The sequence below is a fragment of the Scyliorhinus torazame genome, chromosome 4 (assembly GCF_047496885.1).
Source record: "Scyliorhinus torazame isolate Kashiwa2021f chromosome 4, sScyTor2.1, whole genome shotgun sequence".
Classification (NCBI taxonomy): domain Eukaryota; kingdom Metazoa; phylum Chordata; class Chondrichthyes; order Carcharhiniformes; family Scyliorhinidae; genus Scyliorhinus; species Scyliorhinus torazame.
In genome coordinates this window covers 52,438,993-52,580,221 of record NC_092710.1, presented here as the reverse complement: position 1 = coordinate 52,580,221, position 141,229 = coordinate 52,438,993, and the positions used below count along the sequence as shown (strand labels likewise).

The window sequence follows — 141,229 nt, the reverse complement described above, 5'->3', positions numbered from 1 at the left end:
ACCTCACAATCAATATGTTCCATTAAGTTCCCTTCTTCTCTATTCCTAATTAAACATCACAGCACTTCATTCAAGTTATTTTTATTCTATTCTAATAATAAGTCACTTTGTCCCATTAAATCCACTTTGCTTTGACAAATTACATTATTGTTGCATTCCTCAAAATTCCAATATCCTCCAGTTACAGTTTACGAGTTACCAATTTTGAACTTCCTTTATTCCCGTTGTAATTAAGCAATTCCCCTCAATTCACTTCCCTCTCTCTTCAAGGAGCTCTGTATTACCAGCTCCCCTCTGTTTTCTCTGTTTCCGGTCTTAATTCTTTAAGCTCATTAGTGCGAATTCTATCCAACTCGTGACCTCTTAACCCGATTCACCTATTGATCGTTCCGAACTGCAGGTTCGCTGATAATACGAATGGTTTATTATATCCGTCTCCCTTTTTAATTAGCCAAAATCTCGTAGCTCCGACCAAATACACTTTTGGGTCCTGTGGTTCTAATCTACTAGCCCAGCTCCATCCTGCATTCCCTCTCCAGAATCCTTCAATGTTTTCTCGTCTGCCCAAACCTCTCATCCGCCTGAGGTTTCAGTTTTGTGCCTTTGACACAGCAGTGAAATAACCTTTCACAAAGTTTGGAAAAGGCGATGGTGTCATTCATCCTGTCTTTGACATGGTTGGAGCGCGCCTTCCACTCTAAACTCAAGGCTCCAGTTAGCAGATGGGTGGGACTGCCCTCGCCTGGTCCCACTCTTACCTCTGTGGTCATGACGAATGTGATATTAAATAGTTACTTTAGAGATATTAGTTACTGTAATGTAGAGATAGGCCAGTCTCATTCTGGTGAGTTCACAGACAAAGGATTTCAGACCGCATGGCAAAGCAAGGAGGAGGTGTGTCCACCGAAGGAGGAGAAAAGGATGCTGGGTAATAGGGGCCAGAGGAAGGGATTGGAAGTGAGCCAATCAGAATGTCTGACTAGGTCAGGAGGGGTATAGGATGACCTATGGGAATCGTGTATGTGAAACTTGATACCATTTGAATTGATTTGCAGAGATCCCTTTGTCTCTTTGTTCATTCGCTTTCCGGGGTGTAGGAGACTGGATGTGTCTTATGCCTCTGTGAAATGAATCAAGCTTGCAAGCTAAATAAAATAACTAATGCTGTACCTGCAAATCCATCTCGACTTTATTGAGGCCAGACTGACGGGTAAAGAAATTTGGGATTTGACAATTGGTGCCGAAAACCCGGGATTTCTCAAGACGGTTCTGACCAACTGCGAAATCAGAATTAGACTGATTATGAACAGGAGGATGGGGAAAAAGGGCCCACAATGTACAGCTGGAAAATGACCGCGCATTGATTTTTCCCCTCTTCTTATCGTCTGATTAGTCTGGTCACTCGTGGTTGGTACGGAAAGATCGTCTCGACGAAATCAAAGGTCAGTCTGGGGACTAGAAATTTAATTGATGGGATTTCATATTGTTGATTCGGCTTGGGTTAGGTTTTGGGTTGATGGGACATCTAAAAGATGATTCAATTCCAAGTATAAGTGTTTTTATGGCTGATGTGACTTCAGTAGATGGAGGTTCAGTCAAGTATAAGTGTTTTTATGGCTGATGTGACTTCAGTAGATGGAGGTTCAGTCAAGTATAAGTGTCTTTATGGCTGATGTGACCTCAGGATGAGGGTTCAGTTCAATGAGTGTTTTTAAATCTGAAGATGATTCAATTCCATGTGTGAGTGTTTTAAATCTATAGTTGATTAAGCTAAAAAGAAATTGTACCCTTGAACTGTAGTGGCGAAAAACGCAGTTCTGAGGACTAGTTGAGATTGTGGGGAATTGCTTGGATAAATTTCAAGACAAGAACATCCATAGAACTGGATGCTGCATATTGGTTGAAGCAGAAGTCTCTCAAAGGGTTAACAGCAGCAGCCAAAGTTAAAGACGACAGACAGTGCTTCTCACTCAGGCCTTGAGATAACAGCAGCAGCCTGTAGTGTAATCGGATACCTTTCCTTTGAGTCAGTGAACTCCAGCAAAGTTACGTTTTGAATTAATTAAAGGAAACCAGTGGGTTTCTCCACCTCTTTGATAAAAGTTATTGTTTTCGAAAGCAATTGATTAAAATTGCCAGAATCTTAAGTTTTACTTACTTGAAATAATGTTTATCTCATTTTATTTGTGAATTAATAGAAACTTAAAGAAGATCACTGACACCATTTTAAAAACTGTAAATCTGGAGATGATAGTTGACTTTGCCAACATTTTTGTGAATGTAAGAAAAACTTGTTGAAAGAAAAATTGTTAAGATAAAGAATTAATTAAGTTGTAAATGTTATACAAGTTGTGTTAAGCAAATCGTAAATTTAGTTCTGAGTTGAGATCAGAGCTAAGCTTGCAAGTTGCAGTAATTCAATTTGAATTTTCAAATATTTTTAAGTTTTAAAAGAACACTGTTAGAACCTTTTCAATCGTTTTGCCAAGAAAAAAAAAAAAAAACGCGCAAGTAGAGACAGGAAAGTCTCGGGTCAAACAAAAGATGAGCTACGTAGTTCAATGGCTGGCCTTGAATTGACAGAAAATGATTAATTCAATAATTAAAAAATGTCAGTAAAAGTTTTGACTGCACCTGTAGCATTGTCTGCACTAATTCCAGAACCACCAGAGTATAATAATTTATATCCAGTCACTGCTCCCCATATTCCAATCCTGCCAGTAACTCCAGCCCTTTTGGATGATCGTGCGGGTTCCGATTTACCATCTTCACGATCAGTAGAGAAAGAGGAGCTCTGTTCCCCAAGCCCAGTTATCTCTAGGACCAGATCTCGGACAGCAAGAGAAGGCTTGATCCTAACCAGAAACAATTAAGCATACCACCTAAATCCTTCCAAACCAAGGAGAAACCTCAAATTTCAGAACAAAGGGAGCTGCAACAGATGATTTTGAAGAGAAAGAACTCCCTCTAGTGACAGGGAGGGACGTCGAAGTCTTGGAAGAACCAGAGGAAATAGCTAGAGTGCCCCCGGTGAGACTCGGAGACAGTTGCCGATTAGGAAGATACCAATCACCTGAATTATGCTAGCCACGCCGCACTTCAGCAAGCCCATGCGTTAGACGACGATAGACGGACACAGATCCTGAATGCGTTGAGTAGCACATTTCAAAAGCCCATAAATATTTCTGCTATCTTAGACCTAAAACCTAAGAAGATTGAAGAGCCAGAGGAATTTCTGGAGCGTTTTAATGAAATCTACCGTGGGCAATCAGGCGACTTGCCATATCAAAATGGTCAGAATTCCCCTCAATATTGTGCTATGTTAATGCATTGCCTACCATCTTCTGTGGCTACTGCTGTGAAATGTAATAACATAATTGGACAGAGAACGACCCTTCCCAGATGGCAAGGGCAGTCAGATTTTATTGGAAGGAGGGTGTAGGCCAGGAAGGAGGCTCAGTTACAAAGGTTAAGACTGAGTATGTAATGAAAAAGGATGATCTGCGACCCCAACAAGCGGCAGAAATGTTAGTTTACCAGCAGGAGCCCCAATATTGTGACTTTGGGTGGGTGGATCAGCGAGGGGGAGGCTATCAAACGCACCCAAAGGGACCCTCAGCTCCTTTTTATGGCCCACCGTATGCACCAACAGCTTTACAACCGGCGCCCCCTCTGAGGGGCCATTGGTCTACTGGGAGAAGAGGACGGGGCAGATATAGAGGGAGCAATGCATGTTTTAATTGCGGCCGAGCAGATCACTGGCAACAGGAATGCCCCTTTAAAAGACAGGCAGTAGAAGGAGATTATCCGACCCAAAGGAGGGGGTACCCACCAAGGGGAGGACAGACGAGATACACTGAATTCTCCCAGGCAAACCCTTTCCCAACACAGGATTGACTAGCTAATTTAGTCATAAGGACTCTCCAATCGGACAGGGAACCTATTATCTCTCTGCAGATAGGAGATTAACATCACTCATTTGTAAACGACACTGGAGCAGCCATGTCTTCTGTGCAATCAGAACTTCGACTACCATTATCCGACCACACCCAGCAATTGTCAGGGTTCCAAGGACAGGTGTGTGAGTATCCTATTTCTGAACCTGTGACAGTCACTTACAAGAATAAGTCTGCAGATCATCAGTTTGTAGTGACTACTGGATTGGACTGTAATTTGTTGGCCCGAGATTTACTGTGTATCTTCCAGCTATAGCTAGAGTACGGAGACGAAGGGGTAACGGTCCAATCATGGAGGATGATACAACAGTGCTATATTTCTATCACTCCCCAGTGGTGGACGTTAGACATTGAACATTCATTGCATCACGTTATCCTGGCCTATGACAGAACCGGACAAAACAGGGAGTTGGAGGACAAATACCGGCCATTAATTGGGATCGAATGGCCAGTCAAAGGTACAGCCACAGTCACGGGAAAAGAAGGTACAGCTGATTTTGTTACAATACCACCACATTTATGGCCACAGTCAGCTTCGGTAAGCCCTCATATTACACGTCAGGTCCACGACCAGTACCATGCCAGGAATCTGGGGCAAATGGTAAGGAGGGCAGTGGATCATTCGGATCCAACAGAGTACGCACTTCAAGTCATGCCGGACGGCACTGCCATAAAATATTTTGAGGTCCCTGAAACAATTAACACTCGACTGCAGCATCACCGGGGACGTGATGTTTTGGAATCTGTCAATCCACAGGTCTGGGCGAAATACCCATCACAAGTGGGAAAGACAAATGTTACACCTATAAAGGTAACGATTAAGGATCATGTAAAGCTACCTTCCATTCGGTAATACCCCCTGAAATCCCAAGCTGCTCCGTCTATAGACAAATTAATTCAAGAGCTGTTGCAACAGAGTATTTTGGTCCCTTGCCAATCAGAATGTAACACCCCCATACTTCCTGTGCCTAAACCAGCCAAACCAGACCAGTACCGATTCGTACAGGATTTACGTTCAATCAATGCCATCGCATAGCCGTTACATGCTCTCACCCTCCAACAGGATATTACGGTGTATAGCTCCCACTCGGTCATCGCACTACTGAGGCAACTGCAGACTCAGCATCTTACCGCAGCTCGTCAGAATAGGTATGAGGTATACCTTTTGAACAATCCACGTCTGACATTTAAACACTGTACCACTATCAATCCAGCCTGTTTTCTTAGTGGTCCCCCTGTCCATGAAGACGCACCTGGCCACGACTGTTTAGCCTTGATTCAGGAAACTACCCCAATAAGGGACGATTTGAGTGACATTTCGTCAGAACAACCTGACATGATTATGTGTGGTCAAATATTCCACCGGGGTTTAGTTAATGACTTACTGCAGGCCCTTCTTATGCCCGCGCAGATTTCCGTTATTAAATGCGCTGCCCACACAAATGGTAAGACCCCAGTTGACATTGGTAATGAACAAGCAGATTGTGCAGCGCGGACAGCCGCGCAAATTCAGCAAGTGATGGTGCCTAAAATATTAAGTCAGACTAAACGATCTACTATAAATATGTCTGCTGATGACAAGTCAATGCCAACCATCCAAGACGTCATAAGGTTACAGGAGGACGCTCCTGAGAGTGATAAACAAATGTGGAAACGGTTAGGTTGTACATATGATTCTGTTTCCTCTTTATGGACCACGCCAGCACATCAGACTTGTATGTCTGATGTACTGGCTTTATGGGTCATCGAATGTGTACACTTTGCAACTCATTGTGGGGCTCGGGGGACTAGTGATTTGTTGCTGGACACTTGGTGGCACCCTAAAATGCAGGGGTTGGCCCAAAGTATCAGTAATCGGTGTTTGATTTGTCAGCAATATAACACCGGCAAAGGTATCCCTTGTGGGATGGGGCAAACCCCGTTGCCCAGTGGTCCCTTTGAGACGCTCCAAATGGATTACATTGAGTTGGAAAGGTGTCAATGTTATAAATATGTTTTGGTCATTGCGAATGGGTTCAGCAGATGGGTTGAGGCGTATCCGACTACCTATAATAAAGCTGCTACTGTGGTTAAAGTTCTGATGCGGGAAATCATTCCCCGGCACAGTAGACCAGCTCAGTTGAGTTCTGATAACGGGCCTCATTTTCTTGGACAGATTAACCTGCCTCCCTTCTCCAGTGCTATTTTACAGGTGTGGAGCATGATGGGGTGGCTACGCACCATCTGTGTGATATTTGGCCTCACCTCGCTTGGAGTGTTATTGGCGACGGACATAGAAAAGGGGAATATTATCTACATTTGTAACCCCAACCAAGCTACAAGGGCAGTTCAGTTATGCAAAGGTGATGTTCTTCGCTGCCCCCATATACGAAGACATGGTATCGACTCATGGAAGGTCGTCAAAGTTAAGGAGAATGCAGGAGTCATGAAGCAATTGCATCGGTCCCGGCGATGGGAAGGGAACATTATATGGACATTGCCTTGTTTTTGGAGTATATGTAAATTTGATTTTGGATGTGTTAAGATTGGTGCGATAAAGGTAACATCAGACCGTCAGGAGAGCGTAGGAAGAGATTGTGAGAGAGAGAGAGGGACGAGAGAGAGGACGGGGCGTGTGAGAAGGGAAGTACAGCTAGAACGTAGGTTATCGGGAGATACACTTAAGTTAGTTAAATGCCAAACTGAGGAAAACCTGGGTAGTATGAATCTCTTCTACCAGATTTACCACCGCTTGTATGGCCACGGACGGGTTGTCTGCTACCCGAGCCCCGCAGCGGTGTCTAGGTTATTTTCTGTTTCACCGCTTTGGGGCACTCCCCAAACGGTGGTTCATTGTCAGCGTTCCGAGCCACCGCCCGAGCAAGTCACTCTTCCTTACGATCCGGGTTCAGCACCACCGGCTATTTGCCTTCCCCTTCCTTGGGATAATTCCCATTCACAGTACGATAGGCTGCAACGGTGGAGGCCATATATACCTAGCCACTTCACTCCCAATAGGGATTCCCGGTCGTACGAGAATTGTTTCAGCAGTGAAGGATACGGCTGTTTGCTGGTAGAGGTGGAAACGAATATAACATGCCTGTTCCCCACATGTACGGACAGGAGGTGCCATATCACCCAGGCGTCTGGCCAATGCGTTTGTTACAACAACACTTGCATTCCATTGAACGCCGGCCTCCAGCTCCTTTGTGGCTGGGGGAATGTCTCTCATATCACTGTTGGGACGAGGGCTTTCCGCATTGCTAGGCGGCCTGAATGGGCGTTTCGAAGCTAGATAAACTGGGCTACTGGGGGGTTCCTTGGCTGTCAGCAATAGGAATTATTTTATTTGTGGCCTTATCATCTTGGGAAATGAAACCTTGGGAGTCCTCGGGGCAATAACCAAGGAATTGTCTCAGCTACGGTTGTTTGCAATGCAGAACCGGTATGCTCTTGACTATCTTCTGGCCCGTGAGGGTGGGGTATGCGCCATAGTGCAGGGCAAGTGTATCATGGGAGCTCAGGACTTGACCGCTAACATCACTAAATTTATGGATCACATACGGGATCACCTGGACGGAATGCAGGATCCTGGCGCTTGGGGTAACTGGGGATTTGGAGGTTGGAAGGACTGGTTGATAAATATGGTCATGTATTTAGTGGTGGCTATCGGCTGCATCTTTGTGGGTCCAGTCATCCTTAAATGTGTGATGGGTAGAATGCGGGTTACACTGGAACAGATCAACGCCCCTAAAATCTTAGCTGTCAAAATCCATGAGGGTGCAGCAGATGAAGGGGGGCTACGCCAGGAATTGGAAATGCAGTGACAGATCTTTTTAGATGAGGGACCGTAGCTATGGATTGGATAGTTTGGTTATCTTGGAATGATAAAAGGAGGGAATGACGAATGTGATATAAAATATTTACTTTAGAGATATTAGTTACTGTAATGTAGAGATAGGCCAGTCTCATTCTGGTGAGTTCACAGACAAAGGATTTCAGACCGCATGGCAAAGCAAGGAGGAGGGGTGTCCACCAAAGGAGGAGAAAAGGATGCTGGGTAATAGGAGCCAGAGGAAGGGATTGGAAGTGAGCCAATCTGAATGTCTGACTAGGTCAGGAGGGGTATAGGATGACCTATGGGAATCGTGTATGTGAAACTTGATACCATTTGAATTGATTTGCAGAGATCCCTTTGTCTCTTTGTTCATTCGCTTTCCGGGGTGTAGGAGACGGGATGTGTCTTATACCTTTGTGAAATGAATCAAGCTTGCAAGCTAAATAAAATAACTAATGCTGTACCTGCAAATCCATCTCGACTTTTATTGAGGCCAGACTGACGGGTAAAGAAATTTGGGATTTGACAGTCAGATACAGAGAGAATATCCTGGAATGATTCACCATCGAGTGCTGGCACTGCTATCTCCGCCCTTTCCACTGGTTGTCCCGCTCACCTTGTTATTCTTCATTGTCCAGGCTAACCTTGGCGAAGTTATTGAGAAACACCTGATCAGATTTCACATACACATTCCTGACTCTGCCTCGACACCACTTTTCTCGACGCCTCCATTGCCTCTTTGTGGTCAAATTCCTTGAGCATGTTCTGCATGTTCAGAGAACATTTTTTCTGTCATGACATTAAACCAAAAATCGGAACAGATGACTCCAGTGCAGAGAACCTAGAAGTGACTGTATAACACGGTGCACACACTTCCAGTGAGAGTAACATATTACATAGAATTTACAGTGATTTGGCCCGTCGGGTCTGCACCTTGGAAAAAGCACCCTACTTAAGCCCACACCTCCGCCGTATCTCCCTACGGCCAATCCACCTAACCTGCACATCTTTGGACTTGTGGGAAGAAACCGGAGCACCCGGAGGAAACCCACACAAACACAGAAAGACTGTGCAGCCTCCACGCAGACAATGACCCAAGCCGGGAATTGAACCTGGAACCCTGGAGCTGTGAAGCAACAGTGCTAACCACTGTGCTCCCGTGCTACCGATTAATCCGGTTCCCACCTAAACTCAGACCCTGGGTCAGTGAGGCGTAGAACAAGCCAAAAGTGGAAGGTTTCCCATGTGATGTGGCGGGCATGTAAGGTTAGGTTACTAAGGATCAATGTTTTAGACAATACTAATGTGAGGGGCCTTTCATTGTTGCAGTTAAGGGTCCATCAATATGCGAGGGTTTGTGTCTCAAAGATTCATTGTTTGGTCCTCGGCTCCATTTGTGATGTCAGCTGGAGACGGGAATCAGCCCCTAGTTACAATTCATTACCTGGAGTTACCCTGGGCACGGAGTGGAATTACTATCACACCTAAATAAGAGGAGTTATGGCTGGACGAGATGTAGATCCTCACATTATTAATCTGTGTCTGTGCCTATTCTCCAGGTTTAAATAGGCGGAGAAAGGTTTGCAGCCTCGTGATCTTGTCCTTCCGTCCCAGTGACTCCCATGGCTTCCTCCCAGAGATGGAGAGAAGCATTTGTGACTGTCTCCTGCACAAACATTTTAACCGAGGGGAAATAAAGAGGAGGAGACGCAGGGTCCCACCCAACAGATGCTTGTCTTGGTGGAGGCCCATTTAGAAGTGTGCATGAGGATGAGGCCAGGAACCCTTCCTCTGTAGCTCAGAGGGACTGCCAGCAATGTGATGGAGGCTCAATAAGTAAATAGAGCGATTTTGCACAACAGGAGACTGACAAACTGCAGCCGCAGGTTAGCTCTCCAATCCCCACACGCACTCATTCCAGCCAGGAAGACGACAGCACAGAGAGCGGAAGCCGATTCGTAGATGCAGAGCTCAGGTCCCTGCTGGACGCCATGGAAGAAAGGTGGGACACCCTGTTCCCCAAGGTGGGAAGGAGGATGCCAACTGCCATCATACAATGGGCCTGGGCGCTGGTGGCAGAGGCTGTGAGTGCCGTGGGCCGAACCATCAGGACTGGACAGCAATGCTGGAAGACGCTGCACCAGTTTCTCAGGGCCGTCAGGGTGAGTAGGCAGAATTGTGCCCCTGGCACTAATGCCCATCCAAAACACCTGTAACCCCCCTCCCCCACACCAAACCCCACCCGCCAGCGGTGTGCACGCACCCCGCACTGCAACAAATGTCAACACCCATATCGGCCACCATGGCTGGTGCCCTGACCACGGACGCCACCAGCTGCTCCACCGAGTGTGGCACGGGTCTGACTGCCGAACACTGTCCACTTTCTGTCTCCTCCCTCCCGCAGGAGAAGATGGCGAATAACCACAGTGAGAGAGGGGACCGCAGCGGGACCGCTTGACCTCAGCAGTTGCGGAACAGCGGGCACTGGACTTTGTAGGTTGGCTCGGAGAGAGGGCAGTCACCGAGACGGAGATCTGAATCGGGCAACCAAGTGAGCTCCTCGCTGCATGGTGGATTCCCATGGCACGCATGGGCACCACGCCCACCCCACCACCACCCCACCCCACACCCACACCACCCACACACCACCTCGCCCCACACCCACACCATCCCTCCCCCACCCCACCCCACACCACACCACCCCACCCCACCCCCACACCACCCGCATACCACCCCCACACCATCACCACTCTCCCACCACCCCCACACCATCCCACCCCACCCTCACACCACCCCCACACCACCCGCATACCACCCCCACACCACTCCCTCATCACCCCACCCCACCCCCACCCCACCCCACTCTCCCACCACCCCCTCACCATCCTCTCACAACCCCAACACCATCCTCTCACCATCACCCTCCAATCATGGGTCACGAATTGTGTCTTGCAGGATCACCGGGCGATGATGCGGGCCCTTCTGGTGTCCCCAACCCCAATACCAGGAGAGCAGCGAGGAGGATGCAGACACGGGCACGGGTGGGAGCCCTCGACCCGCAGCCAGAGGTACCCCAGAGCACCAGTCTGGGGATGAAATTGACTTCCCATCAGAGCTGTCTCCAACACCCTCCACCATCCCAGGGACCAGCTGCCTTGTGGGCAAGTTTCGGCCTTCAGGAAAGGGCGGTCCCATCTATTGTGGAGATGCAGTCTCAGAGCCAGGGACTACATGAGGGGAGTCGGCAACCACCCATCGCCTGAATGTGCAGTTAGAGCTGGTGAACCTGCTGTAGGGCAGGAGATGGTGCCAACCATGCGTACTACTGAGGTCAACACCGTACGTGCAGTAATTGCAATGGAGGCCTTGAGGACGAAGGTTTCGGCCATGGGTCAAGATGTTCAAGGCCAGGGCCACTCTGCACTGTCAGTGGCCAAGGCCCAGGACAGGGCTACCCTCTCACAGGCAGCCATGTGCCAGGGCCACCTGGATTTTGCAGCAGCACTCCTGGGAACGGCCCAGTCACAGGGGGACCATGACTGAGGGCCTCGGCAGCATTGCCCGGGTGCTGGCCGCCGTGCCACAGACCCAGAGGGAGGTGGCACCGTCACTGTCCGATGTAGCACAGACCCAGAATGTGGTGGCCCAGTCCCTGGGTGAAATGGCTCAGTCCTAGAGGGATGGGTTCCACTCCCTGCCCTCCATGGCTGCAAGCATTGCGACCTTGGTCTGGGCGCCTCAAAGAGTTCATGAACCGCCAAGTGCGCCAAGGTAAAGGCGCCGTGCGCACTACCCGGGTTTCGGGCGCAGACGTGCATAATGCCCAGGTTTCGGGTGAAGAGGTGCATGATGCACATCTCATGGTCACACACCAGCTGCACGTTCATCGAGAGGAACCCCTTTCAGTTTGTGAAGACCAGCCTGTCCTATACCGGAGCTCGTAGGGTGACATGCATCCCATCAATCACCGAGCTCTGTGAGATTCCCGACAAGCCCCCTCTCAGCGCTTGGAAGTTCCCCGTTTCATAAAGGATCCGGGCGACCATCACCTTGATGGCCAATGGGAGCGGGTGTACCCCCCCATTCCCCCGGGGTGCCAGATGCACCATGATCTGGTAGATATGCCTTAGACGGCATGCTCGATCCGGCAGGGCCTGGGATCTCATGTGCTGCCGGTACACATGAGGCTTTATGCGGAACCTCCTTTGCACCTCCTCCCCCTCGGCCTGTTGGGCGACTGCCTTCCATCCTAAGCGACTGACTCCCGTGCCTCTGGGGCAGGCTTCGCTACTGAAACGTCCTCCTCAATCACCACCAGATAGCACAGCCTGTGCATCCCAGGGCTGCCGTGACTACGCACAAGGCCACCATTCAAGGTTGAATCCCAATGCCCATTGTCTGCAGGGGTGAAGGTCAGACATGTAGCATGGTGCATACCTCTGTGCTCATCCAGATCCAAAGGGATTCACGGTGGTTCCGGTCTGCATTGAAGACCCTGCCCCCGCATGTCCCCCTCTCCCATCCTGCCGCTCGCAGTCCCACACCGTTAATGACATGGAAACATTGTTTACTGTACATGCGGAGGAGAACGCATTGATGCTACTGTCGAGGTGCCGGACATTACAAATTGGTGCACGCCCGGCACCCACCATGATTTTGGCTTCACGACCAATTCTCCCCCCAATCTCCTTTCCCGATTTCCCAGTCGGCCTGGGGAGAATCCCGCCAATGATGAGGATAAAGGGGAGTGAGATTAGCTGAACTGATCTTCCAGAGAGTGTGAAAGAGAAACATGTGCCAAATGGCCAACAGCAGCTGTGTGTTACCCATCGATAATCTGCCTTGGACTCGAAGATTTCTCCAATTGAATTTCAACTGGTGAAAGAGAGCCGCCATATGCGAGAGTGTAAAGGAACTGCCCAAACTGGGCACGCTGACGTTAGCATTACTGAATGGTAAATAAAGACAAAGGCCACGCAACAATCACAGATTTGTCCAGAGCAAGATAGACGGAGGGTTTCAACGCTGGCATAGGGCAGGCATTAAAAGGATGGGGGACCTGTTCATAGACGGGACCTTTCCCAGCCTGAAAGCGCTGGAGGAGAAATTCAGTTTGCCCCCTGGAAATGCTTTCAGATACCTTCAGGTACGCGCATTTCTAAAAAAACAGGTGGTGTCATTTCCGCTGCTACCCCCACACAGGATACAGGATAGGGCGGTCTCCGGCACCTGGGTAGGGGAGGGGAAGGTGTCGGACATCTACCAGGAATTTCAGGAGGCGGAGGAAGCCCCAGTGGAGGACCTTAACGGTAAATAGGAGAAGAAGCTAGGTGGGGAGCGAGATGCGGGCCTGTGGACAGATGCCCTAAACAGGGTTAATTCTTCATTATCATGTGCCAGGCTTAGCTTAATCCAGTTTAAGGTGGTCCACCGGGCACACATGACGGCAACCAGGATGAGCAAGCTCTTTGGGGTTGAGGATAAATGTGCGAGGTGTGCGGGAAGCCCTGCAGATCATGTCCATATCTTCTGGGCATGCCCGGCTCTTGAGGGTTTCTGGCAGGGTTTTGCTCTGGCAATGTCCAAGATCTTAAACACGCGGGTGGTGCCGAGTCCAGAGATAGCGATCTTTGGTGTGTCAGACGTTCCGGGAGTTCAGGAAGCGAAACAGGCCGTCGTATTGGCCTTTGCCTCCCTGGTAGCCCAGAGACGGATCCTTTTAATGTGGGAGGACTCGAAGCCCCCGAGTGTAGAGACCTGGGTTAGTGACATGGCTGGCTGTCTCAGTCTCGAGAAAATAAAGTTTGCCTTGAGAGGGTTCTCTCGGAGGTGGCAGCCATTCCTCGACTTTCATGGAGAGCAGTAATGTTCAGCAGCAGCGGCATCCCGGGGAGGGGGGGGGAGGAGAATTGTTATGTTGTATTGTTCTTTTCTTTGTATATATGATTAACTTTTACTTCATTTTGTTATGTTAATGGTTGCACACGGTTATGCAAAAATTATGTATTTGACAAAAATTTTGAATAAAAATAATGTAAAAAATAATAAAGACAAAGGCCATTGGGTGAAATGATATGAAATCTAAATATGGGAATCATGCTGTTTACAGGAACGATTCTAATGCTGGTTAATACAGCTTCCAATTGTTTTTTATTACATGTGATGGGACTTGTACATTCTTGTGGTCAGGAGGTGGATGGAGTACAATTGCATCACAGAGTTTCTACAAGGGAATTCATTCAGCTGTCGAAACTTGTTTGTGAAAAATTACAAAAAAACAACTTGAACCGTTTTCTAACCTCAGCTTCCCTGGAGAGATGCTGGAGAGTATAAAATGAATGCAGTTTAATTGAGAGACATTGGTTGCTTATCAACGGAAGAGATTCACTCCACACAGAAAATGCATCGACCAATTCAGATGGTCAGGAAAATATACTACTTGATACTTGCCATAATTGGTGTTCCAGGTAAGGGTTTATAACAAATGTTCTGAAACATGCGCTGGTTTCCGGAATTCACCTTCTCATGGCTGCTTTAGTCACAGAAAATCTTTCATCACGAAGGATTAAGAACATTATTGTTTAATTCAAGGACACTGGTTGTTGCTGTTCCTGGAAATCACAGCATTTTAAAAAGTGCCTGGAAAACGGCTTACAAGCTGTTTTTTGGTTTCGGTCTGCGTGCTGAATGCAGAAATTGTTACATAATAGATTTTATGTTCGTGGCAGTAATGTGGCTAACTAATCTATGTTAAGGTGTCCAGTCTCTGTATCAGCTAAAGCTGTGCTTCTGTGTTGTAAAAGGCGTGGCCATTATTGATGACAACCACTTGATTATTTAAAATTCAAGCAACCAATGGAAATGTGTTTTGATTGCTGGAGATTCACTGGAGTACAGATAATTTTACAAGGAGTGGTGGTCAGTCCTAGCTAAACAGGTCATGGAACCTAGTGGGCTACAGATTATATAATCAATGGGAGAAGCCAGATCTGTGTGCAGTTTTTCAGTCTGCCAGAAGGTTTGAGTTGAATAGCAGGCTTGCCAAATGCAGTCTGGCTGGGCACAAGAGTCTGATAAGACAGAAGGATTTTCAGACTTCCTGAAAGGGAACTCTCTCCAATGGTCTGCACAAATAAGCAGGGAAAGCGTTGTGTTAACTTTACTTCTAAGTGGCATTTGAACCATCTTGGGTTGCTTAGTTGGAATATATATGGCGATGGTGTAAGGCATCAGTTTGAGATTTCCCTTATGTTTAAGAGCTCTTTAACTGATAATTGTAAAACTATCTTCTTTGCTCTAAATGTGGGTAATTCTGTTCTTAAATTAAAGTTTGTTTGAAATAAAGGATACTTATTAATCAGAGTGATCACTCAGTTTAAGTGGGAATTTACTGGTAAGATTACTCTTTCAGTGAGGACGAGTTTCCTGGGTGTGGAAGAGGTTACTCTAGTTGTTTTGCAAAGAGTGGTTAAAACAAAACTTTTGGCTTTGGCGGTCAAACTGCAATTGACTTTACCTGAAGGGGTGCAGACGTTGGAGATAATTAAAGTGATAGCTCAGCATTTAAATTCACCAAAGGCATCATTCGGAATCACTAGAACTAGCTAAAATTTAATTACGAGTGAAACATTTTGAAATAGAGGAAAAGCTTGAACTCCTCAAAAGAAAATTGAAATGAGGAAACTTGTTGTGGAAATGGAAAGATGAGCAAGGGATGAAAAGGAAAGAGGCAAACAAAGAAGAAAAGGTAAAGGAAAGAGCAGCAACGGTAGAGGGAAAAGACAAGCAGAGAGATTTTGAACTTCGGAAAATGAATCTGCAAATAGATTACAAACTGAAAAGTTTGCAGTTAAATGCGGACATTGAGGCTGTTGTATTATATTACTTCTCCTGGTAGCATGTTATATTACTTGAAGTAATGTGTGTTACACATTTGTTTATGCCGAGAAGTTCTTAACTTTGATGATGATGAATACTCAAAGTCATCTCGTGATAGCGAATAATTTATTGAGTAACTAATCAATTAACTTGTGAGTTTGATTCTTCAATACGTTTATCAATACTTTTACTCGCAGTTAAATTAAACAAGATAGGATTGGATTAACTATGAATATTATACTTGTTCTCTGAGCTACCTCTACGCTTCTGTTCTCTAGTCACAACACACCCAAAGAGAACGGGGAAACAGATTGAGCCTGTATTTATACCCCCTATTAGTGTTGCCCTCTAGTGATCAGTTGACTGTACTGACTAACCATTAACCCTTTATGTATATACATATACAGAGATCACTACAGAGGCAAGTTCAGAGGAAGGCAGGATCACTCTTTGTCAAAAGCCTCAAGTGAAAATGTTTGAATATATTCATGAACTTCCTACGGTTGACGAGAAAGATGTCGAAAAACGTCTTTTGTCTCGTTGTGAAATTAGCCAAATACCATGTGGGTATTGTTGGTTCAAACAAAATTGTTAGATGGAGCGAGTGAAGTGTTTGCATTGTTAGCAGGGGAGTTATCTAGGGATTATGATGAGGTGATAAAAGCCAATTAAATGCATATGGACTAGTGCCAGATTCCAATGGATGAAAGTTTAGAAATCTATGGAAGGAATCATGTCAGACGTATATGGAATTTGAAAGAATTAAACAAAATAATTTTGATATGTGGTTAAGAGAATTAAAAATTGACCGAATGCATGAAACCCATGGGGACATAGTTATTTGGTGACCAATGTGAAGATTCACTTCCTATAGTAGTGAGAACTGCTGTGAAAGAGCAAAGGGTTAAAATTACTCGACTGGCAGCAGAGCACTGTCAATTAGTTCATAAATCAAGGTTTGTAGTTCAACATCAATTTTAAACTGTGAAGGATATGAGCTGGGGAAATGAGAAGACTGCAGGTAGTGAAGGCAAAGCAAGTCTCGGAGATATTGATGACTTTTCAGCTCAGGTCAGAAAGGAATCGTCTGGGTGTGGAAGAGATTGAAGAAAAGTTCAATGTTTTCATTGTAATAAGTTTGGATCCACCAAGTCACGGTGTTGATGTCTTAAGATAAAAACTAGGTAGATTAACAGGATAAACTAACAGGGTTTATTAAAATGGGAAAAAAATGTGGTTACCTCTCAAGAGGTGCACAATACTGCACACTGGCTCAGAGGGTGCATGTTAGGAAGGTGTCTGGTTTGTTTAAATATTTTAGATGTGGGGTAGGGTTTACACATGTCGACAAGGCGGGTATGTAAAGAGATTAAGACCTTCAGGCATACAGGAGGAAGTCAATCTTTAATGGGTGAGAGACAGAGGTATGTAATTCAGATTAAAATTGCCCGATAAAGTGGTAAAATGTGGGATCACAATGAAGTGTGTCGTATTCCATTATGTAAAACTGGTGAAGTGGCTGCAGGGTAATTATCTTTTACAGGCAGGTCCAGTCCTTTGTGGGTAATTATATAGCGAGTGATGCCTACTGTGGTTGAAAGGCAGTGGAAAGTGAAGCGACTGAGGTGTTTCAAGAATCATATCCGAGTGGTGTTACTAGATTGTGTGGGAATAAAATCACAAAGTCACAGGTTGAGACATGAGGCGGAGAAAACAAGGAGTGCGGACAGCGAGATTGAGGTTCATTTATCAGGTCCAGCCTTTAACCAGATGACTGATAAAGGACAAGAGCAAGTGGAGGGTGGAGGTCAGCTGTGGAATTCTCTGTCAGCGGATCCTCCGGCCCGCCGGTAGCACACCCACACCACGTTTGCTGACGGCGAGGGTCGGCCCACAATCGGGTACTCCATTGGCCAGCTACGGGAATGGGGAATCCTGCTGCCGACGGGGGTGCGACGTGCAGGACTGGTGGACCGGAAAATTCCGCATATCTTTAGTTCCAGAAAATTAGGAGAATTACAACAGAGGAATTCAGAGATAAAGTTGATCAGAAAGCATACGCAGAGATAGAATCTGAGTAGCCAGGAGTGTTATTACACAATAAATAATGTATTAATAAGGAAGTGAAGCCCTTTAAATGCTCAGGTTGATGATAAAAGGTCAGAGCTTGATCACATGGTATTAACAGTGCATTATAGAAATGAAGTTCTGTGGGTAGCACATGAGATTCCTGTAGGGGGTCATTTAGGAGTAAGGACAACTCCAGCAAATATACAAAAACATTTTCATTGGCCTGTCCTGCAGCGGGATGTCGTTGAACTTTGCCATACATGTCATACTTGATTGGTATTGGAAAATCTTAAACAACAATCAAGCCAGCTACCTTAATACCCATTCTTGCATTTGAGGAAACATTTGTTGAGGCCTCAATTGTTAAGACGTTAAAAATAAATCAATGTTTGTTGACAATAATGGATGTGGTTGCTAGATTTCCGGAAGCAATTCTGTTGCAAAATATTACAGCAAAAAAGATTGTAGAGGACTTAACTTTGTTTTTGCCACAAACGGGCTACCAAAAGATATCTCGTCGGATCAGGGATCCAACTTTATGGCAACATTATTCAGGGAAGTTATTAATAGCTGAGGAATAAAGTGCATCATCCAGCATCAGAAGGAGCTTTAGAAAGGTGGCATTTGAAAAGTGGAATCAGACTTTAAAGACAACATCCATATTGACTGTGTTGACATCTTTATTTCTCTGTGAACCACAAGCTGTTTCCTGTATTGACTGAATGACCGCACAACTGGAGTATTAGTTCAAAGACAGTTTTCTGAATAACACAAGACTTACATCTATATGCAATGATACACGCGACTACGCACTAAATTAGACCTAATCCCAAAGATGACCTTTACTTCACTTCGGGGTGACTGGCTCTGTGCGAGAGATCAGGCCTTTATCTGTGTCCACGTGGGTCGGTTGGAAGTCTTCAGGTTCATCTCGGCTGGACTTGTCCTTCTGGTAGTGATCACGGGTCCTTGAAGTTGGCTAGTTGATATGTTGCAATTGGTCGCACACAGGCTGGTTCAAAAGAGGCCGATCTTTCGGTTTGCAGTTCTTCTTATCCCCCTGGGCTTTTGCCCCCTTTGGGGCGGTCCTAACTGCAGATCCAGTAGATCGATAGGGTTTTGATCACACTCTTTGACCCTAGTCATTTAGGGGCGGATACCTCGGTGGCTGGGCAGGTCCTAGCTACCATTGTCATAGGCACATCGGCCTTTCCAAATAACAGGAAGTGGCGCCGGTTAGTCTGCTACCGTTGTAACACCTTGATTCAAACTTGAGTGTGCTGGGGGACATGGTGATTGACTCTTAGTGGATATAAGTTTCAGTCAGGCCTGGCTTCTTTGCACAATACACAGAGGCTGTGTACCTGTCTGTGTCCAAGCTGACCACAATTCCCATGATCCTTTGCAGGTGGCCATTTTAGATGGCTACCGATACAAAGATTGCTCAGATACAAAAGGAGATTGCAAGCACCCTTAAGAATATCATTGAAGTCAATTACAACGATTGGAGATCAACTATTGTGATGGTACCAAAACCAGATGGAACAAAATGATTGTGTGTTGCACAAGCAAAGAGTAATATCAAAGTTTATTTACTAAACGTATACTGACAAGTACCTTTAACAGACAGGGTGATAGAGATTCTGGCTTTTGTATCACCAAATGGCCTGCATCAGTTTAAAGTGGTGCCATTTGGAATGAATAATGCGTGAGCAACATTGTGAAGACTAACTGGACTACACAATTGTGCAGTGTACACTGCAGGTTTGGTGGTGTTCAGGTCTCTGCGAAAGGAGCTTTTGGAACATCTGAAGGATTTGCTCGATTGTCCACAGTGGAATGATTTGGTGGTAAACCTGCAAATTACTGCAGATGTGAAATCTGAAAAAAACAGGAAATGATGCAAAATCTCAGTGGGTCTGGCAGCATCTGTGAAGAGAGAACCGAGCTAACGTTTCGAGTTTGGGTCACTCTTCATCAGAGTAAATCATTTAATCATTCAATCTTTGCTCACAGACATCGCTGACAAACATTCAAAATGTTCCTACTGGATTTCCTGAGGTCAATCCTGTCGTGCATTCAAAGGAAAATACTGCACATGTAGTGAATCTGCATGAGAAACTAATAATGATTGGATTAAAGCTCAGAAAATTAGAGGATGTCAGTGGAGCCAGACACAGAGTTAATGTTTCAAATCCGTGTGATCCTTATTCAGAGCTGAAGCGAGGAGTACATACAATGGAGTAAATGAGGACTGATGTGACCATCAATTCACACGAGACGATTAGTAGAAGTGAACAGCGGTTTTAATAAGCTAGATCGGTGCCTGCCTGCGACTGCTCTGTACTGAGGGCCGCCACAGGCTGCAGATTTATATACCACCCCCGAGGGGGCAGAACCACAGGCGGAGCCCACAAGGCCATCAACATAATACAATACAGAACAGTGGTGAATTGGAGTAGCAATACGTTCACCACATTCACCCGCTGTTTGAAGTCCAACGGGGGTGAAGTGGGCTCACAATCGAGTCTGTCCGGCGCCTTGATTGTTCTCTGTGATCGGCTCAGCTCCGGCTTTGCTGCGGGCACGGGTGTTGAACTCGTCGCTGCAGACACGGGTGTTGGGCTCATTGACTCAGGGAGTGTGTCGCCTGGAGCTTCATCACGGTGGGTCGGCGATGGGGGTAGGGGGTGTGTAGGCCGTGTAGGGGCGGGGGCGGTGTTCGGCGTAGGGGGAGCGTAGGTGATGGTCGCTGGGGAACCGGCGGGTGCCAGATCCCGGAGGGAGACTGTATCTTGTCGGCCGTTGCGGTGCGCCATGTAGGCGTACTGAGGGTTGGCATGTAGATGGTGGACCTTCTCGACCAGTGAGTCGGACTTATGGCTCCTCACGTGCTTCCGGAGGACGACAGGCCCCGGTGTTGTCAGCCAGGACGGAAGCGAGACCCCGGAGGTGGATTTCCTGGGGAAGACAAACAGACGGTCGTGAGGGGTCTCGTTCGTGGCTGTGCAGAGGAGCGACTGAATGGAGCGGAGCGTGTCGGGGTGGATCTCCTGCCAGCGGGAAACTTGGAGACTCCTAGACCGTAGGGCCAGAAGGACAGCCTTCCATACCGTCACGTTCTCCCTCTCCACCTGTCCGTTTCCCCGGGGGTTGTAGCTGGTAGTCCTGCTCGAGGCAATGCCCTTACCGAGCAGGTACTGACGCAGCTCATCGCTCATAAACGAGGAGCACCGGTCTCTGTGGACGTAAGTGGGGAAACCGAACAGGGTGAAGATGCTGTGCCTTAATGACAGTGGCCGAAGTCATGTCGGGACATGCGATGGCAAAGGGGAAACAGGAGTACTCATCAACGACGTTGAGAAAATAAACGTTGCGGTCAGTGGAGGGGAGGGGCCCTTTGAAATCGACGCTGAGGCGCTCAAAGGGGCGGGATGCCTTCACCAGGTGGACCTTGTCTGGCCGACAGAAGTGCGGCTTGCACTCAGCACAGACTTGGCAGTACCTGGTCATGGCCCTGACCTCCTCGGTGGAGTAGGGCAGGTTGCGGGCCTTGATGAAGTGGAGAAGCCGGGTGACAGAGGTCATTGTGGATGGCCCGAAGTCGGTCATCTTGTGCACTGTGCATGTGCTGTGGGACAGGGCATCTGGGGGCTCGTTGAGCTTCCCCGGACGATACACAATATCGTAATTCTAGGTGGAGAATACGATTCCCCACCACAAGATTTTATCATTCTTGATCTTGCCCCGCTGTGTGTTGTTGAACATAAAGGCTACCGACCGTTGGTCGGTGACGAGGGTGAACCTCCAATGCCGCACAGCTTCCACAATGGCTTGAGCTTCCTTTTCGACAGAGGAGTGTCGAATCTCGGAGGCATTGAGGGTACGGGAAAAGAAGGCCACGGGCCTGCCTGCCTGGTTAAGGTTAGCGGCCAGGACGACATCTGACGCATCGCTCTCCACCTGCAAGGGGATGGACTCGTCCACTGCATGCATCGCGGCCTTGAAGCGGCTGAAGGCCAGGCGGGCCTCAGTCGTCAGGGGAAAGATGGTGGCTTTGATAAGTGGAAGGGCTTTGTCCGCATAGTTGGGGACCCACGTGGCATAATATGAAAAGAACTCCAGGCATCTTTTCAGGGCCTTGGGGCAGTGGGGAAGGGGGAGTTGCAGGAGGGGGCGCATGCGGTCGGGGTCGGGCCCTCGGACTCCGTTTTCCATGACATAGCCGAGGATGGCTGGAGGATGGGTGTGGAAAACGCATTTCTCCTTGTTGTAGGTGAGAGTGAGGGCTTGGGCAGTTTGAAGGAACTTCTGAAGGTTAGCGTCGTGGTCCTGCTGATCATGGCTGCAGATGGTGATGTTATCCAAGTACGGGAACGTGGCCCGCAGCCAGTACTGGTCAACCATTTGGTCCAACATTCTTTGGAAGACCGAGACCCCATTAGGTGATGCCGAAGGGGACCCTGAGGAAGTGGAAGAAGCGGCCGTCTACCTCAAAGGCAGTGTAGTGGCGGTCTTCCGGGCGGATCGGAAGCTGGTGGTATGCGGACTTCAGATCTACCGTGGAGAAAACCCAATAGTGTGCAATCTGATTAACCATGACCGCTCTGCGGGGAAGGCGATACGCATCGAGTTGCGTGTACCGATTTATGGTCTGGCTGTAGTCTACAACCATCTGGTTCTTTTCCCCGGTCCTGACGACCACCAGGGGACTATAACTGGCCTCGATGATATCCTCCCTCAAGAGCCGCTGGATCTCTGACTTGATAAAAGTCCTGTCCTGGGCACTGTACACTGTCCTGGTGGCGACGGGTTTACAGTCGGGTCGCAAAGAGCGAGGGAGGGGCGAGCTTAAGGGTCACGAGGCTACATACGGTGGGAGGGGGTAGGGGTCCGCCAAACTTCAGGGTCAGGCTTCTGAGGTAGCACTGGAAATCCAGTCCTAACAGGAGAGGAGCGCAGAGATGGGGGAGGACATATAGTTTAAAATTAGCGTACTCGCCGCCCTGTATCGTGAGGTTCGCGACACAGTACCCCTGGATCTGCACTGAATGTGATCCGGAAGCAAGGGAGATTGTTTGGGATGCGGGGGAAATCTGGAGGGAACAGCGCCTTACCGTGTCCGGATGGATGAAGCTCTCCATGCTCCCAGAGTCAAACAGAAAGGGCGTTTCGTGCCCATTGACCCAAACGGTCATCATGGAGTTCTTGAGGTGCTTGGGCCGTGACTGGTCGAGAGTGACAGCGCCAAGCTGCGGGTAGCTGGCGTGGTCGGTGGTAGCGGGGTGGTCCCAAGATGGCAGCTAAGATGGCGGCCCCCGTCGGTCGCACGTGTCGGGCGGCGTTGAAGATGGCGGTCAAATGGCGGCCCCCGTCGGTCGTACGTGTCGGGTGGCGTTGAAGATATCGGCCAAGATGGCGGCCCCATGAGTCGCACGTGTCGGGTAGTGTTAAAAATGGCGGCCCCCACGGATAGCACGAGGCGGATGACACATCAGAAGGGGGCGGTACCGGCAGGAACACAGCCACGCTGCGGGGTCTGCGGACCTGTGAGTCGGGCCTGCGATTTTGAAACTTTGAGTCGGGCCAAACAGACTTTGGCAAAATGTCCTTTCTTGCCGCAGTCGCTGCAGGTCGTGTTCCGAGCTGGGCAACGCTGCCTGGGATGCTGGTTCTGGCCGCAGAAATAGGAAGGCGCCACCCCCCAAGTTGGGCGGGCAGCCGCGCGGCACAGGCCTGGGCCACCCTCGGGATTAATCGAAGACGCAACCAAGGAACCTGGGACACCCTCGGGCCGGGTGATGGCCACGCCTCCGCTGCCCATGAGGAAATCGCGTGGTCGGAGGGGAAAGCATTTAGGCTATGGAAGGCTTCCTCTAATTAGGTGGATAGTTTTACCGTCTCGTCTAGGCCGAGGGCGCCCTTTTCGAGCAGGCGCTGTCTGACATAGTTGGAGCAGACTCCAGCCACATAGGTGTCCCGGATGGCGAGTTCCATGTGCTGCGAGGCCGTGACGTCCTTGCAGTTAAAATTTCGAGTGAGTACCCTCAGGTCGCGTAGATATTCCTCCAGCGTTTCCCCGGGGCGTTGACAACGTACGGTGAGGAGATGCCGCGCGAACACTTCATTCACCGGCCTCACGTAATGTCTTTTCAGGATCGCGACCGTGTCTGCGTATGTGGTCGCGTCTTCGATTTGTACCGAGATTCTGTGGCTCACCCGGGCGTGGAGGAGACTCAGCTAATGTGCCTCAGTGACGGCGGGCGAGGAGGAGGCGGCGAGGTAGGCCTCAAAGCAGCGGAGACAGTGTGAAAAGATTCCTTTGGCTTCAGTTGCCTGTGGGTCGAGTTCCAGTTGATCAGGTGTGAGGGTGGCTTCCATTGCGATATCTTAGCTTATTAAATTGATGCGACCATCAATTCACACGAGACGATTAGTAGTGCCTGCCTGCGACTGCTCTGTACTGAGTGCCGCCTACAAGCTGCAGATTTATATACCACCCCTGAGGGGGCGGAGCCCACAAGGGCATCTACATAATACAATACAATGCAGTGGTGAATTGTAGTAGCAATACGTTCACCACAAGGACAAAGTAAGTTGCGTGAAAAATGGGAGCTAAGGAAGGTTTGAATAAAGTTTGACATAAAGCAAACTTAAAGGTCGGTGCCACAGAGATTTTGCCAACAATTTCTGCATTCATCATTAAATTGGGAGCATTGCTTCACAGGCTACTTGCTTGGACCTAAAGGCATGAAAGCACTGCTTAAATTTGAAGTCAGGATCTCCTGTTTACAAGACAGGCGCTTTAACCATCTAAGCCACAGCACCAATCTGCAAGACAACTTTGCAAGTGTAGAACAGATTTCAATTGTTTTGATTAAACATCGGTATTGTTGATTTCTACTGCTGACTTTGAGAGTGCAAACTAAAATATTTATCGTCACTGGGCTTTTGAAACTGTAAAGATTGCAGTTATTTCTGAAAGTTATTAATTTAAAAGCAGTTCTGCAGGAAAGAAGTATACAAACAGGAAATATTTTGCGAATTGGGAAGTGATGAAACATGGCCAGAAAACTACAGTGGTATAATGCAGGACAAGACAAGGAGAGAGTTTTACATTCACTGAAAATCTAGCAAAAATTCTTGAAAATTCTGGACGGTTGTTACAATTTGGCAAACACGACGTTGTCACGGTTCTTCCACTTTCCATAAAGCATCCTGCATTCTTTATTTTTATTTCCTACCATTCACTGGGAAGCAAACGCCTTGAGCCAAAATCAAAGCTCTGACAGGGACTTGAACCCTGGACCCTCAGATTAAAAGTCTGATGCTCTAGCGACTGAGCTACCAGGGCCCATTATAAAAATATTCTCATAGCTCACTTCAAAGTCTCATATTGTATCTTTTGAATTTCCTTCACTGGTCATTCAGCCTCTCCAGCTCATTTCCCTCGCAAGCAGACCGGCAGCCTCCCTTCGCCTTTCTTTCTCAAATTCTTCAACTTGGACTCGCATTTTACCAATGACCTGTGATGTGACAACTGTTGTTACCCAGGGACATGCACTGGGACTTCAAGACATTGAAGATTATGTTTAGTTCACTGAGATATCAGTGGGAAGCTGCAGAGATACAGATTGTATTTTGAGAGAGGGAATAAAGGGTGTTCCCTGTTGTTTGTTGTGGCAGAGAGTGAACGCAAGTAAGCTCATCGAGTAAAGTAACAAATTATGCAAATCGCAAAGTTTCAGGGGGTAAATAGATCTGTCAACGCCACATCTTCATGGAAAACGCCCCATCCTTTATCCCGCCCAAATCGTTCTTGCTGACATGCAGCAACATATATCGTCCAATAAAAAGGCAAATTACTGCAGATGTGAAATCTGAAAAAAAACAGGAAATGATGGAAAATCTCTGTGGGTCTGGCAGCATCTGTGAAGAGAGAACCGAGCTAACGCTTCGAGGCTGGGTCACTCTTCATCAGAGTAAATCATTTAATCATTCAATCTTTGCTCACAGACATCGCTGACAGACATTCAAAATTTCCTGAGGTCAATCCTGTCGTGCATTCAAAGGAAAATACTGCACCTGTTGTGAATCTGCATGAGAAACTAAATATGATTGGATTAAAGCTCAGAAAATTAGAGGATGTCTGTGGAGCCAGACACAAAGTTAATGTTTCAAATCCGTGTGATCCTTATTCAGAGCTGAAGCGAGGGTACATGCAATGGAGTCGAAGAGGAAAATGGAAGTTGCGTGAAAAATGGGAGATATGGAAGGTTGAATAAAGTTTGACATTAAAACAAGGGAAAGCAAACTTGAAAGTCGGCACCACAGACATTTTGCCAACATTTTCTGTGTTCACCATTAAATGAGGAGCATTCTTCACAGGCTACATGCTTTGACCTAAAGGTACAAAGGCACTGCTGAGATGTGAATTCAAGATCTCCTGTTTATAAGACAGGCGCTTTAACCATCTTAGCCACAGCGCCAATCTGCCAGACAGTTTTGCAAGTGTAGAACAGATTTCAATTGTTTTGATTAAACATCAGTATTGTTTGTGGTATTATCAGGTATTGCTGTACCTAAGAGGCTGATGACCATTGGTTAAACCTAGAAGTTTACCATTGGCTGTTGATACGTAGCTCCGCCCTGACAGATGGTGTATAAGAACTGGTGCCATCCCAGCAGCCTTCACTTTCTGTACCGAAGCTGCTGGGGAACAAGTTCTAGTCGATTAAAGCCTTCAGTTAGGAAATCACTTTGTCTTGAGTGTAATTGATCGTGCATCAATTTAATCAACTACACTTCAGCTGGAAGGATGGATCTCCGAATCAAACCGGAGTACCTACAACTCAGCCCCCACGCGGAGTACTCGGCTGCAATATTTAAACACTGGCTGGCGTGCTTTAAAGGCTACCTCGAGACGGCCGGAGGTACCCCCTCCGAAGGACAGAAAATGCATCTCCTGCACTCAAGGGTCAGCCCTGGGATCTACACCCTTATCGAGGAGGCGGAGGACTATGATCCCGCGATCGAACTGTTAAAAGGACATTATATCCGCCCTGTAAATCAGGTCTACGCACGTCACCTGCTTGCAACGAGACGGCAAAGACCCGGGGAATCGTTGGAGGCTTTCTACCGGGCGCTACTGGTGCTGGGCCGAAACTGTGGCTGCCCGCAATTTTCAGGGAGCGAGCATACGGAACTTTTAATCAGGGCTGCCTTCGTAGCAGGTATGAGCTCTTCTGAGATCCGCCAAAGACTATTAGAAAAGGACACCCTGGGACTTGGAGAGGCATGGGCCCTGGCAGGGTCCATGGACGTAGCCTCCCAAAACACGCAGTCCTATGCGCCCGACCGCGCAGCAGCCCCCTGGGCTGCGTGGCACCCCACAGCGGCAGCCCCACAGACCTTCCCCTGACAGCGCAGGCCTGCGCTGCGAGACGGCCCGCTAACGCCGCCGGGCACCGCTGTTTCTTCTGTGGGCATGTGAATCATCCCCGCCAGCGCTGCCCGGCCCGCACCGCCGCCTGCAAAGGGTGCAGCAAGAAGGGCCACTTTGTGGGGGTCTGCCAGGCCCACGCTGTGGCCGCGGTCTCCAGCGACTCCGGACCGCCGCGCCAACCCCCCCTTCAGGCCCCGACCGGCCAGCGCTCACCGCCACCCCACTATCCTCGGGCCACACGCGACCCATGGGCACGGCCATCTTGCCCCCCGGACTCCACGCTGGACGGGTGGGTGCCGCCATTTTGTCCATCCCCGCCGCCATCTTGTCCATCACCGATCACCATGTGCGACCCATGGGAGACGCCAACTTGGATGGGGCCCCAGGCCCCCAGCACAACCGACGAAACGCTGCCCAATCAGAAATCGCAACTGCTTCATCTGGCCTCGGTGACACTGGACCAAAGTCGACCTCGGACACTCGCAACAGCAACAATGACGGTCTTCATCAACGGCCACGAGACATCTTGCCTGATTGACTCTGGGAGCACGGAAAGCTTTGTTCACCCCGACATGGTAAGGCGCTATTCACTTGTTACCCACCCTGTAAACCAAAGGATCTCCCTGGCCTCCGGGTCACACTCGGTGGAGATAAAGGGGTTCTGCCTAGCGAATCTCACTGTCCAAGGCAGGAGATTCAACAATTTCCGCCTTTTTGTCCTGCCGCACCTCTGCGCGGCTGCACTCATGGGGTTGGACTTCCAATGTAACTTGCAAAGCCTGACCTTTAAATCGGCGGCCCTATACCCCCCCTTAATGTCTGCGGCCTTGCGACCTTTAAGGTCGACCCGCCTTCCCTGTTTGCGAACCTCACCCTGGATTGCAAACCCATCGCCACCAGGAGCAGACGGTACAGTGCCCAGGACCGGACCTTCATCAGGTCAGAGGTCCAAAGGCTGCTGAGGGAAGGGGTCATCGAAGCGAGCAACAGTCTCTGGAGAGCTCAAGTAGTGGCGGTAAAGACCGGGGAGAAACATAGGATGGTCATCGACTACAGTCAGACCATCAACAGGTTTACGCAGTTGGACGCGTACCCTCTCCCCCGTATAGCCGACCTGGTAAACAGGATTGCGCAATACAAGGTCTTCTCCACGGTGGATCTCAAGTCCGCCTACCATCAGCTACCCCTCCTTAATAGTGACCGCAAGTACACTGCCTTCGAAGCAGATGGGCGGCTCTATCAATTTTTAAGAGTTCCCTTTGGTGTCGGTCTTCCAGCGAGAGATGGACCGAATGGTTGACCAGTACGGCTTCCGCGCAACGTTCCCGTATCTGGATAACGTCACCATCTGCGGCCATGACCAGCAGGACCACAACACCAACCTCCGTAAATTTCTCCAGACCGCGAAAATCCTTAACTTTTTAAAAAAAATATATTTTATTGAAATTTTTTTCCCAAACAACAATTTTTCCCCTCTTACAAAGCAAACGTAACAATACAGAAATGTTTAACAATACACAAATAACAAAACCCCATTATCTTTTGACATAAACTAAACTAAAACCCCCACCCCCCCCCCTCCCCGACCCCCCCTCCCCCTGGGTTGCTGCTGCTGGTCATCTGTCTTCCCTCTCACGTTCCCCTAGGTAGTCGAGAAATGGCTGTCACCGCCTGGTGAACCCTTGAGCCGATCCTCTCAGGGCAAATTTTATCTGCTCCAGTTTAATGAACCCCGCCATATCATTTACCCAGGCCTCCAGTCCGGGGGGTTTCGCCTCCTTCCACATGAGTAGGATCCTGCGCCGGGCTACTAGGGACGCAAAGGGCACAACGTCGGCCTCTTTCGCCTCCTGCACTCCCGGCTCTTCCGCAACTCCAAATAGAGCTAACCTGAAAATCCTTAACTTAACGTACAATAAGGATAAATGCGTATTCAACACCGACTGTCTAGCCATTCTAGGCTACGTAGTGCGAAATTGAGTTTTAGGCCCCGACCCTGAGCGCATGCGCCCCCTTATGGAGTTCCCCCTCCCTCACTGCCCCAAGGCCCTGAAGCGCTGTCGAGGGTTTTTCGGTTACTACGCCCAGTGGGTCCCGAACTACGCAGCCAAAGCCCGACCCCTAATCCAGTCCACAACCTTCCCCCTGTCGACCGAGGCCCGCCAGGCCTTCAGCCGTATCAAAGCAGACATTGCAAAGGCCACGATGTGCGCCATCGACGAGTCCTTCCCCTTCCAGGTCGAGAGCGATGCGTCCGACATAGCTCTGGCGGCCACCCTCAACCAAGCGGGCAGGCCCGTGGCCTTCTTCTCCTGTACCCTCCACGCTTCCAAAATGCGCCATTCCTTGGTCGAAAAAGAGGCACAAGCCATAGTTGAAGCTGTGAGACATTGGAGGCATTACCTGGCCGGCAGGAGATTCACTCTCCTCACGGACCAACGGTCGGTTGCTTTCATGTTCGATAATGCACAGCGGGGCAAGATTAAAAATGACAAGATCTTGCGGTGGAGGATAGAACTCTCCACCTTCAACTACGAGATCTTGTACCGTCTGGGGAAGCTAAACGAGCCTCCTGATGCCCTGTCCCACGGCACTTGTGCCACTGCACAAGTGGACCCCCTCCGAGCCCTCCACGAGGACCTCTGCCACCCGGGGGTCACTCGTGTCTTCCACTTCATCAAGACCCGCAACCTGCCCGACTCCATCGAGGAGGTCAGGACAGTCACCAAGGACTGACAAATCTGCGCGGAGTGCAAACCACACTTCTACCGGCCAGAGAGGGTGCACCTGATAAAGGCTTCCCATCTCTTTGAACTCCTCAGCATGGACTTCAAAGGCCCCCTCCCCTCCACCGACCGCAACACGTATTTCCTGAACGTGATTGACGAGTACTCCCGGTTCCCATTCGCCATCCCCTGCCCCGACATGACCGCAACCACCGTCATCAAGGCCCTCCAGGGTATCTTTACACTGTTCGGTTTCCCTGCGTACATACGCAGTGATAGGGGGTCCTCCTTTATGAGCGACGAACTGCGTCAATTCCTGCTCAGCAGGGTCATTGCCACAAGCAGGATGACCAGTTACAACCCCCGGGGAAACGGACAGGTGGAGAGGGAGAACGGAACGGTCTGGAAGACTGTTCTACTGGCCCTACGTCCAGGAATCTCCCAGTCTCCCGCTGGCAAGAAGTCCTCCCGGTGGCCCTCCACGCCATCCGGTCGCTGCTCTGTACAACTACCAATCAGACACCTCATGAACGTCTCCTTGTTTTCCCCAGGAAGTCCTCCTCCGGGACCTCGCTCCCAACCTGGCTAGCGACACCCGGACCCATCCTGCTTCGGAAGCATGTGCGGGCGCACAAGTTGGACCCATTGGTCGAGAGGGTCCACCTGCTGCACGCTAACCCCCAGTACGTCTTTGTGGCATTCCCTGACGCCAGGCAAGATACAGTCTCCCTCCGGGACCTGGCGCCCGCCGGAACCCCACACGCACCCGGACCATTACCCCCACCCCCACCCCCCTGACAGCACCTCACTGGAGGGTCAGTACTCCCGCCGCTCCTGCCGAGGCCCGCCCACCCACCGATGCCCCCTACAGGCGACCTCCCCGTGTCAACCGTTTGCCCCAACAGCGCCGCCTAGGGGTGACGAAGCTGCCAGGGAGGCCAAAGCTACACTCCCGGAGTCGCAACCACCTGGACCCCCACCAGAATCACCACCGAAGCCCAGACGGTCCAGAAGGACGACCAGGTCACCCGATCGACTGATTGCTTCGCTGTGACTTTAACCGTGAACAAACAATTTGTAAATATTCTCGACAGCTCTGTAAGGACGTATCACAGTACCTCCATATCTGATCATACCATGTTAAAGGCGACTGTTACCACTGGCCACCACCCCCGCCGGACTCTTTTTTAACAGGGGGTGAATGTGGTATTATCAGGTATTGCTGTACCTAAGAGGCTGATGACCATTGGTTAAACCTAGGAGTTTACCATTGGCTGTTGATACGTAGCTCCGCCCTGACAGGTGGAGTATAAGAACTGATGCCGTCCCAGCAGCCTTCGCTTTCTGTACCGAAGCTGCTGGGAAACAGTTCTAGTCGATTAAAGCCTTCAGTTATGAAATCACTTCGTCTTGAGTGTAATTGATCGTGCATCATTGTTGATTTCTCATACTGACTTTGTGAGTGCACTGGGGTTTTGAAACTGTCAAAATTGCAGTTATTTGCTGAAAGTTATTAGTTTATAGCAGTTCTGCAGGAAAGAAGTAAACAAACAGGAAATGTTTTGCGAATTGGGAAGTGATTAAACGTGGCCAGAAAACTATAGTGGTATAATGCAGGACCAGACCAGGAGAGAGTTTTTACATTAACTGAAAATCTAGCAAGAATTCTTGAAAATTCGCGACGGCTGTTGCAATTTGGCAAACACAACGTTATTCACGGTCCTTCCACATTCCATAAAGCATCCTGCATTCTTTATTCTTTTTTCCTACCGTTCATTGGGAAGCAAATGCCTTGAGCCAAAATCAAAGCCCTGACAGGGACTTGAACCCTGGACCCTCAGATTAAAAGTCTAATGCTCTACCAACTGAGCTCCCAGGACCCATTTCAAAAATGCTCTCATATCTTACGTCAAAGTCTCATATTGTATCTTTTGAATTTCCTTCACTGGTCATTCAGCCTCTCCAGCTCATTTCCCTCGCAAGCAGACCGGCAGCCTCCCTTCGGCTTCCTTTCTCAAATTCTTCAACTTGGACTCACATTTTACCAATGACCTGTGATGTGACAACTGTTGTTACCCAGGGACATGCACTGGGACTTCAAGACATTGAAGATTACGATTAGGTCGCTGAGATATGAGTGGGAAGCTACAGAGATACAGATTGGATTTCGAGAGAGGGAATAAAGCGTGTCATCTGTTGTTTGTTGTGGCAGAGTGAGAACGCAAGTAAGCTCATTTTGTAAACCGCAAATTATGCAAATCGCAAAGTTTCAGGGCGTAAATAGATCTGTCAATGCCACATCTTCATGGAAAACGCCCCATCCTTTATACCGCCCAAATCGTTCTTGCTGACATGCAGCAACATATATTGTCCAATAAAAAGGCAAATTACTGCAGATGTGAAATCTGGAAACAAACAGGAAATGATGGAAAATCTCAGTGGGTCTGGCAGCATCTGTGAAGAGAGAACCGAGCTAACGTTTCAAGGTTGGGTCATTCTTCATCAGAGTAAATCATTTAATCATTCAATCTTTGCTTACAGATATCGCTGATAAATTTTCAAAACGTTCGTTCTGGAATACCGGAGGTAAATCCTGTCATGCATTCAAAGAAAATACTGCGGATGTTGCGAATCTGCATGAGAAGCTAAACATGATAGGATTGAAGCTCAGAAAATCAGAGGATATATGTGGAGCCAGACACAGAGTTAACATTTCAAATCCGTGTGATCCTTAATCAGAGCTGAAGTGAGGAGTAAATGCAATGGAGTAGATGAGAAAATGGAAGTTGCGTGAAAAATGGAGCTATGAAAGGTTTGACATAAGAGTAGGGAAAGCACCTTCAAGGTTAGTGCCATGGAGATTTTGCCAATATATTCTGCATACACCATTAAATTGGGAGCTTTTCATAAGAGGTTACTTGTTTTGACATAAAGGTATAAAGGCACTGCTGAGATTTGAACTCAGGATCGCCTGTTTACTAGACAGGAACTTTAACCATCTAAGCCACAGCACCAACTTGCAAACCAACTCTGCAAGTTTGGAACAGATTTCCATTATTTTGATTACCGCTCAGTATTGTTGATTTCTCATGCTGACTTTGAGAGTGCAAATTAAAATATTCATCGGCACTGGGCTTTTGAAACTGTAAAAATTGCAGTTATTTCTGAAAGTTATTAGATTATAGCATTCTGCAGGGAAGAAGTAATCAAACAGGAAATATTTTGTGAAGTGAAAGTAAATAAACATGACCACAAAACTAAAGTGGAATAATGCAGGACAAGACCAATAGAGTTGTTACATGAACTGAAAATCTAGCAAAAATTCTTGAATGTTGTCGACGGCAATTGCAAATTGGCAAACACGACGTTGTCACGGTTCATCCACTTTCCCAAAAGCACCCTGCATTGTTTATTCTTTTTTCCTGTCGTTCATTGGGAACAAAAACGCCTTGAGACAAAGTTGAAGCCCAGGCAGGGACTTAAACCCATCGATCTTCAGATTAAAAGTCAGATGCTCTACCGACTGCGCTTCCAGGGCCCATTCCAAACGCAGTCTTATAGCTCACTTCAAAGTCTCATATTGTATCTTTTGAATTTCCTTCAATGGTCATTCAGCCTCACCAGCACATTTCCCTCGCAAGCAGACCGGCAGCCTCCCTTTGGCTTCCTTTCTCAAATTCTACAGCTTATACTCGCTTTTTACCAGTGACTTGTGATGTGACAACTGTTTACTCAGGGACCTGCACTGAGACTTCAAAACTTTGAAGATTACATTTAGTTCGGTGAGATCTGGGTGGGAAGCTACAGAGACAAAGGTTGTATTTTCAGAGAGGGAATAAAAGGTATCATCTGGTGTTTGTTGTGGCAGAGTGTGAACGGAAATAAATTCATCTTGTAAACTAGCAAATTATGCAAATCGCAAAGTTTCAGGATATAAATAGATCTGTCAGCACCACATCATCATGGAAAATAACCCCAACCTTTATTTCGCCCGAGTCGATCTTGCAAACGTGCAGCAACATAAATCGTTCAATATAAAAGCAAATTACTGCGGATGTAAAATCTGAAAGAAAAACAGGAAATGACGGAAAGTCTCAGCGGGTCTGGCACCACCTGTGAAGAGAGAACCGAGTTAACATTTCGAGTCCGGGTCACTCTTCGTCACAGTAAATCAATTAATCATTCAATCGTTGCTCACAGATGTCGCTAAAAAACATTCAAAATGTTCCTTCAGGATTACCGGAGGTAAATCCTGTCATGCATTCAAATAAAATACTGCGGATGTTGCGAATCTGCATGAGAAGCGAAACAGGATAGGATTGAAGCTCAAAAATTCAGAGGATTTATGTGGAGCCAGACACAGAGTTAACATTTCAAATCCGTGTGATCCTTAATCAGAGCTGAAGTGAGGAGTAAATGCAATGGAGTAGATGAGAAAATGGAAGCTGCGTGAAAAATGGAGCTATGAAAGGTTTGACGTAAGAGGAGGGAAAGCACCTTCAAGGTTAGTGCCATGGAGATTTTGCCAATAAAATCAGCATTCACCATTAAATTGGGAGCTTTTCATCACAGGTTACTTGTTTTGACATAAAGGTATAAATGCACTGCTGAGATTTGAAGTCAGGGTGTCCTGAGTTCAAATCAGGCGCATTAACCATCTAAGCCACAGCACCTACTGGCAGACCAGCTCTGCAAGTTTGGAGCAGATTTCCATTATTTTGATTACCGCTCAGTATTGTTGATTTCTCATGCTGACTTTGAGAGTGCAAATTTCATTGGCACTGGACTTTTGAAACTGCAAAAATTGCTGTTATCTCTGAAAGTTATTAGATTATAGCATTCTGCAGGGAGAAGTTAACAAACCGGAAATATTTTGTGAATTGGAAGTAATTAAACATGACCACAAAACTATAGTGGTATAATGCAGGACAAGACCAGGAGAGAGTTTTGACATTAACTGAAAATCTAGCAAAAATTCTTGAAAGTTGTCGGCGGCAATTGCAATTTGGCAAACACGACGTTGTCACGGTTCATCCACTTTCCCAAAATCACCCTGCATTCTTTATTCTTTTTTCCTGTCGTTCATTGGGAACAAAAACACCTTGAGACAAAGTTGAAGCCCAGGCAGGGACTTAAACCCATCGATCTTCAGATTAAAAGTCAGATGCTCTACCGACTGCGCTTCCAGGGCCCATTCCAAACGCAGTCTTATAGCTCACTTCAAAGTCTCATATTGTATAATTTGAATTTCCTTCAATGGTAATTCAGCCTCACCAGCACATTTCCCTCGCAAGCAGACCGGCAGCCTCCCTTTGGCTTCCTTTCTCAAATTCTTCAGCTTGTACTCGCTTTTTACCAGTGACTTGTGATGTGACAACTGTTTACCCAGGGACCTGCACTGGGACTTCAAGACTTTGAAGATTACGTTTAGTTCGGTGAGATCTGAGTGGGAAGCTACAGAGACAAAGATTGTATTTTGAGAGAGGGAATAAAAGGTATCATCTGGTGTTTGTTGTGGCAGTGTGTGAACGTAAATAAATTCATCTAGAAATCTAGCAAATTATGCAAATCGCAAAGTTTCAGCATATAAATAGATCTGTCAGCACCACATCATCATGGAAAATAACCCCATCCTTTATCCCGCCCGAGTCGTTCTTGCAAACGTGCAGCAACATAAATCGTTCAATTTAAAAGCAAATTACTGCGGATGTAAAATCTGAAAGAAAAACAGGAAATGATGGAAAATCTCAGCGGGTCTGGCACCACCTGTGAAGAGAGAACCGAGTTAACATTTCGAGTCCGGGTCACTCTTCGTCACAGTAAATCAATTAATCATTCAATCGTTGCTCACAGATGTCGCTAAAAAACATTCAAAATGTTCCTTCAGGATTACCGGATGTAAATCCTGTCATGCATTCAAAGAAAATACTGCGGATGTTGCAAATCTGCATGAGAAGCTAAACATGATAGGATTGAAGCTCAAAAATTCAGAGGATATATGTGGAGCCAGACACAGAGCTAACATTTCAAATACGTGTGATCCTTAATCAGAGCTGAAGTGAGGAGTAAATGCAATGGAGTAGATGAGATGGAGTAGATGAGAAAATGGAAGTAGCATGAAAAATGGAGCTATGACAGGTTTGACATAAGAGTAGGGAGAGCATCTTCAAGGTTAGTGCCATGGAGATGTTGCCAATAAACTCTGCATTCACCATTAAATTGGGAGCTTTTCATAACAGGTTACTTGTTTTGACGTAAAGGTATAAAGGCACTGCTGAGATTTGAACTCAGGATCTCCTGTTTACTAGACAGGCACTTTAACCATCTAAGCCACAGCACCTACGGGCACACCAGCTCTGCAAGTTTGGAGCAGATTTCCATTATTTTGATTACCGCTCAGTATTGTTGATTTCTCATGCTGACTTTGAGAGTGCAAATTTCATTGGCACTGGACTTTTGAAACTGCAAAAATTGCAGTTATTTCTGAAAGTTATTAGATTATAGCATTCTGCAGGGACTAGTAAACAAACAGGAAATATTTTGTGAATTGGAAGTAATTAAACATGACCACAAAACTACAGTGGTATAATGCAGGACAAGACCAGGAGAGAGTTTTTACATTAACTGAAAATCTAGCAGAAATTGTTGAAAGTTGTCGACGGCAATTGCAATTTGGCAAACACGACGTTGTCACGGTTCATCCACTTTCCCAAAATCACCCTGCATTCTTTATTCTTTTTTCCTGTCGTTCATTGGGAACAAAGACGCCTTGAGACAAAGTTGAAGCCCAGGCAGGGACTTAAACCCATCGACCTTCAGATTAAAAGTCAGATGCTCTACCGACTGCGCTTCCAGGGCCCATTCAAAACGCAGTCTTATAGCTCACTTCAATGTTTCATATTGTATAATTTGAATTTCCTTCAATGGTAATTCAGCCTCACCAGCACATTTCCCTCGCAAGCAGACTGGCAGCCTCCCTTTGGCTTCCTTTCTCAAATTCTTCAGCTTGTACTCGCTTTTTACCAGTGACTTGTGATGTGACAACTGTTTACCCAGGGACCTGCACTGGGACTTCAAGACTTTGAAGATTACGTTTAGTTCGGTGAGATCTGAGTGGGAGGCTACAGAGACAAAGATTGTATTTTGAGAAAGGGAATAAAAGGTATCATCTGGTGTTTGTTGTGGCAGAGTGTTAAAGTAAATAAATTCATCTAGTAAACTAGCAAATTATGCAAATCGCAAAGTTTCAGGATATAAATAGATCTGTCAGCACCACATCATCATGGAAAATAACCCCATCCTTTATCCCGCCCGAGTCGTTCTTGCAAACGTGCGGCAACATAAATCGTTCAATATAAAAGCAAATTACCGCGGATGTAAAATCTGAAAGGAAAACAGGAAATGATGGAAAATCTCAGCGGGTCTGGCACCATCTGTGAAGAGAGAACCGAGTTAACATTTCGAGTCCGGGTCACTCTTCGTCACAGTAAATCAATTAATCATTCAATCGTTGCTCAAAGATGTCGCTAAAAAACATTCAAAATGTTCCTTCAGGATTACCGGAGGTAAATCCTGTCATGCATTGAAAGAAAATACTGCGGATGTTGCGAATCTGCATGAGAAGCTAAACATGATAGGATTGAAGCTCAAAAATTGAGAGGATATATGTGGAGCCAGACACAGCGTTAACATTTCAAATCCGTGTGATCCTTAATCAGAGCTGAAGTGAGGAGTAAATGCAATGGAGTCGATGAGATGGAGTAGATGAGAAAATGGAAGTTGCGTGAAAAATGGATCTATGAAAGGTTTGACATAAGAGTCGAGAGGGCATCTTCAAGGTTAATGCCATGGAGATTTTGCCAATAAACTCTGCATTCACCATTAAATTGGGAGCTTTTCATAACAGGTTACTTGTTTTGACATAAAGGCACTGCTGAGATTTGAACTCAGGATCTCCTGTTTACTAGACAGGCGCTTTTACCATCTAAGCCACAGCACCTACTTGCAGACTCGCTCTGCAAGTTTGGAGCAGATTTCCATTATTTTGATTACCGCTCAGTATTGTTGATTTCTCATGCTGACTTTGAGAGTGCAAATTTCATCGGCACTGGACTTTTGAAACTGCAAAAATTGCAGTTATTTCTGAAAGTTATTAGATTATAGCATTCTGCAGGGAGAAGTAAACAAACAGGAACTATTTTGTGAATTGGAAGTAATTAAACATGACCACAAAACTACATTGGTATAATGCAGGACAAGACCAGGAGAGAGTTTTTACATTAACTGAAAATCTAGCAGAAATTCTTGAAAGTTGTCGACGGCAATTGCAATTCGGCAAACACGACGTTGTCACGGTTCATCCACTTTCCCAAAATCACCCTGCATTCTTTATTTTTTTTTCCTGTCGTTCATTGGGAACAAAAACGCCTTGAGACAAACTTGAAGCCCAGGCAGGGACTTTAACCCATCGACCTTCAGATTAAAAGTCAGATGCTCTACCGACTGCGCTTCCAGGGCCTATTCCAAACGCAGTCTTATAGCTCACTTCAATGTCTCATATTGTATATATTGAATTTCCTTCAATGGTAATTCAGCCTCACCAGCACATTTCCCTCGCAAGCAGACCGGCAGCCTCCCTTTGGCTTCCTTTCTCAAATTCTTCAGCTTGTACTCGCTTTTTACCAGTGACTTGTGATGTGACAACTGTTTACCCAGGGACCTGCACTGGGACTTCAAGACTTTGAAGATTACGTTTAGTTCGGTGAGATCTGAGTGGGAAGCTACAGAGACAAAGATTGTATTTTGAGAGAGGGAATAAAAGGTATCATCTGGTGTTTGTTGTGGCAGTGTGTGAACGTAAAAAAATTCATCTAGTAAACTAGCAAATTATGCAAATCGCAAAGTTTCAGGATATAAATAGATCTGTCAGCACCACATTATCATGGAAAATAACCCCATCCTTTATACCGCCCGAGTCGTTCTTGCAAACGTGCAGCAACATAAATCGTTCAATATAAAAGCAAATTACTGCGGATGTAAAATCTGAAAGAAAAACAGGAAATGATGGAAAATCTCAGCGGGTCTGGCACCACCTGTGAAGAGAGAACCGAGTTAACATTTCGAGTCCGGGTCACTCTTCGTCACAGTAAATCAATTAATCATTCAATCGTTGCTCACAGATGTCGCTAAAAAACATTCAAAATGTTCCTTCAGGATTACCGGAGGTAAATCCTGTCATGCATTCAAAGAAAATACTGCGGATGTTGCAAATCTGCATGAGAAGTTAAACATGATAGGATTGAAGCTCAAAAATTCAGAGGATATATGTGGAGCCAGACACAGAGTTAACATTTCAAATCAGTGTGATCCTTAATCAGAGCTGAAGTGAGGAGTAAATGCAATGGAGTAGATGAGATGGAGTAGATGGGAAAATGGAAGTAGCGTGAAAAATGGAACTATGAAAGGTTTGACATAAGAGTAGGGAGAGCATCTTCAAGGTTAGTGCCATGGAGATGTTGCCAATAAACTCTGCATTCACCATTAAATTGGGAGCGTTTCATAACAGGTTACTTGTTTTGACGTAAAGGTATAAAGGCACTGCTGAGATTTGAACTCAGGATCTCCTGCTTACTAGACAGGCGCTTTAACCATCTAAGCCACAGCACCTACTGGCAAACAAGCTCTGCAAGTTTGGAGCAGATTTCCATTATTTTGATTACCGCTCAGTATTGTTGATTTCTCATGCTGACTTTGAGAGTGCAAATTTCATCGGCACTGGACTTTTGAAACTGCAAAAATTGCAGTTATTTCTGAAAGTTATTAGATTATAGCATTCTGCAGGGAGAAGTAAACAAACAGGAACTATTTTGTGAATTGGAAGTAATTAAACATGACCACAAAACTACAGTGGTATAATGCAGGACAAGACCAGGAGAGAGTTTTTACATTAACTGAAAATCTAGCAGAAATTCTTGAAAGTTGTCGACGGCAATTGCAATTCGGCAAACACGACGTTGTCACGGTTCATCCACTTTCCCAAAATCACCCTGCATTCTTTATTTTTTTTTCCTGTCGTTCATTGGGAACAAAAACGCCTTGAGACAAACTTGAAGCCCAGGCAGGGACTTTAACCCATCGACCTTCAGATTAAAAGTCAGATGCTCTACCGACTGCGCTTCCAGGGCCCATTCCAAACGCAGTCTTATAGCTCACTTCAATGTCTCATATTGTATATATTGAATTTCCTTCAATGGTAATTCAGCCTCACCAGCACATTTCCCTCGCAAGCAGACCGGCAGCCTCCCTTTGGCTTCCTTTCTCAAATTCTTCAGCTTGTACTCGCTTTTTACCAGTGACTTGTGATGTGACAACTGTTTACCCAGGGACCTGTACTGGGACTTCAAGACTTTGAAGATTACGTTTAGTTCGGTGAGATCTGAGTGGGAAGCTACAGAGACAAAGATTGTATTTTGAGAGAGGGAATAAAAGGTATCATCTGGTGTTTGTTGTGGCAGTGTGTGAACGTAAAAAAATTCATCTAGTAAACTAGCAAATTATGCAAATCGCAAAGTTTCAGGATATAAATAGATCTGTCAGCACCACATTATCATGGAAAATAACCCCATCCTTTATACCGCCCGAGTCGTTCTTGCAAACGTCCAGCAACATAAATCGTTCAATATAAAAGCAAATTACTGCGGATGTAAAATCTGAAAGAAAAACAGGAAATGATGGAAAATCTCAGCGGGTCTGGCACCACCTGTGAAGAGAGAACCGAGTTAACATTTCGAGTCCGGGTCACTCTTCGTCACAGTAAATCAATTAATCATTCAATCGTTGCTCACAGATGTCGCTAAAAAACATTCAAAATGTTCCTTCAGGATTACCGGAGGTAAATCCTGTCATGCATTCAAAGAAAATACTGCGGATGTTGCAAATCTGCATGAGAAGCTAAACATGATAGGATTGAAGCTCAAAAATTCAGAGGATATATGTGGAGCCAGACACAGAGTTAACATTTCAAATCAGTGTGATCCTTAATCAGAGCTGAAGTGAGGAGTAAATGCAATGGAGTAGATGAGATGGAGTAGATGGGAAAATGGAAGTAGCGTGAAAAATGGAGCTATGAAAGGTTTGACATAAGAGTAGGGAGAGCATCTTCAAGGTTAGTGCCATGGAGATGTTGCCAATAAACTCTGCATTCACCATTAAATTGGGAGCATTTCATAACAGGTTACTTGTTTTGACGTAAAGGTATAAAGGCACTGCTGAGATTTGAACTCAGGATCTCCTGTTAACTAGACAGGCGCTTTAACCATCTAAGCCACAGCACCTACTGGCACACGAGCTCTGCAAGTTTGGAGCAGATTTCCATCATTTTGGTTACCGCTCAGTATTGTTGATTTCTCATGCTGACTTTGAGAGTGCAAATTTCATTGGCACTGGACTTTTGAAACTGCAAAAATTGCAGTTATTTCTGAAAGTTATTAGATTATAGCATTCTGCAGGGACTAGTAAACAAACAGGAAATATTTTGTGAATTGGAAGTAATTAAACATGACCACAAAACTACAGTGGTATAATGCAGGACAAGACCAGGAGAGAGTTTTTACATTAACTGAAAATCTAGCAGAAATTGTTGAAAGTTGTCGACGGCAATTGCAATTTGGCAAACACGACGTTGTCACGGTTCATCCACTTTCCCAAAATCACCCTGCATTCTTTATTCTTTTTTCCTGTCGTTCATTGGGAACAAAGACGCCTTGAGACAAAGTTGAAGCCCAGGCAGGGACTTAAACCCATCGACCTTCAGATTAAAAGTCAGATGCTCTACCGACTGCGCTTCCAGGGCCCATTCAAAACGCAGTCTTATAGCTCACTTCAATGTTTCATATTGTATAATTTGAATTTCCTTCAATGGTAATTCAGCCTCACCAGCACATTTCCCTCGCAAGCAGACTGGCAGCCTCCCTTTGGCTTCCTTTCTCAAATTCTTCAGCTTGTACTCGCTTTTTACCAGTGACTTGTGATGTGACAACTGTTTACCCAGGGACCTGCACTGGGACTTCAAGACTTTGAAGATTACGTTTAGTTCGGTGAGATCTGAGTGGGAGGCTACAGAGACAAAGATTGTATTTTGAGAAAGGGAATAAAAGGTATCATCTGGTGTTTGTTGTGGCAGAGTGTTAAAGTAAATAAATTCATCTAGTAAACTAGCAAATTATGCAAATCGCAAAGTTTCAGGATATAAATAGATCTGTCAGCACCACATCATCATGGAAAATAACCCCATCCTTTATCCCGCCCGAGTCGTTCTTGCAAACGTGCGGCAACATAAATCGTTCAATATAAAAGCAAATTACCGCGGATGTAAAATCTGAAAGGAAAACAGGAAATGATGGAAAATCTCAGCGGGTCTGGCACCATCTGTGAAGAGAGAACCGAGTTAACATTTCGAGTCCGGGTCACTCTTCGTCACAGTAAATCAATTAATCATTCAATCGTTGCTCAAAGATGTCGCTAAAAAACATTCAAAATGTTCCTTCTGGATTACCGGAGGTAAATCCTGTCATGCATTGAAAGAAAATACTGCGGATGTTGCGAATCTGCATGAGAAGCTAAACATGATAGGATTGAAGCTCAAAAATTGAGAGGATATATGTGGAGCCAGACACAGCGTTAACATTTCAAATCCGTGTGATCCTTAATCAGAGCTGAAGTGAGGAGTAAATGCAATGGAGTCGATGAGATGGAGTAGATGAGAAAATGGAAGTTGCGTGAAAAATGGATCTATGAAAGGTTTGACATAAGAGTCGAGAGGGCATCTTCAAGGTTAATGCCATGGAGATTTTGCCAATAAACTCTGCATTCACCATTAAATTGGGAGCTTTTCATAACAGGTTACTTGTTTTGACATAAAGGCATAAAGGCACTGCTGAGATTTGAACTCGGGATCTCCTGTTTACTAGACAGGCGCTTTTACCATCTAAGCCACAGCACCTACTTGCAGACTCGCTCTGCAAGTTTGGAGCAGATTTCCATTATTTTGATTACCGCTCAGTATTGTTGATTTCTCATGCTGACTTTGAGAGTGCAAATTTCATCGGCACTGGACTTTTGAAACTGCAAAAATTGCAGTTATTTCTGAAAGTTATTAGATTATAGCATTCTGCAGGGAGAAGTAAACAAACAGGAACTATTTTGTGAATTGGAAGTAATTAAACATGACCACAAAACTACATTGGTATAATGCAGGACAAGACCAGGAGAGAGTTTTTACATTAACTGAAAATCTAGCAGAAATTCTTGAAAGTTGTCGACGGCAATTGCAATTCGGCAAACACGACGTTGTCACGGTTCATCCACTTTCCCAAAATCACCCTGCATTCTTTTTTTTTTTTTCCTGTCGTTCATTGGGAACAAAAACGCCTTGAGACAAACTTGAAGCCCAGGCAGGGACTTTAACCCATCGACCTTCAGATTAAAAGTCAGATGCTCTACCGACTGCGCTTCCAGGGCCCATTCCAAACGCAGTCTTATAGCTCACTTCAATGTCTCATATTGTATATATTGAATTTCCTTCAATGGTAATTCAGCCTCACCAGCACATTTCCCTCGCAAGCAGACCGGCAGCCTCCCTTTGGCTTCCTTTCTCAAATTCTTCAGCTTGTACTCGCTTTTTACCAGTGACTTGTGATGTGACAACTGTTTACCCAGGGACCTGCACTGGGACTTCAAGACTTTGAAGATTACGTTTAGTTCGGTGAGATCTGAGTGGGAAGCTACAGAGACAAAGATTGTATTTTGAGAGAGGGAATAAAAGGTATCATCTGGTGTTTGTTGTGGCAGTGTGTGAACGTAAAAAAATTCATCTAGTAAACTAGCAAATTATGCAAATCGCAAAGTTTCAGGATATAAATAGATCTGTCAGCACCACATCATCATGGAAAATAACCCCATCCTTTATCCCGCCCGAGTCGTTCTTGCAAACGTGCAGCAACATAAATCGTTCAATATAAAAGCAAATTACTGCGGATGTAAAATCTGAAAGAAAAACAGGAAATGATGGAAAATCTCAGCGGGTCTGGCACCACCTGTGAAGAGAGAACCGAGTTAACATTTCGAGTCCGGGTCACTCTTCGTCACAGTAAATCAATTAATCATTCAATCGTTGCTCACAGATGTCGCTAAAAAACATTCAAAATGTTCCTTCAGGATTACCGGAGGTAAATCCTGTCATGCATTCAAAGAAAATACTGCGGATGTTGCAAATCTGCATGAGAAGTTAAACATGATAGGATTGAAGCTCAAAAATTCAGAGGATATATGTGGAGCCAGACACAGAGTTAACATTTCAAATCAGTGTGATCCTTAATCAGAGCTGAAGTGAGGAGTAAATGCAATGGAGTAGATGAGATGGAGTAGATGGGAAAATGGAAGTAGCGTGAAAAATGGAACTATGAAAGGTTTGACATAAGAGTAGGGAGAGCATCTTCAAGGTTAGTGCCATGGAGATGTTGCCAATAAACTCTGCATTCACCATTAAATTGGGAGCGTTTCATAACAGGTTACTTGTTTTGACGTAAAGGTATAAAGGCACTGCTGAGATTTGAACTCAGGATCTCCTGTTTACTAGACAGGCACTTTAACCATCTAAGCCACAGCACCTACTGGCAAACGAGCTCTGCAAGTTTGGAGCAGATTTCCATTATTTTGATTACCGCTCAGTATTGTTGATTTCTCATGCTGACTTTGAGAGTGCAAATTTCATCGGCACTGGACTTTTGAAACTGCAAAAATTGCAGTTATTTCTGAAAGTTATTAGATTATAGCATTCTGCAGGGAGAAGTAAACAAACAGGAACTATTTTGTGAATTGGAAGTAATTAAACATGACCACAAAACTACAGTGGTATAATGCAGGACAAGACCAGGAGAGAGTTTTTACATTAACTGAAAATCTAGCAGAAATTCTTGAAAGTTGTCGACGGCAATTGCAATTCGGCAAACACGACGTTGTCACGGTTCATCCACTTTCCCAAAATCACCCTGCATTCTTTATTTTTTTTTCCTGTCGTTCATTGGGAACAAAAACGCCTTGAGACAAACTTGAAGCCCAGGCAGGGACTTTAACCCATCGACCTTCAGATTAAAAGTCAGATGCTCTACCGACTGCGCTTCCAGGGCCCATTCCAAACGCAGTCTTATAGCTCACTTCAATGTCTCATATTGTATATATTGAATTTCCTTCAATGGTAATTCAGCCTCACCAGCACATTTCCCTCGCAAGCAGACCGGCAGCCTCCCTTTGGCTTCCTTTCTCAAATTCTTCAGCTTGTACTCGCTTTTTACCAGTGACTTGTGATGTGACAACTGTTTACCCAGGGACCTGTACTGGGACTTCAAGACTTTGAAGATTACGTTTAGTTCGGTGAGATCTGAGTGGGAAGCTACAGAGACAAAGATTGTATTTTGAGAGAGGGAATAAAAGGTATCATCTGGTGTTTGTTGTGGCAGTGTGTGAACGTAAAAAAATTCATCTAGTAAACTAGCAAATTATGCAAATCGCAAAGTTTCAGGATATAAATAGATCTGTCAGCACCACATTATCATGGAAAATAACCCCATCCTTTATACCGCCCGAGTCGTTCTTGCAAACGTCCAGCAACATAAATCGTTCAATATAAAAGCAAATTACTGCGGATGTAAAATCTGAAAGAAAAACAGGAAATGATGGAAAATCTCAGCGGGTCTGGCACCACCTGTGAAGAGAGAACCGAGTTAACATTTCGAGTCCGGGTCACTCTTCGTCACAGTAAATCAATTAATCATTCAATCGTTGCTCACAGATGTCGCTAAAAAACATTCAAAATGTTCCTTCAGGATTACCGGAGGTAAATCCTGTCATGCATTCAAAGAAAATACTGCGGATGTTGCAAATCTGCATGAGAAGCTAAACATGATAGGATTGAAGCTCAAAAATTCAGAGGATATATGTGGAGCCAGACACAGAGTTAACATTTCAAATCAGTGTGATCCTTAATCAGAGCTGAAGTGAGGAGTAAATGCAATGGAGTAGATGAGATGGAGTAGATGGGAAAATGGAAGTAGCGTGAAAAATGGAGCTATGAAAGGTTTGACATAAGAGTAGGGAGAGCATCTTCAAGGTTAGTGCCATGGAGATGTTGCCAATAAACTCTGCATTCACCATTAAATTGGGAGCATTTCATAACAGGTTACTTGTTTTGACGTAAAGGTATAAAGGCACTGCTGAGATTTGAACTCAGGATCTCCTGTTAACTAGACAGGCGCTTTAACCATCTAAGCCACAGCACCTACTGGCACACGAGCTCTGCAAGTTTGGAGCAGATTTCCATCATTTTGATTACCGCTCAGTATTGTTGATTTCTCATGCTGACTTTGAGAGTGCAAATTTCATTGGCACTGGACTTTTGAAACTGCAAAAATTGCAGTTATTTCTGAAAGTTATTAGATTATAGCATTCTGCAGGGACTAGTAAACAAACAGGAAATATTTTGTGAATTGGAAGTAATTAAACATGACCACAAAACTACAGTGGTATAATGCAGGACAAGACCAGGAGAGAGTTTTTACATTAACTGAAAATCTAGCAGAAATTGTTGAAAGTTGTCGACGGCAATTGCAATTTGGCAAACACGACGTTGTCACGGTTCATCCACTTTCCCAAAATCACCCTGCATTCTTTATTCTTTTTTCCTGTCGTTCATTGGGAACAAAGACGCCTTGAGACAAAGTTGAAGCCCAGGCAGGGACTTAAACCCATCGACCTTCAGATTAAAAGTCAGATGCTCTACCGACTGCGCTTCCAGGGCCCATTCAAAACGCAGTCTTATAGCTCACTTCAATGTTTCATATTGTATAATTTGAATTTCCTTCAATGGTAATTCAGCCTCACCAGCACATTTCCCTCGCAAGCAGACTGGCAGCCTCCCTTTGGCTTCCTTTCTCAAATTCTTCAGCTTGTACTCGCTTTTTACCAGTGACTTGTGATGTGACAACTGTTTACCCAGGGACCTGCACTGGGACTTCAAGACTTTGAAGATTACGTTTAGTTCGGTGAGATCTGAGTGGGAGGCTACAGAGACAAAGGTTGTATTTTGAGAAAGGGAATAAAAGGTATCATCTGGTGTTTGTTGTGGCAGAGTGTTAAAGTAAATAAATTCATCTAGTAAACTAGCAAATTATGCAAATCGCAAAGTTTCAGGATATAAATAGATCTGTCAGCACCACATCATCATGGAAAATAACCCCATCCTTTATCCCGCCCGAGTCGTTCTTGCAAACGTGCGGCAACATAAATCGTTCAATATAAAAGCAAATTACCGCGGATGTAAAATCTGAAAGGAAAACAGGAAATGATGGAAAATCTCAGCGGGTCTGGCACCATCTGTGAAGAGAGAACCGAGTTAACATTTCGAGTCCGGGTCACTCTTCGTCACAGTAAATCAATTAATCATTCAATCGTTGCTCAAAGATGTCGCTAAAAAACATTCAAAATGTTCCTTCAGGATTACCGGAGGTAAATCCTGTCATGCATTGAAAGAAAATACTGCGGATGTTGCGAATCTGCATGAGAAGCTAAACATGATAGGATTGAAGCTCAAAAATTGAGAGGATATATGTGGAGCCAGACACAGCGTTAACATTTCAAATCCGTGTGATCCTTAATCAGAGCTGAAGTGAGGAGTAAATGCAATGGAGTCGATGAGATGGAGTAGATGAGAAAATGGAAGTTGCGTGAAAAATGGATCTATGAAAGGTTTGACATAAGAGTCGAGAGGGCATCTTCAAGGTTAATGCCATGGAGATTTTGCCAATAAACTCTGCATTCACCATTAAATTGGGAGCTTTTCATAACAGGTTACTTGTTTTGACATAAAGGCACTGCTGAGATTTGAACTCAGGATCTCCTGTTTACTAGACAGGCGCTTTTACCATCTAAGCCACAGCACCTACTTGCAGACTGGCTCTGCAAGTTTGGAGCAGATTTCCATTATTTTGATTACCGCTCAGTATTGTTGATTTCTCATGCTGACTTTGAGAGTGCAAATTTCATCGGCACTGGACTTTTGAAACTGCAAAAATTGCAGTTATTTCTGAAAGTTATTAGATTATAGCATTCTGCAGGGAGAAGTAAACAAACAGGAACTATTTTGTGAATTGGAAGTAATTAAACATGACCACAAAACTACATTGGTATAATGCAGGACAAGACCAGGAGAGAGTTTTTACATTAACTGAAAATCTAGCAGAAATTCTTGAAAGTTGTCGACGGCAATTGCAATTCGGCAAACACGACGTTGTCACGGTTCATCCACTTTCCCAAAATCACCCTGCATTCTTTATTTTTTTTTCCTGTCGTTCATTGGGAACAAAAACGCCTTGAGACAAACTTGAAGCCCAGGCAGGGACTTTAACCCATCGACCTTCAGATTAAAAGTCAGATGCTCTACCGACTGCGCTTCCAGGGCCCATTCCAAACGCAGTCTTATAGCTCACTTCAATGTCTCATATTGTATATATTGAATTTCCTTCAATGGTAATTCAGCCTCACCAGCACATTTCCCTCGCAAGCAGACCGGCAGCCTCCCTTTGGCTTCCTTTCTCAAATTCTTCAGCTTGTACTCGCTTTTTACCAGTGACTTGTGATGTGACAACTGTTTACCCAGGGACCTGCACTGGGACTTCAAGACTTTGAAGATTACGTTTAGTTCGGTGAGATCTGAGTGGGAAGCTACAGAGACAAAGATTGTATTTTGAGAGAGGGAATAAAAGGTATCATCTGGTGTTTGTTGTGGCAGTGTGTGAACGTAAAAAAATTCATCTAGTAAACTAGCAAATTATGCAAATCGCAAAGTTTCAGGATATAAATAGATCTGTCAGCACCACATTATCATGGAAAATAACCCCATCCTTTATACCGCCCGAGTCGTTCTTGCAAACGTGCAGCAACATAAATCGTTCAATATAAAAGCAAATTACTGCGGATGTAAAATCTGAAAGAAAAACAGGAAATGATGGAAAATCTCAGCGGGTCTGGCACCACCTGTGAAGAGAGAACCGAGTTAACATTTCGAGTCCGGGTCACTCTTCGTCACAGTAAATCAATTAATCATTCAATCGTTGCTCACAGATGTCGCTAAAAAACATTCAAAATGTTCCTTCAGGATTACCGGAGGTAAATCCTGTCATGCATTCAAAGAAAATACTGCGGATGTTGCAAATCTGCATGAGAAGCTAAACATGATAGGATTGAAGCTCAAAAATTCAGAGGATATATGTGGAGCCAGACACAGAGTTAACATTTCAAATCAGTGTGATCCTTAATCAGAGCTGAAGTGAGGAGTAAATGCAATGGAGTAGATGAGATGGAGTAGATGGGAAAATGGAAGTAGCGTGAAAAATGGAGCTATGAAAGGTTTGACATAAGAGTAGGGAGAGCATCTTCAAGGTTAGTGCCATGGAGATGTTGCCAATAAACTCTGCATTCACCATTAAATTGGGAGCTTTTCATAACAGGTTACTTGTTTTGACAGAAAGGTGTAAAGAAACGCTGAGATTTGAACTCAGGATCCCCTGTTTACTAGACAGGAACTTTAACATCTAAGCCACAGCCCTACTGGCAGACCAGCTCTGCAAGTTTGGAGCAGATTTCCATTATTTTGATTACCGCTCAGTATTGTTGATTTCTCATGCTGACTTTGAGAGTGCAAATTTCATTGGCACTGGACTTTTGAAACTGCAAAAATTGCTGTTATTTCTGAAAGTTATTAGATTATAGCATTCTGCAGGGAGAAGTTAACAAACAGGAAATATTTTGTGAATTGGAAGTAATTAAACATGACCACAAAACTATTGTGATACAATGCAGGACAAGACCAGGAGAGAGTTTTTACATTAACTGAAAATTTAGCAAAAATTCTTGAAAGTTGTCGACGGCAATTGCAATTTGGCAAACACGATGTTGTCACGGTTCATCCAGTTTCCCAAAATCACCCTGCATTCTTTATTCTTTTTTCCTTTAGTTCATTGGGAACAAAAACACCTTGAGACAAAGTTGAAGCCCAGGCAGGGACTGAAACCCATCGATCTTCAGATTAAAAGTCAGATGCTCTACCGACTGCGCTTCTAGGGCCCATTCCAAACGCAGTCTTATAGCTCACTTCAAAGTCTCATATTGTATATTTTGAATTTCCTTCAATGGTAATTCAGCCTCACCAGCACATTTCCCTCGCAAGCAGACCGGCAGCCTCCCTTTGGCGTCCTTTCTCAAATTCTTCAGCTTGTTCTCGCTTTTTACCAGTGACTTGTGATGTGACAACTGTTTACCCAGGGACCTGCACTGGGACTTCAAGACTTTGAAGATTACGTTTAGTTCGGTGAGATCTGAGTGGGAAGCTACAGAGACAAAGATTGTATTTTGAGAGAGGGAATAAAAGGTATCATCTGGTGTTTGTTGTGGCAGTGTGTGAACGTATTTAAATTCATCTTGTAAACTAGCAAATTATGCAAATCGCAAAGTTTCAGGATATAAATAGATTTGTCAGCACCACATCATCATGGAAAATAACCCCATCCTTTATCCCGCCCGAGTCGTTCTTGCAAACGTGCAGCAACATAAATCGTTCAATATAAAAGCAAATTACTTTGGATGTAAAATCTGAAAGAAAAACAGGAAATGATGGAAAATCTCAGCGGGTCTGGCACCACCTGTGAAGGGAGAACCGAGTTAACATTTCGAGTCCGGGTCACTCTTCGTCCCAGTAAATCAATTAATCATTCAATCGTTGCCCACAGATGTCGCTAAAAAACATTCAAAAAGTTCCTTCAGGATTACCGGAGGTAAATCCTGTCATGCATTCAAAGAAAATACTGCAGATGGTGCGAATCTGCATGAGAAGCTAAACATGATAGGATTGAAGCTCAAAAGTTCAGAGGATATATGTGGAGCCAGACACAGCGTTAACATTTCAAATCCGTGTGATCCTGAATCAGAGCTGAAGTGAGGAGTAAATGCAATGGAGTCGATGAGATGGAGTAGATGAGAAAATGGAAGTTGCGTGAAAAATGGAGCTATGAAAGGTTTGACATAAGAGTCGAGAGGGCATCTTCAAGGTTAGTGCCATGGAGATCTTGCCAAGAAACTCTGCATTCACCATTAAATTGGGAGCTTTTCATAACAGGTTACTTGTTTTGACATAAAGGTATAAAGGCACTGCTGAGATTTGAACTCAGGATCCCCTGTTTACTAGACAGGCGCTTTTACCATCTAAGCCACAGCACCTACTTGCAGACTCGCTCTGCAAGTTTGGAGCAGATTTCCATTATTTTGATTACCGCTCAGTATTGTTGATTTCTCATGCTGACTTTGAGAGTGCAAATTTCATCGGCACTGGACTTTTGAAACTGCAAAAATTGCAGTTATTTCTGAAAGTTATTAGATTATAGCATTCTGCAGGGAGAAGTAAACAAACAGGAACTATTTTGTGAATTGGAAGTAATTAAACATGACCACAAAACTACAGTGGTATAATGCAGGACAAGACCAGGAGAGAGTTTTTACAATAACTGAAAATCTAGCAGAAATTCTTGAAAGTTGTCGACGGCAATTGCAATTCGGCAAACACGACGTTGTCACGGTTCATCCACTTTCCCAAAATCTCCCTGCATTCTTTATTTTTTTTCCTGTCGTTCATTGGGAACAAAAACGCCTTGAGACAAACTTGAAGCCCAGGCAGGGACTTAAACCCATCGACCTTCAGATTAAAAGTCAGATGCTCTACCGACTGCGCTTCCAGGGCCCATTCCAAACACAGTCTTATAGCTCACTTCAATGTCTCATATTGTATATTTTGAATTTCCTTCAATGGTAATTCAGCCTCACCAGCACATTTCCCTCACAAGCAGACCGGCAGCCTCCCTTTGGCTTCCTTTCTCAAATTCTTCAGCTTGTACTCGCTTTTTACCAGTGACTTGTGATGTGACAACTGTTTACCCGGGGACCAGCACTGAGACTTCAAGACTTTGAAGATTACGTTTAGTTCGGTGAGATCTGAGTGGGAAGTTACAGAGACAAAGATTGTATTTTGAGAGAGGGAATTAAAGATATCATCTGGTGTTTGTTGTGGCAGTGTGTGAACGTAAAAAAATTCATCGAGTAAACTAGCAAATTATGCAAATCGCAAAGTTTCAGGATATAAATAGATCTGTCAGCACCACATTATCATGGAAAATAACCCCATCCTTTATACCGCCCGAGTCGTTCTTGCAAACGTGCAGCAACATAAATCGTTCAATATTAAAGCAAATTACTGCGGATGTAAAATCTGAAAGAAAACAGGAAATGATGGAAAATCTCAGCGGGTCTGGCACCACCTGTGAAGAGAGAACCGAGTTAACATTTCGAGTCCGGGTCACTCTTCGTCACAGTAAATCAATTAATCATTCAATCGTTGCTCACAGATGTCGCTAAAAAACATTCAAAATGTTCCTTCAGGATTACCGGAGGTAAATCCTGTCATGCATTGAAAGAAAATACTGCGGATGTTGCGAATCTGCAGGAGAAGCTAAACATGATAGGATTGAAGCTCAAAAATTGAGAGGATATATGTGGAGCCAGACACAGCGTTAACATTTCAAATCCGTGTGATCCTTAATCAGAGCTGAAGTGAGGAGTAAATGCAATGGAGTAGATGAGATGGAGTAGATGAGAAAATGGAAGTTGCGTGAAAAATGGAGCTATGAAAGGTTTGACATAAGAGCAGGGAGAGCATCTTCAAGGGTAGTGCCATGGAGACTTTGCCAATAAACTCTGCATTCACCATAAAATTGGGAGCTTTTCATAACAGGTTACTTGTTTTGACAGAAAGGTGTAAAGGAACGCTGATATTTGAACTAAGGATCCCCTGTTTACCAGACAGGCACTTTAACCATCTAAGCCACAGCCCTACTGGCAGACCAGCTCTGCAAGTTTGGAGCAGATTTCCATTATTTTGATTACCGCTCAATATTGTTGATTTCTCATGCTGACTTTGCGAGTGCAAATTTCATTGGCACTGGACTTTTGAAACTGCAAAAATTGCTGTTATTTCTGAAAGTTATTAGATTATAGCATTCTGCAGGGAGAAGTTAACAAACAGGAAATATTTTGTGAATTGGAAGTAATTAAACATGACCACAAAACTATTGTGATACAATGCAGGACAAGACCAGGAGAGAGTTTTTACATTAACTGAAAATCTAGCAGAAATTGTTGAAAGTTGTCGACGGCAATTGCAATTTGGCAAACACGACGTTGTCACGGTTCATCCAGTTTCCCAAAATCACCCTGCATTCTTTATTCTTTTTTCCTTTCGTTCATTGGGAACAAAAACACCTTGAGACAAAGTTGAAGCCCAGGCAGGGACTGAAACCCATCGATCTTCAGATTAAAAGTCAGATGCTCTACCGACTGCGCTTCAAGGGCCCATTCCAAACGCAGTCTTATAGCTCACTTCAAAGTCTCATATTGTATATTTTGAATTTCCGTCAATGGTAATTCAGCCTCACCAGCACATTTCCCTCGCAAGCAGACCGGCAGCCTCCCTTTGGCTTCCTTTCTCAAATTCTTCAGCTTGTTCTCGCTTTTTACCAGTGACTTGTGATGTGACAACTGTTTACCCAGGGACCTGCACTGGGACTTCAAGACTTTGAAGATTACGTTTAGTTCGGTGAGATCTGAGTGGGAAGCTACAGAGACAAAGATTGTATTTTGAGAGAGGGAATAAAAGGTATCATCTGGTGTTTGTTGTGGCAGTGTGTGAACGTAAATAAATTCATCTAGTAAACTAGCAAATTATGCAAATCGCAAAGTTTCAGGATATAAATAGATCTGTCAGCACCACATCATCATGGAAAATAACCCCATCCTTTATACCGCCCGAGTCGTTCTTGCAAACGTGCAGCAACATAAATCGTTCAATATAAAAGCAAATTACTTCGGATGTAAAATCTGAAAGAAAAACAGGAAATGATGGAAAATCTCAGCGGGTCTGGCACCACCTGTGAAGAGAGAACCGAGTTAGCATTTCGAGTCCGGGTCACTCTTCGTCCCAGTAAATCAATTAATCATTCAATCGTTGCTCACAGATGTCGCTAAAAAACATTCAAAAAGTTCCTTCAGGATTACCGGAGGTAAATCCTGTCATGCATTCAAAGAAAATACTGCAGATGGTGCGAATCTGCATGAGAAGCTAAACATGATAGGATTGAAGTTCAAAAATTCAGAGGATATATGTGGAGCCAGACACAGCGTTAACATTTCAAATCCGTGTGATCCTTAATCAGAGCTGAAGTGAGGAGTAAATGCAATGGAGTAGATGAGATGGAGTAGATGAGAAAATGGAAGTTGCGTGAAAAATGGTGCTATGAAAGGTTTGACATTAGAGTAGGGAGGGCATCTTCAAGGTAAGTGCCATGGAGATTTTGCCAATAAACTCTGCATTCAGCATTAAATTGGGAGTTTTTCATATCAGGTTACTTGTTTTGACAGAAAGGTATAAAGGCACTGCTGAGATTTGAACTCAGGATCTCCTGTTTACGAGACAGGCGCTTTAACCATTTAAGCCACAGCGCCTACTTGCACACCAGCTCTGCAAGTTTGGAGCAGATTTCCATTATTTTGATTACCGCTCAGTATTGTTGATTTCTCATACTGACTTTGAGAGTGCAAATTTCATTGGCACTGGACTTTTGAAACTGCAAAAATTGCTGTTATTTCTGAAAGTTATTAGATTATAGCATTCTGCAGGGAGAAGTAAACAAACAGGAAATATTTTGTGAATTGGAAGTAATTAAACATGACCACAAAACTATTGTGATACAATGCAGGACAAGACCAGGAGAGAGTTTATACATAAACTGAAAATCTAGCAGAAATTGTTGAAAGTTGTCGACGGCAATTGCAATTTGGCAAACACGACGTTGTCACGGTTCATCAACTTTCACCAAATCACCCTGCATTCTTTATTCTTTTTTCCTGTTGTTCATTGGGAACAAAGACGCCTTGAGACAAAGTTGAAGCCCAGGCAGGGACTTAAAGCCATCGATCTTCAGATTAAAAGTCAGATGCTCTACCGACTGCGCTTCCAGGGCCCATTCCAAACGCAGTCTTATAGCTCACTTCAAAGTCTCATATTGTATATTTTGAATTTCCTTCAATGGTAATTCAGCCTCACCAGCACATTTCCCTCGCAAGCAGACTGGCAGCCTCCCTTTGGCTTCCTTTCTCAAATTCTTCAGCTTGTTCTCGCTTTTTACCAGTGACTTGTGATTTGACAACTGTTTACCCAGGGACCTGCACTGGGACTTCAAGACTTTGAAGATTACGTTTAGTTCGGTGAGATCTGAGTGGGAAGCTACAGAGACAAAGATTGTATTTTGAGAGAGGGAATAAAAGATATAATCTGGTGTTTGTTGTGGCAGTGTGTGAACGTAAAAAAATTCATCGAGTAAACTAGCAAATTATGCAAATCGCAAAGTTTCAGGATATAAATAGATCTGTCAGCACCACATTATCATGGAAAATAACCCCATCCTTTATACCGCCCGAGTCGTTCTTGCAAACGTGCAGCAACATAAATCGTTCAATATAAAAGCAAATTACTGCGGATGTAAAATCTGAAAGAAAAACAGGAAATGATGGAAAATCTCAGCGGGTCTGGCACCACCTGTGAAGAGAGAACCGAGTTAACATTTCGAGTCCGGGTCACTCTTCGTCACAGTAAATCAATTAATCATTCAATCGTTGCTCACAGATGTCGCTAAAAAACATTCAAAATGTTCCTTCAGGATTACCGGAGGTAAATCCTGTCATGCATTCAAAGAAAATACTGCGGATGTTGCAAATCTGCATGAGAAGCTAAACATGATAGGATTGAAGCTCAAAAATTCAGAGGATATATGTGGAGCCAGACACAGAGTTAACATTTCAAATCCGTGTGATCCTTAATCAGAGCTGAAGTGAGGAGTAAATGCAATGGAGTAGATGAGATGGAGTAGATGGGAAAATGGAAGTAGCGTGAAAAATGGAGCTATGAAAGGTTTAACATAAGAGTAGGGAGAGCATCTTCAAGGTTAGTGCCATGGAGATTTTGCCAGTAAACTCTGCATTCACCATTAAATTGGGAGCTTTTCATAACAGGTTACTTGTTTTGACAGAAAGGTATGAAGGTACTGCTGAGATTTGAAATCAGGATCTCCTGTTTACTAGACAGGCGCTTCAACCATCTAAGCCACAGCGCCTACTTGCACGCCAGCTCTGCAAGTTTGGAGCAGATTTCCATTATTTTGATTACCGCTCAGTATTGTTGATTTCTCAGACTGGCTTTGAGAGTGCAAATTTCATTGGCACTGGACTTTTGAAACTGCAAAAATTGCAGTTATTTCTGAAAGTTATTAGATTATCGCATTCTGCAGGTAAAAGTAAACATACAGGAAATATGTTGTGAATTTGAAGTAATTAAACATGACCACAAAACTATTGTGATACAATGCAGGACAAGACCAGGAGAGAGTTTATACATTAACTGAAAATCTAGCAGAAATTCTTGAAAGTTGTCGACGCCAATTGCAATTTGGCAAACACAACGTTGTCACAGTTCATCCACTTTCCCAAAATCACCCTGCATTCTTTATTCTTTTTTCCTGTCGTTCATTGGGAACAAAAACGGCTTGAGACAAAGTTGAAGCCCAGGCAGGGACTTAAACACATCGATCTTCAGATTAAAAGTCAGATGCTCTACCGACTGCGCTTACAGGGCCCATTCCAAACGCAGTCTTTTTGCTCACTTCAAAGTCTCATATTGTATATTTTGAATTTCCTTCAATGGTAATTCAGCCTCACCAGCACATTTCCCTCGCAAGCAGACCGGCAGCCTCCCTTTGGCTTCCTTTCTCAAATTCTTCAGCTTGTTCTCGCTTTTTACCAGTGACTTGTGATGTGACAACTGTTTACCCAGGGACCTGCACTGGGACTTCAAGACTTTGAAGATTACGTTTAGTTCGGTGAGATCTGAGTGGGAAGCGACAGAGACAAAGATTGTATTTTGAGAGAGGGAATAAAAGGTATCATCTGGTGTTTGTTGTGGCAGTGTGTGAACGTAAATAAATTCATCTAGTAAACTAGCAAATTATGCAAATCGCAAAGTTTCAGGATATAAATAGATCTGTCAGCACCACATCATCATGGAAAATAACCCCATCCTTTATACCGCCCGAGTCGTTCTTGCAAACGTGCAGCAACATAAATCGTTCAATATAAAAGCAAATTACTGCGGATGTAAAATCTGAAAGAAAAACAGGAAATGATGGAAAATCTCAGCGGGTTTGGCACCACCTGTGAAGAGAGAACCGAGTTAACATTTCGAGTCCGGGTCACTCTTCGTCCCAGTAAATCAATTAATCATTCAATCGTTTCTCCCAGATGTCGCTAAAAAACATTCAAAAAGTTCCTTCAGGATTACCGGAGGTAAATCCTGTCATGCATTCAAAGAAAATACTGCAGATGGTGCGAATCTGCATGAGAAGCTAAACATGATAGGATTGAAGCTCAAAAATTCAGAGGATATATGTGGAGCCAGACACAGCGTTAACATTTCAAATCCGTGTGATCCTTAATCAGAGCTGAAGTGAGGAGTAAATGCAATGGAGTAGATGAGATGGAGTAGATGAGAAAATGGATGTTGCGTGAAAAATGGAGCTATGAAAGGTTTGACATCTTCAAGGTAAGTGCCATGGAGATTTTGCCAGTAAACTCTGCATTCACCATTAAATTGGGAGCTTTTCATAACAGTTGACTTGTTTTGACGTAAAGGTATAAAGGCACTGCTGAGATTTGAACTCAGGATCTCCTGTTTACTAGACAGGCGCTTCAACCATCTAAGCCACAGCGCCTACTTGCACGCCAACTCTGCAAGTTTGGAGCAGATTTCCATTATTTTGATTACCGCTCAGTATTGTTGATTTCTCATACTGACTTTGAGAGTGCAAATTTCATTGGCACTGGACTTTTGAAACAGCAAAAATTGCAGTTATTTCTGAAAGTATTAGATTATCGCATTCTGCAGGTAAAAGTAAACAAACAGGAAATATGTTGTGAATTTGAAGTAATTAAACATGACCACAAAACTATTGTGATACAATGCAGGACAAGACCAGGAGAGAGTTTATACATTAACTGAAAATCTAGCAGAAATTCTTGAAAGTTGTCGACGCCAATTGCAATTTGGCAAACACAACGTTGTCACGGTTCATCCAGTTTCCCAAAATCACCCTGCATTCTTTATTCTTTTTTCCTGTCGTTCATTGGGAACAAAAACGGCTTGAGACAAAGTTGAAGCCCAGTCAGGGACTTAAACACATCGATCTTCAGATTAAAAGTCAGATGCTCTACCGACTGCGCTTCCAGGGCCCATTCCAAACGCAGTCTTTTTGCTCACTTCAAAGTCTCATATTGTATATTTTGAATTTCCTTCAATGGTAAGTCAGCCTCACCAGCACATTTCCCTCGCAAGCAGACCGGCAGCCTCCCTTTGGCTTCCTTTCTCAAATTCTTCAGCTTGTTCTCGCTTTTTACCAGTGACTTGTGATGTGACAACTGTTTACCCAGGGACCTGCACTGGGACTTCAAGACTTTGAAGATTACGTTTAGTTCGGTGAGATCTGAGTGGGAAGCGACAGAGACAAAGATTGTATTTTGAGAGAGGGAATAAAAGGTATCATCTGGTGTTTGTTGTGGCAGTGTGTGAACGTAAATAAATTCATCTAGTAAACTAGCAAATTATGCAAATCGCAAAGTTTCAGGATATAAATAGATCTGTCAGCACCACATCATCATGGAAAATAACCCCATCCTTTATACCGCCCGAGTCGTTCTTGCAAACGTGCAGCAACATAAATCGTTCAATATAAAAGCAAATTACTGCGGATGTAAAATCTGAAAGAAAAACAGGAAATGATGGAAAATCTCAGCGGGTCTGGCACCACCTGTGAAGAGAGAACCGAGTTAACATTTCGAGTCCGGGTCACTCTTCTTCCCAGTAAATCAATTAATCATTCAATCGTTTCTCCCAGATGTCGCTAAAAAACATTCAAAAAGTTCCTTCAGGATTACCGGAGGTAAATCCTGTCATGCATTCAAAGAAAATACTGCAGATGGTGCGAATCTGCATGAGAAGCCATACATGATAGGATTGAAGTTCAAAAATTCAGAGGATATATGTGGAGCCAGACACAGCGTTAACATTTCAAATCCGTGTGATCCTTAATCAGAGCTGAAGTGAGGAGTAAATGCAATGGAGTAGATGAGATGGAGTAGATGAGAAAATGGAAGTTGCGTGAAAAATGGAGCCATGAAAGGTTTGACATTAGAGTAGGGAGGACATCTTCATGGTAAGTGCCATGGAGATTTTGCCAGCAAACTCTGCATTCACCATTAAATTGGGAGCTTTTCATAACAGGTTACTTGTTTTGACAGAAAGGTATAAAGGCACTGCTGAGATTTGAACTCAGGATCTCCTGTTTACTAGACAGGCGCTTTAACCATCTAAGCCACAGCGCCTACTTGCACACCAGCTCTGCAAGTTTGGAGCAGATTTCCATTATTTTGATTACCGCTCAGTATTGTTGATTTCTCATACTGACTTTGAGAGTGCAAATTTCATTGGCACTGGACTTTTGAAACTGCAAAAATTGCTGTTATTTCTGAAAGTTATTAGATTATAGCATTCTGCAGGGAGAAGTTAACAAACAGGAAATATTTTGTGAATTGGAAGTAATTAAACATGACCACAAAACTATTGTGATGCAATGCAGGACAAGACCAGGAGAGAGTTTTTACATTAACTGAAAATCTAGCAAAAATTCTTGAAAGTTGTCGACGGCAATTGCAATTTGGCAAACACGACGTTGTCACGGTTCATCCACTTTCACCAAATCACCCTGCATTCTTTATTCATTTTTCCTGTCGTTCATTGGGAACAAAAACACCTTGAGACAAAGTTGAAGCCCAGGCAGGGACTTAAACCCATCGATCTTCAGATTAAAAGTCAGATGCTCTACCGACTGCGCTTCCAGGGCCCATTCCAAACGCAGTCTTATAGCTCACTTCAAAGTCTCATATTGTATATTTTGAATTTCCTTCAATGGTAATTCTGCCTCACCAGCACATTTCCCTCGCAAGCAGACCGGCAGCCTCCCTTTGGCTTCCTTTCTCAAATTCTTCAGCTTGTTCTCGCTTTTTACCAGTGACTTGTGATTTGACAACTGTTTACCCAGGGACCTGCACTGGGACTTCAAGACTTCAAGAAGATTACGTTTAGTTCGGTGAGATCTGAGTGGAAAGCTACAGAGACAAAGATTGTATTTTGAGAGAGGGAATAAAAGGTATCATCTGGTGTTTGTTGTGGCAGTGTGTGAACGTAAATAAATTCATCTTGTAAACTAGCAAATTATGCAAATCGCAAAGTTTCAGGATATAAATAGATCTGTCAGCACCACATCATCATGGAAAATAACCCCATTCTTTATCCCGCCCGAGTCGTTCTTGCAAACGTGCAGCAACATAAATCGTTCAATATAAAAGCAAATTACTGCTGATGTAAAATCTGAAAGAAAAACAGGAAATGACGGAAAATCTCAGCGGGTCTGGCACCACCTGTGAAGAGAGAACCGAGTTAACATTTCGAGTCCGGGTCACTCTTCGTCACAGTAAATCAATTAATCATTCAATCGTTGCTCACAGATGGCGCTAAAAAACATTCAAAAAGTTCCTTCAGGATTACCGGAGGTAAATCCTGTCATGCATTCAAAGAAAATACTGCAGATGGTGCGAATCTGCATGAGAAGCTAAACATGATAGGATTGAAGCTCAAAAATTCAGAGGATATATGTGGAGCCAGACACAGCGTTAACATTTCAAATCCGTGTGATCCTTCATCAGAGCTGAAGTGAAGAGGAAATGCAATGGAGTAGATGAGATGGAGTAGATGAGAAAAATGGAACTATGAAAGGTTTGACATAGGAGTAGGGTGGGCATTTTCAAGGTTAGTGCCATGGAGATTTTGCCAATAAACTCTGCATTCACCATTAAATTGGGAGCTTTTCATAACAGGTTACTTGTTTTGACAGAAGGTATAAAGGCACTGCTGAGATTTGAGCTCAGGATCTCCTCTTTACTAGACAGGCACTTTCACCATCTAAGCCACAGCACCTACTTGCAGACTAGCTTTGCAAGTTTGGAGCAGATTTCCATTATTTTGATTACCGCTCAGTATTGTTGATTTCTCATGCTGACTTTGAGAGTGCAAATTTCATCGGCACTGGACTTTTGAAACTGCAAAAATTGCAGTTATTTCTGAAAGTTATTAGATTATAGCATTCTGTAGGGAGAAGTAAACAAACAGGAAATATTTTGTGAATTGGAAGTAATTAAACATGACCACAAAACTACAGTGGTATAATGCAGGACAAGCGAAACATGATAGGATTTAAGCTCAAAAAATCAGAGGATATATGTGGAGCCAGAAACAGAGTTAACATTTCAAATCCGTGTGATCCTTAATCAGAGCTGAAGTGAGGGCTGTGGTAGTATGTATTAGGGGTCATGTGGGACTGGAAGCCCTAATGTCATTGGCTGACAGATCCCGGGTCCTGGTTGGCTGTTGACCTCTAGCTCCGCCCTGAAGGCGGAGTATAAGAAGCCGGAGTCCTCCCCCGCAGGCCAGTCTACTATTGAGCTGCGGGGGAACAGACACGCTTATAAAGCCGCATCGACTTCACTCTATTCGTCTCTCGGAGTCTTTGTGCGCCACAATTTATTAAGCGTGCCTAAAAAGGACTATGGAGCTCAGGATGATCCCGGAATGCCTGAAGATCAGCCCCCACGCAGTGAACGCGGCAGCAGCCTTCAAGCACTGGCAGACTTGTTTCAAGGCCTACATCAGAACGACCACCGGCCGAGTCATAGAAGAACAAAAACTACAGGTCCTGCACTCGAGGTTAAGCACGGATATTTTCTCCCTCATCGAAGACGCGGAGGATTTCCAGATGGCGTTCGCAGCACTGAAAAGTCTCTATGTCCGCCCAGTTAACCAAATCTACGCTCGCTACCAGCTCGCGACGAGACGGCAAAGTCCCGGAGAATCGATTGACGAATTCTACGCCGCGCTGCTGATTTTGGGACGAGCCTGCAGCTGCCCTTCGGTGAACGCAAATGAACACACGGACATGTTAATGCGCGATGCTTTTGTGGCAGGTATGCACTCCTCCCAAATCCTCCAAAGACCTCTAGAAAAAGAGTCGCTAGGACTCTCAGAGGCACGGGCCCTAGCAGCCTCCCTAGACGTGGCCGCGCGGAATACCCACGCCTACGGCCCCGACCGCGTGGCAGCCCATTGGGCTCCGTACGTACCCGTCGCGACAAACCCACCCCCCCCCGGATACCCCACAGGCTTGCGCGGTCCAAACGCCAAGTCGCACCGGGGGCGCCCGCTGCTATTTCTGCGGCCAGGCGAAACACCCCCGGCAGCGCTGCCCGGCCCACGCAGCAATCTGCAAGAGCTGCGGGAAAAAGGGCCATTTCGCGGTTGTGTGCCGGTCCCGCGAGGTCGCCGCTGTCCCGGGAGAACAGGGAGCCCTGCACGCCGCTTATACTCCCCAACCCCCCCAGCACCCCATGTACGACCCGCAGGCGCAGCCACTCTGGGTCCCGACCACCGCGGTCCCGGGAGAACAGGGAGCCCTGCACGCCGCTTACGCTCCCCAACGCCCCCCCCGTTCCCACGTATGACCCGCTGGCGCTACCAATTTGGGTCCCGACCACCGCTGTCCCCAGAGATGAGGGAGCCCCGCGCGGTCCTAACACTCCCCAACCACCCCAGCGCCCCATGTGCGACCAGCAGACACCGCCATTTTGGGTCCCGGCCACCACGAGGGGAGGAAGGGCGCCGCCATCTTGGACCACCCCAGACCTGTACGACGCATGGGGGCGGCCATTTTGTCCACCCCCGCTGCCATCTTGTGACCCCCCAGCCATGTGCGATGTATGGGGGCAGCCAATTTGTTCATCCCCGATGCCATCTTGGACGGCAACAACGGACCCCAGTGTCGACGGCTCGACGGGGTCCAAGGAAGACGCTCCACTACTACAACCACGTCTCGCTTCAATAACGCTCGATCAAGCTCGGCCCCGGACACTCCAGACGACGACGACAACAGTTCTAATAAACAGGCACGAGACACCATGCCTAGTCGACTCCGGGAGCACGGAGAGCTTTATCCACCCCGACACGGTAAGACGCTGTTCCTTGACCACCTATCCCAGCGCACAAATGATTTCCCTAGCTGCAGGATCCCACTCCGTACAGATCAAAGGTTTCTGCATAGTTACCCTAACGGTGCAGGTGAGGGAATTCAAAAACTACAAACTACACGTCCTTCCCCAACTCTGCGCCCCCACATTACTGGAATTAGATTTCCAGTGCAATCTACAGAGCCTTACGTTCAAATTCGGCGGCCCAATACCCCCACTCACTATCTGCGGCCTCGCAACCCTCAAGGTGCAACCCCCGTCCTTGTTTGCGAACCTCACCCCGGATTGCAAACCCGTCGCCACTAGGAGCAGACGGTACAGCGCCCAGGACCGGACCTTCATTCGGTCCGAAGTCCAGTGGCTGCTAAAGGAAGGCATAATCCAGGCCAGCAATAGTCCCTGTAGAGCACAGGTGGTAGTAGTGAAGACAGGGGAGAAACAAAGGATGGTCATAGACTATAGCCAGACCATCAACAGGTACACACAACTAGACACGTACCCTCTCCCCCGCATATCCGACATGGTCAATCGGATTGCCCAATATAAAGTCTTCTCCACCGTGGACCTCAAGTCCGCCTACCATCAGCTCCCCATCCGCCCAAGTGACCGCAAGTACACAGCCTTCGAGGCAGACGGGCGCTTATACCATTTCCTAAGGGTCCCATTTGGCGTCACAAACGGGGTCTCGGTCTTCCAACAGGAGATGGACCGAATGGGTGATCAACATGGGTTGCGGGCCACGTTCCCGTATCTCGACAATGTAACCATCTGCGGCCACGACCAGCAGGACCACGACGCCAACCTCCAAAAATTCCTCCAGACCGCCAAAGCCTTGAACCTCACGTACAACGAGGACAAGTGCGTTTTTAGCACCAACCGGCTAGCCATTCTGGGCTATGTAGTGCGCAATGGGATAATAGGCCCCGACCCCGAACGTATACGCGCCCTCATGGAATTTCCCCTCCCGCACTGCTCAAAAGCCCTGAAACGCTGCCTGGGTTTTTTTTCATACTACGCCCAGTGGGTCCCCCAGTACACAGACAAGGCCCGCCCCCTGATACAGACCACGACCTTCCCTCTGTCGACAGAGGCTTGCCAGGCTTTCAGCCGCATCAAAGCGGATATTGCAAAGGCCACGATGCGCGCCATCGACGAGTCCCTCCCCTTCCAGGTCGAGAGCGACGCCTCCGACGTAGCTCTAGCGGCCGCCCTTAACCAAGCGGGCAGACCCATGGCCTTTTTCTCCCGAACCCTCCACGCTTCAGAAATCCGCCACTCCTCAGTGGAAAAGGAAGCCCAAGCCATAGTGGAAGCTGTGCGACATTGGAGGCATTACCTGGCCGGCAGGAGATTCACTCTCCTCACCGACCAACGGTCGGTAGCCTTCAGGTTCGATAATGCACTGCGGGGCAAAATCAAAAACGACAAGATCTTAAGGTGGAGGATCGAGCTCTCCACCTTCAACTACGAGATCTTGAATCGTCCCGGAAAGCTGAACGAGCCGTCCGATGCCCTATCCCGCGGCACATGTGCCAACGCACGTATTAACCGCCTCCAAACCCTCCACGAGGACCTCTGCCACCCGGGGGTCACTCGATTTTTCCACTTTATCAAGTCCCGCAACCTCCCATACTCTTTAGAGGAGGTCCGTACAGTCACAAGGGACTGCCACATCTGCGCAGAATGCAAACCGCATTTTTTCAGGCCGGATGGTGCGCACCTGATTCAGGCTTCCCGCCCCTTTGAACGCCTTAGTCTGGATTTCAAAGGGCCCCTCCCCTCCACCGACCGCAGCACATACTTCCTTAATGTGGTGGACGAGTACTCCCGCTTCCCATTCGCCATCCCCTGCTCTGACATGACCGCGGCCACAGTCATTAAAGCCCTGAACACCATCTTCACACTGTTCGGTTGCCCCGCATACGTCCACAGCGACAGGGGGTCCTCTTTCATGAGTGACGAGCTGCGCCAGTTCCTGCTCAGCAAGGGCATAGCCTCAAGCAGGACGACCAGCTACAACCCCCGGGGGAACGGGCAAGTAGAGAGGGAGAACGGCACGGTCTGGAAGACCGTCCTACTGGCCCTACGGTCCAGGGACCTCCCAGTTTCACGGTGGCAGGAGGTCCTCCGACGCTCTCCACTCCATCCGGTCATTATTGTGTATGAGCATTAATCAAACGCCTCATGAGCGTCTCCTTGTCTTCCCTAGGAAGTCCTCCTCTGGAAAGTCGCTGCCGACCTGGCTGGCGGCCCCAGGACCCATCTTGCTCCGAAAGCATGTGCGGGCACACAAGGCGGACCCGTTGGTCAAAAGGGTTCACCTCCTCCACGCGAACCCGCAGTACGCTTACGTGGAGTACCCCGACGGCCGACAGGACACGGTCTCCCTGCGGGATCTGGCGCCCGCCGGCAACACACACACCCCCCCGACACCATTCACCCAACCCCCCACTTCCTGCCACCGCCGCGCCCTGCGACCGCCCCCTTCCCAGGAGGATCGGTTCCCCTCCCCTCAGGCCCGACCAAGAATAAAGCCCAAGCTGAAACCGTAAGGCTCCCGGAGACGACAACACCGGAAAAAGCACCACCACCACCAGCGGGGCCGAGGCGATCGACACGGACGACCAGACCGCCCGACCGATTCGTGGCGTCGATCTAAATCAATATATGGACTTTTCACAAGAACATTTTGCTTTTTCTCCCGATACCTTCTGTAAATAGTTGAAACAGGACAAAATTGTACATACTGTATTACCATATGAATGTTTTTTCCTCCCAGGACCAGCCCTGTAAAACCTTACCACCATGCGAAGCATCACCCCGCCGGGTTCAATTTTGACAAGGGGTGAATGTGGTAGTCTGCATTAGGGGCCATGTGGGACTGGAAGGCCTAATGTCATTGGCTGACAGATCCCGGGTCCTGGTTGTCCGTTGACCTCTAGCTCCGCCCTGAAGGCGGAGTATAAGAAGCCGGAGTCCTCCCCCGCAGGCCAGTCTACTATTGAGCTGCGGGGGAACAGACACGCTTAATAAAGCCTCATCGACTTCACTCTCTTCGTCTCTCGGAGTCTTTGTGCGCCACAAGGAGCAAATGCAATGGAGTAGATGAGAAAATGGAAGTTGCGTGAAAAATGAAGCTATGAAAGGTTTGACATAAGAGTAGGGAGGGCACTTCAAGGTTAGTGCCATGGAGATTTTGCCAATAAACTCAGCATTCACCATTAAATTGGGAGCTTTTCATAACAGGTTACTTGTTTTGACGTAAAGGTATAAAGGAACTGCTGAGATTTGAACTCAGGATCCCCTATTTACTAAACAGGCGCTTTAACCATTTTTAGTTTCTGATGCACATTCACAACATGTGCAGTATTTTCCTTTGAATGCACAACAGGATTGACCTCAGGAAATCCAGAAGGAACATTTTGAATGTTTGTCAGCGATGTCTTTGAGCAAAGATTGAACGATTAAATGATTTACTCTGATAAAGAGTGACCCAGCCTCGAAACGTTAGCTCGGTTCTCTCTTCACAGATGCTGCCAGACCCACTGAGATTTTCCATTATTTCCTGTTTTTTTTCAGATTTCACATCTGCAGTAATTTGCCTTTTTATTGGACGATATATGTTGCTGCATGTCAGCAAGAACGATTTGGGCGGGACAAAGGATGGGGCGTTTTCCATGAAGATGTGGCGTTGACAGATCTATTTACACCCTGAAACTTTGCGATTTGCATAATTTGTTACTTTTCTAGATGAGCTTACTTGCGTTCACTCTCTGCCACAACAAACAACAGATGACACCCTTTATTCCCTCTCTTAAAATACAATCTGTATCTCTGCAACTTCCCACTGATATCTCAGTGAACTAAACGTAATCATCAATGTCTTGAAGTCCCAGTGCATGTCCCTGGGTAACAACAGTTGTCACATCACAGGTCACTGGTAAAATGCGAGTCCAAGTTGAAGAATTTGAGAAAGAAAGCCGAAGGGAGGCTGCCGGTCTGCTTGCGAGGGAAATGAGCTGGAGAGGCTGAATGACCAGTGAAGGAAATTCAAAAGATACAATATGAGACTTTGACGTGAGCTATGAGAGAACTGTTGAAATGGGCCCTGGTAGCTCAGTCGGTAAAGCATCATGAAGATGTGGCGTTGACAGATCTATTTACACCCTGTGTAGAGGGTTCCATCTCTGCTACTCCACTACTGGGCCGATATCAGGGGTTTGAGTATCTGTGTGTGTCTCTCTCCAGCTGGCACTGAAACATCAGAGGCCAGGGGATGCCGCACTGGGACACCTCCACGGAAGAGAGCACTGAATCAAGCCTGCCGTTTATCCCTAACCGGAAGCCTGAGGCTTATGTCACACAGATATCCAGACCCCCACCAATGCCCAGGTGATTCTCTCTCTTGCCGGTGGTGCAACACCCACCCGGTTCCTACTTCGCTGGAGTAGCTTTCCCAAGAGAGAGAATAGGACACTGCTGTTTATTACCTAACCAGCAGCCTGTCCTAAGTGAATGGGTTCGAATCGTTCAAGATGACCCTAGATTCTCGACCCCGGAACTAAGGTGAGGAATATCTTAGCAATGACTTGGTCAGAGATCACTGGTGAGAGATTGAAGAATTGAAACGACTCCAATTATCAGCAAATCGAGGTTTATTGCAAAACCCAGGTCGAAATCATCAAACAGAAGAAATTATAATAAAATCTTAAACTCTAACACAAACTAAGTCTATTCAGGAAGTACTATAACGGACACAACGTAAAATCTTATTGTTACACAGGTTTAGCAATGGCACAAAACACAAATCAAGCCCCTGCCCCAAAGCCTCAACCACTATCAAAGTCAAGGGAGTTTCGCAAGCTGCTGCAGGGTACTTACGGTCACAGGCTGCAGGAGGTCAAGTCGAAGGTGGAGAGGTCAAGCCAAGAGAGCCTCAATCCCAACACAGCCCCTTTTATATCCGTTTTACCTGGCTTTTTCCTGTGTTCGGCCAGCCCCTTTTGCAATGAATTGGTAAGGTTTAAAGTTCCCGCTGGCCCCGCCCCCTTTGAGCCGGGCAGACCTGTTGACTTCCGGGTTCTCCTCGCAGGTCCGCTCCTTCCAGCCAGGCAGACCTGTCCCGATTTGAATTTGGCGCCGACTCCGCCCCCTCCACCCAGTGAGTTCCTGCCGGTGGCTTCTGTCAAGATTGGAGTACCTCCCCCAGGTCTGCCTCCAACTTGGTTTTTTTCTACCGTTTGTCTTCAAGGGGCTTTTCCAGCGCAATATACTGAGCCCAGACTGTCTGCTTTTTGGGATAACAAGGTTAAGCTCTCTTGTGAAGATTTTCAAAGTCTTCCATCTGCTCTGGAGATCGCTGCTATTCTCACCTCGCTATGTTGATGGGGTGTTGATTGGATTCTGCTCTGGTGGAGGCCAAGTCATTTACATCTGCATGGGGCTATGACCATCCCATTGTCCTGCTTGCAGGCAGGCCCCTTTGTATTCCCGTGCCCCTTTGTCTGTGTTTTAATCTTATCTAGTTGTCTGGCTCCTTCTTCCTTGTAGCTCCGGGGAGGGGGGGTTTGTAAATACCTATGCCCCTACTCAGCTCAGCGGACCAAGCCTGCTGGGAAATTTGGTTACGTTCCTTTGGCTGAAAAGTGTCCAGTTTACAGTCTCTGGATTTTATACTTGGGCAGTCCAAAAAGGGCCGAATTGCCCGAAAACCTTACAACTGACACTTTGAGATTTGCATAATTTGCTACTCTACTCGATGAGCTTACTTGCGTTCACACTCTGCCACAACAAACAACAGATGACACGCTTTATTCCCTCTCTCAAAATACAATCTGTATCTCTGCAGCTTCGCACTGATATCTCAGCGAACTAAACGTAATCTTCAATATCTTGAAGTCCCAGTGCATGTCCCTGGGTAACAACAGTTGTCACATCACAGGTCATTGGTAAAATGCGAGTCCAAGTTGAAGAATTTGAGAAAGAAAGCCGAAGGGAGGCTGCCGGTCTGCTTGCGAGGGAAATGAGCTGGAGAGGCTGAATTACCAGTGAAGGAAATTCAAAAGATACAATATGAGACTTTGACGTGAGCTATGAGAGCATTTTTGGAATGGGCCCTGGTAGCTCAGTCGGTAGAGCATCAGACTTTTAATCTGAGGGTCCAGGGTTCAAGTCCCTGTCAGGGCTTTGATTTTGGCTCAAGGCATTTGCTTCCCAATGAACGGTCGGAAATAAAAATAAAGAATGCAGGATGCTTTATGGAAAGTGGAAGAACCGTGACAACGTCTTGTTTGCCAAAATTGCAAACAGCCGTCCAGAATTAAAGAATTTTTGCGAGATTTTCATTGCATGTAAAAACTCTCTCCTGGTCTTGTCCTGCGTTATACCACTGTAGTTTTCTGGCCATGTTTAATCACTTCCCAATTCGCAAAATATTTCCTGTTTGTATACTTCTTTCCTGCAGAACTGCTTTTAAATTAATAACTTTCAGAAATAACTGCAATTTTTGCAATTTCAAAAGCCCAGTGCCGATCAATATTTTTAAAAAATATATATATTTTCTGAAATTTTTTTTTCTAAACAACATTTTTCCCTCTTACAAAACAAACGTAACGATAACAAAATAGAAATTTTTAACAATACAAAAGTAACAAAACCCCATTATCTATTGACCTAGACTAAACTAAACCCCCCCCTCCCCCCTCTCCCCCCTCCCCCCCTCTCCCCCCTCCCCCCCCCACTCCCCCTGGGTTGCTGCTGCTGGTCATCTGTCTTCCCTCTAACGTTCCCTTAGGTAGTCGAAAAATGGCTGCCACCGCCTGGTGAACCCTTGAGCCGATCCTCTCAGGGCAAACTTTATCTGCTCCAGTTTAATAAACCCCGCTATTTACCCAGGCCTCCAGTCCGGGGGGTTTCGCCTCCTTCCACATAAGTAGGATCCTGCGCCGGGCTACTAGGGACGCAAAGGCCATGACGTCGGCCTCTTTCGCCTCCTGCACTCCCGGCTCGTCCGCAACTCCAAATAGAGCTAGCCCCCAGCTTGGTTTGACCCAGGCATTCACCACCTGCGAGATCACTCCCGTCACTCCCTTCCAATATCCTTCCAGTGCCGGGCACGCCCAAAACATATGTGTGTGGTTTGCCGGGCTCCCGTCACACCTCCCACATCTGTTCTCCACTCCAAAGAACCTGCTCAATCTTGCCCCCGTTATGTGTGCTCTATGTAGCACCTTAAATTGAATCAGGCTAAGCCTGGCGCATGAGGAAGAGGAGTTTACCCTGCTTAGGGCATCAGCCCACATACCCTCTTCTAGCTCCTCCCCAAATTCTTCTTCCCACTTTCCCTTTAGTTCTCCCACCGACTCCTCCCCCTCTTCCCTCATCTCTCTGTAAATCTCTGACACCTTGCCCTCTCCGACCCACACCCCTGAAAGCACCCTGTCCTGTATCCCCTGTGTCGGGAGCAACGGAAATTCCCTCACCTGTTGTCTAATAAACGCCCTCACCTGCATATATCTCAAGAAATTCCCCCGGGGTAACTTATACTTTTCCTCCAATGCTCCCAAGCTCGCAAAAGTCCCATCTATGAATAAATCTCCCACCTTCCTAATTCCCAACTGGTACCAGCTCTGAAATCCTCCATCCATTCTTCCTGGGGCGAACCTATGGTTGTTCCTGATAGGGGACCCCACCAGGGCTCCCGGCACCCCTCTCTGTCGCCTCCACTGTCCCCATATGATCAGTGTTGCCGCCACCACCGGGTTCGTGGTAAACTTTTTAGGTGAGAGCGGTAGCGGTGCCGTCACCAGCGCCTCTAAACTCGTCCCTTTACAGGACTTTCTCTCCAGTCTTTTCCACGCCGCTCCCTCACCCTCCATCATCCATCTACGTATCATTGCCACATTGGCGGCCCAATAATAATCTCCTAAGTTCGGTAGTGCCAGTCCTCCTCTGTCCCTACTACGCTGAAGGAACCCCCTCCTTACTCTCGGAACTTTCCCTGCCCACACAAAGCTCGTAATGCTCCTATCTATTTTATTAAAAAAGGTCCTGGTGATTAGTAGAGGGAGACATTGAAATACAAATAAGAACCTCGGGAGGACCATCATCTTAATTGCTTGCACCCTGCCCGCCAGTGATAAAGGCTGCATGTCCCACCTCTTGAAGTCCTCCTCCATTTGTTCTACCAGCCGTGTCAAATTATGTCTGTGCAAGGTTCCCCAGCTCCTAGCGATCTGAATCCCCAGGTATCGGAGGTTTCTTTCCACTTTCCTTAGCGGTAAGCCTTCTATCCCTCTACTCTGGTCCCCTGGATGTATCACAAATAATTCACTCTTCCCCATGTTTAGCCTATACCCCGAGAATTCCCCGAACCTCCTCAAAATTCGCATAACCTCGATCATCCCCCCCCCCCCCCCCCGTTGGGTCCGACACGTATAACAATAGGTCATCCGCGTATAACGAGACTCGATGTTCTTCTCCCCCTCTAATCACCCCTCTCCATTTCCTGGAGTCTCTCAACACCATGGCCAGAGGTTCAATTGCCAACGCAAACAACAATGGAGACAGCGGGCATCCCTGTCTTGTTCCCCTATATAATCGGAAATACTCCGATCTATGTCGACCTGTAACTACGCTTGCCGTTGGTGCCCCATAAAGAAGTCTAGCCAGCGAATTAACCCGTTTCCAAACCCAAACCTCCTTAACACTTCCCATAAATACTCCCACTCCACCCTATCAAATGCCTTCTCTGCGTCCATTGCCGCCACTATCTCTGCCTCCCCCTCCACTGGGGGCATCATTATCACCCCTAATAGTCGTCGCACGTTAACATTCAGTTGTCTCTCTTTTACGAACCCTGTCTGGTCTTCGTGCACCACCCCTGGGACACAGTCCTCTATCCTCGATGCCAGTACCTTTGCAGCAACTTGGCGTCCACGTTCAATAGTGAAATAGGTCTATAGGACCTGCACTGCAACGGATCTTTGTCTCTCTTCAAAATTAGCGATATCGTCACCTCCGACATCGTCGGGGTTAGAGTCCCCCCTTCCCTGGCCTCATTGAACATCCTCGCCATCAACGGGGCCAACAAGTCCACATATTTTCTGTAGTATCCCACCGGGAACCCATCCGGCCCCGGAGCCTTCCCTGCTTGCATGCTTCCCAGTCCCTTAATAACCTCGTCCACCTCAATCGGCGCCCCCAGGCCTGCCACCACCTGCTGCTCCACTTTCGGGAACTTCAATTGGTCCAGGAACTGCCGTATCCCCTCCTCTCCCTCTGGGGGTTGAGACCTATACAGTTCCTCATAAAAGGTCTTAAACACCTCATTTATCTTTCCTGGCCTTCGTTCAGTGTCTCCCCTTTCATCCCTAATTCCTCCTATCTCCCTCGCTGCTGCCCTCTTTCGCAGTTGGTGCGCCAACAGGCGACTAGCCTTTTCCCCATATTCGTACCTCCTCCCCTGTGCCTTCCTCCACAGTACCTCCGCCTTTCTGGTGGTCAGAAGGTCAAACTCGGTCTGGAGTCGTCTCCTCTCCCTGTACAGCTCCTCCTCCGGGGTCTCTGCAAATTCCCTGTCCACCCTTAAAATCTCCCCCAGTAATCTATCCCTTTCCTTGGCCTCTGTTTTCCTTTTGTGGGCCCCAATAGAAATCAGCTCTCCTCTGACCACCGATTTTAGTGCTTCCCAGACCACTCCCACAGGGACCTCGCCGTCGTCATTGACCTCCAGGTATCTCTCAATACACCCCCTCACTCTTGCACACACTCCCTCATTCGTCTTCAGTCCCACGTCTAATCGCCAGAGTGTTCTCAGCTCCCTGTCCTCTCCTACTTCCAGGTCCACCCAATGCGGGGCATGATCCGAAACCGCTATGGCTGAGTATTCAGCTTCTTCCACCCTCGAGATCAACGACCTTCCGAAAACAAAAAAATCTATCCGGGAGTACACTTTATGGACGTGGGAGGAGAAGGAATACTTCCTAGCCCTGGGTCTAAGAAATCGCCGTGGATCCACTCCCCCCATTTGGTCCATAAAGAATATTTTTATAGTAGGCCCTGGTAGCTCAGTCGGTAGAGCATCAGACTTTTAATCTGAGGGTCCAGGGTTCAGGTCCCCGTCAGGGTTTTGATTTTGTCTCAAGGCGTTTGCTTCCCAATGAAAGGGCGGAAATAAAAATAAAGAATGCAGGATGCTTTATGGAAAGTGGAAGAACCGTGACAACGTCGTGTTTGTTAAATTGCAACAGCCGTCCAGAATTTTCAAGAATTTTTGCTAGATTTTCAGTTAACGTAAAAACTCTCTCCTGTTCTTATCCAGCATTATACCACTATAGTTTTCTGGCCATGTTTAATAATTTCCCAATTCGCAAAATATTTCCTGTTTGTATACTTCTTTCCTGCAGAACTGCTTTTAAATTAATAACTTTCAGAAATAACTGCAATTTTTCAGTTTCAAAAGCCCAGTGCCGATGAATATTTTAATTTGCACTCTTAAAATCAGCAGGAGAAATCAACAATACTGATGTTTAATCAAAACAATTGAAATCTGTTCTACACTTGCAAAGCTGTCTTGCAGCTTGGTGCTGTGGCTTAGATGGTTAAAGCGTGTTTTGTAAACAGGAGATCCTGAGTTCAAAACTCGATAGTACCTTTATACATTCAGGTCAAAGTATGTTTCCTGTGAAGAATGGTGAACATATTAAATGTTGACAACATTTCTGAGGTCCTGTCCTTCAAGATTGCTTTCCCCTGTTTTATGTCAAACTTGATTCAAACTTCCATATCTCCCATTTTTCACGCAACTTCCATTTTCCTCATCTACTCCATTGCATGTGACCTCGCATCAGCTCTGAATAAGGATCACACGGATTTGAAACATTAACTTTGTGTCTGGCTCCACAGGCATCCTCAAATTTTATGAACTTTCATCCAAGCATTTTTAGTTTCTCATGCAGATTCACAATATGTGCAGTATTTTCCTTTGAATGCACGACAGGATTGACCTCAGGAAATCCAGTAGGAATATTTTGAATGTTTGTCAGCGATGTCTATGAGCAAAGATTGAATGATTAAATGATTTACTCTGATGAAGAGTTACCCAGCCTCGAAACGTGAGCTCGGTTCTCTCTTCACAGATGCTGCCAGACCCACTGAGATTTTCCATCATTTCCTGTTTTAATTCAGATTTCACATCCGCAGTAATTTGCTTTTTTATTGGACGATATATGTTGCTGCATGTTAGCAAGAACGATTCGGGCGGGATAAATTGTTGGGCATTTTCCATGAAGATGTGGTGTTGACAGATCTATTTACACCCTGAAATTTGCGATTTGCATAATTTGCTACTTTACTAGATGAGCTTACTTGCGTTCACACTCTGCCACAACAAACAACAGATGACACGCTTTATTCCCTCTCTCAAAATACAACCTGTATCTCTCCAGCTTCCCACTCACATCTCAGCAAACTAAACATAATCTTCAATGTTGTGAAGTCCCAGTGCATGTCCCTGGGTAACAACAGTTGTCACATCACAGGTCATTGGTAAAATGCGAGTCCAAGTTGAAGAATTTGAGAAAGAAGGCCGAAGGGAGGCTGCCAGTCTACTTGCGAGGGAAATGAGCTGGAGAGGCTGAATGACCAGTGAAGGAAATTCAAAAGATACAATATGAGACTTTGAAGTCAGCTATGAGAATATTTTTATAATGGGCCCTGGTAGCTCAGTAGGTAGAGCATCAGGCTTTTAATCTGAGGGTCCAGGGTTCAAGTCGCTGTCAGGGTTATGAATTTGGCTCAAGGCGTTTGCTTCCCAATGAACGGTCGGAAATAAAAATAAAGAATGCAGGGTGCTTTATGGAAAGTGGAAGAACCGTGACAACGTCGTGTTTGCCAAATTGCAACAGCCGTCCAGAATTTTCAAGAATTTTTGCTAGATTTTCAGTTAACGTAAAAACTCTCTCCTGTTCTTATCCAGCATTATACCACTATAGTTTTCTGGCCATTTTTCTCCCCTGTGATTGTCCCCCTCTCGAACAGATATACCCCTTTAGATACTGTCGGGGGGGATAGCCTATCAGGCGAAAACAGCAGCAGCCAGAGCAGTGGCACCACGGCTGGCTCTGATGTTCAGAAGGGAGGGTCAAAGCGCAGAAGAGTAATAGTAATAGGGGACTCTATAGTCAGGGGCACAGATAGGCGCTTCTGTGGACGTCAAAGAGACTCCAGGATGGTATGTTGCCTCCCTGGTGCCAGGGTCCAGGATGTCTCCGAACGGGTAGAGGGAATCCTCAAGGGGGAGGGCAAACAGGCAGAGGTCGTTGTACATATTGGTACTAACGACATAGGCAGGAAGGGGCATGAGGTCCTGCAGCAGGAGTTCAGGGAGCTAGGCAGAAAGTTAAAAGACTGGACCTCGAGGGTTGTAATCTCGGGATTACTCCCTGTGCCACGTGCCAGTGAGGCTAGAAATAGGAAGATAGAGCAGATAAACACGTGGCTAAACAGCTGGTGTAGGAGGGAGGGTTTCCATTATCTGGACCACTGGGAGCTCTTCCGGGGCAGGTGTGACCTGTATAAGAAGGACGGGTTGCATCTAAACCGGAGAGGCATAAATATCCTGGCCGCGAGGTTTGCTAGTGTCACACGGGAGGGTTTAAACTAGTATGGCAGGGGGGTGGGCACGGGAGCAATAGGTCAGAAGGTGAGAGCATTGAGGGAGAACTAGGGAATAGGGACAGTGTGGCTCTGAGGCAGAGCAGACGGGGAGAAGTTGCTGAACACAGCGGGTCTGGTGGCCTGAAGTGCATATGTTTTAATGCAAGGAGCATTACGGGTAAGGCAGATGAACTTAGAGCTTGGATTACTACTTGGAACTATGATGTTGTTGCCATTACAGAGACCTGGTTGAGGGAAGGGCAGGCTTGGCAGCTAAACGTTCCAGGATTTAGATGTTTCAGGCAGGATAGAGGGGGATGTAAAAGGGGAGGTGGAGTTGCGCTACTTGTTCGGGAGAATATCACAGCTATACTGCGAGAGGACACCTCAGAGGGCAGTGAGGCTATATGGGTAGAGATCAGGAATAAGAAGGGTGCAGTCACAATGTTGGGGGTATACTACAGGCCTCCCAACAGCCAGCGGGTGATAGAGGAGCAGATAGGTAGACAGATTTTGGAAAAGAGTAAAAACAACAGGGTTGTGGTGATGGGAGACTTCAACTTCCCCAATATTGACTGGGACTCACTTAGTGCCAGGGGCTTAGACGGGGCGGAGTTTGTAAGGAGCATCCAGGAGGGCTTCTTAAAACAATATGTAAACAGTCCAACTAGGGAAGGGGCGGTACTGGACCTGGTATTGGGGAATGAGCCCGGCCAGGTGGTAGATGTTTCAGTAGGGGAGCATTTCGGTAACAGTGACCACAATTCAGTAAGTTTTAAAGTACTGGTGGACAAGGATAAGAGTGGTCCGAGGATGAATGTGCTAAATTGGGGGAAGGCTAATTATAACAATATTAGGCGGGAACTGAAGAACATAGATTGGGGGCGGATGTTTGAGGGCAAATCAACATCTGACATGTGGGAGGCTTTCAAGTGTCAGTTGAAAGGAATGCAGGACCGGCATGTTCCTGTGAGGAAGAAAGATAAATACGGCAATTTTCGGGAACCTTGGATGACGAGTGATATTGTAGGCCTCGTCAAAAAGAAAAAGGAGGCATTTGTCAGGGCTAAAAGGCTGGGAACAGACGAAGCCTGTGTGGCATATAAGGAAAGTAGGAAGGAACTTAAGCAACGAGTCAGGAGGGCTAGAAGGGGTCACGAAAAGTCATTAGCAAATAGGGTTAAGGAAAATCCCAAGGCTTTTTACACGTACATAAAAAGCAAGAGGGTAGCCAGGGAAAGGGTTGGCCCACTGAAGGATAGGCAAGGGAATCTATGTGTGGAGCCAGAGGAAATGGGCGAGGTACTAAATGAATACTTTGCATCAGTATTCACCAAAGAGAAGGAATTGGTAGATGTTGAGTCTGGAGAAGGGGGTGTAGATAGCCTGGGTCACATTGTGATCCAAAAAGACGAGGTGTTGGGTGTCTTAAAAAATATTAAGGTAGATAAGTCCCCAGGGCCTGATGGGATCTACCCCAGAATACTAAAGGAGGCTGGAGAGGAAATTGCTGAGGCCTTGACAGAAATCTTTGGATCCTCGCTGTCTTCAGGGGATGTCCCGGAGGACTGGAGAATAGCCAATGTTGTTCCTCTGTTTAAGAAGGGTAGCAAGGATAATCCCGGGAACTACAGGCCGGTGAGCCTTACGTCAGTGGTAGGGAAATTACTGGAGAGAATTCTTCGAGACAGGATCTACTCCCATTTGGAAGCAAATGGACGTATTAGTGAGAGGCTGCCGGTCTGCTTGCGAGGGAAATGAGCTGGAGAGGCTGAATGACCAGTGAAGGAAATTCAAAAGATACAATATGAGACTTTGACGGGAGCTATGAGAGGATTATTGAAATGGGCCCTGGTAGCTCAGTCGGTAGAGCATCAGACTTTTAATCTGAGGGTCCAGGGTTCAAGTCCCTGTCAGGGTTTTGATTTTGGCTCAAGGCGTTTTCTTCCCAATTAACGGCCGAAATAAAAATAAAGAATGCAGGATGCTTTATGGAAAGTGGAAGAACCGTGACCACGTCGTGTTTGCCAAATTGCAACAGCCGTCCAGAATTTTCAAAAATTTTTGCTAGATTTTCAGTGAATGTATAAACTCTCTCCTGGTCTTGTCCTGCATTATACCACTGTAGTTTTCTGGCCATGTTTAATCACTTCCCAATTCGCAAAATATTTCCTGTTTGTATACTTCTTTCCTGCAGAACTGCTTTTAAATTAATAACTTTCAGAAATAACTGCAATCTTTACAGTTTCAAAAGCCCAGTGACGATGAATATTTTAGTTTGCACTCTCAAAGTCAGCAGGAGAAATCAACAATACAAAATTTAATCAAAACAATTGAAATCTGTTCTACACTTGCAAAGTTGTCTTACAGATTGGTGCTGTGGCTTAAATGGTTAAAGTACCTGTCTTGTAAACAGGAGATCCTGAGTTCAAATCTCAGCTGCACCTTTCTACGTTCAGGTCAAAGCATGTAGTCTATGAAGAATGCTCCTCATTTAATGGTGGACACAGAAAATGTTGACAACATTTCTGAGGTCCTGACCTTCAACATTGCTTTCCCTTGATTTATGTCAAACTTGATTCAAATTTCCATATCTCCCACTTTTCACGCAACTTCCATTTTCCTCATCTACTCCATTGCATGTAACTTCGCTTCAGCTCTGAATAAGGATCACACGGATTTGAAACATTAACTTTGTGTCTGGCTCCACAGACATCCTCTAATTTTCTGAGCTTTAATCCAATCATATTTAGCTTCTCATGCAGGTTCACAACATGTGCAGTATTTTCCTTTGAATGCACGACAGGATTGACCTCAGGAAATCCAGTAGGAACATTTTAAATGTCTGTCAGCGATGTCTGTGAGCAAAGATTGAATGATTAAATGATTTACTCTGATGAAGAGTGACGCAGCCTCGAAACGTTAGCTCGGTTCTCTCTTCACAGATGCTGCCAGACCCACTGAGATTTTCCATAATTTCCTGTTTTTTTTCAGGAAATGATGGAAATTTTAAATTAATAACTTACAGAAATGACTGCAATTTTTCAGTTTCAAAAGCCCAGTGCCGATGAATATTTTAATTTGCACTCTCAAAGTCAGCAGGAGAAATCAACAATACTGATGGTTAATCAAAACAATTGAAATCTGTTCCACACTAGCAAGCCTGTCTTGCAGATTGGTGCTGTTGCTTTGATGGTTAAAGTGCATGTCTGGTAAACAGCAGATCCTGAGTTCAAATCGCATCAGTACCTTTATACATTCAGGTCAAAGCATGTAGCCTGCGAAGAATATTCCTCATTTAATGTTGAACACAGAAAATGTTGACAACAATTCTGTGGTACTGACCTTCAAGATTGCTTTCCCCTGTTTTATTTCAAACTTCCATATCTCCCATTTTTCACGCAACTTCCATTTTCCTCATCTACTCCATTGCATGTAGCCTCGCTTCAGCTCTGAATAAGGATCACACGGATTTGAAACATTAACTTTGTGTTTGGCTCCACAGACATCCTCAAATTTTATGAGCTTTCATCCAAGCATTTTTAGTTTCTCATGCAGATTCACAATATGTGCAGTATTTTCCTTTGAATGCACAACAGGATTGACCTCAGGAAATCCAGTAGGAACATTTTGAATGTTTGTCAGCGATGTCTGTGAGCAAAGATTGAATGATTAAATGATTTACTCTGATGAAGAGTGACCCAACTTCGAAACGTTAGCTCGGTTCTCTCTTCACAGATGCTGCCAGACCCACTGAGATTTTCCATCATTTCCTGTTTTAATTCAGATTTCACATCCGCAGTAATTTGCTTTTTTATTGGACGATATATGTTGCTGCATGTCAGCAAGAACGATTTGGGCGGGATAAATTGTTGGGCATTTTCCATGAAGATGTGGCGTTGACAGATCTATTTACACCCTGAAATTTGCGATTTGCATAATTTGTTAGTTTTCTATATGAGTTTACTTGCGTTCACTCTCTGCCACAACAAACACCAGATGACACCCTTTATTCCCTCTCTTAAAATACAATCTGTATCTCTGTAGCTTCCCACTCATATCTCAGCGAACTAACCGTAATCTTCAATGTCTTGAAGTCCCAGTGCATGTCCGTGGGCAACAACAGTTGCCACATCTCAAGTCATTGGTAAAATGCGAGTCCAAGTGAAGAATTTGAGAAAGGAATCCAAAGGGAGGCTGCCGGTCTGCTTGCGAGGGAAATGAGCTGGAGAGGCTGAATGACCAGTGAAGGAAATTCAAAATATATAATATGAGACTTTGAAGCGAGCTACGAGAACATTTTTAGGTTGGGCGCTGGTAGTTCAGTCGGTAAAGCATCAAACTTTTAATCTGATGGTCCAGGGTTCAAGTCCCTATCAGGGGTTTGATTTTGGCTCAAGGCGTTTGCTTCCCAATGAACGGTAAGAAATAAAAATAAAGAATGCAGGATGCTTTTTGGAAAGTGGAAGAACCGTGACAACATCGTGTTTTCCAAATTGCAACAGCCGTCCAGAATTTTCAAGAATTTTTGCTAGATTTTCAGTTGATGTTTAAACTCTCTCCTGGTCTTATCCAGCATTATACCACTATAGTTTTCTGGCCATGTTTAATAACTTGCCAATTCGCAAAATATTTCCTGTTTGTATACTTCTTTCCTGCAGAACTGCTTTTAAATTAATAACTTTGAGAAATAACTGCAATCTTTACAGTTTCAAAAGCCCAGTGATGATGAATATTTTAATTTGCACTCTCAAAGTCAGCAGGAGAAATCAACAATACTGATGTTTAATCAAAACAATTGAAATCTGTTCCACACTTGCAAGCCTGTCTTGCAGATTGGTGCTGTGGCTTAGATGGTTAAAGTGCCTGCCTTGTAAACAGGAGGTCCTTTGTTCAAATCTCAGCAGTGCCTTTAAACATTCAGGTCACAGCATGTAGCCTGTGAAGAATGCTCCTCATTCAATGGTGGACACAGGAAACGGTGACAACGTTTCTGTGGTACTGATCTTCAACATTGCTTTCCCTTGATTTATTTCAAACTTCCATATCTCCCACTTTTCACGCAACTTCCATTTTCCTCATCGACTCCATTGCATGTAACCTCGCTTCAGCTCTGAATAAGGATCACACGGATTTGAAACATTAACTTTGTGTCTGGCTCCACAGACATCCTCAAATTTTATGAGCTTTAATCCAATCATTTTTTGTTTCTCATGCACATTCACAACATGTGCAGTATTTTCCTTTGAATGCATGACAGGATTGAGCTCAGGAAATCCAGTAGGAACATTCTGAATGTCTGTCAGCGATGTCTGTGGGCAAAGATTGAATGATTAAATGATTTACTCTGATGAAGAGTGACGCAGCCTCGAAACGTTCGCTCGGTTCTCTCTTCACAGATGCTGCCAGACTCACTGAGATTTTCCATCATTTCCTGTTTTTTTTCAGATTTCACATCTGCAGTAATTTGCCTTTTTATTGGACGATATATGTTGCTGCATGTCAGCAAGAACGATTTGGGCGGTATAAAGGATGGGACATTTTCCATGAAGATGTGGCGTTGACAGATCTATTTACACCCTGAAACTTTGCGATTTGCATAATTTGTTACTTTTCTAGATGAGCTTACTTGCGTTCACTCTCTGCCACAACAAACAACAGATGACACGCTTTATTCCCTCTCTCAAAATACAATCTGTATCTCTGCAGCTTCCCACTGATATCTCAGCGAACTAGTGTAATCTTCAATGTCTTGAAGTCCCAGTGCATGTCCCTGGGTAACAACAGTTGTCACATCACAGGTCATTGGAAAAATGCGAGTCCAAGTTGAAGAATTTGAGAAAGAAAGCCGAAGGGAGGCTGCCGGTCTGCTTGCGAGGGAAATGAGCTGGAGAGGCTGAATGACCAGTGAAGGAAATTCAAAAGATACAATATGAGACTTTGAAGTGAGCTGTGAGAAAATTTTTGAAATGGGCCTTGGTAGTTCAGTCGGTAGAGCATCAGACTTTTAATCTGAGGGTCCAGGGTTCAAGTCCCTGTCAGGGTTTTGTTTTTGGCTCAAGGCGTTTGCTTCCCAATGAACGGTCGGAAATAAAAATAAAGAACGCAGGATGCTTCAAGGAAAGTGGAAGAACCGTGACAACGTCGTGTTTGCCAAATTGCAACAGCCGTCCAGAATTTTCAAGAATTTTTGCTAGATTTTCTGTGAAAGTAAAAACTCTCTCCTGGTCTTATCCAGCATTATACCACTGTAGTTTTCTGGCCATGTTTCATCACTTCCCAATTCGCAAAATATTTCCTGTTTGTATACTTCTTTGCTGCAGACCTGGTTTTAAATTAATAACTTTCAGAAATAACTGCAATTTTTACAGTTTCAAAAGGCCAGTGCTGATGAATATTTTAGTTTGCACTCTCAAAGTCAGCAGGAGAAATCAACAACACTGATGTTTAATCAAAACAATTGAAATCTGTTCTAAACATGCAAAGCTGTCTTGCAGATTGGTGCTGTGGCTTAGATGGTTAAAGTGCCTGTCTTGTAAACAAGAGATCCTGAGTTCAACTCTCAGCAGTACCTTTATACATTCAGGTTTAAGCAAGTAGCCTGTGAAGGATGCTCTTCATTTAATGGTGGACACAGGAAATGTTGACAACATTTCTGTGGTACTGACCTTCAACATTGCTTTCCCTTGATTTATGTCAAACTTGATTCAAACTTCCATATCTCCCGCTTTTCATGCAACTTCCATTTTCCTCATCTACTCCATTGCATGTAACCTCGCTTCAGCTCTGAATAAGGATCACACGGATTTGAAACATTAACTTTGTGTCTGGCTCCACAGACATCCTCTAATTTTCTGAGCTTTAATCCAATCATATTTAGCTTCTCATGCAGGTTCACAACATCTGCAGTATTTTCCTTTGAATGCACGACAGGATTGACCTCAGGAAATCCAGTAGGAACATTTTGAATGTCTGTCAGCGATGTCTGTGAGCAAAGATTGAATGATTAAATGATTTACTCTGATGAAGAGTGACCCAGCCTCGAAACGTTAGCTCGGTTCTCTCTTCACAGATGCTGCCAGACCCACTGAGATTTTCCATCATTTCCTGTTTTTTTTCAGATTTCACATCTGCAGTCATTTGCGTTTTTATTGGACGATATATGTTGCTGCATGCTAGCAAGAACGATTCGGGCGGCATAAAGGATGGGGCGTTTTCCATGAAGATGTGGCGTTGACAGATCTATTGACACCCTGAAATTTGCGATTTGCATAATTTGCTACTTTACTAGATGAGCTTACTTGCGTTCACTGTCTGCCACAACAAACACCAGATGATACCCTTTATTCCCTCTCTTAAAATACAATCTGTATCTCTGTAGCTTCCCACTCATATCTCAGAGAACTAACCTTACTCGTCAATGTCTTGAAGTCCCAGTGCATTGTCCCTGCGCAACAACAGTTGCCACATCGCAAGTCATTGGGAAAATGCGAGTCCAAGTTGAAGAATTTGGGAAAGGAAACCAAAGGGAGGCTGCCGGTCTGCTTGTGACGAATGTGATATAAAATAGTTACTTTAGAGATATTAGTTAATGTAATGTAGAAATAAGCCACTTTGATTCTGGCAAGTAGAGACAAAGGATTTTAGACCGCATGGAAAAAAGCAGGAAGAGGTGTGTCTATGAGAGTGATGCTGCATTGATAGGGGCCGGAGAAAGGGATTGGAAGTGAGCCAATCAGAATAGATCAAACGAGTCAGGAGGGACATAGGTTGACCTATGTGTGTCGAGTATGTGAAACTTGATGCCATTTGAATGTATCAGTACTGATCTCTTTGTGTGGGACATTCACTTAGCTCCCGGGGCTGCAGAGAGCAACATGTTATCTGTATCACTGTGGGCTAGGTAGCTTGCAAGCTGAATAAAATAACTAATGTTATACCTGCAAATCCATCTCGACTTTTATTGAGGCCAGACTGACGGATAAAGAAATTTGGGATTCAACATTTGGTGCCGAAAACCGGGATTTCTCAGGGCGATCCTGGTTTCAACTGCGAAATCAGAATTAGACTGATTATGAACAGGAGGATGGGGAACGAGGGCCCTCAATGTAGTACTGGAAAATGAACGCGCATTGATTGTTCCCCTCTTCTTATCGTCTGATTAGTCTGGTCACTCGCGGTTGGCACAGAAAGACCGTCTCGACGAAATCACAGGTCAGTCTGGGGATTAGCATTTTAATTGATGGGATTTCATTTGTGAGTTAATTCGGCTGGGGTAGGCTATATTGTTGATGGGACATTTAAAACTATAAATGGTTCAACTTCATTTGTGAGTTAATTCGGCTGGGGAAGGTTATATTGTTGATGGGACATTTAAAACTATAAATGGTTCAACTTCATTTGTGAGTTAATTCGGTTGGGTTAGATTATGGGAGGTCGATGCGACATTTGAAATTGAAAATGGTTTACCTCCATGTGTGTGTGTGTTAAAAATATAGTTGATTAAGCTAAAATTGTCTCCTTGGACTGTAGTGGCGAAAAACGCAGTTCCGAGGACTAGTTGAGATTATGGGGAATTCCTTGGATAGCACAAATGATCCAGGCATGCCACTGCAAATATTATGTGATAAGTATCCGGACAAAGCGAAGGATTTTAGAAAATTGTCAGCACAGTTAAGAATTAAAATGGGAGATGAATGGCCACTAGGGGGCACCAAAGACCTAGAAATGGTTAAGAAAATCCAGGGACAAATTTGGAGAAAAAATCAAAGTATGAAAGCTAAAGAATTAATTGGATTATGGAGGCAATATTGTCAAGAGGAAAGAGATAAGATTATGTTGTCTAGCTGGCAGGACAATGCCCTTAAAATGGGGATTCCAATTAGTGAACAGGGTAACCTAAAAACATTACAGATCTTGAAAAAGGAATGTGTATTTAAAAAAAGAGCAAGTAGAGACAGGAAAGACGCGGGTCAAACAAGAGATGAGCTACGTGGTTCAATGGCTGGCCTTGAATTGACAGAAAAAGAAAAATTCAATAATTTGGAAAAGTCAGTAAAAGTTCCGTCTGCACCTGTAGCATGGTCTGCGTTCATTCCAGAACCACCATAGTACAATAATATATACCCAGTCATTGCTCCCCAGATTCCAAATATGCCAGAAACTCATGCCCTTTTGGATGATAGTGTGGGTGATAGTGTGGGTCCTGATTTTCCAACTTCACGACCAGAAGAGCAAAAGGAACTCTGTCCCACAAGCCCAGTTAGCTCTAGGACAAGATCTCGGACAGCGAGAGAGGGGCTTGACCCTCACCAGAAACAATTAAGCATATCACCTAAGTCTCTCCAAACTAAGGAGAAACCACAAGATTCGGTAACAAAGGAAGCTGAAACAACTTCTTTTGAAGAGAAAGAACACCCCCTAGTGACAGCGAGAGACGTTGAAGTCTTGGAACAACCAGGGGAAATAGCTAGAGTGCCCCCTGGTGACATTCAGAGACAGTTACCGATTAGGAAGATGCGAAACCCCGACGCAGTGACTGCGGGAGCGAACCCCACGATAGACGTTTACTTCCCATGGACACCCAGTGAGATGATGGCTATTATGGCTACAATCCCAGATAGAAAAAAATCTCCTGCTGCCTTTGTGGATTCCTTGAGAACTACCATCTCAATTTATCAAGCTGATTCAAGGGACCTCTGGGCCCTAGTCCAGCAGATTTTAACCCCAGCAGAGTACCGCAATTATCTTAACCACCTGAATTATGCTAGTCATGCCGCACTTCAGCAGGCCTATGCGTTAGACGACGATAGAAGGACACAGATCTTGAATGCGTTGAATACACATTTCAAAGGCCCATAAATCTTTCTGTTCTCTTAGACCTAAAACCTAAGAAGACTGAAGAGCCAGAGGAATTTCTGGAGCGTTTTAATGAAATCTACCGGGGGCAGTCAGGCGATTTGCTGTATCAAAATGGTCAGAATTCCCCTCAATATTGTGCTATGTTAATGCATTGCCTACCACCTTCTGTGGTTACTGCTGTGAAATGTAATAACATGAATTGGACAGAGAACGACCCTTCCCAGATGGCAAGGGTAGTCAGATTTTATTGGAAGGAGGGTGTAGGCCAAGAAGGAGGCTCAGTTACAAAGCTTAAGACTGAGTATGTAATGAAAAAGGATGATTGGCGATCCCAACAAGCGGCAGAAATGGTAGTTTACCAGCAGGAGCCCCAATATAGTGACTTTGGGTGGGTGGATCAGCGAAGAGGAGGATACCAAACCCACCCAAAGGGACCCTCACCCCCTTTTTATGGCCCACCGAACAAATCAACAGCTCTACAACCGCAGCCCCCTCTGAGGGGCCATTGGTCTACTGGAAGAAGAAGACGGGGCAGAAATAGAGGGAGCAATGCATGTTTTAATTGCGGCCGTGTAGATCACTGGCAACAGGGATGCCCCTTTAAAAGACAGGCAGTAGAAGGAGATTATCCGACCCAAAGGCGAGAGTACCCACCAAGGGGAGGACAGACGAGATACACTGACTTCTCCCAGGAAAACCCTTTCCCAACACAGGATTGACGAGCTAATTTAGCCATAAGGACTCTCCAATCGGACAGGGAACCTATTATCTCTCTGCAGATAGGAGATCAACATCACTCATTTGTAATCGACACCGGGGCAGCCATGTCTTCTGTGCAATCAGCACTTAAATTACCATTATCCGACCACACGCAGCAATTGTCAGGGTTCCAAGGACAGGTGTGTGAGTATCCTATTTCTGAACCTGTGACAGTCACTTACGAGAATAAGTCTGCAGAGCATCAGTTTGTAGTGACTACTGAATTGGACTGTAACTTGTTGGCCCGAGATTTACTGTGTATCTTGCAGCTACAGCTAGAATGCGGAGATGAGGGGGTAACGGTTACATCATGGAGGATGAGACAACAGTGCTATATTTCTATCACCCCCCAGTGGTGGACGTTAGACGTTGAACAGTCACTGCATCACGTTACACTGGTCTATGACAGAACTGGACGAAACAGGGAGTTGGAGGACAAATACCGGCCATTACTTGAGACCGAATGGCCAGTCAAGGTTACAGCCACAGTCACTGGAAAAGAAGGTACAGCCGATTTTGTTGCAATATCACCACATTTATGGCCACAGTCAGCTTCGGTAAGCCCTCATATTACACGTCAGGTCCGTGACCAGTACCATGCCAGGGATATGGGGCGAATGGTCAGGAGGGCGGTGGATCATTCAGATCCAACAGACTACGCACTTCAAGTCATGCCGGACGGCACTACCATAAAATATTTTGAGGTCCCTGAAACGATTAACACTCGACTGCAGCATCACAGGGGACATGATGTGTTGGAATATGTCAATCCACAGGTCTGGGCGGAATACCCATCACAAGTGGGAAAGACAAATGTTACACCTATTAAGGTGATGATTAAGGATCATGTAAAGCTACCTTCCATTCGACAATACCCCCTGAAATCTCAAGCTGCTCCATCAATAGATAAATTAATTCAAGAGCTGTTGAAACAGGGTATTTTGGTCCCTTGCCAATCAGAATGTAACACCCCCATACTTGCTGTGCCTAAACCAGCCAAACCAGACCAGTACCGATTAGTACAGGATTTACGTTCAATTAATGCCATCGCATAGCCATTACATGCTCTCGTCCCTAACCCTGCCCACATACTGGCTCAAATTCCAGCTCAAGCCCGGGTCTTCGCCGTAATTGACCTTCAGCACGCCTTCTTTGCCCTCCCACTTGTGACTGAAAGTCAATATTTGTTTGCCTTCACTTACAATGGACAGCAGTATACCTGGACCCGACTGCCACAGGGGTTCGTCAATTCACCTACACTCTTCTCCAGATGTCTGCAGACCCAACTCCAGGCCTTGACATTGGAGCATGGTTCCACTCTGGTGCAGTATGTAGATGACATATTGGTGGCAAGTCCTGACGAGCCCAGTAATAGGGATGATGTGATCCAATTATTGAACCACCTATCCTCGTTGAGTTATGTTGTTTCACAAGCAAAGGTCTTGGTGGCTCAGAGAAAAGTTAAGTTCTTAGGAGTTTTACTTACAGCCACAGAAAGAAGTCTCGAACCCAGTAGTATTGAACCAATATGCCAATTCCCCGCCCCTACAATAGCCAAGGAGGTTCGTCATTGGCTGGGTATGATGAATTATTGTCGGCAGTGGATACCAAACATTGCTGTCTATACAAAGCTGCTGACGCCTTACACTCGTGAAGGGGGGAATTTTACTCTCACCACCGAGGCACTCGAGGCCTTCCGTTGCCTGAAGCACGCCTTGCTACAAGCACCGGCCCTCGGTAGGCCCCTATACGACCGACCATTCCAGATATACTGTACTGTTCTGGAAGGATGTTCAACAGCGGTACTCACCCAGCAACATGGGGACAAGCACCGGCTCGTAGCATATTACTCTTCCAAACTCGACCCAGTGGCGTTGGGCCACCCTGTTTGCACCCAGATCTTGGCAGCGATATACAATAGTTTTCAGGCTGCTGCCAACATCACTCTCCAACAGGATATTACGGTGTATAGCTCCCACTCGGTAATCGCACTATTGGGGCAACTGCAGACTCAGCATCTTACCGCAGCTCGTCAGAATAGGTATGAGATATACCTTTTGAACAATCCACGCCTGACATTTAAATACTGTACCACTATCAATCCAGCCTGTTTTCTCAGTGGTCCCCCTGTCAATGAGGACGTGCCTGGTCACGACTGTTTAGCCTTGATTCAGGAAACTACAACAATAAGGGACGATCTGAGTGATATTCCGTTAGAACAACCTGACATGATTATGTATGTTGATGGCAGTGCATTAGTAAGCCCCACTGGCCGGAGACTGTCGGGTTATGCAATCATAGATCAGGATGGTCTGATTCTAGAAGCGGCAGCTTTCCAGACCCCTTACTCAGCACAACAAGCCAAACATTTTGCCCTCACCCGTGCATGTATACTGGGGGGAGATCGCCGGGTTAATATCTACACTGACTCCCGATATGCTTTCGGGGTAGTTCATGACTTCAGACAACTCTGGAAGAATAGGGGATTCCTTACCTCGGCAGGCACAGAAATATCCAACCGGGGTTTAGTTAATGACCTACTGCAGGCCCTCCTTATGCCCGCGCAGATTTCCGTTATTAAATGCGCTGCCCACACGAATGGTACAACCCCAGTTGACGTTGGTAATGAACGAGCAGATTGTGCAGCGCGAACAGCCGCGCAAATTCAGCATTGATGGTGCCTAAGATGTTAAGTCAGACTAAACGATCTACTATAAATATGTCTGCTTCTGACAAGTCAATGCCAACCATCCAAGACGTCATAAGATTACAGGAGGACGCTCCTGAGAGTGATAAACAAATGTGGAAACGGTTAGGTTGTACATATGATTCTGTTTCCTCTTTATGGACCACGCCAGCACATCAGACTTGTATGTCTGATGTGCTGGCTTTATGGGTCATTGAATGTGTACACTTTGCAACTCATTGTGGGGCTCGAGGGACTAGTGATTTGTTGCTGGACACTTGGTGGCACCCTAAAATGCAGGGGTTGGCCCAAAGTATCAGTAATAGGTGTTTGATTTGTCAGCAATATAACACCGGAAAAGGTATCTCTTGTGGGAAGGGGCAAACCCTGTTGCCCAGTGGTCCCTTTGAGACGCTCCAAATGGATTACATTGAGTTAGAAAGGTGTCAATGTCATAAATATGTTTTGGTCATTGTGGATGTGTTCAGCAGATGGGTCGAGGCGTATCCGACTATCGATAATAAAGCTGCTACTGTGGTTAAAGTCTTGATGAGGGAAATCATTCCCCGGTACGGTATACCAGCTCAGTTAAGTTCTGATAATGGGCCTCATTTTATTGGACAAATTAACAAGGAGTTTTGCTCCCAGTTGGGCATACGCCAGCAGTTACACTGTGCTTATAGACCGCAGGCGGCCGGGTTGGTTGAGAGACACAATCAGAGCCTCAAAACTAAATTGGCTAAATTAAGAGCAGACACGGGACTGACATGGCTTAAGTTGCTCCCTGTTGCCCTCTTCCAGCTGCGGGTTACACCTGCGGGACCGGCCCGGCTCTCTCCCGCCGAGATTCTTTATGGCAGGCCTCTTAGAACTCCCTGGAGCCTGCAGGTTCCCAGACTGGTTCAGTTTCATCAGATGACTGAAGAGATGACCACCTATGTTCTAGCCCTCACGCAAGTGCTCAAGGAACTCCATGGCCAGGTCCGCGCGGCTCACCAGCCATTGCCCCCAGTACCTAGCTCACTTTCAGTCCAGCCCGGTAGTTATGTCATGGTCAAAAATTGGACTAGGAAGGGGTCGGAGCCGCGATGGGACAGGCCCTTCCAAGTTCTCCTTACCACCCCCACAGCAGTTAAAGTGGAGAGGCGAAGTGCTTGGGTCCACCTACATCACTGTAAATTGAGTCCATCTCCACTACTGTAAAAGGTCAGATACTAAACTGCCTCCCTTCTCCAGTGCTATTTTACAGGTGTGGAGCATGATGGAGTGGCTACGCATCGTCTGTCTGATATTTGGCCTCACTTCGCTTGGCGTGTTATTGGCGATGGACATGGAAAAGGGGAATATTATGTATCTGTGTAGCCCCAACCAATCTACAAGGTTACATCACCTCTGCAAAGGTGATGTTCTTCGCTGCCCCCATATACGAGGACATGGTATCGACTCATGGAAGGTCATCAAAGTTAAGGAGAATGCAGGAGTCATGAAGCTGTTGCACCGGTCCCGGCGATGAGAAGGGAACATTATGTGGACATTGCCTTGTTTTTGGAATACATGTAAATTCGATTTTGGATGTGTTAAGAGTGGTGCAATAAAGGTAAAATCAGGCCATCAGGAGAGCGTAGGAAGAGGCTATGAGAAAGTGAAAGGGACGAGAGAGAGGATGGGGCGTATGAGAAGGGAAGTACAGCTAGAACGTAGGTTACCGGGAGATACACTTAAGTTAATTAAAGGCCAAACTGAGGAAAACCCGGGTAGTATGAATCTCTTCTACCAGATTTACCACCGCTTGTATGGCCAGGGACGGGTTGTCTGCTACCCAAACCCCGCAGCGGTGTCTAGGTTATTTTCTGTTTCACCGCTTTGGGGCACTACCCAAACGGTGGTCCATTGTCAGCATTCCGAACCACTGCCCGAGCAAGTCACTCTTCCTTACGATCCGGATTCAGCACCACCGGCTATTTGCCTTCCCCTTCCTCGGGATAATTCCCATTCACAGTACGATAGGCTGCGACGGTGGAGGGCGTACATACCTAGCCACTTCACTCCCAATAGGGATTCCCGGTCGTACGAGAATTGCTTCAGCAGTGAAGGATACGGCTGTTTGCTGGTAGAGGTGGACACAAATATAACATGTCTGTTTCCCACCTGTACGGACAGGAGGTGCCATATCACCCAGGCGTCTGGCCAATGCGTTTGTTACAACACCACTTGCGTTCCATTGAACGCCGGCCTCCAGCTCCTTTGTGGCTGGGCGAATGTCTCTCATATCACTGTTGGGACTAGGGCTTTCCGCATTGCTAGGCGGCCCGAATGGGCGTTTCAAAGTTGGATAAACTGGGCTACTGGAGGGTCCTTACGCAACCGATATGCTGATTGTGATGCTAGCCTGCACACGGAGCAAGGATACTACTTTTTATTTAATGGTACAGCGACCAATGTTTTGTCACCTCCATTTCCCCGCCGAATTGCTATAGGGACTCTAGTCCCTACCACAGTCCCCTGCCCTTCGGCGTGGAACCTGCATAATCAGTTAGCACGCTGGGCAGTCTCTGCTGAATTTTGCGAGAACTGGAAAAAACCTCAGGATCTTGCACCCAACCGGGGCCACTCAGCCGGGTGGGGCATTCTGGGCGTATTGACACTGGGAGGTGTGGGGGGTTCCTTGGCTGTCAGTGATCGGAATTATTTTATTTGCGGCCTTACCGTCTTGGGAAATGAAACCTTGGGAGCCCTCGGGGCAATAACCAAGGAGTTGTCTCAGCTACGGTTGTTTGCAATGCAGAACCGGTATGCTCTTGACTATCTTCTGGCCCGTGAGGGTGGGGTATGCGCCATAGTGCAGGGCAAGTGTATCGTGGGAGTTCAAGACTTGACCGCTAACATCACTAAATTTATGGATCGCATACGGGATCACTTGGACGGGATGCAGGATCCTGGCTCTTGGGGTAACTGGGGATTTGGAGGTTGGAAGGACTGGTTGATAAATATGGCCATGTATCGAGTGGTAGCTATCGGCTGCATCTTTGTGGGCCTGGCCATCCTTAAATGTGTGATGGGTAGAATGCGGGGTGCACTGGATCAGATCACCGCCCCAAAAAATTTAACTGTTAAAATCCATGAGGGTGAAGCAGATGAAGGGGGGCTAAGACAGGAATTGGAAATGCAGCGACAGGTCTTTTTAGATGAGGAACCGTAGCTATGGATTGGATAGTTCGGTTATCATGGAATGATAAAAGGAGGGAATGACGAATGTGATATAAAATAGTTACTTTAGAGATATTAGCTAATGTAATGTAGAAATAAGCCACTTTGATTCTGGCAAGTAGAGACAAAGGATTTTAGACCGCATGGAAAAAAGCAGGAAGAGGTGTGTCTATGAGAGTGATGTTGAATTGATAGGGGCCGGAGAAAGGGATTGGAAGTGAGCCAATCAGAATAGATCAAACAAGTCAGGAGGGACATAGGATGACCTATGGGTGTCGAGTATGTGAAACTTGATGCCATTTGAATGTATCAGTACTGATCTCTTTGTCTGGGACATTCACTTAGTTCCCGGGGCTGCAGAGATCAACATGTTATCTGTATCACTGTGGACTAGGTAGCTTGCAAGCTGAATAAAATAACTAATGTTATACCTGCAAATCCATCTCGACTTTTATTGAGGCCAGACTGACGGATAAAGAAATTTGGGATTCAACATTTGCGAGGGAAATGAGCTGGAGAGGCTGAATTGCCAGTGAAGGAAATTCAAAAGATACAATATGAGACTTTGACGTGAGCTATGAGAGAACTGTTGAAATGGGCCCTGATAGCTCAGTCGGTAAAGCATCAGACTTTTAATCTGAGGGTCCAGGATTCAAGTCCCTGTCAGGGTATTGATTTTGGTTCAAGGCGTTTGCTTCCCAATGAACGGTTGGAAATAAAAATATAGAATGCAGGATGTTTTATGGAAAGTGGAAGAACCGTGACAACGTCGTGTTGGCCAAATTGCAACAGCCGTCCAGAATTTTGAAGAATTTTTGCTAGATTTTCAGTGAATGTAAAAACTCTCTCCTGGTCTTATCCAGCATTATACCACTGTAGTTTTCTGGCCATGTTTAATCACTTCCCAATTCACAAAATATTTCCTGTTTGTATACTTCTTTCCTGCAGAACTGCTTTTAAATTAATAACTTTCAGAAATAACTGCAATTTTTACAGTTTCAAAAGCCCAGTGCCGATGAATATTTTAGTTTGCACTCTCAAAATCAGCAGGAGAAATCAACAATACTGATGTTTAATCAAAACAATTGAAATCTGTTCTACACTTGCAAACATGCAATGCAGGTTGGTGCTGTGGTTTAGATGGTTAAAGCGCCTGTCTTGTAAACAGGTGATCCTGAGATCAAATCTCAACAATACATTTACACTTTCAGGTCAAAGCATGTAGCCTGTGAAAAAGGCTTGTCATTTAATGGTGAACACAGAAAATGTTGACAACATTTCTGTGGTGCTGACCTTCAAGATTGCTTTTCCTTGATTTATGTCAAACTTGATTCAAACTCCCATATCTCCCACTTTTCACGCAACTTCCATTTTCCTCATCTACTCCATTGCATGTAACCTCGCTTCAGCTCTGAATAAGGATCACACGGATTTGAAACATTAACTTTGTGTCTGGCTCCACAGACATCCTCAAATTTTATGAGCTTTAATCTAATCATTTTTAGTTTCTCATGCACATTCACAACAGGTGCAGTATTTTCCTTTGAATGCACGACAGGATTGACCTCAGGAAATCCAGAAGGAACATTTTGAATATCTGTCAGCGATGTCTGTGAGCAAAGATTGAATGATTAAATGATTTACTCTGATGAAGAGTGACGCAGCCTCGAAACGTTAGCTCGGTTCTCTCTTCACAGATGCTGCCAGACCCACTGAGATTTTCCATAATTTCCTGTTTTTTTTCAAATTTCATAACTGCAGTAATTTGCCTTTTTATTGGACGATATATGTTGCTGCATGTCAGCAAGAACGATTTGGGCGGCATAAAGGATGGGTTGTTTTCTCTGAAGATGTGGCGTTGACAGATCTATTTGCACCCTGAAACTTTGCGATTTGCATAATTTGCTACTTTACTAGATGAGCTGACTTGCGTTCACACTCTGCCACAACAAACAACAGATGACATGCTTTATTCCCTCTCTAAAAATACAATCCGTATCTCTGCAGCTTCCCACTGATATCTCAGTGAACTAAACGTAATCATCAATGTCTTGAAGTCCCAGTGCTTGTCCCTGGGTAACAACAGTTGTCACATCACAGGTCACTGGTAAAATGCGAGTCCAAGTTGAAGAATTTGAGAAAGAAAGCCGAAGGGAGGCTGCCGGTCTGCTTGCGAGGGAAATGAGCTGGAGAGGCTGAATGACCAGTGAAGGAAATTCAAAAGATACAATATAAGACTTTGAAGTGAGCTGTGAGAAAGTTTTTGGAATGGGCCTTGGTAGCTCAGTTGGTAGAGCATCAGACTTTTAATCTGAGGGTGCAGGGTTCAAGTCACTGTCAGGGTTTCGATTTTGGCTCAAGGCTTCCCAATGAACGGTAGGAAATGAAAGATCAAGAATGCAGGATGCTTTATGGCAAGTGGAAGAACCGTGACAACGTCGTGTTTGCCAAATTGCAACAGCCGTCCAGAATTTTCAAGAATTGTTGCTAGATTTTCAGTTGATGTTTAAACTCTCTCCTGGACTTGTCCTGCATGATATCACTATAGTTTTCTGGCCATGTTTAATCACTTACCAATTCGCAAAATATTTCCTGTTTGTATACTTCTTTCTTGCAGAAGTGCTTTTAAATTAATAACTTTCAGAAATAACTGCAAACTTTACAGTTTCAAAACCCAGTGCCGATGAATATTTTAATTTGCACTCTCAAAGTCAGCAGGAGAAATCAACAATACTGATGTTTAATCAAAACAATTGAAATCTGTTCCGCACTTGCAAGCCTGTCTTGCAGATTGGTGTTGTGGCTTAGATGGTTAAAGTGCCTGTCTTGTAAACAGTAGATCCTGAGTTAAATCTCAGCAGTACCTTTATACATTCAGGTCAAAGCATGTAGCCTGTGAAGAATTCTCCTCATTTAATGGTGAACACAGAAAATGTTGACAACATTTCTGTGGTACTGACCTTCAAGATTGCTTTCCCTTGTTTTATGTCAAGCTTGATTCAAACTTCCCTATCGCCCATTTTTCACGCAACTTCCATTTTCCTCATCTACTCCATTGCATGTAACCTCGCTTCAGCTCTGAATAAGGATCACACGGATTTGAAACATTAACTTTGTGTTTGGCTCCACAGACATCCTCAAATTTTATGAGCTTGAATCCAATCATTTTTAGTTTCTCATGCACATTCACAACATGTGCAGTATTGTCCTTTGAATGCACAACAGGATTGACCTCAGGAAATCCAGTAGGAACATTTTGAATGTTTGTCAGCGATGTCTGTGAGCAAAGATTGAACGATTGAATGATTTACTCTGATGAAGAATGACCCTGCCTCGAAACTTTAGCTCGGTTCTCTCTTCACAGATGCTGCCAGACCCACTGAGATTTTCCATAATTTCCAGTTTTTTTTAAGATTTCACATCTGCAGTAATTTGCCTTTTTATTGGACGGTATATGTTGCTGCATGTCAGCAAGAACGATTTGGGCGGGATAAAGGATGGGGCGTTTCCCATGAAGATGTGGCATTGACAGATCTATTTACACCCTGAAACTTAGCGATTTGCAGAATTTGCTACTTTACGAGATGAGCTTACTTGCGTTCACACTCTGCCACAACAAACAACAGATGACATGCTTTATTCCCTCTCTCATAATACAATCTGTATCTCTGCAGCTTCCCACTGATATCTCAGCGAACTAAACGTAATCTTCAATGTCTTGAAGTCCCAGTGCATGTCCCTGGGTAACAACAGTTGTCACATCACAGGTCATTGGTAAAATGCGAGTCCAAGTTGAAGAATTTGAGAAAGAAAGCCGAAGGGAGGCTGCCGGTCTGCTTGCGAGTGAAATGAGCTGGAGAGGCTGAATTGCCAGTGAAGGAAATTCAAAAGATACAATATGAGACTTTGACGTGAGCTATGAGAGAACTGTTGAAATGGGCCCTGATAGCTCAGACGGTTGAGCATCAGGCTTTTAATCTGAAGGCTCAGGGTTCAAGTCCCTGGCAGGGCATTGATTTTGGTTTTAGGCGTTTGCTTCCCAATGAACGGTTGGAAATAAAAATAAAGAATGCAGGATGTTTGATGGAAAGTGGAAGAACCGTGACAACGTCGTGTTGGCCAAATTGCAACAGCCATCCAGAATTTTGAAGAATTTTTGCTAGATTTTCAGTGAATGTAAAAACTCTCTCCTGGTCTTATCCAGCATTATACCACTGTAGTTTTCTGGCCATGTTTAATCACTTCCCAATTCGCAAAATATTTCCTGTTTGTATACTTCTTTCCTGCAGAACTGCTTTTAAATTAATAACTTTCAGAAATAACTGCTATCTTTACAGTTTCCAAAGCCCAGTGCCGATGAATATTTTAATTTGCAATCTCAAAATCAGCAGGAGAAATCAACAATACTGATGTTTAATCAAAACAATTGAAATCTGTTCTACACTTTCAAAGCTGTCTTGCAGATTGGTGCTGTGGCTTAGATGGTTAAAGTGCCTGTCTTGTAAACAGGAGATCCTGAGTTCAAATCTCAGGAGTACCTTCATACATTCAGGTCAAAGCATTTAGCCTGTGAAGAATTCTCCTCATTTAAAGGTGAACACAGAAAATGTTGACAACATTTCTGTGGTACTGACCTTCAAGGTTGCTTTCCCTTGTTTTATGTCACACTTGATTCAAACTTCCCTATCGCCCATTTTTCACGCAACTTCAATTTTCCTCATCTACTCCATTGCATGTAACCTCGCTTCAGCTCTGAATAAGGATCACACGGATTTGAAACATTAACTTTGTGTTTGGCTCCACAGACATCCTCAAATTTTATGAGCTTTAATCCAATCATTTTTAGTTTCTCATTCACATTCACAATATGTGCAGTATTTTCCTTTGAATGCACAACAGGATTGACCTCAGGAAATCCAGTAGGAACATTTTGAATGTTTGTCAGCGATGTCTGTGAGCAAAGATTGAATGATTAAATGATTTACTCTGATGAAGAGTGACCCAACTTCGAAACGTTAGCTCGGTTCTCTCTTCACAGATGCTGCCAGACCCACTGAGATTTTCCATCATTTCCTGTTTTAATTCAGATTTCACATCCGCAGTAATTTGCTTTTTTATTGGACGATATATGTTGCTGCATGTTAGCAAGAACGATTCGGGCGGGATAAATTGTTGGGCATTTTCCATGAAGATGTGGTGTTTACAGATCTATTGACACCCTGAAATTTGCATAATTTGTTAGTTTTCTAGATGAGCTTACTTGCGTTCACACTCTGCCACAACAAACAACAGATGACACCCTTTATTCCCCCTCTTAAAATATAATCTGTAGCTCTGTCGCTTCCCACTCATATCTCAGCGAACTAACCGTAATCTTCAATGTCTTGAAGTCCCAGTGCATGTCCGTGGGCATCAACAGTTGCCACATCTCAAGTCATTGGTAAAATGCGAGTCCAAGTTGAAGAATTTGAGAAAGGAAACCAAAGGGATGCTGCCAGTCTGCTTGCGAGGGAAATGAGCTGGAGAGGCTGAATGACCAGTGAAGGAAATTCAAAAGATACAATATAAGACTTTAAAGTGAGCTATGAGCACATTTGTACATTGGGCCCTGGTAGCTCAGTTGATAGAGCATCAGGCTTTTAATCTGATGGTCCAGGGTTCAGGTCCCTGTGAGGGTTTTGATTTTGGCTCAAGGCGTTTGCTTCCCAAAGAACGGTCGGAAATAAAAATAAAGAATGCAGGATGCTTTATGGAAAGTGGAAGAACCGTGACAACGTCGTGTTTGCCAAATTGCAACAGCCGTCCAGAATTTTCAAGAATTTTTGCTAGATTTTCAGTTGATGTTTAAACTCTCTCCTGGTCTTGTCCTGCATTATACCACTATAGTTTTCTGGCCATGTTTAATCACTTAGCAATTCGCAAAATATTTCCTGTTTGTATGCTCCTTTCCTGCAGAACTGCTTTTAAATTAATAACTTTCAGAAATAACTGCTATCTTTACAGTTTCAAAAGCCCAGTGACGATGAATATTTTAATTTGCACTCTCAAAGTCAGCAGGAGAAATCAACAATACTGATGTTTAATCAAAACAATTGAAATCTGTTCTACACTTGCAAAACTGTCTGGCAGATTGGTGCTGTGGCTTAGATGGTTAAAGCGCCTGTTTTGTAAACAGGAGATCCTGAGTTCAAATCTCAGCAGTACCTTTGTACATACAGGTCAAAGCATGTAACCTGTGAAGAATGCTTCTCATTTAATGGTGAACACAGAAAATGTTGACAACATTTCTGTGGTACTGACCTTCAAGGTTGCTTTCCACTGTTTTACGTCAAACTTCCATATCTCCCATTTTTCACGCAACTTCCATTATCCTCATCTACTCCATTGCATGTAACCTCGCTTCAGCTCTGAATAAGGATCACACGGATTTGAAACATTAACTTTGTGTTTGGCTCCACAGACATCCTCAAATGTTATGTGCTTTAATCCAATCATTTTTAGTTTCTCATGCACATTCACAACATGTGCAGTATTTTCCTTTGAATGCACGACAGGATTGACCTCAGGAAATCCAGTAGGAACATGTTGAATGTCTGTCAGCAAAGATTGAATGGTTAAATGATTTACTCTGATGAAGAGTGACGCAGCCTCAAAACGTTCGCTCGGTTCTCTCTTCACAGATGCTGCCAGACCCACTGAGATTTTCCATCATTTCCTGTTTTTTTTCAGATTTCACATCTGCAGTAATTTGCCTTTTTATTGGACGATATATGTTGCTGCATGTCAGCAAGAACGATTTGGGCGGGATAAAGGATGGGGCGTTTTCCATGAAGATGTGGCATTTGCAGATCTATTTACACCCTGAAAATTTGCGATTTGCATAATTTGCTACTTTACTAGATGAGCTTACTTGCGTTCACACTCTGCCACAACAAACAACAGATGACACGCTTTATTACCTCTCTCAAAATACAACCTGTATCTCTGCAGCTTCCCACTCACATCTCAGCGAACTAAACATAATCTTCAATGTCTTGAAGTCCCAGTGCATGTCCCTGGGTAACAACAGTTGTCACATCACAAGTCACTTGTAACATGCGAGTCCAAGTTGAAGAATTTGAGAAAGAAAGCCGAAGGGAGGCTGCCGGTCTGCTTGCGAGGGAAATGAGCTGGAGAGGCTGAATGACCAGTGAAGAAAATTCAAAAGATACAATATGAGACTTTGAAGTGAGCTGTGAGAACATTTTCAGAATGGGCCCTGGTAGCTCAGTCGGTAGAGCATCAGACTTTTAATCTGAGGGTCTAGGGTTCAAGTCCCTGTCAGGGCTTTGATTTTGGCTCAAGGCGTTTGCTTCCCAATGAACGGTCGGAAATAAAAATAAAGAATGCAGGATGCTTTATGGAAAGTGGAAGAACCGTGACAACGTCGTGTTTGCCAAATTGCAACAGCCGTCCAGATTTTTCAAGAATTTTTGCTAGATTTTCAGTTGATGTTTAAACTCTCTCCTGGACTTGTCCTGCATGATATCACTATAGTTTTCTGGCCATGTTTAATCACTTACCAATTCGCAAAATATTTCCTGTTTGTATACTTCTTTCTTGCAGAACTGCTTTTAAATTAATAACTTTCAGAATAACTGCAATTTTTAGAGTTTCAAAAGCCCAGTGCCGATGAATATTTTAATTTGCACTCTCAAAGTCAGCAGGAGAAATCAACAATACTGATGTTTAATCGAAGCAATTGAAATCTGTTCCACACTTGCAAGCCTGTCTTGCAGATTGGTGCTGTGGCTTAGATGGTTAAAGTGCCTGTCTTATAAACAGATGATTCTGAATTCAAATCTCAGCAGTACCTTTATACATTCAGGTCAAAGCATGTAGCCTGTGAAGATTTCTCCTCATTCAATGGTAAACACAGAAAATGTTGACAACATTTCTGTGGTACTGACCTTCAAGATTGCTTTCCCCTGTTTTATGTCAAACTTCCATATCTCCCATTTTTCACGCAACTTCCATTTTCCTCATCTACTCCATTACATGTAACCTCGCTTCAGCTCTGAATAAGGATCACACGGATTTGAAACATTAACTTTGTGTTTGGCTCCACAGACATCCTCAAATTTTATGAGCTTTCACCCAAGCATTTTTAGTTTCTCATGCAGATTCACAATATGTGCAGTACTTTCCTTTGAATGCACGACAGGATTGACCTCAGGAAATCCAGTAGGAACCTTTTAAATGTTTGTCAGCGATGTCTGTGAGCAAAGATTGAATGATTAAATGATTTACTCTGATGAAGAGTGACCCAACTTCGAAACGTTAGCTCGGTTCTCTCTTCACAGATGCTGCCAGACCCACTGAGATTTTCCATCATTTCCTGTTTTAATTCAGATTTCACATCCGCAGTAATTTGCTTTTTTATTGGACGATATATTTTGCTCCATGTTAGCAAGAATGATTCGGGCGGGATAAATTGTTGGGCATTTTCCATGAAGATGTGGTGTTGACAGATCTATTGACACCCTGAAATTTGCGATTTGCATAATTTGTTAGTTTTCAAGATGAGCTTACTTGCGTTCACACTCTGCCACAACAAACAACAGATGACACCCTTTATTCCCCCTCTTAAAATACAATCTGTAGCTCTGTCGCTTCCCACTCATATCTCAGCGAACTAACCGTAATCTTCAATGTCTTGAAGTCCCAGTGCATGTCCGTGGGCATCAACAGTTGCCACATCTCAAGTCATTGGTAAAATGCGAGTCCAAGTTGAAGAATTTGAGAAAGGAAACCAAAGGGATGCTGCCAGTCTGCTTGCGAGGGAAATGAGCTGGAGAGGCTGAATGACCAGTGAAGGAAATTCAAAAGATACAATATGAGACTTTGAAGTGAGCTATGAGCACATTTGTACATTGGGCCTTGGTAGCTTAGTTGATAGAGCATCAGGCTTTTAATCTGATGGTCCAGGGTTCAGGTCCCTGTCAGGGTTTTGATTTTGACTCAAGGCGTTTGCATCCCAATGAACGGTCGGAAATAAAAATAAAGAATGCAGGATGCTTTATGGAAAGTGGAAGAACCGTGACAACGTCGTGTTTGCCAAATTGCAACAGCCGTCCAGAATTTTCAAGAATTTTTGCTAGATTTTCAGTTGATGTTTAAACTCTCTCCTGGACTTGTCCTGCATGATATCACTATAGTTTTCTGGCCATGTTTAATCACTTACCAATTCGCAAAATATTTCCTGTTTGTATACTTCTTTCTTGCAGAACTGCTTTTAAATTAATAACTTTCAGAATAACTGCAATCTTTACAGTTTCAAAAGCCCAGTGACAATGAATATTTTAATTTGCACTCTCAAAGTCAGCAGGAGAAATCAACAATACTGATGTTTAATCAAAACAATTGAAATCTGTTCTACACTTGCAAAATTGTCTGGCAGATTGGTGCTGTGGCTTAGATGGTTAAAGCGCTTGTCTTGTAAACAGGAAATCCTGAGTTAAAATCTCAGCAGTACCTTTGTACATACAGGTCAAAGCATGTAACCTGTGAAGAATGCTTCTCATTTAATGGTGAACACAGAAAAAGTTGACAACATTTCTGTGGTACTGACCTTCAAGGTTGCTTTCCCCTGTTTTACGTCAAATTTCCATATCTCCCATTTTTCACGCAACTTCCATTATCCTCATCTACTCCATTGCATGTAACCTCGCTTCAGCTCTGAATAAGGATCACACGGATTTGAAACATTAACTTTGTGTTTGGCTCCACAGACATCCTCAAATGTTATGTGCTTTAATCCAATCATTTTTAGTTTCTCATGCACATTCACAACATGTGCAGTATTTTCCTTTGAATGCACGACAGGATTGACCTCAGGAAATCCAGTAGGAACATGTTGAATGTCTGTCAGCAAAGATTGAATGGTTAAATGATTTACTCTGATGAAGAGTGACGCAGCCTTGAAACGTTCGCTCGGTTCTCTCTTCACAGATGCTGCCAGACCCACTGAGATTTTCCATCATTTCCTGTTTTTTTTCAGATTTCACATCTGCAGTAATTTGCCTTTTTATTGGACGATATATGTTGCTGCATGTCAGCAAGAACGATTTGGGCGGGATAAAGGATGGGGCGTTTTCCATGAAGATGTGGCATTTGCAGATCTATTTACACCCTGAAAATTTGCGATTTGCATAATTTGCTACTTTACTAGATGAGCTTACTTGCGTTCACACTCTGCCACAACAAACAACAGATGACACGCTTTATTACCTCTCTCAAAATACAACCTGTATCTCTGCAGCTTTCCACTCACATCTCAGCGAACTAAACATAATCTTCAATGTCTTGAAGTCCCAGTGCATGTCCCTGGGTAACAACAGTTGTCACATCACAGGTCATTGGTAAAATGCGAGTCCAAGTTGAAGAATTTGAGAAAGAAAGCCGAAGGGAGGCTGCCGGTCTGCTTGCGAGGGAAATGAGCTGGAGAGGCTGAATGACCAGTGAAGAAAATTCAAAAGATACAATATGAGACTTTGAAGTGAGCTGTGAGAACATTTTCAGAATGGGCCCTGGTAGCTCAGTCGGTAGAGCATCAGACTTTTAATCTGAGGGTCCAGGGTTCAAGTCCCTGTCAGGGCTTTGATTTTGGCTCAAGGCGTTTGCTTCCCAATGAACGGTCGGAAATAAAAATAAAGAATGCAGGATGCTTTATGGAAAGTGGAAGAACCGTGACAACGTCGTGTTTGCCAAATTGCAACAGCCGTCCAGATTTTTCAAGAATTTTTGCTAGATTTTCAGTTGATGTTTAAACTCTCTCCTGGACTTGTCCTGCATGATATCACTATAGTTTTCTGGCCATGTTTAATCACTTACCAATTCGCAAAATATTTCCTGTTTGTATACTTCTTTCTTGCAGAACTGCTTTTAAATTAATAACTTTCAGAATAACTGCAATTTTTACAGTTTCAAAAGCCCAGTGCCGATGAATATTTTAATTTGCACTCTCAAAGTCAGCAGGAGAAATCAACAATACTGATGTTTAATCGAAGCAATTGAAATCTGTTCCACACTTGCAAGCCTGTCTTGCAGATTGGTGCTGTGGCTTAGATGGTTAAAGTGCCTGTCTTATAAACAGATGATTCTGAATTCAAATCTCAGCAGTACCTTTATACATTCAGGTCAAAGCATGTAGCCTGTGAAAATTTCTCCTCATTCAATGGTAAACACAGAAAATGTTGACAACATTTCTGTGGTACTGACCTTCAAGATTGCTTTCCCCTGTTTTATGTCAAACTTCCATATCTCCCATTTTTCACGCAACTTCCATTTTCCTCATCTACTCCATTACATGTAACCTCGCTTCAGCTCTGAATAAGGATCACACGGATTTGAAACATTAACTTTGTGTTTGGCTCCACAGACATCCTCAAATTTTATGAGCTTTCACCCAAGCATTTTTAGTTTCTCATGCAGATTCACAATATGTGCAGTACTTTCCTTTGAATGCACGACAGGATTGACCTCAGGAAATCCAGTAGGAACCTTTTAAATGTTTGTCAGCGATGTCTGTGAGCAAAGATTGAATGATTAAATGATTTACTCTGATGAAGAGTGACCCAACTTCGAAACGTTAGCTCGGTTCTCTCTTCACAGATGCTGCCAGACCCACTGAGATTTTCCATCATTTCCTGTTTTAATTCAGATTTCACATCCGCAGTAATTTGCTTTTTTATTGGACGATATATTTTGCTCCATGTTAGCAAGAATGATTCGGGCGGGATAAATTGTTGGGCATTTTCCATGAAGATGTGGTGTTGACAGATCTATTGACACCCTGAAATTTGCGATTTGCATAATTTGTTAGTTTTCTAGATGAGCTTACTTGCGTTCACACTCTGCCACAACAAACAACAGATGACACCCTTTATTCCCCCTCTTAAAATACAATCTGTAGCTCTGTCGCTTCCCACTCATATCTCAGCGAACTAACCGTAATCTTCAATGTCTTGAAGTCCCAGTGCATGTCCGTGGGCATCAACAGTTGCCACATCTCAAGTCATTGGTAAAATGCGAGTCCAAGTTGAAGAATTTGAGAAAGGAAACCAAAGGGATGCTGCCAGTCTGCTTGCGAGGGAAATGAGCTGGAGAGGCTGAATGACCAGTGAAGGAAATTCAAAAGATACAATATGAGACTTTGAAGTGAGCTATGAGAATGTTTGTAGATTGGGCCCTGGTAGCTCAGTTGATAGAGCATCAGGCTTTTAATCTGATGGTCCAGGGTTCAGGTCCCTGTTAGGGTTTTGATTTTGGCTCAAGGCGTTTGCTTCCCAATGAACGGTCGGAAATAAAAATAAAGAATGCAGGATGCTTTATGGAAAGTGGAAGAACCGTGACAACGTCGTGTTTGCCAAATTGCAACAGCCGTCCAGAATTTTCAAGAATTTTTGCTAGATTTTCAGTTGATGTTTAAACTCTCTCCTGGACTTGTCCTGCATGATATCACTATAGTTTTCTGGCCATGTTTAATCACTTACCAATTCGCAAAATATTTCCTGTTTGTATACTTCTTTCTTGCAGAACTGCTTTTAAATTAATAACTTTCAGAATAACTGCAATCTTTACAGTTTCAAAAGCCCAGTGACAATGAATATTTTAATTTGCACTCTCAAAGTCAGCAGGAGAAATCAACAATACTGATGTTTAATCAAAACAATTGAAATCTGTTCTACACTTGCAAACTTGTCTGGCAGATTGGTGCTGTGGCTTAGATGGTTAAAGCGCCTGTCTTGTAAACAGGAAATCCTGAATTCAAATCTCAGCAGTACCTTTGTACATACAGATCAAAGCATGTAACCTGTGAAGAATGCTTCTCATTTAATGGTGAACACAGAAAAAGTTGGCAACATTTCTGTGGTACTGACCTTCAAGGTTGCTTTCCCCTGTTTTACGTCAAATTTCCATATCTCACATTTTTCACGCAACTTCCATTATCCTCATCTACTCCATTGCATCTAACCTCGCTTCAGCTCTGAATAAGGATCACACGGATTTGAAACATTAACTTTGTGTTTGGCTCCACAGACATCCTCAAATGTTATGTGCTTTAATCCAATCATTTTTAGTTTCTCATGCACATTCCCAACATGTGCAGTATTTTCCTTTGAATGCACGACAGGATTGACCTCAGGAAATCCAGTAGGAACATGTTGAATGTCTGTCAGCAAAGATTGAATGGTTAAATGATTTACTCTGATGAAGAGTGACGCAGCCTCGAAACGTTCGCTCGGTTCTCTCTTCACAGATGCTGCCAGACCCACTGAGATTTTCCATCATTTCCTGTTTTTTTTCAGATTTCACATCTGCAGTAATTTGCCTTTTTATTGGACGATATATGTTGCTGCATGTCAGCAAGAACGATTTGGGCGGGATAAAGGATGGGGCGTTTTCCATGAAGATGTGGCATTTGCAGATCTATTTACACCCTGAAAATTTGCGATTTGCATAATTTGCTACTTTACTAGATGAGCTTACTTGCGTTCACACTCTGCCACAACAAACAACAGATGACACGCTTTATTACCTCTCTCAAAATTCAACCTGTATCTCTGCAGCTTCCCACTCACATCTCAGCGAACTAAACATAATCTTCAATGTCTTGAAGTCCCAGTGCATGTCCCTGGGTAACAACAGTTGTCACATCACAAGTCACTTGTAACATGCGAGTCCAAGTTGAAGAATTTGAGAAAGAAAGCCGAAGGGAGGCTGCCGGTCTGCTTGCGAGGGAAATGAGCTGGAGAGGCTGAATGACCAGTGAAGGAAATTCAAAAGATACAATATGAGACTTTGAAGTGAGCTATGAGAACATTTCCAGAATGGGCCCTGGTAGCTCAGTCGGTAAAGCATCAGACTTTTAATCTGAGGGTCCAGGGTTCAAGTCCCTGTCAGGGCTTTGATTTTGGCTCAAGGCGTTTGCTTCCCAATGAACGGTCGGAAATAAAAATAAAGAATGCAGGATGCTTTATGGAAAGTGGAAGAACCGTGACAACGTCGTGTTTTCCAAATTGCAACAGCCGTCCAGAATTTACAAGAATTTTTGCTAGATTTTCAGTTGATGTTTAAACTCTCTCCTGGACTTGTCCTGCATGATATCACTATAGTTTTCTGGCCATGTTTAATCACTTACCAATTCGCAAAATATTTCCTGTTTGTATACTTCTTTCTTGCAGAACTGCTTTTAAATTAATAACTTTCAGAATAACTGTAATTTTTACAGTTTCAAAAGCCCAGTGTCGATGAATATTTTAATTTGCACTCTCAAAGTCAGCAGGAGAAATCAACAATACTGATGTTTAATCGAAGCAATTGAAATCTGTTCCACACTTGCAAGCCTGTCTTGCAGATTGGTGCTGTGGCTTAGATGGTTAAAGTGCCTGTCTTGTAAACAGGAGATCCTGAATTCAAATCTCAGCAGTACCTTTATACATTCAGGTCAAAGCATGTAGCCTGTGAAGAATCCTCCTCATTCAATGGTAAACACAGAAAATGTTGACAACATTTCTGTGGTACTGACCTTCAAGATTGCTTTCCCCTGTTTTATGTCAAACTTCCATATCTCCCATTTTTCACGCAACTTCCATTTTCCTCATCTACTCCATTGCATGTAACCTCGCTTCAGCTCTGAATAAGGATCACACGGATTTGAAACATTAACTTTGTGTTTGGCTCCACAGACATCCTCAAATTTTATGAGCTTTAATCCAATCATTTTTAGTTTCTCATGCACATTCACAATATGTGCAGTATTTTCCTTTGAATGCACAACAGGATTGACCTCAGGAAATCCAGTAGGAACATTTTGAATGTTTGTCAGCGATGTCTGTGAGCAAAGATTGAATGATTAAATGATTTACTCTGATGAAGAGTGACCCAACTTCGAAACGTTAGCTCGGTTCTCTCTTCACAGATGCTGCCAGACCCACTGAGATTTTCCATCATTTCCTGTTTTAATTCAGATTTCACATCCGCAGTAATTTGCTTTTTTATTGGACGATATATGTTGCTGCATGTTAGCAAGAACGATTCGGGCGGGATAAATTGTTGGGCATTTTCCATGAAGATGTGGTGTTTACAGATCTATTGACACCCTGAAATTTGCGATTTGCATAATTTGTTAGTTTTCTAGATGAGCTTACTTGCGTTCACACTCTGCCACAACAAACAACAGATGACACCCTTTATTCCCCCTCTTAAAATACAATCTGTAGCTCTGTCGCTTCCCACTCATATCTCAGCGAACTAACCGTAATCTTCAATGTCTTGAAGTCCCAGTGCATGTCCGTGGGCATCAACAGTTGCCACATCTCAAGTCATTGGTAAAATGCGAGTCCAAGTTGAAGAATTTGAGAAAGGAAACCAAAGGGATGCTGCCAGTCTGCTTGCGAGGGAAATGAGCTGGAGAGGCTGAATGACCAGTGAAGGAAATTCAAAAGATACAATATGAGACTTTGAAGTGAGCTATGAGAACGTTTGTACTTTGGGCCCTGGTAGCTCAGTTGATAGAGCATCAGGCTTTTAATCTGATGGTCCAGGGTTCAGGTCCCTGTCAGGGTTTTGATTTTGGCTCAAGGCGTTTGCTTCCCAATGAACGGTCGGAAATAAAAATAAAGAATGCAGGATGCTTTATGGAAAGTGGAAGAACCGTGACAACGTCGTGTTTGCCAAATTGCAACAGCCGTCCAGAATTTTCAAGAATTTTTGCTAGATTTTCAGTTGATGTTTAAACTCTCTCCTGGACTTGTCCTGCATGATATCACTATAGTTTTCTGGCCATGTTTAATCACTTACCAATTCGCAAAATATTTCCTGTTTGTATACTTCTTTCTTGCAGAACTGCTTTTAAATTAATAACTTTCAGAATAACTGCAATCTTTACAGTTTCAAAAGCCCAGTGACAATGAATATTTTAATTTGCACTCTCAAAGTCAGCAGGAGAAATCAACAATACTGATGTTTAATCAAAACAATTGAAATCTGTTCTACACTTGCAAAATTGTCTGGCAGATTGGTGCTGTGGCTTAGATGGTTAAAGCGCCTGTCTTGTAAACAGGAAATCCTGAGTTAAAATCTCAGCAGTACCTTTGTACATACAGGTCAAAGCATGTAACCTTTGAAGAATGCTTCTCATTTAATGGTGAACACAGAAAAAGTTGACAACATTTCTGTGGTACTGACCTTCAAGGTTGCTTTCCCCTGTTTTACGTCAAATTTCCATATCTCCCATTTTTCACGCAACTTCCATTATCCTCATCTACTCCATTGCATGTAACCTCGCTTCAGCTCTGAATAAGGATCACACGGATTTGAAACATTAACTTTGTGTTTGGCTCCACAGACATCCTCAAATGTTATGTGCTTTAATCCAATCATTTTTAGTTTCTCATGCACATTCACAACATGTGCAGTATTTTCCTTTGAATGCACGACAGGATTGACCTCAGGAAATCCAGTAGGAACATGTTGAATGTCTGTCAGCAAAGATTGAATGGTTAAATGATTTACTCTGATGAAGAGTGACGCAGCCTCGAAACGTTCGCTCGGTTCTCTCTTCACAGATGCTGCCAGACCCACTGAGATTTTCCATCATTTCCTGTTTTTTTTCAGATTTCACATCTGCAGTAATTTGCCTTTTTATTGGACGATATATGTTGCTGCATGTCAGCAAGAACGATTTGGGCGGGATAAAGGATGGGGCGTTTTCCATGAAGATGTGGCATTTGCAGATCTATTTACACCCTGAAAATTTGCGATTTGCATAATTTGCTACTTTACTAGATGAGCTTACTTGCGTTCACACTCTGCCACAACAAACAACAGATGACACGCTTTATTACCTCTCTCAAAATTCAACCTGTATCTCTGCAGCTTCCCACTCACATCTCAGCGAACTAAACATAATCTTCAATGTCTTGAAGTCCCAGTGCATGTCCCTGGGTAACAACAGTTGTCACATCACAAGTCACTTGTAACATGCGAGTCCAAGTTGAAGAATTTGAGAAAGAAAGCCGAAGGGAGGCTGCCGGTCTGCTTGCGAGGGAAATGAGCTGGAGAGGCTGAATGACCAGTGAAGGAAATTCAAAAGATACAATATGAGACTTTGAAGTGAGCTATGAGAACATTTTCTGAATGGGCCCTGGTAGCTCAGTCGGTAGAGCATCAGACTTTTAATCTGAGGGTCCAGGGTTCAAGTCCCTGTCAGGGCTTTGATTTTGGCTCAAGGCGTTTGCTTCCCAATGAACGGTCGGAAATAAAAATAAAGAATGCAGGATGCTTTATGGAAAGTGGAAGAACCGTGACAACGTCGTGTTTGCCAAATTGCAACAGCCGTCCAGAATTTTCAAGAATTTTTGCTAGATTTTCAGTTGATGTTTAAACTCTCTCCTGGACTTGTCCTGCATGATATCACTATAGTTTTCTGGCCATGTTTAATCACTTACCAATTCGCAAAATATTTCCTGTTTGTATACTTCTTTCTTGCAGAACTGCTTTTAAATTAATAACTTTCAGAATAATTGCAATTTTTACAGTTTCAAAAGCCCAGTGTCGATGAATATTTTAATTTGCACTCTCAAAGTCAGCAGGAGAAATCAACAATACTGATGTTTAATCGAAGCAATTGAAATCTGTTCCACACTTGCAAGCCTGTCTTGCAGATTGGTGCTGTGGCTTAGATGGTTAAAGTGCCTGTCTTGTAAACAGGAGATCCTGAATTCAAATCTCAGCAGTACCTTTATACATTCAGGTCAAAGCATGTAGCCTGTGAAGAATCCTCCTCATTCAATGGTAAACACAGAAAATGTTGACAACATTTCTGTGGTACTGACCTTCAAGATTGCTTTCCCCTGTTTTATGTCAAACTTCCATATCTCCCATTTTTCACGCAACTTCCATTTTCCTCATCTACTCCATTGCATGTAACCTCGCTTCAGCTCTGAATTAGGATCACACGGATTTGAAACATTAACTTTGTGTTTGGCTCCACAGACATCCTCAAATTTTATGAGCTTTAATCCAATCATTTTTAGTTTCTCATGCACATTCACAATATGTGCAGTATTTTCCTTTGAATGCACAACAGGATTGACCTCAGGAAATCCAGTAGGAACATTTTGAATGTTTGTCAGCGATGTCTGTGAGCAAAGATTGAATGATTAAATGATTTACTCTGATGAAGAGTGACCCAACTTCGAAACGTTAGCTCGGTTCTCTCTTCACAGATGCTGCCAGACCCACTGAGATTTTCCATCATTTCCTGTTTTAATTCAGATTTCACATCCGCAGTAATTTGCTTTTTTATTGGACGATATATGTTGCTGCATGTTAGCAAGAACGATTCGGGCGGGATAAATTGTTGGGCATTTTCCATGAAGATGTGGTGTTTACAGATCTATTGACACCCTGAAATTTGCGATTTGCATAATTTGTTAGTTTTCTAGATGAGCTTACTTGCGTTCACACTCTGCCACAACAAACAACAGATGACACCCTTTATTCCCCCTCTTAAAATACAATCTGTAGCTCTGTCGCTTCCCACTCATATCTCAGCGAACTAACCGTAATCTTCAATGTCTTGAAGTCCCAGTGCATGTCCGTGGGCATCAACAGTTGCCACATCTCAAGTCATTGGTAAAATGCGAGTCCAAGTTGAAGAATTTGAGAAAGGAAACCAAAGGGATGCTGCCAGTCTGCTTGCGAGGGAAATGAGCTGGAGAGGCTGAATGACCAGTGAAGGAAATTCAAAAGATACAATATGAGACTTTGAAGTGAGCTATGAGCACATTTGTACATTGGGCCTTGGTAGCTCAGTTGATAGAGCATCAGGCTTTTAATCTGATGGTCCAGGGTTCAGGTCCCTGTGAGGGTTTTGATTTTGGCTCAAGGCGTTTGCTTCCCAATGAACGGTCGGAAATAAAAATAAAGAATGCAGGATGCTTTCTGGAAAGTGGAAGAACCGTGACAACGTCGTGTTTGCCAAATTGCAACAGCCGTCCAGAATTTTCAAGAATTTTTGCTAGATTTTCAGTTGATGTTTAAACTCTCTCCTGGACTTGTCCTGCATGATATCACTATAGTTTTCTGGCCATGTTTAATCACTTACCAATTCGCAAAATATTTCCTGTTTGTATACTTCTTTCTTGCAGAACTGCTTTTAAATTAATAACTTTCAGAATAACTGCAATCTTTACAGTTTCAAAAGCCCAGTGACAATGAATATTTTAATTTGCACTCTCAAAGTCAGCAGGAGAAATCAACAATACTGATGTTTAATCAAAACAATTGAAATCTGTTCTACACTTGCAAAATTGTCTGGCAGATTGGTGCTGTGGCTTAGATGGTTAAAGCGCCTGTCTTGTAAACAGGAAATCCTGAGTTCAAATCTCAGCAGTACCTTTGTACATACAGGTCAACGCATGTAACCTGTGAAGAATGCTTCTCATTTAATGGTGAACACAGAAAAAGTTGACAACATTTCTGTGGTACTGACCTTCAAGGTTGCTTTCCCATGTTTTACGTCAAATTTCCATATCTCCCATTTTTCACGCAACTTCCATTATCCTCATCTACTCCATTGCATGTAACCTCGCTTCAGCTCTGAATAAGGATCACACGGATTTGAAACATTAACTTTGTGTTTGGCTCCACAGACATCCTCAAATGTTATGTGCTTTAATCCAATCATTTTTAGTTTCTCATGCACATTCACAACATGTGCAGTATTTTCCTTTGAATGCACGACAGGATTGACCTCAGGAAATCCAGTCGGAACATGTTGAATGTCTGTCAGCAAAGATTGAATGGTTAAATGATTTACTCTGATGAAGAGTGACGCAGCCTCGAAACGTTCGCTCGGTTCTCTCTTCACAGATGCTGCCAGACCCACTGAGATTTTCCATCATTTCCTGTTTTTTTTCAGATTTCACATCTGCAGTAATTTGCCTTTTTATTGGACGATATATGTTGCTGCATGTCAGCAAGAACGATTTGGGCGGGATAAAGGATGGGGCGTTTTCCATGAAGATGTGGCATTTGCAGATCTATTTACACCCTGAAAATTTGCGATTTGCATAATTTGCTACTTTACTAGATGAGCTTACTTGCGTTCACACTCTGCCACAACAAACAACAGATGACACGCTTTATTACCTCTCTCAAAATACAACCTGTATCTCTGCAGCTTCCCACTCACATCTCAGCGAACTAAACATAATCTTCAATGTCTTGAAGTCCCAGTGCATGTCCCTGGGTAACAACAGTTGTCACATCACAAGTCACTTGTAACATGCGAGTCCAAGTTGAAGAATTTGAGAAAGAAAGCCGAAGGGAGGCTGCCGGTCTGCTTGCGAGGGAAATGAGCTGGAGAGGCTGAATGACCAGTGAAGGAAATTCAAAAGATACAATATGAGACTTTGAAGTGAGCTATGAGAACATTTTCTGAATGGGCCCTGGTAGCTCAGTCGGTAGAGCATCAGACTTTTAATCTGAGGGTCCAGGGTTCAAGTCCCTGTCAGGGCTTTGATTTTGGCTCAAGGCGTTTGCTTCCCAATGAACGGTCGGAAATAAAAATAAAGAATGCAGGATGCTTTATGGAAAGTGGAAGAACCGTGACAACGTCGTGTTTGCCAAATTGCAACAGCCGTCCAGAATTTTCAAGAATTTTTGCTAGATTTTCAGTTGATGTTTAAACTCTCTCCTGGACTTGTCCTGCATGATTTCACTATAGTTTTCTGGCCATGTTTAATCACTTACCAATTCGCAAAATATTTCCTGTTTGTATACTTCTTTCTTGCAGAACTGCTTTTAAATTAATAACTTTCAGAATAACTGCAATTTTTACAGTTTCAAAAGCCCAGTGTCGATGAATATTTTAATTTGCACTCTCAAAGTCAGCAGGAGAAATCAACAATACTGATGTTTAATCGAAGCAATTGAAATCTGTTCCACACTTGCAAGCCTGTCTTGCAGATTGGTGCTGTGGCTTAGATGGTTAAAGTGCCTGTCTTGTAAACAGGAGATCCTGAATTCAAATCTCAGCAGTACCTTTATACATTCAGGTCAAAGCATGTAGCCTGTGAAGAATCCTCCTCATTCAATGGTAAACACAGAAAATGTTGACAACATTTCTGTGGTACTGACCTTCAAGATTGCTTTCCCCTGTTTTATGTCAAACTTCCATATCTCCCATTTTTCACGCAACTTCCATTTTCCTCATCTACTCCATTGCATGTAACCTCGCTTCAGCTCTGAATAAGGATCACACGGATTTGAAACATTAACTTTGTGTTTGGCTCCACAGACATCCTCAAATTTTATGAGCTTTAATCCAATCATTTTTAGTTTCTCATGCACATTCACAATATGTGCAGTATTTTCCTTTGAATGCACAACAGGATTGACCTCAGGAAATCCAGTAGGAACATTTTGAATGTTTGTCAGCGATGTCTGTGAGCAAAGATTGAATGATTAAATGATTTACTCTGATGAAGAGTGACCCAACTTCGAAACGTTAGCTCGGTTCTCTCTTCACAGATGCTGCCAGACCCACTGAGATTTTCCATCATTTCCTGTTTTAATTCAGATTTCACATCCGCAGTAATTTGCTTTTTTATTGGACGATATATGTTGCTGCATGTTAGCAAGAACGATTCGGGCGGGATAAATTGTTGGGCATTTTCCATGAAGATGTGGTGTTTACAGATCTATTGACACCCTGAAATTTGCGATTTGCATAATTTGTTAGTTTTCTAGATGAGCTTACTTGCGTTCACACTCTGCCACAACAAACAACAGATGACACCCTTTATTCCCCCTCTTAAAATACAATCTGTAGCTCTGTCGCTTCCCACTCATATCTCAGCGAACTAACCGTAATCTTCAATGTCTTGAAGTCCCAGTGCATGTCCGTGGGCATCAACAGTTGCCACATCTCAAGTCATTGGTAAAATGCGAGTCCAAGTTGAAGAATTTGAGAAAGGAAACCAAAGGGATGCTGCCAGTCTGCTTGCGAGGGAAATGAGCTGGAGAGGCTGAATGACCAGTGAAGGAAATTCAAAAGATACAATATGAGACTTTGAAGTGAGCTATGAGCACATTTGTACATTGGGCCTTGGTAGCTCAGTTGATAGAGCATCAGGCTTTTAATCTGATGGTCCAGGGTTCAGGTCCCTGTCAGGGTTTTGATTTTGGCTCAAGGCGTTTGCTTCCCAATGAACGGTCGGAAATAAAAATAAAGAATGCAGGATGCTTTATGGAAAGTGGAAGAACCGTGACAACGTCGTGTTTGCCAAATTGCAACAGCCGTCCAGAATTTTCAAGAATTTTTGCTAGATTTTCAGTTGATGTTTAAACTCTCTCCTGGACTTGTCCTGCATGATATCACTATAGTTTTCTGGCCATGTTTAATCACTTACCAATTCGCAAAATATTTCCTGTTTGTATACTTCTTTCTTGCAGAACTGCTTTTAAATTAATAACTTTCAGAATAACTGCAATCTTTACAGTTTCAAAAGCCCAGTGACAATGAATATTTTAATTTGCACTCTCAAAGTCAGCAGGAGAAATCAACAATACTGATGTTTAATCAAAACAATTGAAATCTGTTCTACACTTGCAAAATTGTCTGGCAGATTGGTGCTGTGGCTTAGATGGTTAAAGCGCCTGTCTTGTAAACAGGAAATCCTGAGTTCAAATCTCAGCAGTACCTTTGTACATACAGGTCAACGCATGTAACCTGTGAAGAATGCTTCTCATTTAATGGTGAACACAGAAAAAGTTGACAACATTTCTGTGGTACTGACCTTCAAGGTTGCTTTCCCATGTTTTACGTCAAATTTCCATATCTCCCATTTTTCACGCAACTTCCATTATCCTCATCTACTCCATTGCATGTAACCTCGCTTCAGCTCTGAATAAGGATCACACGGATTTGAAACATTAACTTTGTGTTTGGCTCCACAGACATCCTCAAATGTTATGTGCTTTAATCCAATCATTTTTAGTTTCTCATGCACATTCACAACATGTGCAGTATTTTCCTTTGAATGCACGACAGGATTGACCTCAGGAAATCCAGTCGGAACATGTTGAATGTCTGTCAGCAAAGATTGAATGGTTAAATGATTTACTCTGATGAAGAGTGACGCAGCCTCGAAACGTTCGCTCGGTTCTCTCTTCACAGATGCTGCCAGACCCACTGAGATTTTCCATCATTTCCTGTTTTTTTTCAGATTTCACATCTGCAGTAATTTGCCTTTTTATTGGACGATATATGTTGCTGCATGTCAGCAAGAACGATTTGGGCGGGATAAAGGATGGGGCGTTTTCCATGAAGATGTGGCATTTGCAGATCTATTTACACCCTGAAAATTTGCGATTTGCATAATTTGCTACTTTACTAGATGAGCTTACTTGCGTTCACACTCTGCCACAACAAACAACAGATGACACGCTTTATTACCTCTCTCAAAATACAACCTGTATCTCTGCAGCTTCCCACTCACATCTCAGCGAACTAAACATAATCTTCAATGTCTTGAAGTCCCAGTGCATGTCCCTGGGTAACAACAGTTGTCACATCACAAGTCACTTGTAACATGCGAGTCCAAGTTGAAGAATTTGAGAAAGAAAGCCGAAGGGAGGCTGCCGGTCTGCTTGCGAGGGAAATGAGCTGGAGAGGCTGAATGACCAGTGAAGGAAATTCAAAAGATACAATATGAGACTTTGAAGTGAGCTATGAGAACATTTTCTGAATGGGCCCTGGTAGCTCAGTCGGTAGAGCATCAGGCTTTTAATCTGAGGGTCCAGGGTTCAAGTCCCTGTCAGGGCTTTGATTTTGGCTCAAGGCGTTTGCTTCCCAATGAACGGTCGGAAATAAAAATAAAGAATGCAGGATGCTTTATGGAAAGTGGAAGAACCGTGACAACGTCGTGTTTGCCAAATTGCAACAGCCGTCCAGAATTTTCAAGAATTTTTGCTAGATTTTCAGTTGATGTTTAAACTCTCTCCTGGACTTGTCCTGCATGATTTCACTATAGTTTTCTGGCCATGTTTAATCACTTACCAATTCGCAAAATATTTCCTGTTTGTATACTTCTTTCTTGCAGAACTGCTTTTAAATTAATAACTTTCAGAATAACTGCAATTTTTACAGTTTCAAAAGCCCAGTGTCGATGAATATTTTAATTTGCACTCTCAAAGTCAGCAGGAGAAATCAACAATACTGATGTTTAATCGAAGCAATTGAAATCTGTTCCACACTTGCAAGCCTGTCTTGCAGATTGGTGCTGTGGCTTAGATGGTTAAAGTGCCTGTCTTGTAAACAGGAGATCCTGAATTCAAATCTCAGCAGTACCTTTATACATTCAGGTCAAAGCATGTAGCCTGCGAAGAATCCTCCTCATTCAATGGTAAACACAGAAAATGTTGACAACATTTCTGTGGTACTGACCTTCAAGATTGCTTTCCCCTGTTTTATGTCAAACTTCCATATCTCCCATTTTTCACGCAACTTCCATTTTCCTCATCTACTCCATTGCATGTAACCTCGCTTCAGCTCTGAATAAGGATCACACGGATTTGAAACATTAACTTTGTGTTTGGCTCCACAGACATCCTCAAATTTTATGAGCTTTAATCCAATCATTTTTAGTTTCTCATGCACATTCACAATATGTGCAGTATTTTCCTTTGAATGCACAACAGGATTGACCTCAGGAAATCCAGTAGGAACATTTTGAATGTTTGTCAGCGATGTCTGTGAGCAAAGATTGAATGATTAAATGATTTACTCTGATGAAGAGTGACCCAACTTCGAAACGTTAGCTCGGTTCTCTCTTCACAGATGCTGCCAGACCCACTGAGATTTTCCATCATTTCCTGTTTTAATTCAGATTTCACATCCGCAGTAATTTGCTTTTTTATTGGACGATATATGTTGCTGCATGTTAGCAAGAACGATTCGGGCGGGATAAATTGTTGGGCATTTTCCATGAAGATGTGGTGTTTACAGATCTATTGACACCCTGAAATTTGCGATTTGCATAATTTGTTAGTTTTCTAGATGAGCTTACTTGCGTTCACACTCTGCCACAACAAACAACAGATGACACCCTTTATTCCCCCTCTTAAAATACAATCTGTAGCTCTGTCGCTTCCCACTCATATCTCAGCGAACTAACCGTAATCTTCAATGTCTTGAAGTCCCAGTGCATGTCCGTGGGCATCAACAGTTGCCACATCTCAAGTCATTGGTAAAATGCGAGTCCAAGTTGAAGAATTTGAGAAAGGAAACCAAAGGGATGCTGCCAGTCTGCTTGCGAGGGAAATGAGCTGGAGAGGCTGAATGACCAGTGAAGGAAATTCAAAAGATACAATATGAGACTTTGAAGTGAGCTATGAGCACATTTGTACATTGGGCCTTGGTAGCTCAGTTGATAGAGCATCAGGCTTTTAATCTGATGGTCCAGGGTTCAGGTCCCTGTCAGGGTTTAGATTTTGGCTCAAGGCGTTTGCTTCCCAATGAACGGTCGGAAATAAAAATAAAGAATGCAGGATGCTTTATGGAAAGTGGAAGAACCGTGACAACGTCGTGTTTGCCAAATTGCAACAGCCGTCCAGAATTTTCAAGAATTTTTGCTAGATTTTCAGTTGATGTTTAAACTCTCTCCTGGACTTGTCCTGCATGATATCACTATAGTTTTCTGGCCATGTTTAATCACTTACCAATTCGCAAAATATTTCCTGTTTGTATACTTCTTTCTTGCAGAACTGCTTTTAAATTAATAACTTTCAGAATAACTGCAATCTTTACAGTTTCAAAAGCCCAGTGACAATGAATATTTTAATTTGCACTCTCAAAGTCAGCAGGAGAAATCAACAATACTGATGTTTAATCAAAACAATTGAAATCTGTTCTACACTTGCAAAATTGTCTGGCAGATTGGTGCTGTGGCTTAGATGGTTAAAGCGCCTGTCTTGTAAACAGGAAATCCTGAGTTCAAATCTCAGCAGTACTTTTGTACATACAGGTCATAGCATGTAACCTGTGAAGAATGCTTCTCATTTAATGGTGAACACAGAAGAAGTTGACAACATTTCTGTGGTACTGACCTTCAAGGTTGCTTTCCCCTGTTTACGTCAAATTTCCATATCTCCCATTTTTCACACAACTTCCATTATCCTCATCTACTCCATTGCATGTAACCTCGCTTCAGCTCTGAATAAGGATCACACGGATTTGAAACATTAACTTTGTGTTTGGCTCCACAGACATCCTCAAATGTTATGTGCTTTAATCCAATCATTTTTAGTTTCTCATGCACATTCACAACATGTGCAGTATTTTCCTTTGAATGCACGACAGGATTGACCTCAGGAAATCCAGTAGGAACATGTTGAATGTCTGTCAGCAAAGATTGAATGGTTAAATGATTTACTCTGATGAAGAGTGACGCAGCCTCGAAACGTTCGCTCGGTTCTCTCTTCACAGATGCTGCCAGACCCACTGAGATTTTCCATCATTTCCTGTTTTTTTTCAGATTTCACATCTGCAGTAATTTGCCTTTTTATTGGACGATATATGTTGCTGCATGTCAGCAAGAACGATTTGGGCGGGATAAAGGATGGGGCGTTTTCCATGAAGATGTGGCATTTGCAGATCTATTTACACCCTGAAAATTTGCGATTTGCATAATTTGCTACTTTACTAGATGAGCTTACTTGCGTTCACACTCTGCCACAACAAACAACAGATGACACGCTTTATTACCTCTCTCAAAATACAACCTGTATCTCTGCAGCTTCCCACTCACATCTCAGCGAACTAAACATAATCTTCAATGTCTTGAAGTCCCAGTGCATGTCCCTGGGTAACAACAGTTGTCACATCACAAGTCACTTGTAACATGCGAGTCCAAGTTGAAGAATTTGAGAAAGAAAGCCGAAGGGAGGCTGCCGGTCTGCTTGCGAGGGAAATGAGCTGGAGAGGCTGAATGACCAGTGAAGGAAATTCAAAAGATACAATATGAGACTTTGAAGTGAGCTATGAGAACATTTTCTGAATGGGCCCTGGTAGCTCAGTCGGTAGAGCATCAGACTTTTAATCTGAGGGTCCAGGGTTCAAGTCCCTGTCAGGGCTTTGATTTTGGCTCAAGGCGTTTGCTTCCCAATGAACGGTCGGAAATAAAAATAAAGAATGCAGGATGCTTTATGGAAAGTGGAAGAACCGTGACAACGTCGTGTTTGCCAAATTGCAACAGCCGTCCAGAATTTTCAAGAATTTTTGCTAGATTTTCAGTTGATGTTTAAACTCTCTCCTGGTCTTGTCCTGCATTATACCACTATAGTTTTCTGGCCATGTTTAATCACTTACCAATTCGCAAAATATTTCCTGTTTGTATGCTCCTTTCCTGCAGAACTGCTTTTAAATTAATAACTTTCAGAAATAACTGCAATCTTTACAGTTTCAAAAGCCCAGTGACAATGAATATTTTAATTTGCACTCTCAAAGTCAGCAGAAGAAATCAACAATACTGATGTTTAATCAAAACAATTGAAATCTGTTCTACACTTGCAAAATTTTCTGGCAGATTGGTGCTGTGGCTTAGATGGTTAAAGCACCTGTCTTGTAAACAGGAGATCCTGAGTTCAAATCTCAGCAGTACCTTTGTACATACAGGTCAGAGCATGTAACCTGTGAAGAATGCTTCTCATTTAATGGTGAACACAGAAAATGTTGACAACATTTCTGTGGTACTGACCTTCAAGGTTGCTTTCCCCTGTTTTACGTCAAATTTCCATATCTCCCATTTTTCACGCAACTTCCATTATCCTCATCTACTCCATTGCATGTAACCTCGCTTCAGCTCTGAATAAGGATCACACGGATTTGAAACATTAACTTTGTGTTTGGCTCCACAGACATCCTCAAATGTTATGTGCTTTAATCCAATCATTTTTAGTTTCTCATGCACATTCACAACATGTGCAGTATTTTCCTTTGAATGCACGGCAGGATTGACCTCAGGAAATCCAGTAGGAACATGTTGAATATTTGTCAGCGATGTCTGTGAGCAAAGATTGAATGATTAAATGATTTACTCTGATGAAGAGTGACCCAACTTCGAAACGTTAGCTCGGTTCTCTCTTCACAGATGCTGCCAGACCCACTGAGATTTTCCATCATTTCCTGTTTTAATTCAGATTTCACATCCGCAGTAATTTGCTTTTTTATTGGACGATATATGTTGCTGCATGTTAGCAAGAATGATTCGGGCGGGATAAATTGTTGGGCATTTTCCATGAAGATGTGGTGTTGACAGATCTATTGACACCCTGAAATTTGCGATTTGCATAATTTGTTAGTTTTCTAGATGAGCTTACTTGCGTTCACACTCTGCCACAACAAACAACAGATGACACCCTTTATTCCCCCTCTTAAAATACAATCTGTAGCTCTGTAGCTTCCCACTCATATCTCAGCGAACTAACCGTAATCTTCAATGTCTTGAAGTCCCAGTGCATGTCCGTGGGCATCAACAGTTGCCACATCTCAAGTCATTGGTAAAATGCGAGTCCAAGTTGAAGAATTTGAGAAAGGAAACCAAAGGGAGGCTGCCAGTCTGCTTGCGAGGGAAATGAGCTGGAGAGGCTGAATGACCAGTGAAGGAAATTCAAAAGATACAATATGAGACTTTGAAGTGAGCTATGAGAACATTTTTACATTGGGCCCTGGTAGCTCAGTTGGTAGAGTATCATACTTTTAATCTGATGGTCCAGGGTTCAAGTCCATGTCAGGGCTTTGATTTTGGCTCAAGGCGTTTGCTTCCCAATGAACGGTCGGAAATAAAAATAAGAATGCAGGATGCTTTATGGAAAGTGAAAGAACCGTGACAACGTCGTGTTTGCCAAATTGCAACAGCCGTCCAGAATTTTCAAGGATTTTTGCTAGATTTTCAGTTGATGTTTAAACTCTCTCCTGGTCTTGTCCTGCATTATACCACTATAGTTTTCTGGCCATGTTTAATCACTTACCAATTCGCAAATATTTCCTGTTTGTATGCTCCTTTCCTGCAGAACTGCTTTTAAATTATTAACTTTCAGAATAACTGCAATTTTTACAGTGTCAAAAGCCCAGTGGCGATGAATATTTTAATTTGCACTCTCAAAGTCAGCAGGAGAAATCAACAATACTGATGTTTAATCAAAACAATTGAAATCTGTTCTACATTTGCAAAGTTGTCTTGCAGATTGGTGCTGTGGCTTAGATGGTTAAAGCGCCTGTCTTGTAAACAGGAGATCATGAGTTCAAATCTCAGCAGTACATTTATACATTCAGGTCAAAGCATGTAGCCTGTGAAGAATGCTCCTCATTTAATGGTGAACACAGAAAACGTTGGCAAAATTTCTGTGGTGCTGACCTTCAAGATTGCTTTTCCTTGATTTATGTCGAACTTGATTCAAACTTCCATATCTCCCACTTTTCACGCAACTTCCATTTTCCTCATCTACTCCATTGCATGTAACCTCGCTTCAGCTCGGAATAAGGATCACATGGATTTGAAACATTATCTTTGTGTCTGGCTCCGCAGACATCCTCAAATTTTATGAGCTTTAATCCAATCATTTTTAGTTTCTCATGCAGATTCTCAACATGTGCAGTATTTTCCTTTGAATGCACGACAGGTTTGACCTCAGGAAATCCAGTAGGAACATTTTGAATGTTTGTCAGCGATGTCTGTGAGCAAAGATTGAATGATTACATCGAACATAGAACATAGAACGATACAGCGCAGTACAGGCCCTTCGGCCCACGATGTTGCACCTAAACAAAAGCCATCTAACCTACACTATGCCATTATCATCCATATGTTTATCCAATAACTTTTAAATGCCCTCAATGTTGGCGAGTTCACTACTGTAGCAGGTAGGGCATTCCACGGCCTCACTACTCTTTGCATAAAGAACCTACCCCTGACCTCTGTCCTATATCTATTACCCCTCAGTGTAAAGCTATGTCCCCTCGTGCCAGCCATTTCCATCCGCGGGAGAAGGCTCTCACTGTCCACCCTATCTAACCCCCTGATCATTTTGTATGCCTCTATTAAGTCTCCTCTTAACCTTCTTCTCTCCAACGAAAACATCCTCAAGTCCATCAGCCTTTCCTCATAAGATTTTCCCTCCATACCAGGCAACATCCTGGTAAATCTCCTCTGCACCCGCTCCAAAGCCTCCACGTCCTTCCTATAATGCGGTGACCAGAACTGTACGCAATACTCCAAATGCGGCCGTATCAGAGTCCTGTACAGCTGCAACATGACCTCCTGACTCCGGAACTCAATCCCTCTACCAATAAAGGCCAACACTCCATAGGCATTCTTCACAACCCTATCAACCTGGGTGGCAACTTTCAGGGATCTATGTACATGGACACCTAGATCCCTCTGCTCATCCACACTTCCAAGAACTTTACCATTAGCCAAATATTCCGCATTCCTGTTATTCCTTCCAAAGTGAATCACCTCATACTTCTCTACATTAAACTCCATTTGCCACCTCTCAGCCCAGCTCTGCAGCTTATTTAAATCCCTCTGTAACCTGCTACATCCTTCCACACTATCGACAACACCACCAACTTTAGTATTGTCTGCAAATTTACTCACCCATCCTTCTGCGCCTTCCTCTAGGTCATTGATAAAAATGACAAACAGCAACGGCCCCAGAACAGATCCTTGTGGTACTCCACTTGTAACTGAACTCCATTCTGAACATTTCCCATCATCCACCACCCTCTGTCTTCTTTCAGCTAGCCAATTTCTGATCCACATCTCTAAATCACCCTCAATCCCAGCCTCTGTATTTTCTGCAATAGCCTACCGTGGGGAACATTATCAAACGCTTTGCTGAAATCCATATACACCACATCAACTGCTCTACCCTCGTCTACCTGTTCAGTCACCTTCTCAAAGAACTCGATAAGGTTTGTGAGGCATGACCTACCCTTCACAAAGCCATGCTGACTATCCCTGATCATATTATTCCTATCTAGATGATTATAAATCTTGTCTCTTATAATCCCCTCCAAGACTTTACCCACTACAGACGTGAGGCTCACTGGTCTATAGTTGCCGGGGTTGTCTCTGCTCCCCTTTTTGAACAAAGGGACCACATTTGCTATCCTCCAGTCCTCTGGCACTATTCCTGTAGCCAATGATGACATAAAAATCAAAGCCAAAGGTCCAGCAATCTCTTCCCTGGCCTCCCAGAGAATCCTAGGATAAATCCCATCCGCACCCGGGGACTTATCTATTTTCAGCCTGTCCAGAATTGCCAACACCTCTTCCCTACGTACCTCAATGCCATCTATTCTATTAGCCTGGGTCTCAGCATTCTCCTCCACAACATTATCTTTTTCCTGAGTGAATACTGACGAAAAATATTCATTTAATATCTCACCTATCTCTTCAGACTCCACACACAACTTCCCATCCCTGTCCTTGACTGGTCCTACTCTTTCCCTAGTCTAAGAGTAGGGAGGGCACCTTCAAGGTTAGTGCCATGGAGATTTTGCCAATAAACTCTGCATTCACCATTAAATTGGGAGCTTTTCATAACAGGTTACTTGTTTTGACGTAAAGGTATAAAGGCACTGCTGAGATTTGAACTTAGAATCTCCTGTTTACTTAGACAGGTGCTTTAACAATCTAAGCCACAGCACCAACTTAAACCAGTACTGAGCCGACTTCCAGTTGCGGCAGGGATGAGCTAGCCGCACGTTTCGGCGGCTCAAGTTCCGACGGAACTTCGGGCTCTTTTAAGAGCCCCAACGGGGACTTTGACGGCCGAAAAACCCGGTGCGAGGCGCGAGGGAAGGGAGTCCCCCCCGAACGACGGAGAGAAAAACCGGCGGCGGCGGCTGCAGCCCGAAGAATCTGCAGCCAGAAGGTCAGAGGGAGTGGAACAAAATGGCGGCTGAGAAACCACAGGTGACATGGGGGCCTGAGCAGGACGAGGTGGTGAGACGGTGCGTGAACCTGCTGAAGAAGGAGGTAATGACCCCGTTGTTACAGGCAATTGAGGGCCTTAAGGAGACTTTAAAGACCCAGGAGACTGAACTTTGCGTGGTGGAGCAGAAGGTGTCAGGTATTGAGGACGAGGTCCTGGGCCTGGCGGTCAAGACTCAGACGCACGAGGCACTTCATAAAAAGTGTGCTGACAGGATTGAGGCCCTTGAAAATGGAGCGCGAAGGAAGAACCTCAGGATACTAGGTCTCCCGGGGGATGTGGAAGGAGTGGACTGTGGAGCGTACGCAAGTAAGATGCTGAGCTCACTGATGGGTGCTGAGGCCCCTGCGGGCCCAATGGAGGTGGAGTGGGCAAATCGGATCCCGGCGAGAAGACCAAAAGCGGGAGAGCCACTGAGGGCGATAATCGTGCGATTCTACCGCCTTAAGGACAGAGAAGAGGTCCTGAGATGGGCTAAAAAGGTGCGGAGTAGCAGATGGGAGAATGCGGTGGTAAGGGTCTACCAGGATTGGAGTGCGGAGGTGGCGAGAAGGAGGGCGAGCTTCAACCGAGCCAAAGAGGTTTTGCACAAAAGGAAGGTGAAGTTTGGGATGCTGCAGCCGGCAAGACTATGGGTCACGCATCAGGAGAGACACTATTAATTCGAGACGGCGGAGGAAGCATGGTCCTTCATCAATGAAGAGAAACTGGACCGGAACTGAGGGACTGATGCTGCAGGGAACTGTTATTGTTGTTATTATTGTTTTTGTTAATGGGATGGTGAAAGTTAATCGAGAAGTAAACAGGGAAGGGGGGGGACACTGGGGAAATGTGGGCGCCGGTGAGGGGGGAGAGGCGGGACATAGTCGGAGAATGGGGAAGGAGAGGGGGAGGGGAAAGGGAGCTGCGCCATAAGAGGCGGGTCAGGTAAAGGGATGTTCCCGCGCCAGAAAGAATAAGGCGGGAAAATAGGCGCAAGGCGGATGGGAGTTCCCTCACACCGGGGGGGGGGGTCGAGGAGCGAGCAGGAGTAGCCGGGGTCAGTTGAAGTCAGCTGACTTACGGAAGTGATATGAGGGGAGCAATCAAGCTAGATAGGGATCTAGCGGGGCGGGGGGGGGGGCGGGGGGGGGGGGCGGGGGGAACAACCGGGTTGCTGCTGTGAAATCCAAAAGGAAATGGCTAAAGAGAGGGTGGTCGGGGGCGGAATGCGACGCTGGGGGAGCGAGCGGGAGCGCGGAGGCGGGATATGGGACTGGCCTAGAGAAGGTAATGGCTAGTCGACACGGGAGGGGGGCAGGTAGCCCCCCAGTGAGGCTGATCACGTGGAACGTGAGAGGCCTGAATGGACCGATAAAAAGGGCCCGAGCGCTCGCGCATTTGAAAGGACTGAGGGCAGACGTGGCTATGCTCCAAGAGACGCACCTAAAGGTGGCAGACCAAGTTAGGCTAAGGAAAGGATGGGTGGGACAGGTGTTCCACTCAGGACTGGACGCAAAGAACAGAGGGGTGGCCATTTTGGTGGGGAAACGGGTAGCATTTGAAGCAAAGAACATCGTAGCAGATAGTGGAGGTAGATATGTAATGGTGAGTGGTATGCTGGAGGGAATGGAGGTCGTGTTGGTTAATGTGTATGCCCCAAATTGGGACGATGCGGGGTTCATGAGATGGATGCTGGGGCGTATACCGGACCTGGAGGTAGGAAATTTGATTTTAGGAGGGGACTTTAATATGGTGCTGGACCCGGGGCTAGATAGATCCAGCTCAAGGACTGGAAGAAGGCCGGCAGCGGCCAAGGTACTTAAGGGGTTTATGGACCAAATGGGGGGAGTGGATCCATGGCGATTTCTTAGACCCAGGGCTAGGGAGTATTCCTTCTTCTCCCACGTCCATAAAGTGCACTCCCGGATAGATTTTTTTGTTTTAGGAAGGTCGTTGATCTCTAGGGTGGAAGAAGCTGAATACTCAGCCATAGCGGTTTCGGATCATGCCCCACATTAGGTGGACCTGGAAGTAGGAGAGGACAGGGAGCAGAGAACACTCTGGCGATTAGATGTGGGACTGATGGCGGATGAGGGAGTGTGTGCAAGTGTGAGGGGGTGTATCGAGAGATACCTGGAGGTCAATGACGACGGCGAGGTCCCTGTGGGAGTGGTCTGGGAAGCACTAAAAGCGGTGGTCAGAGGAGAGCTGATTTCTATTGGGGCCCACAAAAGGAAAACAGAGGCCAAGGAAAGGGATAGATTACTGGGAGAGATTTTAAGGGTGGACAGGGAATTTGCAGAGACCCCGGAGGAGGAGCTATACAGGGAGAGGAGACGACTCCAGACCGAGTTTGACCTTCTGACCACCAGAAAGGCGGAGGTACTGTGGAGGAAGGCACAGTGGAGGAGGTATGAATATGGGGAAAAGGCTAGTCGCCTGTTGGTGCACCAACTGCGAAAGAGGGCAGCAGCGAGGGAGATAGGAGGAATTAGGGATGAAAGGGGAGACACTGTGCGAAGGGCAGGAAAGATAAATGAGGTGTTTAAGACCTTTTATGAAGAACTGTATAGGTCTCAGCCCCCAGAGGGAGAGGAGGGGATCCGGCAGTTCCTGGACCAGTTGAGGTTCCCGAAAGTGGAGGAGCAGGCGGTGGCAGGCCTGGGGGCGCCGATTGAGCTGGACGAGGTTATTAAGGGACTGGGAAGCATGCAAGCAGGGAAGGCCCAGGGGCCGGACGGGTTCCCGGTGGAATTCTACAGAAAATATGTGGACTTGTTGGCCCCCGTTGTTGGCGAGGACGTTCAATGAGGCCAGGGAAGGGGGGACACTACCCCCGACAATGTCGGAGGCGACGATATCGCTAATTTTGAAGAGGGACAAAGATCCGATGCAGTGTGGGTCCTATAGACCTATTTCACTATTGAACGTGGACGCCAAACTGCTAGCAAAGGTGCTGGCATCGAGGATAGAGGACTGTGTCCCAGGAGTGGTGCACGAAGACCAGACAGGGTTCGTAAAAGGGAGACAATTGAATGTTAACGTGCGACGGCTATTAGGGGTGATAATGATGCCCTCAGTGGAGGGGGAGGCAGAGACAGTGGCGGCAATGGACGCAGAGAAGGCATTTGATAGGGTGGAGTGGGAGTATTTATGGGAAGTGTTAAGGAGGTTTGGGTTTGGGAACGGATTTATTCGCTGGGTTAGACTACTTTATGGGGCACCAACGGCAAGCGTAGTTACAGGTCGACATAGATCGGAGTATTTCCGATTATATAGGGGAACAAGACAGGGATGCCCGCTGTCTCCATTGTTGTTTGCGCTGGCAATTGAACCTCTGGCCATGGCGCTGAGAGACTCCAGGAAATGGAGAGGGGTGACTAGAGGGGGAGAAGAACACCGAGTCTCGTTATACGCGGATGACCTATTGCTATACGTGTTGGACCCAGTGGGGGGGATGATAGAGGTTATGCGAATCTTGAGGAGGTTCGGGGAATTTTCGGGGTATAGGTTAAACATGGGGAAGAGTGAATTATATGTGATAAATCCAGGGGACCAGAGTAGAGAGATAGAAGGCTTGCCGCAAAGGAAAGTGGAAAGAAACTTCCGATACTGGGGGATTCAGATCGCTAGGAGCTGGGGAACCTTGCACAGACTTAATCTGACACGGCTGGTAGAACAAATGGAGGAGGACTTTAAGAGGTGGGACATGCAGCCTTTATCGCTGGCGGGCAGGGTGCAGGCAATTAAGATGATGGTCCTCCCGAGGTTCTTATTTGTATTTCAATGTCTCCCTATTTTAATCACCAGGACCTTTATTAATAAAATAGATAGGAGCATTACGAGCTTTGTGTGGGCAGGGAAAGTTCCGAGAGTAAGGAGGGGGTTCCTGCAGCGCAGTAGGGACAGAGGAGGACTGGCACTACCGAACTTGGGAGATTATTATTGGGCCGCCAATGTGGCAATGATACGTAGATGGATGATGGAGGGTGAGGGAGCAGCATGGAAAAGGCTGGAGAGAAGGTCCTGTAAAGGGACGAGTCTAGAGGCGCTGGTGACGGCGCCGCTACCGTTCTCACCGAAAAAGTACACCACGAACCCGGTGGTGGCGGCAACACTGAACATATGGGGACAGTGGAGGCGACAGAGAGGGGTGCGGGGAGCCCTGGTGGGGTCCCCTATCAGGAACAACCATAGGTTCGCCCCAGGAAGAATGGATGGAGGATTTCAGAGCTGGTACCAGTTGGGAATTAGGAAGGTGGGAGATTTATTCATAGATGGGACTTTTGCGAGCTTGGGAGCACTGGAGGAAAAGTATAAGTTACCCCGGGGGAATTTCTTGAGATATATGCAGGTGAGGGCGTTTACTAGACAACAGGTGAGGGAATTTCCGCAGCTCCCGACACAGGGGATACAGGACAGGGTGCTTTTAGGGGTGTGGGTCGGAGAGGGCAAGGTGTCAGAGATTTATAGAGAGATGAGGGAAGAGGGGGAGGAGTCGGTGGGCGAACTAAAAAGAAAGTGGGAAGAAGAATTCGGGGAGGAGCTAGATGAGGATATGTGGGCTGATGCCCGAAGCAGGGTAAATTCCTCTTCCTCATGCGCCAGGCTTAGCCTGATTCAATTTAAGGTGCTACATAGAGCACACATAACGGGGGCAAGATTGAGCAGGTTCTTTGGAGTGGAGGACAAATGTGGGAGGTGTGGCGGGAGCCAGGCAAACCACGCACATATGTTTTGGGCGTGCCCGGCACTGGAAGGGTCCTGGAAGGGAGTGACGGGAGTGTTTCGCAGGTGGTGAAGGCCCGGGTCAAACCAGGCTGGGGGTTAGCTCTATTTGGATTTGATGAAGAGCCGGGAGTGCAGGAGGCGAAAGAGGCCGATGTCGTGGCCTTTGCGTCCCTCGTAGCCCGGCGCAGGATCCTACTCATGTGGAAGGAGGCGAAACCCCCCGGACTGGAGGCCTGGGTAAACGATATGGCGGGGTTTATTAAACTGAAGCAGATAAAGTTTGCCCTGAGAGGATCGGCTCAAGGGTTCACCAGGCGGTGGCAGCCATTTCTCGACTACCTAGGGGAACGTTAGAGGGAAGACAGATGACCAGCAGCAGCAACCCAGGCGGGAGGGGGGGGCGGGAGGGGGGGAGGAGGCTTAGTTGAGTATAGGTCAATAGAGTATGAGGTTTTGTTACTTGTATATTATTATTATTATTATTATTGTTAAAAAGTTTTTAAAAATTCTGTTTTGTTATTGTTATCGTTTCGTTTGTTTTGTAAGCGGGAAAAATGTTGCTCAGGGAAAAAAAATTTCAATAAAACCAGTACTGAGCCTCTGACTGTGTGTAACTATCCCCAGTACTGAGCCTCTGACTGTGGCACTATCCCCAGTACTGAGCCTCTGACTGTGTGGCACTATCCCCAGTACTGAGCCTCTGACTGTGTGGCAATATCCCCAGTACTGAGCCTCTGACTGTGTGGCACTATCCCCAGTACTGAGCCTCTGACTGTGTGGCACTATCCCCAGTACTGAGCCTCTGACTGTGTGTAACTATTCCAGTACTGAGCCTCTGACTGTGGCACTATCCCCAGTACTGAGCCTCTGACTGTGTGGCACTATCCCCAGTACTGAGCCTCTGACTGTGTGGCAATATCCCCAGTACTGAGCCTCTGACTGTGTGGCACTATCCCCAGTACTGAGCCTCTGACTGTGTGGCACTATCCCCAGTACTGAGCCTCTGACTGTGTGGCAATATCCCCAGTACTGAGCCTCTGACTGTGTGGCAATATCCCCAGTACTGAGCCTCTGACTGTGGCACTATCCCCAGTACTGAGCCTCTGACTGTGTGGCACTATCCCCAGTACTGAGTCTCTGACTGTGTGGCACTATCCCCAGTCCTGAGCCTCTGACCGTGTGGGACGATCCCCAGTACTGAGCCTCTGACTGTGTGGCACTTTCCCCAGTACTGAGCCTCTGACTGTGTGGCTCTATCCCCAGTACTGAGCCTCTGACTGTGTGGCACTATCCCCAGTACTGAGCCTCTGACTGTGGCACTATCCCCAGTACTGAGCCTCTGACTGTGTGGCACTATCCCCAGTACTGAGCCTCTGACTGTGTGGCACTATCCCCAGTACTGAGCCTCTGACCGTGTGGGACGATCCCCAGTAATGAGCCTCTGACTGTGTGGCAATATCCCCAGTACTGAGCCTCTGACTGTGGCACTATCCCCAGTACTGAGCCTCTGACTGTGTGGCACTATCCCCAGTACTGAGTCTCTGACTGTGTGGCACTATCCCCAGTCCTGAGCCTCTGACCGTGTGGGACGATCCCCAGTACTGAGCCTCTGACTGTGTGGCACTTTCCCCAGTACTGAGCCTCTGACTGTGTGGCTCTATCCCCAGTACTGAGCCTCTGACTGTGTGGCACTATCCCCAGTACTGAGCCTCTGACCGTGTGGCACTATCCCCAGTACTGAGCCTCTGACTGTGTGACACTATCCCCAGTACTGAGCCTCTGACTGTGTGGCAATATCCCCAGTACTGAGCCTCTGACTGTGTGGCAATATCCCCAGTACTGAGCCTCTGACTGTGGCACTATCCCCAGTACTGAGCCTCTGACTGTGTGGCACTATCCCCAGTACTGAGCCTCTGACCGTGTGGGACGATCCCCAGTACTGAACCTCTGACTGTGTGGCACTATCCCCAGTACTGAGCCTCTGACTGTGTGGCACTATCCCCAGTACTGAGCCTCTGACTGTGTGGCTCTATACCCAGTACCGAGCCTCTGACTGTGTGGCACTATCCCCAGTACTGAGCCTCTGACTGTGTGGCACTATCCCCAGTACTGAGCCTCTGACTGTGTGGCACTATCCCCAGTACTGAGCCTCTGACTGTGTGGCACTATCCCCAGTACTGAGCCTCTGAATGTGTGGCAATATCCCCAGTACTGAGCCTCTGACTGTGTGGCTCTATCCCCAGTAGTGAGCCTCTGACTGTGTGGCAATATCCCCAGTACTGAGCCTCTGACTGTGTGGCTCTATCCCCAGTAGTGAGCCTCTGACTGTGTGGCACTATCCCCAGTACTGAGCCTGACTGTGTGGCACTATCCCCAGTACTGAGCCTCTGACTGTGTGGCACTATCCCCAGTACTGAGCCTCCGACTGTGTGGCACTATCCCCAGTACTGAGCCTCTGACTGTGTGGCACTATCCCCAGTACTGAGCCTCCGACTGTGTGGCACTATCCCCAGTACTGAGCCTCTGACTGTGTGGCTCTACACCCAGTACTGAGCCTCTGACTGTGTGGCTCTATCCCCAGTAGTGAGCCTCTGACTGTGTGGCAATATTCCCAGTACTGAGCCTCTGACTGTGGCACTATCCCCAGTACTGAGCCTCTGACTGTGTGGCACTATCCTCAGTACTGAGCCTCTGACCGTGTGGGACTATCCCCAGTACTGAGCCTCGGACTGTGTGGCACCATCCCCAGTACTGAGCCTCTGACTGAGTGGCTCTATCCCCAGTACTGAGCCTCTGACTGTGTGGCTCTATCCCCAGTACTGAGCCTCTGACTGTGTGGCACTATCCCCAGTACTGAGCCTGACTGTGTGGCACTATTCCCAGTACTGAGCCTCTGACTGTGTGACACTGTCCCCAGTACTGAGCCTCTGACTGTGTGGCACTATCCCCAGTACTGAGCCTCTGACTGTGTGGCACTATCCCCAGTACTGAGCCTCTGACTGTGTGGCTCTATACCCAGTACTGAGCCTCTGACTGTCTGGCTCTATCCCCAGTACTGAGCCTGACTGTGTGGCACTATCCCCAGTACTGAGCCTCTGACCGTGTGGAACTATCCCCAGTACTGAGCCTCTGACTGTGTGGCTCTATCCCCAGTACTGAGCTTCTGACTGTGTGGCACTATCACCAGTACTGAGCCTCTGACTGTGTGGCACTATCCCCAGTACTGAGCCTCTGACTGTGTGGCACTATCCTCAGTACTGAGCCTCTGACTGTGTGGCACTATCCCCAGTACTGAGCCTCTGACTGTGTGGCACTATCCCCAGTACTGAGCCTCTGACTGTGTGGCACTATCCCCAGTACTGAGCCTCTGACTGTGTGGCACTATCCCCAGTACTGAGCCTCTGACTGTGTGGCACTATCCCCAGTACTGAGCCTCTGACTGTGTGGCACTATCTCCAGTACTGAGCCTCTGACTGTGTGGCACTATCCCCGGTACTGAGCCTCTGACTGTGTGGCACTATCCCCAGTATTGAGCCTCTGACTGTGTGGCACTATCCCCAGTACTAAGCCTCTGACTGTGTGGCACTATCCCCAGTACTGAGCCTCTGACTGTGTGGCACTATCCCCAGTACAGAGCCTCTGACTGTGTGGCACTATCCCCAGTACTGAGCCTCTGACCGTGTGGCACTATCCCCAGTACTGAGCCTCTGACTGTGTGGCACTGTCCCCAGTACTGAGCCTCTGACTGTGTGGCACTATCCCCAGTACTGAGCCTCTGACTGTGTGGCACTATCACCAGTACTGAGCCTCTGACTGTGTGGCACTATCCCCAGGACTGAGCCTCTGACTGTGTGGCTCTATCCCCAGTACTGAGCCTCTGACTGTGTGGCACTATCCCCAGTACTGAGCCTCTGACTGTGTGGCACTATCCCCAGGACTGAGCCTCTGACTGTGTGGCTCTATCCCCAGTACTGAGCCTCTGACTGTGTGGCACTATCCCCAGTACTGAGCCTCTGACTGTGTGGCACTATCCCCAGTACGGAGCCTCTGACTGTGTGGCACTATCCCCAGTACTGAGCCTCTGACTGTGTGGCACTATCCCCAGTACTGAGCCTCTGCATGTGTGGCACTATCCCCAGGACTGAGCCTCTGACTGTGTGGCTCTATCCCCAGTACTGAGCCTCTGACTGTGTGGCACTATCCCCAGGACTGAGCCTCTGACTGTGTGGCTCTATCCCCAGTACTGAGCCTCTGAATGTGTGGCATTATCCCCAGTACTGAGCCTCTGACTGTGTGGCACTATCCCCAGTACTGAGCCTCTGACTGTGTGACACTATTCCCAGTACTGAGCCTCTGACTGTGTGGCACTATCCTCAGTACTGAGGCTCTGACTGTGTGGCACTATCCCCAGTACTGAGCCTCTGACTGTGTGACACTATTCCCAGTACTGAGCCTCTGATTGTGTGGCACTAACCCCAGTACTGAGCCTCTGACTGTGTGGCACTATCCCCAGTACTGAGCCTCTGACTGTGTGGCACTATCCCCAGTACTGAGCCTCTGACTGTGTGGCACTAACCCCAGTACTGAGCCTCTGACTGTGTGGCACTAACCCCAGTACTGAGCATTTGACTGTGTGGCACTATCCCCAGTACTGAACCTCTGACTGTGTGGCTCTCCACCCAGTACTGAGCCTCTGACTGTGTGGCTCTATTCCCAGTACTGAGCCTGACCGTGTGGCACTATCCCCAGTACTGAGCCTCTGACTGTGTGGCTCTCCACCCACTACTGAGCCTCTGACTGTGTGGCTCTCCACCCAGTACTGAGCCTCTGACCGTGTGGCTCTATCCCCAGTACTGAGCCTCTGACTGTGTGGCTCTATCCCCAGTACTGAGCCTGAATGTGTGGCACTATCCCCAGTACTGAGCCTCTGACCGTGTGGCTCTATCCCCAGTACTGAGCCTCTGACTGTGTGGCACTATCCCCAGGACTGAGCCTCTGACTGTGTGGCACTATCCCCAGTACTGAGTCTCTGACTGTGTGGCACTATCCCCAGTACTGAGCCTCTGACTGTGTGGCACTATCCCCAGTACTGAGCCTCTGACTGTGTGGCACTATCCCCAGTACTGAGCCTCTGACTGTGTGGCACTATCCCCAGTACTGAGCCTCTGACTGTGTGGCACTATCCCCAGTACTGAGCCTCTGACTGTGTGGCACTATCCCCAGTACTGAGCCTCTGACTGTGTGGCACTATCCCCAGTACTGAGCCTCTGACCGTGTGGCTCTATCCCCAGTACTGAGCCTCTGACTGTGTGGCACTATCCCCAGGACTGAGCCTCTGACTGTGTGGCACTATCCCCAGTACTGAGTCTCTGACTGTGTGGCACTATCCCCAGTACTGAGCCTCTGACTGTGTGGCACTATCCCCAGTACTGAGCCTCTGACTGTGTGGCACTATCCCCAGTACTGAGCCTCTGACTGTGTGGCACTATCCCCAGTACTGAGCCTCTGACTGTGTGGCACTATCCCCAGTACTGAGCCTCTGACTGTGTGGCACTATCCCCAGTACTGAGCCTCTGACTGTGTGGCACTATTCCCAGTACTGAGCCTCTGACTGTGTGGCACTATCCTCAGTACTGAGCCTCTGACTGTGTGGCACTAACCCCAGTACTGAGCCTCTGACTGTGTGGCACTATCCCCAGTACTGAGCCTCTGACTGTGTGGCACTATCCCCAGTACTGAGCCTCTGACTGTGTGGCTCTATCCCCAGTACTGAGCCTCTGACTATGTGGCACTATCCCCAGTACTGAGCCTCTGACTGTGTGGCACTAACCCCAGGACTGAGCCTCTCTCTGTGTGGCACTATCCCCAGGACTGAGCCTCTGACTGTGTGGCTCTATCCCCAGTACTGAGCCTCTGACTGTGTGGCACTAACCCCAGGACTGAGCCTCTGACTGTGTGGCACTATCCCCAGTACTGAGCCTCTGACTGTGTGGCACTAACCCCAGGACTGAGCATCTGACTGTGTGGCACTATCCCCAGTACTGAACCTCTGACTGTGTGGCACTATCCCCAGTACTGAGCCTCTGACTGTGTGACACTATCCCCAGTACTGAGCCTCTGACTGTGTGACACTATTCCCAGTACTGAGCCTCTGACTGTGTGGCACTATCCCCAGTACTGAGCCTCTGACTGTGTGGCACTATCCTCAGTACTGAGTCTCTGACTGTGTGGCACTAACCCCAGTACTGAGCCTCTGACTGTGTGGCACTAACCCCAGTACTGAGCCTCTGACTGTGTGGCACTATCCTCAGTACTGAGCCTCTGACTGTGTGGCACTATCCCCAGTACTGAGCCTCTGACTGTGTGGCACTATCCTCAGTACTGAGTCTCTGACTGTGTGGCACTAACCCCAGTACTGAGCCTCTGACTGTGTGGCACTAACCCCAGGACTGAGCATCTGACTGTGTGGCACTATTCCCAGTACTGAACCTCTGACTGTGTGGCACTATCCCCAGTACTGAGCCTCTGACTGTGTGACACTATCCCCAGTACTGAGCCTCTGACTGTGTGACACTATTCCCAGTACTGAGCCTCTGACTGTGTGGCACTATCCCCAGTACTGAGCCTCTGACTGTGTGGCACTATCCTCAGTACTGAGTCTCTGACTGTGTGGCACTAACCCCAGTACTGAGCCTCTGACTGTGTGGCACTATCCCCAGGACTGAGCCTCTGACTGTGTGGCACTATCCCCAGTACTGAGCCTCTGACTGTGTGGCACTATCCCCAGTACTGAGCCTCTGACTGTGTGGCACTATCCCCAGTACTGAGCCTCTGACTGTGTGGCACTATCCCCAGTACTGAGCCTCTGACTGTGTGGCACTATCCCCAATACTGAGCCTCTGACTGTGTGACACTATCCCCAGTACTGAGCCTCTGACTGTGTGGCACTAACCCCAGTACTGAGCCTCTGACTGTGTGGCACTAACCCCAGTACTGAGCATTTGACTGTGTGGCACTATCCCCAGTACTGAGCCTCTGACTGTGTGGCTCTCCACCCAGTACTGAGCCTCTGACTGTGTGGCTGTCCACCCAGTACTGAGCCTCTGACTGTGTGGCTCTATCCCCAGTACTGAGCCTCTGACTGTGTGGCTCTATCCCCAGTACTGAGCCTGACTGTGTGGCACTATCCCCAGCACTGAGCCTCTGACTGTGTGGCTCTCCACCCAGTACTGAGCCTCTGACTGTGTGGCTCTATCCCCAGTACTGAGCCTGACTGTGTGGCACTATCCCCAGTACTGAGCCTCTGACCGTGTGGCTCTATCCCCAGTGCTGAGCCTCTGACTGTGTGGCACTATCCCCAGTACTGAGCCTCTGACTGTGTGGCACTATCCCCAGTACTGAGCCTCTGACTGTGTGGCACTATTCCCAGTACTGAGCCTCTGACTGTGTGGCACTATCCCCAGTACTGAGCCTCTGACTGTGTGGCACTATCCCCAGGACTGAGCCTCTGACTGTGTGGCTCTATCCCCAGTACTGAGCCTCTGACTGTGTGGCACTCTCCCCAGTACTGAGCCTCTGACTGTGTGGCACTAACCCCAGTACTGAGCCTCTGACTGTGTGGCACTATTCCCAGTACTGAGCCTCTGACTGTGTGGCACTATCCCCAGTACTGAGCCTCTGACTGTGTGGCACTATCCCCAGGACTGAGCCTCTGACTGTGTGGCTCTATCCCCAGTACTGAGCCTCTGACTGTGTGGCACTATCCCCAGTACTGAGCCTCTGACTGTGTGGCACTAACCCCAGGACTGAGCATCTGACTGTGTGGCACTATCCCCAGTACTGAGCCTCTGACTGTGTGACACTATTCCCAGTACTGAGCCTCTGACTGTGTGGCACTATCCCCAGTACTGAACCTCTGACTGTGTGGCACTGTCCCCAGTACTGAGCCTCTGACTGTGTGGCACTATCCCCAGTACTGAGCCTCGGAATGTGTGGCACTATCCCCAGGACTGAGCCTCTGACTGTGTGGCACTATCCCCATTACTGAGCCTCTGACTGTGTGGCACTATCCCCAGTACTGTGCCTCTGACTGTGTGGCACTATCCCCAGGACTGAGCCTCTGACTGTGTGGCTCTATCCCCAGTACTGAGCCTCTGACTGTGTGGCACTATCCCCAGTACTGAGCCTCTGACTGTGTGGCACTAACCCCAGTACTGAGCATCTGACTGTGTGGCACTATCTCCAGTACTGAACCTCTGACTGTGTGGCACTATCCCCAGTACTGAGCCTCTGACTGTGTGGCACTATCCCCAGTACTGAGCCTCTGACTGTGTGGCACTGTCCCCAGTACTGAGCCTCTGACTGTGTGGCACTAACCCCAGTACTGAGCCTCTGACTGTGTGGCACTATCCCCAGTACTGAGCCTCGGAATGTGTGGCACTATCCCCAGTGCTGAGCCTCTGAATGTGTGGCACTATCCCCCAGTACTGAGCCTCTGACTGTGTGGCACTATCCCCATTACTGTGCCTCTGACTGTGTGGCACTATCCCCAGGACTGAGCCTCTGACTGTGTGGCTCTATCCCCAGTACTGAGCCTCTGACTGTGTGGCACTATCCCCAGTACTGAGCCTCTGACTGTGTGGCACTAACCCCAGTACTGAGCATCTGACTGTGTGGCACTATCTCCAGTACTGAACCTCTGACTGTGTGGCACTAACCCCAGTACTGAGCATCTGACTGTGTGGCACTATCTCCAGTACCGAGCCTCTGACTGTGTGGCACTATCCCCAGTACTGAGCCTCTGACTGTGTGGCACTATCCCCAGTACTGAGCCTCTGACTGTGTGACACTATTCCCAGTACTGAGCCTCTGACTGTGTGGCACTATCCCCAGTACTGAACCTCTGACTGTGTGGCACTGTCCCCAGTACTGAGCCTCTGACTGTGTGGCACTAACCCCAGTACTGAGCCTCTGACTGTGTGGCACTATCCCCAGTACTGAGCCTCGGAATGTGTGGCACTATCCCCAGTACTGAGCCTCGGAATGTGTGGCACTATCCCCAGTACTGAGCCTCTGACTGTGTGGCACTATCCCCCAGTACTGAGCCTCTGACTGTGTGGCACTATCCCTCAGTACTGAGCCTCTGAATGTGTGGCACTATCCCCCAGTACTGAGCCTCTGAATGTGTGGCACTATCCCCAGTACTGAGCCTCTGACTGTGTGGCACTATCCCCAGTACTGAGCCACTGACTGTGTGGCACTATCCCCAGTACCGAGCCTCTGACTGTGTGGCACTAACCCCAGTACTGAGCCTCTGACTGTGTGGCACTATCCCCAGTACTGAGCCTCTGACTGTGTGGCACTATCCTCAGTGCTGAGCCTCTGACTGTGTGGCACTATCCCCAGTACTGAGCCTCTGACTGTGTGGCACTATCCTCAGTACTGAGCCTCTGACTGTGTGGCACTATCCCCAGTACTGAGCCTCTGACTGTGTGGCACTATCCCCAGTACTGAGCCTCTGACAGTGTGGCACTATCCCCAGTACTGAGCCTCTGACAGTGTGGCACTATCCCCAGTACTGAGCCTCTGACTGTGTGGCACTATCCCCAGTACTGAGCCTCTGACAGTGTGGCACTATCCCCAGTACTGAGCCTCTGACAGTGTGGCACTATCCCCAGTACTGAGCCTCTGACTGTGTGGTCATGTCCCCAGTACTGAGCCTCTGACTGTGTGGCACTGTTGTCAGTACTGAGCCTCTGACTGTGTGGCACTATCCTCAGTACTGTGCCTCTGACTGTCTGGCACTATCCCCAGTACTGAGCCTCTGACTGTGTGGCTCTATCCCCAGTACTGAGCATCTGACTGTGTGGCACTATTGTCAGTACTGAGCCTCTGACTGTGTGGCACTAACCCTAGTACTGAACCTCTGACTGTCTGGCACTATTGTCAGTACTGAGCCTCTGACTGTGTGGCACTATTCCCAGTACTGAGCCCCTGTCTGTGTGGCACTATCCCCAGTACTGAACCTCTGTCTGTGTGGCACTATCCCCAGTACTGAGCCTCTGACTGTGTGGCACTATCCCCAGTACTGAGCCTCTGACTGTGTGACACTATCCCCAGTACTGAGCCTCTGACTGTGTGGCACTATCCCCAGTACTGAGCCTCTGACTGTGTGGCACTATCCCCAGTACTGAGCCTCTGACTGTGTGACACTATCCCCAGTACTGAGCCTCTGACTGTGTGGCACTATCCCCAGTACTGAGCCTCTGTCAGTGTGGCCCTGTCCCCAGCACTGAGCCTCAGACTGTGAGTTGTTATTCACAGCGCGCAACCTCTTGTTATTTGGAACTATCCCAAGTATTACGATCTGACAATGCGGCCGCTCTTCAATGCTGACTTGAACTCACACGGTTCTGATGCTAGAAACGGGCTGTGATGTGCAGATTGATTGGAATAACACAATGGTTAAAATGGCTGAACTGGGAGTATGTACTCCAACCTCGAATATTATCTTGAATAAATTAAAATAAATTAAGAATAATTGGAATCATGAATATAGTAATACACAGGATCAGCAATAGGCGATTCAGCCCATCGAGCAGCGAAACCGTGGATGGCCTGATTGTGATCTTAGTTCCACTTTCCTGTCAGTCCCTCTGGTCAGAGCTTCCACTGCTGGCTGGGAAAGGGAATGGAAATACCAGCGACCCTCAGGTTGAACCATTTCCCACTCCGCTCCATCTTAAATTTAACCTCGCCCCGCTTTTAATGTTCACGAAGCTCCAGATTACTGAAATGAGAGGAACATCTTCTCCTAATCTTGCCTGCCACGCCTCCTCGGAATGGGACATGTTTCACTAGGATCACCTCTCATTCTTCAAAGATTTAATGAGTATTGCCCAACATGGGCAAAGTCTCCTCCTAACCAACACCTTCATAACAGGAAAAAGCCAAGTGAAACGATTCTGAGTGTCATCTAATTGGAGCTGACCAACACTGTGTTCTCTCCAATGCCATGTACATCAAGAAATCTCATCTTTTATACTTGTAATAAAGTTGAGCATCCGATTTGCATTTTGTGAGTCATGTACACTGCAAACATACTGCTCACCCATGTCAATCTAGTTCTGCTCTTCTGCAATCCCTGTCCAAGTGAGCAACTCTGTGACCCTGTATGTAAGATTCTGTAGGATTTTGTGTATTCTCCTCCTCATCATGACCTCCCCTGTCGCCCCTCCGCTCTGTACAGATATTTGTTGTTCCTCGTCCCACATCTAGGGCTCCACGGCGAGCTTTACTTTGCACAGGTGGTTCCCCTGAACCAGGTTCAAGTGTAGCTGAAAGTGCATGCCTCAAATATCATGTTCATGTGTTCTCCTGTTCACGTGTCACGTGCTGTCCCAGCTGAGATTGTGATAAAAATAACATGCAGAAAAGTAAGCCATGACTAAATATATCACAGGTCAGAGAATGCTCCTTAGGTTTTATTGTTATTTATTGGAAGGGGAAGAATTTGGATGGAACGCTGAGTACAAATATGTCCGCAGTGTTGTCATTGAATACTCACGGGATGTATTTACACTCGATTATCCACAGAATAAATCTCCTTCTGCACCGCACTTATCAAATGCCCCCAAACACAGGGTTCGATACAAAGTAAAGCTAGCTCTACAATGTCCCTCCCAGGGAACATGGAGCTAGATACATCCAAAGCTCCCTCGATATTGTCCCTGTCAAGCACTTCCATCAAATGGTTCTCTCGAGATTGCAGTCCCCGAAACTGTCCAAAAACGACGTCCTGGGCAGGTGTATCAAGATGTAATTGAAGAGTAAATGCCCCTTTAGATTCTCCCATCAACATTTCCAGGGCAATTAAAGTGCCCATTAGATGCAGAATAAGGGTCTCTGCACGTTTTCGTTAGACCCATTCAGGGGCCTGCATTGGAAGAAACGCAATGGGTGTGGACAGATTGCAAGGAAGGGGAGAGACAGAGGGTGAGGCTGAGGGAAAGGGGA

General features: G+C 45.4%; 44 non-coding genes across 44 annotated transcripts; 29 read left to right on the top strand and 15 right to left on the bottom strand.

Moving 5' to 3' along the window:
* Positions 1 to 25,002: 25,002 nt before the first annotated feature.
* On the bottom strand, positions 25,003 to 25,075 carry trnak-uuu (transfer RNA lysine (anticodon UUU)). The gene has a single exon. It is a non-coding gene; the product is annotated as a tRNA-Lys (tRNA).
* A 6,624-nt stretch (positions 25,076 to 31,699) lies between these two features.
* Positions 31,700 to 31,772, bottom strand: trnak-uuu (transfer RNA lysine (anticodon UUU)). The gene has a single exon. It is a non-coding gene; the product is annotated as a tRNA-Lys (tRNA).
* A 1,060-nt stretch (positions 31,773 to 32,832) lies between these two features.
* Positions 32,833 to 32,906, bottom strand: trnat-agu (transfer RNA threonine (anticodon AGU)). The gene has a single exon. It is a non-coding gene; the product is annotated as a tRNA-Thr (tRNA).
* Positions 32,907 to 36,158: 3,252 nt separating this feature from the next.
* On the bottom strand, positions 36,159 to 36,232 carry trnat-agu (transfer RNA threonine (anticodon AGU)). Its single transcript has one exon. It is a non-coding gene; the product is annotated as a tRNA-Thr (tRNA).
* A 1,585-nt stretch (positions 36,233 to 37,817) lies between these two features.
* On the bottom strand, positions 37,818 to 37,891 carry trnat-agu (transfer RNA threonine (anticodon AGU)). The gene has a single exon. It is a non-coding gene; the product is annotated as a tRNA-Thr (tRNA).
* Positions 37,892 to 39,484: 1,593 nt separating this feature from the next.
* On the bottom strand, positions 39,485 to 39,558 carry trnat-agu (transfer RNA threonine (anticodon AGU)). Its single transcript has one exon. It is a non-coding gene; the product is annotated as a tRNA-Thr (tRNA).
* A 1,593-nt stretch (positions 39,559 to 41,151) lies between these two features.
* Positions 41,152 to 41,225, bottom strand: trnat-agu (transfer RNA threonine (anticodon AGU)). Its single transcript has one exon. It is a non-coding gene; the product is annotated as a tRNA-Thr (tRNA).
* A 1,593-nt stretch (positions 41,226 to 42,818) lies between these two features.
* On the bottom strand, positions 42,819 to 42,892 carry trnat-agu (transfer RNA threonine (anticodon AGU)). The gene has a single exon. It is a non-coding gene; the product is annotated as a tRNA-Thr (tRNA).
* A 1,593-nt stretch (positions 42,893 to 44,485) lies between these two features.
* trnat-agu (transfer RNA threonine (anticodon AGU)) lies at positions 44,486 to 44,559 on the bottom strand. Its single transcript has one exon. It is a non-coding gene; the product is annotated as a tRNA-Thr (tRNA).
* Positions 44,560 to 46,152: 1,593 nt separating this feature from the next.
* On the bottom strand, positions 46,153 to 46,226 carry trnat-agu (transfer RNA threonine (anticodon AGU)). Its single transcript has one exon. It is a non-coding gene; the product is annotated as a tRNA-Thr (tRNA).
* Positions 46,227 to 47,811: 1,585 nt separating this feature from the next.
* Positions 47,812 to 47,885, bottom strand: trnat-agu (transfer RNA threonine (anticodon AGU)). Its single transcript has one exon. It is a non-coding gene; the product is annotated as a tRNA-Thr (tRNA).
* A 3,257-nt stretch (positions 47,886 to 51,142) lies between these two features.
* trnat-agu (transfer RNA threonine (anticodon AGU)) lies at positions 51,143 to 51,216 on the bottom strand. The gene has a single exon. It is a non-coding gene; the product is annotated as a tRNA-Thr (tRNA).
* A 3,256-nt stretch (positions 51,217 to 54,472) lies between these two features.
* trnat-cgu (transfer RNA threonine (anticodon CGU)) lies at positions 54,473 to 54,546 on the bottom strand. The gene has a single exon. It is a non-coding gene; the product is annotated as a tRNA-Thr (tRNA).
* A 3,243-nt stretch (positions 54,547 to 57,789) lies between these two features.
* On the bottom strand, positions 57,790 to 57,863 carry trnat-agu (transfer RNA threonine (anticodon AGU)). The gene has a single exon. It is a non-coding gene; the product is annotated as a tRNA-Thr (tRNA).
* Positions 57,864 to 59,455: 1,592 nt separating this feature from the next.
* Positions 59,456 to 59,529, bottom strand: trnat-agu (transfer RNA threonine (anticodon AGU)). Its single transcript has one exon. It is a non-coding gene; the product is annotated as a tRNA-Thr (tRNA).
* A 9,863-nt stretch (positions 59,530 to 69,392) lies between these two features.
* On the top strand, positions 69,393 to 69,465 carry trnak-uuu (transfer RNA lysine (anticodon UUU)). The gene has a single exon. It is a non-coding gene; the product is annotated as a tRNA-Lys (tRNA).
* A 3,870-nt stretch (positions 69,466 to 73,335) lies between these two features.
* On the top strand, positions 73,336 to 73,408 carry trnak-uuu (transfer RNA lysine (anticodon UUU)). Its single transcript has one exon. It is a non-coding gene; the product is annotated as a tRNA-Lys (tRNA).
* Positions 73,409 to 77,784: 4,376 nt separating this feature from the next.
* trnak-uuu (transfer RNA lysine (anticodon UUU)) lies at positions 77,785 to 77,857 on the top strand. Its single transcript has one exon. It is a non-coding gene; the product is annotated as a tRNA-Lys (tRNA).
* Positions 77,858 to 78,309: 452 nt separating this feature from the next.
* trnat-ugu (transfer RNA threonine (anticodon UGU)) lies at positions 78,310 to 78,383 on the top strand. The gene has a single exon. It is a non-coding gene; the product is annotated as a tRNA-Thr (tRNA).
* Positions 78,384 to 81,909: 3,526 nt separating this feature from the next.
* Positions 81,910 to 81,982, top strand: trnak-uuu (transfer RNA lysine (anticodon UUU)). The gene has a single exon. It is a non-coding gene; the product is annotated as a tRNA-Lys (tRNA).
* Positions 81,983 to 82,436: 454 nt separating this feature from the next.
* trnat-ugu (transfer RNA threonine (anticodon UGU)) lies at positions 82,437 to 82,510 on the top strand. Its single transcript has one exon. It is a non-coding gene; the product is annotated as a tRNA-Thr (tRNA).
* A 10,537-nt stretch (positions 82,511 to 93,047) lies between these two features.
* On the top strand, positions 93,048 to 93,120 carry trnak-uuu (transfer RNA lysine (anticodon UUU)). The gene has a single exon. It is a non-coding gene; the product is annotated as a tRNA-Lys (tRNA).
* Positions 93,121 to 94,721: 1,601 nt separating this feature from the next.
* trnak-uuu (transfer RNA lysine (anticodon UUU)) lies at positions 94,722 to 94,794 on the top strand. The gene has a single exon. It is a non-coding gene; the product is annotated as a tRNA-Lys (tRNA).
* A 1,594-nt stretch (positions 94,795 to 96,388) lies between these two features.
* On the top strand, positions 96,389 to 96,461 carry trnak-uuu (transfer RNA lysine (anticodon UUU)). Its single transcript has one exon. It is a non-coding gene; the product is annotated as a tRNA-Lys (tRNA).
* A 454-nt stretch (positions 96,462 to 96,915) lies between these two features.
* Positions 96,916 to 96,989, top strand: trnat-ugu (transfer RNA threonine (anticodon UGU)). The gene has a single exon. It is a non-coding gene; the product is annotated as a tRNA-Thr (tRNA).
* A 1,592-nt stretch (positions 96,990 to 98,581) lies between these two features.
* Positions 98,582 to 98,655, top strand: trnat-ugu (transfer RNA threonine (anticodon UGU)). Its single transcript has one exon. It is a non-coding gene; the product is annotated as a tRNA-Thr (tRNA).
* A 1,049-nt stretch (positions 98,656 to 99,704) lies between these two features.
* trnak-uuu (transfer RNA lysine (anticodon UUU)) lies at positions 99,705 to 99,777 on the top strand. The gene has a single exon. It is a non-coding gene; the product is annotated as a tRNA-Lys (tRNA).
* A 2,114-nt stretch (positions 99,778 to 101,891) lies between these two features.
* trnat-ugu (transfer RNA threonine (anticodon UGU)) lies at positions 101,892 to 101,965 on the top strand. The gene has a single exon. It is a non-coding gene; the product is annotated as a tRNA-Thr (tRNA).
* A 1,049-nt stretch (positions 101,966 to 103,014) lies between these two features.
* Positions 103,015 to 103,087, top strand: trnak-uuu (transfer RNA lysine (anticodon UUU)). The gene has a single exon. It is a non-coding gene; the product is annotated as a tRNA-Lys (tRNA).
* Positions 103,088 to 105,201: 2,114 nt separating this feature from the next.
* On the top strand, positions 105,202 to 105,275 carry trnat-ugu (transfer RNA threonine (anticodon UGU)). The gene has a single exon. It is a non-coding gene; the product is annotated as a tRNA-Thr (tRNA).
* A 1,049-nt stretch (positions 105,276 to 106,324) lies between these two features.
* On the top strand, positions 106,325 to 106,397 carry trnak-uuu (transfer RNA lysine (anticodon UUU)). Its single transcript has one exon. It is a non-coding gene; the product is annotated as a tRNA-Lys (tRNA).
* A 453-nt stretch (positions 106,398 to 106,850) lies between these two features.
* Positions 106,851 to 106,924, top strand: trnat-ugu (transfer RNA threonine (anticodon UGU)). The gene has a single exon. It is a non-coding gene; the product is annotated as a tRNA-Thr (tRNA).
* A 1,587-nt stretch (positions 106,925 to 108,511) lies between these two features.
* Positions 108,512 to 108,585, top strand: trnat-ugu (transfer RNA threonine (anticodon UGU)). Its single transcript has one exon. It is a non-coding gene; the product is annotated as a tRNA-Thr (tRNA).
* Positions 108,586 to 109,634: 1,049 nt separating this feature from the next.
* trnak-uuu (transfer RNA lysine (anticodon UUU)) lies at positions 109,635 to 109,707 on the top strand. Its single transcript has one exon. It is a non-coding gene; the product is annotated as a tRNA-Lys (tRNA).
* A 453-nt stretch (positions 109,708 to 110,160) lies between these two features.
* On the top strand, positions 110,161 to 110,234 carry trnat-ugu (transfer RNA threonine (anticodon UGU)). Its single transcript has one exon. It is a non-coding gene; the product is annotated as a tRNA-Thr (tRNA).
* Positions 110,235 to 111,821: 1,587 nt separating this feature from the next.
* Positions 111,822 to 111,895, top strand: trnat-ugu (transfer RNA threonine (anticodon UGU)). Its single transcript has one exon. It is a non-coding gene; the product is annotated as a tRNA-Thr (tRNA).
* Positions 111,896 to 112,944: 1,049 nt separating this feature from the next.
* On the top strand, positions 112,945 to 113,017 carry trnak-uuu (transfer RNA lysine (anticodon UUU)). The gene has a single exon. It is a non-coding gene; the product is annotated as a tRNA-Lys (tRNA).
* Positions 113,018 to 113,470: 453 nt separating this feature from the next.
* On the top strand, positions 113,471 to 113,544 carry trnat-ugu (transfer RNA threonine (anticodon UGU)). The gene has a single exon. It is a non-coding gene; the product is annotated as a tRNA-Thr (tRNA).
* Positions 113,545 to 115,131: 1,587 nt separating this feature from the next.
* Positions 115,132 to 115,205, top strand: trnat-ugu (transfer RNA threonine (anticodon UGU)). The gene has a single exon. It is a non-coding gene; the product is annotated as a tRNA-Thr (tRNA).
* A 1,049-nt stretch (positions 115,206 to 116,254) lies between these two features.
* On the top strand, positions 116,255 to 116,327 carry trnak-uuu (transfer RNA lysine (anticodon UUU)). Its single transcript has one exon. It is a non-coding gene; the product is annotated as a tRNA-Lys (tRNA).
* Positions 116,328 to 116,780: 453 nt separating this feature from the next.
* Positions 116,781 to 116,854, top strand: trnat-ugu (transfer RNA threonine (anticodon UGU)). The gene has a single exon. It is a non-coding gene; the product is annotated as a tRNA-Thr (tRNA).
* A 1,587-nt stretch (positions 116,855 to 118,441) lies between these two features.
* On the top strand, positions 118,442 to 118,515 carry trnat-ugu (transfer RNA threonine (anticodon UGU)). Its single transcript has one exon. It is a non-coding gene; the product is annotated as a tRNA-Thr (tRNA).
* Positions 118,516 to 119,563: 1,048 nt separating this feature from the next.
* On the top strand, positions 119,564 to 119,636 carry trnak-uuu (transfer RNA lysine (anticodon UUU)). Its single transcript has one exon. It is a non-coding gene; the product is annotated as a tRNA-Lys (tRNA).
* A 454-nt stretch (positions 119,637 to 120,090) lies between these two features.
* trnat-ugu (transfer RNA threonine (anticodon UGU)) lies at positions 120,091 to 120,164 on the top strand. The gene has a single exon. It is a non-coding gene; the product is annotated as a tRNA-Thr (tRNA).
* The last annotated feature ends 21,065 nt before the right edge of the window (positions 120,165 to 141,229 follow it).